Source organism: Macaca nemestrina, chromosome X (genome assembly GCF_043159975.1).
Source record: "Macaca nemestrina isolate mMacNem1 chromosome X, mMacNem.hap1, whole genome shotgun sequence".
In the NCBI taxonomy this organism is placed as follows: Eukaryota; Metazoa; Chordata; class Mammalia; order Primates; family Cercopithecidae; genus Macaca; species Macaca nemestrina.
The window spans coordinates 53,790,772-53,933,583 of NC_092145.1; the positions used below are offsets into that span (position 1 = coordinate 53,790,772).

Here is a 142,812-nt window from a genome sequence, read left to right on the forward strand (position 1 = left end):
TTCAAGTGATTCTCCTGCCTCACCCTCCCGAGTAGCTGGGATTACAGGCATGAGTCACCACGCCTGGCTAACTTATTGTATTTTTAGTAGTGACAGGGTTTCACCATGTTGGCCAGGCTGGTCTCCAATGACCGACCTCAGGTGATCCACCCACCTCAGCCAAAGTGCTGGGATTACAGGCATGAGCCACTGCGCCTGGCCCCCAGGGCAATATTTTCAGACAAATCTGATTCTTCTCCTCATCCCACAGGGCTTCCAATGGTTCTCAGGATATAGATTGAATGGCTTAAGGTGGCTTGTAAGGCCCTACATGCCCTGACCCCCACCACACTGCTGTCCCTACTGCCTGTTGAACTCCAGCCACTTTCATTCAGTCTCTTTTACTCACCATGCTATCTCTGAACACATAGCCTCAAACCAGCTCCTCCAATTCTCACCTCCAATCTAATTAGCCACTATTCTTCCTTTAGCTCTCAGCTCAATAATTGCTTCTTTGAAGCAATTCCTGACCACCTTGACTAGTCGAATACCCCTATTTTACAGGCTCTCATTGCACCATGTACCCTCCTTTTCATACTTGTCCTCATTGCAATACACTTGTATGGCTATTTGCTTGCGACTTGGCTCCCCACTGTACTATGAGCTCTTTGAGGACAGGGACTTAATAGGTGTTTTTGCTCAAATTTCCTCAGCACCCAGCACAAGGCCTGGAAATAAATTGGTGTTTTTTTGTTTGTTTGTTTGTTTGTTTTGTTTTGTTTTGAGTCGGAGGCTCACTCTGTCACCCAGGCCAGAGTGCAGTGGCGCAATCTTGGCTCATTGCAACCTCTGCCTCCTGCATTCAAGTGATTCTCCTGCTTCAGCCTCCCAAGTAGCTGGGATTACAGGCGCACACCACCATGCCCAGTTAATTTTTGTATTTTTAGTAGAGAAAGGGGTTTCACCATGTTGGCCAGGCTGGTCTCAAACTCCTGACCTCATGTGATCCACCCGCCTTGGCCTCACAGAGTGCTGGGATTACAGGTGTGAGCCACTGCACCTGGTGAATTGGCAGACTTTTTAAAAAGAATTGTACCCCAGCAGGTCAGGCTAATATATACTACTAGAAGCACTGTCTGAGAGTGTCTTCTGCCAAACGGAAACAGAGCCAGACACTAGCCAAAAGCAGTAAAGGCATATTTTGAGTACTATTGTAATAGGGGAAAAGAGACTTTAGTATAGAATTAAGCTCAATCCAAAGACAAGTAGGGCAAGTGTGGATTTACAGTCAAGCAGCAGAGTGAGGGAGCCAGTAGAAAGAAAATTCCTAAGGGGAGAGAGACATCAAGGGTAGGGGGATTCTTGCTCAACTGACTAAACAGGATCCTTGCCCAAGGCAGGACAAGGTGATCAGGCATCAAGGGTGGGGGAATTTCTTAGCAGGATTCTTGCTAAAACTGGGCTAGGCAGGCCGAGGACAGGGCCCAAGGACAAGGCATAGTTGAAAAGAAGGCTCAGAGGAGCCTGTCCAAAGTTTGCTCAAAGAGAGAGACTTTGTTACTTTCTCAGGCCAGTGTATGTTTCTTTATCTTTATGTCTTACTTTGCTGCTAGTCTCCCCACAAAATAGATCATATCCCCACTACTCTTTACTTATTATTCCAAAGGCATTTTAAGAGCTTGAGTTATAATTTATATTTCATAAAGTTCTCCTCCTTTTCAATTGCAAATTCAATAGTTTTTAGTAATTTATAGAGTTGTGCAAACGATCACCACATTTTCGTTATCTCTAAAAGACGCTCCATGCCCATTTGCAGCCACTCCCAGTTCCCACCCCATAGCTGCTTTTGAAAGCCATCATATTTGCCTGAGGATGAAAGGTACAGCCTCACTGGAAAAGCAAAAATCAAAACTACCACGCGTGAAATAATTTGAGAACCACCAAGCACTAATTGTGCATTTCTGATTATTTGCTCAAAAACATTTAAAGACAAATCAATGTGAACTAAGGAGTGGGGGGAGGTTTCAAGGAAAAGGTAGAACATTTTAAGGTTTTTCTGCAGAGGAAAAAGTGCGCAAAAAAAAAAAAAAGGAAAAGGAATTGGAGTTGAAAAATACTCCAACGAACGAACCAACATGTTTTCAGAACTTTTTGAAGTTCCAATATGGTGCTGTCATGGTCGGTGAGCTGTCTGTCCTTGATCCAGCAAGCAATGTGAGTTTCTAGAACAGAAGGATAAGGATTTATCGCAAGCCATAAAAGTTGAAGCAACACTCAACTGAAAATAAACATGTATTGAGCGCCTACTGTGTGTCAAGCAAGGGGCTCTGCGTAGGAAAAAAGGGGCTCTGCGTAGGAAAAAAACGGCTCCCCGCAGCTCCCCCTGCCCGGGCCAGGTGGCTGCATGCCGCCTTCCACCTACTCCCTGGACTGCCCTGGGGCTGAGAACGCCCCTGGCGCGAGAAGCTGGACTCCCCCCGGGGACCGGCCCGAGATCACTCGGAGCCCGGGCGCCCGGCACAGGTCAGACGCAAGGGGGACACAGCTGGGGCCGGCCCTTCCTTCCCTTCTCCTGTCGCACGACTAGGCCTGCGCCCGGTCCCGACCTGCCGCCCTCCCCCTCCTCCCAGTGAGACCGAAAAGAGCCCGAAGGGCCTGGGAGGGAGGGCGGGTGAGGTTCCCAGGCCTTTCCAGATGCCCTGCCATGTTTGGCAAAGCGATTGTCTTCCCTCTCGGAGCTCCGCGGACACCCGACCCCTCTTCCTCTCCTTCGCCACCTTCCGTTATTCGCCACGCTGGCCACTTCCCCTCTGCTGCCTCCCGCTGAAGCCCCAGCCCGGCCGCGGCCGCCATTTCCCGGCAGCCTCTTCCCTGTGCCTTTAGCCCTGAAAGGAAATGTACTGGGGCGGGGCGGGGGGCGCTGTGTGAGGGTCTCCGGAAAGCCGCCGGGGAGGAGGGATGGATTTTTTCCAAACTCTCTCCGCTCTCCCGAAGCCCCCTACCTCACCCTTTCTCCCCGCCTTCTTGTGGGCTTGGGAGCGAGAGAGGAGGAGCTGGTCCTAGCACTGGTCACCGCCACCCTCACCCCACAGATCCTGGGGCACGAGTACCCTTACACCACCCCATAAGGATCCCAGCCATGTCCTCTGTCCTTCTCCGGAGCTCATTTCCTCCTCTCCTCCAGCTTCCTGCCCTTTCCCCAAGACAAAGTTGATGTTTACCCTCCCTGAGACTCAATTTCCTCATCTCTAAAGTGGTATGACACGTAAAGACATCTTGTATATGTGAAACATGCCCTGTGCAAAAGAGGGGGAGCAGGAAGAGGGATGGAGGGAGAAAAAGGGCCCTGGAAAAAGGGTCCTTGGAATGTACGGGTAGATGTTGTAAAGAATGTATCGGTCAGAGCATTAGGATAGGTCAGTGGTTCAGAAAATAATTACTGAATATATTATTTTGATTCTTAGATGTTATCTCTCAGTACTTATCTCTTCTTTCAGAAGCCTAACATTCTCTTCTCAGAGGGCCAGAGCGATGTGTGTTCTGTGCATTTATCTATGATGACCACTGCTGTGACGGAGGTGGTGGGGCGTCCATTCACAGGCTGCAGGCACAGGGACAACATAACTGTGGAGTCCTAATTAGAAAAAAGAAGTCAGGCTGGCTGGAGCAGGGGAAGGCAAAGAGAGAAAGCAAATAAGCTACAAATTTGTCTTTCTTCATGGTCCAGAACATGTAAACAAAAAGAGGAAGCAGATAAGCTATACGTCTGCTTTTCTTTATAGCCCAGGACATGCGGCTTCCTGCACAGATAACATACATAACTCACAAACTTCCTGCTCACTATCAAACGCCTCAATTTATCAAACACCCCAGCTGACAGAAGAATGCAAGTTAGCTCCCTACTGCCTTGGCTTTCTCAATCAGCCCAAAAACCATCCTGTAAAATCTCCAGCAAGCCTTTGTTTCTTTGCAGTCGGCTCCTCTCTTGCAGGCTGCCCGTTGCCTTCTCGAAATGTATTTTCCTACTTTCTCTAATAAATCTGCCTTTCTTTACCTACAACTGTCTTGGTAAATTCTTCTACCCCTGCACCACCAGCCCAGTTAGTCGACACTCCCCCGCAACGATAACCCCTCACCTTCCCAGCGGAGCCCTGCACCATGCTAACCTGAGCCCCTTGGACTTGCCTGCTTTGCACTCACGAGAAGACAATTTTGGTCAGTGTGGGAGCAGCTTGTAAAGGGCTCTTGTGACACTCCTGGCCTGGTATAAGGCACAGCAAGTGGAATTTCCTTCCATCAGCAGCTGTTTTGCAATAGCCCTGGAGGCTCATCTTGAAGAAACCTTCATTTTAGCTGACAGCGCTAGGAATTCTACCTGATGGAAAAGGAGCTTGATTTATAAACACGTTCACAATGCATTTTCATATCACTTTGCTGGGTAGAGAAGGCAGAGAAGATATGTCATGCTTACACATGGAATTGTCTTTGTTTTGGTTACTTCCTTTAGGGTTGGATGAGTGAATGCAGGAATCAATGAATGGGTGGATAACGGAATCCATGTATCCATCAGCCAGTAGTTCCCTGCAGCAGAACCACCCTGAGCACTTGTTAAAACACAGCTTATTGGCCGGACAGAGGTTCACACCTGTAATCCCAGCACTTTGAGAGGTCGAGGCAGGAGGATCTCTTGAGCCTAGGAGTTCGAGACTAGCCTAGGCAACATAGTGAGATCCCGTCTCTATAAAAATCATTTTAAAAATAACTGGGCTTGGTGGTACTCACCTGTGGTCCCAGCTACTCAAGAGGCTGAGGTGGGAATATCGCTTGAGCCTGGAATTCAAGGCTGCAGTGAGCCGAGATCGCACCACCGCACTCCAGCCTGGGCAACAGAGCGAGACCCTGTCTCAGAAAAACACAAAAAACAAAACACAGCTTGTTGGGCTCCACCCCCAGTTTCTGATTCAGTCGTTGGGGGAAAGGGGGTGGGGCGGGGGGGCAAAAAATAATCTGCATATCTCACAAGGTGGAGGTTCATGCTGTTACTGATTGGGCACCACACCCAGAGAACCACTGGCACAAGCCATCCGATACTCTTAGGCCGTGATAATTGTGGCTGCAAATTTTCTGCCTGATCCTGCCAAATAGCTCACACACGCAGTTGAAAATAAATCCTCTGACTCAGTGTTTGGGGGGTGTTGTGGGTGGGCTGCCCACTCTACCTCCCGGCACTTTCCTGGGTAGTAGTGTTAGATGTGAGTGTTGGAGCACGTGTGGTGGTGTGTGTGCATGCGTGTGCACACCAGCTATACTGCTGTCCCTTTGGAACCTCTAGTGCTGACCACTGACCTTCTCCAGGTTCTCTCCTTTGCTCCCCAGAGCCCTTCTGAATTTTCTTATCCAGCGAAGAAGAGTAAGTGAACATTTAAGATCACAAGGAGCCCTCCATTGTCTCCTGGGATTTGGTGCCATCTAGTGGCTAACTTGAGAATCTTTGCTCAGACTTAGAGAAACTTCTGGAAAATTAACTAAGTAGCCTGGGAAGGCAAAAACACCTACTTGTTTACCCTCTGAGAAAGGCTTCCTGGACAAGGACTGGCTCAACATGATAGGAGTCAAAATGGATTTCTTGCTCTCCTGAAAGCTGTGATAAAAATTGGAAGTCATCAAAGAATCTCAATCACGTCCCACTGCATCTTCAGCTTGAATGATTTTCCAGAATTGATTTTCATTTCCTGAATGAAATGGAGTCAGGTAATACCAACTTGGTATTTGCCTCCCATCTCATTTCTCTGGGTCCCAAGCTCTGAACAGCCCAAGTATAGCAATACAGTTCCCAAGGGGTCAGTGAAACTACAAAGAGATCTGTAGTTCAAGGTACAGCTGGTACTGATCAGAGGGACATCGGGGTCTTAAAGTCATTGAGGGGTGGAATTGTTTTTTTTTTTTGTTTTTTTTTTTTTTGAGACGGAGTCTCACGCTGTTGCCCAGGCTGGAGTGCAGTGGCGCGATCTCGGCTCACTGCAAGCTCCGCCTCCCGGGTTCCCGCCATTCTCCTGCCTCAGCCTCCTGAGTAGCTGGGACTACAGGCGCCCGCGACCGCGCCCTGCTAATTTTTTGTATTTTTAGTAGAGACGGGGTTTCACTGTGGTCTCGATCTCCTGACCTTGTGATCCGCCCGCCTCGGCCTCCCAAAGTGCTGGGATTACAGGCTTGAGCCACCGCGCCCGGCCAGAGGGGTGGAATTGTTAATGACCACTGTGATCCAGACAAAAATCTAAGACATCAGCACACAATGCCACAGGTGCTCAGAATCCTCATGAGAGGTGCGAGGTATTGTAAACATGTGGTTTGGACTTTAATAGAAAACTTAAACTACTTGTTATGGGAACAAAGGGGAGGCGATCAGGGATCATAAAGGAAGCTGCTCCTTAAAGTTGTTTGGGGAACTGTGATGGGTCTCAAAACGTGGTCTTGAGACCAGCAGTATCAGCACATTCTCAAGCAACATCCCAAAACTACTGAACTGTAAACTCTAGGGATGGGGCCTAGAAATGAATGTTTAAACAACCCCTGCAGATGATTCTGATGCACATGAAAAGTTTGAGAACGCTGGTTTAAGATAAGCTTTAGATGCCCTAAAATACACCTGAGAGTGTTTAGAGAATCTCCTAATGAATTCATGGAGGAGACAATTTATTTCCTTAACATAAGCCTGCTTCTTTTTTATGTTTTGTTTTTGACACATAATTGTAAGCCTACTTCTTTTTTAACATACAAAGGTGCCTTCTAGTTTGTGATGAAATACAAAGGATTGTTTATTCGCTTTCACTTCTTTGGATTTTAGAGAATACTATCTTGGTAAGTGGCTCCAAAAGTAGCTCAATAGTCCTGTAGACATGGTAAGTTTTTTTAAAAAGAAGAAAATGTTCAACTTTAATATTAATCAAAAAAATACAAATTAAAATTGCAATGAGATATCATTTCTCAACTAACAGACTGGCAAAGATCACAAAGAATAATGTGCATCAATAAGGAGGGCATAAGGGGGAAAATAAAGCACACACTCCAGGTAAAAAGATAAAGTACCAGAATCTTGCTGGTAACACAAATCAGAAGCCTTAAAAATGAGTATATCTTTGACTCAGCAATCCCATTTCTAGGGATATATCTTAGAAATAATTAATGATATATGCAACAATGAACATATAAAGATGCTAAATATAGTTTATAATTTTAAAATTAAAAATTTTAATTTTGAGGGAATTATAAAGTCAATCAGCGTGCCCATATGACAGAACATAATAAAAATCAATCAGCACAAGATTTTTTCCAGTTTTTAAAAGGAAGATTTATTTAACAAGTTTCACTTAGTACAATACATCTAAATGGAAATCACAATACAAGGAAAGATTTAAACCAAAGCCTCAGAATTTCATACAAACAACACGACCAAACTTCTAAAGTATTGGTATTACATCTTAAAATTGTCCCGTATCCTTCAAAAAAAAAAAAAGAAAAAAAAAAGTGTACACTCACGTGCCTTACAGGATATTAAACCAAAAAGCTAGAATTAACAAACATGCCAAATGTTTTCACTTTGAATCGTAGACACAGCTCCTATATTTGAGTTTTACAGAAAAGCATGTTTCTCAACATGCATCCGAAGTTTTCAATGTATTTGTGGTATAAGAGCAACATTTAACATAAGTGAAACTGCATTAACCTAAATACGCTTACTGCTTAGGTACACTCCTACAACATAACTAACTTGAGGAAAGCTAAAAATTGTTTTAACAGTTATGGTCAATACTGAACTTTGTTATTATGTCCTAGATGAATGTTTCAGTGTTCAAAATTACTGAGCTTGAAGTTTTAAAATAATCTCAACTTCCACTTTACAGTAAGCATGAATCACAAGCCTGTAATGCAAAACTGTTAAACTTAACTCTTGTTTTCTTAAAAAAGGAGAAAGAAAGATAAAGAAAGAGAAGCTGACCAAGAGTGATCAGAATCAATTATATTTCCCATTTACCAATCATACTGGATATACTAGACATCCCTCCCATTCTATTCAACTCCCACAAATGTACAGCTTTTATATATGGAGTAGCTGTTTGGTGCTCCTTCTCTACCTAAGCAAGGTTTGACTGATAGTCACTGGAATTTTCCTGCAGAACTTGGTCATATCCACTCATACTGCTCTGACCACCATAACCACCTCCATAACCACCACTCAGCTGCTGGCTAGCAGGACCTCCATAACTAGACTGGTTGGATAAGCCCATCCCTCCCATCATTTGGCTACCATAAGCCCCACCACTTGCCCCTGCTGTAGAATTCAAAAAAAGTTCTACATAGCTGTGATCGTAAGCACCCCCACTTGTTCCTGCAGTAGAATTTAAGAAGAGCTCCACATATCTATGTTGCATATTAGCTTTGTCTTTTGCCATAGCTGCCACAGCATCTTCATGAGTAGCAAATTCAACATCTGCCTCACCAGTAACTCTGCCATCGGGTCCAATTTCAATATGTACTCTCATGGGATTAAGAGGTGAGAAGAAATTATAAATATCATTCTCAGTGGCTCTGTAAGGTAACCCCCTCATGTGTACACAGTGCCCTGTGGTGCTCTGGAAACTGGACCCACCATCTCCATATCTATGATCAGACATTCCTGAAAAACAGTAATTGAGGTCTCTTCCAAATCTATCAGACCCAAAGCCATATCCATCATTATAGCCACCATAGTCATCATAGCCTCCATACCCTCCACCGTAGGCACCACGCCTCATCCTTTCAAACCCAGCTCCTCTGCCAATGCTATTATACCCTCTGCCAGCCCCCGGCCTATCATAGGGACCTGGCCGCTGCATAGCCATGAGCTTTCGAGGGGGATCATAGTGGGTTCGAACTTCAGCTCGGCTACTCTTGAAGATCTCAATGTACCTGTGCCCTATTCTTTCCTTGTGTTTCTTTAAGGCCTTCTCAGCTATCTCCTGCGAAGCAAACTGCACAAAGGCTTCCCCTGTGCTTCGCCCCTGAAAGTCCACTGGCAGTGTCATCCCATTTGGCACAATTTCCAACCCTGAAAAGAACTGAACAATCTCTTCCTTGCTACAGCCAAATGGGAGTCCTCTAAGCCGGACGAAGCCATCGTTGGCAGTATCAGGGCTATTCGGACCTGTATGCTTCAACACCCAATCCATTTCAACACTGTTAGACTTGAATACTTCAACGTATCTGTGTCCCATGGTTTCTCTGTCCTTCTTCAAAGCCAATTTCACTTCCTCTTCAGATTCAAGTTCAACAAATGCTTCACCACTTGGTCTGCCTTCTCTGGTGTAGATGAAACGAATACCTGATGTGCCATTTTGGATCTTACAATCAGAGAAGAAGCGCATCACTTCATCGGCTGAGCAGGACCAGGGTAGGCCCCTGACCTTCACCACGAACCCCTCCCTGCCTTCCGTGCTCAGCATCATGGTGACTGTTGGGCTCTTGGTGGCAAGTTTGGCTCAATGCAATTTTAGTGTAGCTGAAAAAAAAAAATTAGAAGACTACTGTCATGGAAAAATGCCCGTGATATAGTAAGATAAAAAAGCAAACTATTAATAGAAAATTCAACTATGCTGACAGCTTTTCTGTAAGATGTCTGTATAAACAAAGAGTTCACCAAATTTTTAACTCATTCATTTTTTAAGTTATTTATTCAATGCCTATTACATGTTGGATACCATTAAAAATTAATAGCAATCGGCCGGGTGTGGTGGCTCACACCTGTAATCCCAGCACTTTGGGAGGCTGAGGCGGGTGTACCACCTGAGGTCAGTAGTACCACCTGAGGTCAGGCGGGTGTACCACCTAGAGGTCAGAGACCAGCCTGGCCAACATGGTGAAACCCTGTCTCTACTAAAAATACAAAAAATTGGCTGGGCGTGGTGGCAGGCGCCTGTAATCCCAGCTACTCGGGAGGCTGAGGCAGGAAAACCACTTTTATGTACCCAGGAGGTGGAGGTGAGCCGAAATCACGCCACTGCACTCCAGCATGGGCCACCAGAGCGAAACTAAGTCTCAAAAAATAAATAAATAAATAAAATAACATCAACAAATCAGTGGGATAGGTCAACAAATAAAAGATGGCTATATCTGAATATACACACATAAAAAACTTCACTAGATCAAAAGATTAAACAACAATTAAAACATTAAAACACAAACAAAACACAGGTTATATACGTTCTTTATATAATCTCCTTATATACAAATGTATGCAAATCAATAAAATCAGGGAAATATTTGGGCTTCAGAGATAAATGAAAAAAAGACATTATTGGGAATTCACACATTCATTTTAGAAATATTTTTTAGTTGCCATGTCCAATACTCAGCTCTGGCATACAAGAATCAATAAGCCCAGAAAGGGCTTATGATCCTACAGGAGCACCAAATATCATTATTAAAGATGTAAATGCAAATATACATTATACTTTCCATGACCCTCTGGGTGGGGTATAAGCATAGTATCAAGGAGGGACTAGTTGATCAGTTCTATTGGTTGGAGGTCAAATGGTTAAATGAAACAGACTAACCTGCCCAGGGATCCATAAACGATTTTTTAAAATTATGATAAAGCACAAATAGGAGAGGGAAAAGCAAGAGAAAAGGCTGGCAAGGCATAGATCAGATCCCAAAGACTTTTATGCAGTGCTTAGTTAAGACTGCATAAAAAAACTGGAAAAATAACATGGAAAATACATAAACCTACCACTCAGAGTAACCACTAATATGTTCATTCTAACTTAAAAAAAATCCCAGTGCAGCAAATTTAAAGAATTAAAACTGTATAGAAGTATATACACACTATATACACTAAGCACCTTTTAAGACTTTTAAACCGGGGAGTTTGTGGGTTGACTTCACCAAAACTCTTTCAGACAGATCACCCCGGCAACAGTGTGGTACTCAGAGGTGGAACTAGGGAGATTAGTTAGAACTTGTCTCTTAAATATACGTTAAAGGAATCGCCTAAGGCAACAGGAGTAAAATGGAGAAAAGCTATATCTACACATACCAAAAAAAGTGGAATCTGCGGGACTTGATAACAGATTAAGTATGAGAGAATACAGGTATAGGAGGATACAGGAGAGCAATCTGGGAAATGTTCAAATTTAATCAATCTTCCAGCAAGTTAAAACCAGAACTAATCATTATTTTTCACCCATCAAGATTATGGAAATTAAACGGTGACAGTAAATCAGTGCTATGCAGAGTTCACAAACTAATAATACACTACTAGAGGAGTGATAATTGATATAAACTATTTCCTTTTTGATAAATCCCACTATATCCTGAAAGCAATTTGATAATATGTATCACGCCTTTTGACAGCAAATACATTGCAGTTATGTGCCCTAAGGAGATGATCTGAAATTCAGACAAAGATTTATGGAGCTATATATTCTTTGAAAAGTACTTTATTAAGAAAACTGGAATATTATGCATTTAGTTTTAAAAGTTACAAAAATATTTAATAACATGAGAAATTACTTATGCTATAATTATAAGTGACCCAAGAGCACAGCTGCTTTACAATCTCAACTATGTACAAAATATATATTCCCATACCCTTTGACACTGCTAGAATCCTTCCAGGAATCTAGTCAACAGAAATACTTAGGAATGTTCCTTGCAGCACTGTTAGTAAAGGCAGAACATTGGAAACCTAAATAGCCATCATTAGAGGAATGGCTGAATGAATTATACCTTATCCTTAAAATGGAATGCAATGCAGCCATTTAAAAAAAAATCTATCTGCCTTGACCCAGAAAGATCTCCAAAATACACTAAATGAAAGAACATACATAGTATGATCCTACTTATAGTAAAAGATTAGCATGCATGTATATACGTATGTAAATAAATAAAAGAAGATCTGGAAGCAAACTTGTTTTTGAGAGAACTGAAGGGTAGGGGGAGTGAAGTGGGCTTTTCGCTTTTTACCCTATATACTTCTATACAGTTTTAATTCTTTAAATTTGCTGTACTGGGATTTTTTTTAAGTTAGAAAGAACATATTAGTGGTTACTCTGAGTGGTAGGTTTATGGATTTTCCATGTTATTTTTCCAATTTTTTTATGCAGTCTTAAATTTCTACAGAAATACTTTTACTTCAGCAAAAAAGCAACATAAAACAAATTAAAATGTTTGCATTTCTGGGATTTGGTATAGGAAATTTTATAAAATTGTCCAATTTTGAATGTGGATGGTTATCTGATATGGTCTGTGAGCATTGGGCCTCTTGGAAACAAAGTACAAAGTGTAATAACGGCCATAAAACTACACTGAGGAAACGATTTAACATTTACTGATTGCATATTAAGTGCCTAGCACACTGCATCTGCAGTGATAACAGTTTTCCTATTAACCATCCTAAGGGCTCAGTGACAGATTTACAGGCTGTTTTTTATTACATTTTGTACAATTTTTTTTTTTTTTTTTTTGGCTTGCCTTATCCCTGGGATAACCCGTCCCATTTAATTCCCTGCACCACTCTATCCCTTAAGAGCCCTTCTGTAGGGGCAGAGAGGTTCTACTTCATTACTGCGTCTCCTGGGAAGGCCATCAGGACTGCTGGCTCAAGTGGGAACCAGGACTCTTTGTGAGTTAAGAATTTGTGTATTTATATGCGTGTTACACACATTTTTTAAAAAACTGTAACGACATAAGGTTGAGTAGTCGTCTCTGGGTGGTGAATTACGTGTATTTTTAAATTTTATACTACATTGTTATTTTTCAAATGTTCGAAATTGAGTATGTAGATTGTTGTTATCAGCAGAAAAATAAACATTATTCGAATACTCAATTCAGTAAAGTAATTTATTGGGCGCCTTTGTCAAGCACGCATTTGCCTAGATGTGACTCTACAGATAAAATTCACTTGGGGCCTCCCCCTACAGACAATCAGGCAGTGGAGACTGAGTGCCTGAATAGATAGACCAGCACTCAGACCACTATTTTCAGTATCTGTTTTTCTTAACTCAGGGCTGTGGTTTTCAAACCTTTTTCGCCTTACGGTCACCCTTAGGGGTCCCCCGAGACCGGCCCAGACAGACAGATATACAAAAACACATACACAGTCATGAGCGTCCACCATTTCCCCACCAGGCGCAGCACAGGCGGCTTCCCGGCACTGAGATGGGGGGGAGGAGGGAAGAGAGCGCGAGGGGGGAGGGGAAAGCAGAGAACGAAAGAGGCGGAGGCGGCCCCCGAACCCCGCTTTGGTCTTCATCATCACCACCCCTGGGTCCCCAGTTCCCACCCACACACCAACCTCTAACGATACCGGGTAATTTTCCTCCTTCTTCCCTCAAACGGCTATAGCGAGACGGTAGACGACGACCAGAACTACTTCTGCTCACGTAAGCGAGTAATCACGTGAGCGCCTACGTCATGTGAGATCTCGGTCACGTGAGCAACTCTCGGCTTAAACTCGGGATCACTAAGGTGCCGCACTTCCTTCTGGTATGGAAATAGGGCGGGTCAATATCAAGAAAGAAAGAGGGTGATTGGTTAGCGGAACGTCTTACGTGACTGATTATTGGTCTACCTCTGGGGATAACCGTCCCAGTTGCCGGAGAAACAGTAACGTCATTATTTAATAAGTAATTGGTGATTGGTCCTCCCCTGAGGTTAAACTTAAAAGCCTAGGTTACCCGCGGAAATCTATGCTGTCTGATCACTGTGACAATGCAGCTGAGGAACCCAGAAATGCATCTGGGCTGCGCGCTTGCGCTTCTCTTCCTGGCCCTTGTTTCCTGGGACATCCCTGGGGCCAGAGCACTGGACAATGGATTGGCCAGGACGCCTACCATGGGCTGGCTGCACTGGGAGCGCTTCATGTGCAACCTTGACTGCCAGGAAGAGCCAGATTCCTGCATCAGGTATCAGATATTGGGTACTCCCTTCCCTTTGCTTTTCCATGTGTTTGGGTGTGTTTGGGGAACTGGAGGGTCTCAACAGGAACAGTTGAGCCCGAGGGAGCGCTCCCCGACCCGACTCTGCGCTGCTTTTTTATCCCCAGCAAACTGTCTCGAATCAGGACTAGCCCTAAACTTTCTCTGTGTGATGGGATGGGGGTCCGGCCAGCAGCCCCTGTTTGTTTCTCTCTCTCTCTCTCTCTCTCTCTCTCTCTCTCTCCCCCCCCCCCCCCCCCCGCCTTCTCTTTCTCTTTCTCTTCCTCTTCTCTCCTCTCTCTATCTCTCTCTCCCTGCCCGGTTCTCCTTTTTCACTGCTCCTTGCAGAGCAGGGCCACCCCATAGGCAGTGTGCCCAAAGTAGCCCTGCCCGGTTCTATTCAGACCCTTCTTGTGAACGTTTGTTCTTCCTCTGCCGGATGCTAACCGTGAGAACATCTAGGATGGGTAGGAGGGATCGGGGACTAAGATTCGTGCCATTTTTTCTCCTTTTGGGGTCGTGGATTTCTCGGCAGTATCTCGAGAGAGTTAGAGAGACCCTAAGGTCGCTGAGATCTCTCCCACCTCGCCTATGAGCGTGGCATCAGGCTGGAAGGTTGACATGGAGGAACTTTATACATTTACACGTTTGGGTGAGGGTTGAGGCTGAATTAGATAGGTATTGAACGTGTCTGACCCTCACAATCCTTATCTGTAAATTGGGATTACAACCTTTTAATTTCAGGGAGCTGACAAAAAAGATCTGAAAAATAGTTCTTATCTCACACAGGTGAACTTTCAAGGAGATAACCTATTTAAAGTACATAGCACAGCGCTTGACCATTCAATTGCGCGTACAGAGCAAATGTTCCCTAACCTGGAATCGATGGGAAAATGAATGTAAACCTACAAATCTGAATGAATATGTGTATTTTTCTGGAGAGAGGATATTTACTTTCTTCAGATTCTCAAAGGGCTCTGTGACTTTAAAAAGGTTAGGAATCATTGATAGATATTGGTAAAAGGTGGCAGTCACAGTACATTTCTGTGTTCATAAGTTATTCCTATGACTATCTTTACAGATAAAGTCAGGATGTTGGTCAGACCTCACAGAAGAAATTGGCCTTCTAAGTTTCATGTGACCCTGTGGTACAGTATGTGTGGCAATTTTGCCCGTCACGGATTTTTTTTTTAGTGGTATTTGCATCTGATTAGAAAACTAATGCATGATCATTGCAAAAAATGTAGATAAAGAAGAGCAAAATGAAAATAAAGATTTCCCCCCACCATTCCACCACCCGGAAATAATCATGATTAAAATGTTAATATACAACCTTGCAATTGTTTTCTATATAAATGAAAACATAGATTTCTTTTTTTCATTATATTCCATAAAAAAATGGATCATGTTTATGTCATGTTTGGCTAATGACAAGACCCTGGCACCCAGCCTGGGCTCAAATTCTGCCTCATTGTTACTTAACCCTGTGACATTGGGTAAATTACACTTTTTTTTTTTTTTTTTTTGAGATGGAGTCTCGCTCACACCATTCTCCTGCCTCAGCCTCCCGAGTAGCTGGGACTACAGGCGCCCGCCACCACGCCTGGCTCATTTTTTTTTTTTTTTTTTTTTTTTTTTGTATTTTTTAGTACAGATGTGGTTTCACCATGTTAGCCAGGATGGTCTCCATCTCCTGACCTCGTGATCCGCCCACCTCAGCCTCCCAAAGTGCTAGTGCTGGGATTATAGGCGTGAGCCACTGCACCCGGCCTTAGTTTTTTTGTTTGTTTGTTTGTTGTTTTTTGTTTTTTTTTTTTTGAGAGGGAGTTTCACTCTGTCACCCAGGTTGGAGTGCAGTGGCGTGATCTCTGTTCAGTGCAAACTCCACCTCCCGGATTTAAGCAATTCTCCTGTCTTAGCCTCCCGAGTGGCTAGGATTACAGGCGCGCCACCACAACCAGCTAATTTTTGTATTTTTAGTAGAGAGGTAGTTTCACCATGTTGCCCAAGCTGGTCTCGAACTCCTGGCCTCAAGTGATGTGCCCATCTCGGCCTCCCAAAGTAGTGTTATTATAGGCGTAAGCCACTGTGCCCAGCCTTCCTTTATCTTTTAATTAATGTGCATGTATGTAATCTTTTAGGTGAACTTTTTGTGATGTTGTGCCAAGTTCCTTAAAAAGCCCTTTCAGAAGCTGGGCAGGTGGCCCACACCTATAATCCCGGCATTTTGGGAGTCCGAGGCAGGTGGATCACTTGAGGCCAGGAGTTCAAGACTAGCCTAGCCAAAATGGCAAAACCCTGTCTCTACTAAAAATACAAAAATTAGCCAGGTGTGGTGTCTCATGCCTGTAATCTCAGCTACTGGGGAGGCTGAGGCAGAAGAATCGCTGGAACCTGGGAGGCAGAAGTTGCAGTGAGCCAAGATGGCGCCACTGCAGTGAGCCAAGATGGCGCCACTGCACTCCAGCCTGGGCGACAGAGGGAGACTCCATCTCAAAAAAAAAAGATAAAAAAGAAACCTAAGTACTTTTGGGCTTTGTTATGGATCTTGTTAAATATGTAAAGGATTGCAGGGAGAATTAACTTATTTTTAATATTGAGTATGCTTATCCAAGAGCAAAATAATATTTGTCTATTTATTCAAATCATTTAGAAGCATCATAGTTTTAACATATGGGCCTTGCACATATCTTAAATTTATCTGTAGGCATTTTAGGTTGTTCAGTTGTTCTTGTGAATGGGATCTTTTTCTCCAAATAGGATTATTGTTGATATCTGTTGATTATGTTAACTTTGTAGTTTCTTACTTTACTGAACTGTCTTCTTAGATCTAATAATCTTTTCAATTTCATCATATATTTCTCATTCCTATTTTATTTGGGGTTTTTAGGGCAGAAGTATTAAGGGGATAAGAGAGACAAAAGAAAATCTGGAAAAACAATTCATTTTACCTTACATTGCTTGTGATTACTACCACAGTATTACTGGATTGGAAAAAATTGTGAAATTCCAAGGTGCCTAATAGGTACCTAAGTGTTCACTTAATGAATTGTAATGATTATTGGAATTTCTCTTTCAGTGAGAAGCTCTTCATGGAGATGGCAGAGCTCATGGTCTCAGATGGCTGGAAGGATGCAGGTTATGAGTACCTCTGCATTGATGACTGTTGGATGGCTCCCCAAAGAGATTTAGAAGGCAGACTTCAGGCAGACCCTCAGCGCTTTCCTCATGGGATTCGCCAGCTAGCTAATTATGTGAGTTTATAGATAATGTTCTTTTTCATTCGGAGGACTGTAAGCACTTCTGTACAGAAGCTTGCTTAGAAACAGCCCTCGTGGCCGGGCGCAGTGGCTCACACCTGTAATCCCAGCACTTTGGGAGGCCGAGACAGGTGGATCACCTGAGGTCAAGAGTTCGAGACCAGCCTGGCCAACATGGTGAAACCCCGACTCTACTAAAAATACAAAAAATTAGCTGGGCATGGTGATGGACGCCTGTAACCCCAGCTACTTGGGTGGCTGAGGCAGGAGAATCGCTTGAACCCAGGAGGTGGAGGTTTCGGTGAGCCGATATCGCACCATTGCACTCTAGCCTGGGCAACAAAAGCGAAACTCCATCTCAAAAAAAAAAAAAAAAAAAAAAGAAAAGAAAAAAAAGAAACAACCCTCATGACACTTAGAAAGTAGAATAGCTGGCTGTTATCTGAACATCGAATTGTAAGGCTTATCATGTGGACTTTGCATTCCATCAGCAGACAATTTTTTTTTTTGAGACGGAATCTCATTCTGTCTCCCAGGCTGGAGTGCAGTGGCGTGATCTCGGCTCACTGCAAGCTCCGCCTCCCAGGTTCACACCATTCTTCTGCCTCAGCCTCCTGAGTAGCTGGGACCACAGGCGCCCGCCACCACGCCCGGCTAATTTTTTGTATTTTTAGTAGAGATGGGGTTTCACTGTGTTAGCCAAGATGGTCTTGATCTCCTGACCTCATGATCCACCTGCCTCAACCTCCCAAAGTGCCGGGATTACAGGCGTGAGCCACTGCGCCCGGCCTACAAATGTTTTGCAATAGCTGTTGAGGCCCATCTTGGAGTTCTCCTTTTGCTAAAACGACTGAACTCTCTAGGAGGAAAAAGGAACTTGGTTCTTGACATAAGCGTGCATGCATTTCCATATAACCTTTGGGAAGCTATTGCAATGGTACTATAAACTAGAATTTTAGAAGATAGAAGGAAAATATTCTGGAGATCATTGAAGAGAAATAGAGTCCAACACTAGTTAAAGATGATGAAGACATTGGCCGGGCGCGGTGGCTCAAGCCTGTAATCCCAGCACTTTGGGAGGCCGAGACGGGCAGATCACAAGGTCAGGAGATCGAGACCATCCTGGCTAACCTGGTGAAACCCCGTCTCTACTAAAAAATACAAAAAACTAGCCGGGCGAGGTGGCGGGCACCTGTAGTCCTAGCTACTCGGGAGGCTGAGGCAGGAGAAAGGCGTAAACCCGGGAGGCGGAGCTTGCAGTGAGCTGAGATCCGGCCACTGCACTCTAGCCTGGGCGACAGAGCGAGACTCCGTCTCCAAAAAAACAAAGATGATGAAGACAGATTTTTTTTTTTTTTTTTTGACAGACTCTCTGTCACCCAGGCTGGAGTGCAGTGGCACAATCTCACCTCACTGCAACCCTCCACCTCTTGGGTTCAAGTGATTCTCCTGCCTCAGTCTCCCAAGTAGCTGGGACTATAGGCGCACACCACCAAGCCCGGCTAATTTTTGTATTTTTAGTAGAGACGGGGTTTCACCATATTGGCCAGGCTGGTCTTGAACTCCTGACCTTGTGATCCGCCCACCTCGGCCTACCAAAGTGCTGGGATTTCAGGCATAAGCCACCACGCCCAGCCGATGAAGACAGATTTTATTCAGTACTACCACAGTAGAGGAAAGAGCCAAGTGCAATTCCAAATACAACAAAGACAGGTGGAGATTTGTAGCCAATGAGCAGATTGAGGGGGTCAGTGGATGGAATATGTAAGAAGACATCAAGGGTAGGGAGCTTCTTGCTAAAGGCAGACCGTGAACTTAAACATGAAGGGTGGGGAATGAGGGAAATTTATCAGATATCAATGGTGGCAGTAATGACTTAGCAGGATTTTTGCTAAGGGGGCTTGCTAGGACAGACGTAGGAAGCCAAGGTGGAGGTCTAGTCGAAAAGAAGGCTCATCAGAGAAGTCTAACCAAAGTTTCGTCAAGGAGAGTCTTTGCCAAGGTAAATCTATCATTGCCCTCAAAAGGTAACTTTCAGGATCCCATCAGGAAGATTAGCATGGCTGCTAGCTTTCTCCTCAGTTCTGGGCTATAGCTCACACACATAGTTTGAACTAGCGCAGCAGAACTGGGGAATTTATTCTTTGTCTGCCAACAAACTCATCTGGGTGATTTTGGGGGTTTGTGGGAAAAAGCCCCCAATACCTGGTGAAGTCACCTTGTCTCTTCCCCCAGCCTGGAATGGTTCTCTCTTTCTGCTACCTCATGATTGTGCTTCTACGATGGTGACTCTTTTCCTCCCTCTCATTTCAGGTTCACAGCAAAGGACTGAAGCTAGGGATTTATGCAGATGTTGGAAATAAAACCTGCGCAGGCTTCCCTGGGAGTTTTGGATACTATGACATTGATGCCCAGACCTTTGCTGACTGGGGAGTAGATCTGCTGAAATTTGATGGTTGTTACTGTGACAGTTTGGAAAAGTTGGCAGATGGTATGTTTTATTCCAGAGATTTAGCCACAAAGGAAAGAACTTTGAGGCCAAGGTAGCTGAGCCAAAGAACCAATCTTCAGAATTTTAAATACCCTGTCACAATACTGGAAGTAATTATTCTCCATGTGCCAGAGCTCCCATCTCTTCTCTTTCAGTTAATTAATTAATTCATGTAAAATCCACACATGCCTAACCATAGCTAATATTGTGCACTTATAATTCAAGAGGGCTCTAAGAGTTAATTAGTGATTGTAACTCTCTATAACACCATTTAGGAGAGTCCAGGTTGTCAGTTGGTCACAAAGAAAGAAGCATCTTCATTCCTGCCTTTCCTCAATATACACACCATCTCTGCACTACTTCCTCAGAACAATCCCAGCAGTCTGGGAGGTACTTTACACAATTTAAGCATGAGCAACTGCCTGTCCCTGCTGCTAGTTTAAACATGAACCTTCCAGGTAGCCTCTTCTTAAAATATACAGCCCCATCCGGATGTGATGGCTCATGCCTGTAATCCCAGCACTTTGGGAGGCTGAGGCAGGTGGATCACTTGAGGTCAGGAGTTCGAGACCACCGTGGCCAACATGGTGAAACCCCGTCTCTACTAAAAATACAAAAATTAGCTGAGTTTGCTGGCACATGCCTGTAATCCCAGCTACTTGGGAAGCTGAGACAGGAGAATCACTTGAACCCGGGAAACGGAGGTTGCAGTGAGCCAAGATCGCACCACTGCACTCCAGCCTGGACGACAGAGTGAACTCCGTCTCAAAAAATAAAAATTATATATATATATATATATATATATATATAGAGAGAGAGAGAGAGAGAGAGAGAGAGAGAGAGAGAGAGAGAGAGAGCCAGCTGGAAATTCATTTCTTTCCCTTATTTCACCCATTGTTTTCTCATACAGGTTATAAGCACATGTCCTTGGCCCTGAATAGGACTGGCAGAAGCATTGTGTACTCCTGTGAGTGGCCTCTTTATATGTGGCCATTTCAAAAGGTGAGATAGTGAGCCCAGAATCCAATAGAACCGTGCTGATAGATAGAACTTGACAACAAAGGAAACCAAGGTCTCCTTTAAACTCCAACATTACTTAATATCATCCTACCATCTCTCCCAGGTTCCAACCACTTCTCACCATCCCCACTGCTATAATTATAGTCTAAGCTACCATCACCTGGAAAGTCATCCTTGTGTCTTCCCCTTTATTTCACCATTCATGTCCTGTCTATCAACAGTCCTTCCACCAGTATCTCTAAAATATCTCCTGAATCAGCCCACTTTCTTCCATCTCCACTACATGCACCCTGGCCTTCCAAGCTACTATCGGCTCTCACCCAGACTGCTGTGACAGCCTGATCTCTCTGCTTCCACTCTGTCCCAACCCCCATCTATTTTCCAAGCAGCACTAGAGTTATCTTATTAAAATGTAAATATCAGTTGTTGTTTTTTTTTTTAAGAAAAAACCCTGAGACTTAGCAGAGTTATAAAAAATATAAATGGCATCATCAGTTCCCTGCTTAAAACCCTTAACTAGCTTCCAATTGCACTTGGAATGAAACCAAACCGCACTGATCCAGCCCTTGCCTGCCTCCCCAATGTCCAAGGGGTCATGGCTCTTTCCCTGGCTACACTGGTTTTCTTTCTGTTCTTCAACACTGCAAGCCTATTGCTGCCCCAGGGCCTTTACACTTGCTTTTTTTCTGCCTGAAACAGTTCTTCCCCAAATATTTTTAAAGGGCCGGGCTCCTTAACATTGAAGTCTCAGACCAAACGCCACATATGCAGACAGTTCTTCTCTAACTACTTTAAAATAGCCCTCTGTCCATTCATTCTTTATCACATTAACCTGTTTAATTTCCTTCTCAGAGCTCCACACTATTTGGAAGTATTTGTTGACTTGTTACCATGTCTCCCCACTAGAGTGTAAGTTTCATGAGGGCAGGGACCTTGTCTGACTTTGACTGTATCCCTAGCATATGGTTAAGTGTTGAATGGTTATTTATGGAATGAATCCCTATTATTCCTTCATCTCTGCAAAACAGTCTTTTTTCTCTTTTTTCTCAGCATCTTAAACCTGATATCCCACCTGCCTATCTACAAACTTTTTTTTTTTTTTTTTTTTTTTTTTTGCGACAGAGTCTCACTCTGTCACCCAGGCTGGAGTGCACTGGCGCCATGTCGGCTCACTGCAACCTCAGTCTCCCAAGTAGCTGGGCTTACAGGCGTGCACTACCACATCTGGCTAATTTTTGTATTTTTAGTAGAGACAGGGTTTCACCATGTTGGCCAGGCTTTTCTCAAACTCCTGACCTCAGGTGATCTGCCTGCCTCGGCCTCCGAAAGTGCTGGGATTACGGGCGTGAGCTACCGCGCCCAGCCTCTACAAACTTTTTATTCCATTAACAAACTATATGCCTAGGATTTAAGTTTTCTTAATGCTTGATGGAGTCCTATGTAATTTTGCAGCTTTTAATTGTACTCATTAAGATCATTTTAGTTCTGATTATAGAAGTAAATTAACTTTAAGGGATTTCAAGTTATATGGCCTACTTCTGAAGCAAACTTCTTACAGTGAAAATTCATTATAAGGGTTTAGACCTCCTTATGGAGACCTTCAATCTGTAAACTCAAGGCTACAAGTGCCTCCTTTAAACTTGACTGTTTTCATCTCACAAGGATGTTAGTAGAAAGTAAACAGAAGAGTCATATCTATTTTCACAGCCCAATTACACAGAAATCCGACAGCACTGCAATCACTGGCGAAATTTTGCTGACATTGATGATTCCTGGAAAAGTATAAAGAGTATCTTGGACTGGACATCTTTTAACCAGGAGAGAATTGTTGATGTTGCTGGACCAGGGGGTTGGAATGACCCAGATATGGTAAAAACTTGAGCTCTCCTTGTTCAAGACCCTGCAGTAGGCTTGTTTCCTATTTTGACATTCAAGGTAAATAGAAGTAAAGTTCCTGGGAGGAGGCTTTATGTGAGAGTACTTAGAGCAGGATGCTGTGGAAAGTGGTTTCTCCATATGGGTCATCTAGGTAACTTTAAGAATGCTTCCTCTTCTGTTGTTTGAATTATTTCATTCTTTGTCTCAGTTAGTGATTGGCAACTTTGGCCTCAGCTGGAATCAGCAAGTAACTCAGATGGCCCTCTGGGCTATCATGGCTGCTCCTTTATTCATGTCTAATGACCTCCGACACATCAGCCCTCAAGCCAAAGCTCTCCTTCAGGATAAGGATGTAATTGCCATCAATCAGGACCCCTTGGGCAAGCAGGGGTACCAGCTTAGACAGGTAAATAAGGGTATATATTTTAAGATGGCTTTATATACCCAGTACCAAGTTTGTCTTGGGCCTAAATCTATTTTTTTCCCTTGCTCTTGATGTTACTATCAGTAATAAAGCTTTTTGCTAGAACTATTATTTCCAAAATAATGCTATAGTATCATTTTAATTTTTCCTACAAGTGCTTGATAGTTCTGACATTAAGAATTAATGCCAAACTAACAGGGCCACTTATCACTAGTTGCTAAGCAATCACACTTATTTTCTTGGTTTTTCAGGGAGACAACTTTGAAGTATGGGAACGACCTCTCTCAGACTTAGCCTGGGCTGTAGCTATGATAAACCGGCAGGAGATCGGTGGACCTCGCTCTTATACCATCTCGGTTGCTTCCCTGGGTAAAGGAGTGGCCTGTAATCCTGCTTGCTTCATCACACAGCTCCTCCCTGTGAAAAGGAAGCTAGGGTTCTATGAATGGACTTCAAGGTTAAGAAGTCACATAAATCCCACAGGCACTGTTTTGCTTCGGCTAGAAAATACAATGCAGATGTCAATTAAAGACTTACTTTAAAATGTTTATTTTGTTGCCAACTACTACTTCCCGTCCACCTTTTTCTCTATTCACTTTAAAAGCTCCCTTTCCACCAGGCTCAGTGGCTCATGCCTGTAATCCCAGTGCTTTGGGAGGCTGAGGCAGGTGGATCACCTGAGGTCAGGATTTCGAGACCAGCCTGGCCAACACAGTGAAGCCCTACTAAAAATATAAAAATTAGCCAGGTATGGTGGCGTCTGTAGTTGCAGCTACTCAGGAGGCTGAGGTAGGAGAATCACTTGAACCCAGGAAGTGGAGGCTGCAGTGAGCCAAGATCATGCCACTGCATTCCAGCCTGGGCAACAGAGTGAGACTCCATCTCAAAAAAAAAAGTTATATTTCCTTGAATAAAATTTTCCAAAGTTGAAACTTTGGTACTAAAACTATTAAACACGTATTTACTCATCCAGATACCCACCCCCCTTGTTGAGATTCTCTCCCAATTATCAAAATGTGTAATATTTAACTACAAAGAGCTATAAACATCACTAAGACTGAAATGTAATAAAAAGGATTTATAGGCCAGGTGCGGTGGCTTACGCCTGTAATCCCAACACTTTGGGAGGCTGAGTCGGGCAGATCACGAGGTCAGACGATCTAGACCATCGGGGTCAACATGGTGAAACCCTGTCTCTACTAAAAATACAAAAATTAGCCAGACGTGGTGGCAGGAACCTGTAATCCCAGCTACTCAGGAGGCTGAGGCAGGACAATCACTTGAACACGGGAGGCGGAGGTTGCAGTGAGCTAAGATTGCACCAATTGCACTCCAGCCTAGGCAACAAGAGCAAAACTCCGTCTCAAAAAAATAAAAGATGTATAATTTGGAACTGTTAGGAGGCATTTTAATGAATGGTTATTTTGTCTCTTAAGATTCTTCCACCAAGTTTAGCCAGACATGGTGGCTCACACCTGTAATCCCAGCATCTTGGAACACTGAGATGGGAATTTCACTGAAGGTCAAGAGTTCCAGACCAGCTGGGTAACAAAGAGACCCCCACCACAAAAACAAAGTAGTCAGGTGTGGTGACAGGGACCACTAGTCCCAGCTACTCAGGAGGCTGAGGCAGGAGGACCACTTGAGCCTGCAAGCTCAAAGCCGTAGCAAGCTATGATCCATACCATTGGCATTCCAGTCCACATGAGAGGGAGACCTTGTCTCAAAAAAAAAAAAAAAAATTCCACTAGAGTTTCATACGCCAGAAAACCTGTTCTTTGTAGTTATTTTGGCATAAATACGTCTACTTTAAAATGTGAGGGGGAATGTCAAAATGTTTAAGAGTGTAAGACCAAGTCCATAGACAATATTATATGTTACAGCGTAACTGTGTCTGGAGAACAATGCCAAAATTCTTAAACTGTTATACCAAAGATCTGAGACTTAACTCTTAGTAAAAACATCTGATATTCACTATGTGTTACTGACTTCTCCCTATTAACCTGAAATGTGTCTACTTACATAACCAATAACCACTGCATAACGGCAAACTGCATCTCATAAGGCCCCCAGTGATTGAAGTGCCAAATTAGAAAATTGCAACATACGATCTGAACTCAACCATTCAGCTTCAATCCAAAACAAGTAGTACCAGGAAGAGGCATAAATTTCCCCACGGGCGGAATTGTGTTGATGGCTCTAGCTTATTCCCTCCCAAAAGATGAACGGCAAACAAATGAACTGAACATAAACTCAAGATTTTATTGTCTTCATAATAAAAGATGACACTTAGAACTGGATCACTTGGCCCTGTAACAGAACAGAAAAAAGTTGAGTTTTGTATTTTGCCATGAACTACTGCCCCATCAAGAACATTATCTGTTCCTAAAATGTTCACCATGCTGTTAAGCTTCCTCATTCTTCCTTTCCTCCTTGTAGCAGAAAATCTCACATACCTTTAGCTATAGATCTAGTATTTTTAGAGGATTACCCCTGAGCTCTACGCCACAATGAATGTTCACCTTTTCAAATAATAAAGCTATGAAAAATATTGCACCTTCCACCTGCAATTATATACCTTTCTCTTCTTATCTCCTCCCAGTTCAAAATGCTTGCATCTTTTAATAGCCAGCATTCTCTTAGATCTGCAGTTGGGCTCAACGCACTCAAGCCTTAGCACAATCTTCTTTGTAGTTTTAGCCTGGAAAAAAATTAAAGCCTTAATAAATAACTACAGAAGATCAGTTTCTTCAAAAATGACTGCTTTAAATAGTACTCAGTGTACTCTTAAGCCATAGGGAGAAAATAATCTAAAAATCAGTGAATTTAAGAGAAAATGTGTAGAACTTGAGGACTAAAAAAAATAAAGGCTGGGCACAGTGGCTCATGCCTGTAATCCCAGCACTTTGGGAGGCCGAGGCAGGCAGATCACAAGGTCAGGAGTTCGAGACCAGCCTGACCAACATGGTGAAACCCTGTCTCTACTAAAAATACGAAAAGTCAGCCGAGCGTGGTGGCTTGCGTCTATAATCCCAGCTACTCGGGAGGCTGAGGTAGGAGACTCACTTGAACCCGGGAGGCAGCGGAGGTTGCAGTGAGCAGAGATCGAGCCACTGCACTCCTGCCTGAGACAGAGCGAGACTCCATCTCAAAAAAAAAAAATCTATATATATATAAAAAGAGAAAACGTGGTAATAGCAAAGATGGCATGTCATCCAGTTTAAATCCAAACCCCACTCAGATCAAACATCCTAAAGATTCCTATCAAATGGGCCACCCTGAACTTGTGGCCATTCAGCAGCTCTGCATAGTTCTTTAATCCCAACAGTTTGTGAGGCTGAGGCAGGAGGATTACTTGAGCCCAGAGTTTGAGACCAGCCTGGGCAACACAGTGAGAACCTCGTCTCTATAAAAGATCAATAAATTCTAAGACTACCTAGAATTTATGTGCATTCAACTGAATTATGTAACTCAAACTACACTCCCCACTAATACTCAACTTTTTTAATTGTTCCTTTTTTTTTTTTGAGACGGAGTTTCGCTCTTGTTGCCCAGGCTGGAGTGCAATGGCGTGATCTCAGCTCCTTCTCCTGGGTTCAAGCAATTCTCCTGTTTCAGCCTCCTGAGTAGCTGGGATAACAGGTGCCCACCACCACGCCCAGCTAATTTTTTTGTTATTTTTACTAGAGACGGGGGTTTCATCACGTTGGCCAGGCTGGTCTCAATCTCCTGACCTCAGGTCATCCACCCGCCTCGGCCTCCCAAAGTGCTGGGATTACAGGCGCTTAGTAAGCCACCACACATGGCCTTGATTGCTCTTTTTACCTAAACAGAATATTGTTTACAAGTTTCATATTTACCAAAAAATTGCAAACATGCTACAGAGTTCTCATAAACCTTACAACCAGTTTCTCATCTTACATTAGTATGACTTATTAACAAACCAACACTGATGCCTTATTAACTCAAGTCCATACTTTTTAAAATTTCCTTGTATTTTCCTAATGTCCTTTTTCTGTTCTAGGACCCCATCCAGGACACAACCTAACATTTAGTCATCATGTCTCTAGACTCCTTTGGCTGTGGCAATTTCTCAGACCGTTTTGATGATCTTGACAATTTCAGCACTACTGGTCAGGTATTTTGTAAAATGCCCCTCTTGGGATTTGTTTTTCTCATGATTAGATAGAGTTATGGGGTTTTTAGTGTCATTTTCATCACACCTTATCAAGGGTGTATATCAACATGACTCATGGCTGTTGATGTTAACCTTGATTACCTGGCTGAGGTAGTGCTTGTTAGGTTTCTCCACTGTAAAGTTTTATTGCATTTTTTCTTTGAGGTACAAACAATCCAATTACACTCTAAGTTATTTTAAAATATGCAACTAAGTTATTGACTTTAGTCACCCTGTCGTGCTATCAAATAGTTGGTCTAATTCATTCTAATTTTTTGTACCCACTAACCATCCCCACCTCCCCCCACTACCCTTCCCAGCTTCTGGTAACCATCCTTCTACTCTCTATATTCGAGTCCACTTGTTTTGATTTTTAGATCCCACAAATGAGAACATGTGATGTTTGTCTTTGTGTGCCTATTTCACTTAACATAATGATCTCCAGTTCCACCCATGTTGTTGTAAATGACTGCATATCATTCTTTTTATGGTTGAATAGTACTCCATTGCATATAGGTCCATTTTCTTTTTTCCTTGTTTTTTTTCTTTTTTGAGATGGAGGCTTGCTCTGTCGCCCAGGCTGGAGTGCAGCGGTGTGATCTCCGCTCACTGCAGCCTCTGCCTCCCAGGTTCCAGCGATTCTCCTGCCTCAGCCTCCCGGGTAGCTGAGATTACAGGCCTGCACCACACGCCCAGCTAATTTTTGTATTTTTACTAGAGACGGGGTTTCACTATCTTGGCCAGGTTGGTCTCGAACTCCTGACCTCAGGTGATCCACCCACTTCGACCTCCCAAAGTGCTAGGCACGAGCCACTGCGCCCGGCTGCATATAGGTACATTTTCTTTATCCATTCATCCCATGATGGACACTAAGGTTGCTTCTAAATCTTGGCTATTATAAACAGTGCTGCAACAAACATAGAAGTGCAGATATCTCTTTGGTATGCTGATTTTCTTCTGGGTATATACTCAGCAGTGGGATTGTTGGATCATATGGTAGCTCAATTTTTAAAAACTCAAATTTCTTAATAAGCTTGCCCCTTTAGCAAGAGTTCTGATACTGCTGCTAGCTTGCAGTTCTTAACCGGCCAAAACCTAGTTAGAACCTATCTTCTAAACAAGTTATCCAAATGTGAAAAGGTATAAAAAAGCATTCTTTCTGCCACCCTGAGACCAAACTACTTACTGCATCCAAATGAGCACTAAAGTCATTCCTTAATACTTTCTGGAGCTAAACTGCACGAGAGGCAAAGTGCCAAAAGAAATGCTGTGTTGGGCCGGGCGCGGTGGCTCAAGCCTGTAATTCCAGCACTTTGGGAGGCCGAGACGGGCGGATCATGAGGTCAGCAGATCGAGACCATCCTGGCTAAAACGGTGAAACCCCGTCTCTACTAAAAAATACAAAAAACTAGCCGGGCGCGGTGGCGGGCGCCTGTAGTCCCAGCTACTCGGGAGGCTGAGGCAGGAGAATGGCGTGAACCCGGGAGGCGGAGCTTGCAGTGAGCTGAGATCCCGCCACTGCACTCCAGCCTGGGCGACAGAGCGAGACTCCGTCTCCAAAAAAAAAAAAAAAAGAAATGCTGTGTTGGAGAGAATACTCCATTCCAATCATCGTGCTAGTAACTTTAATGGTTAGCCAAATCACCTAAGGTTTGAGAATAAACAGAAACTCACTCAGCCTGAGAATATGGAATTCAGGAGGCTAGCAGACAGGCCTAAATGGTTATTCTATGAGTTTTAAGACTTCACGAGAACAGGTAGCTGACTGCAGGTTTCTGTGATGAGAAACAACAGAACTTAGTGCAACCAACAGTCGAGGATTCAGACATGACGACAGATAAGGAGCAAGGCCAATGAAAGGATTTACAAGTGTACTCACACCTCAGTTCTTAGGAAAGCAGGGCACATTCCTCGATTTTTTGCCTCTTCAGAAGGGAAAGGATAAAAAATCGTAAACACTGAAATAGTGCAGTATTGTGGACTAATCAGACCTGAGTTGCATTCCCAGCTCCATCACCTACTAGATATATCACTGCAGTCAACTGTGAAAACTTCGCTAAACTAACGCTATACCTATATCATGAAGTGTGTGGACTAGAGACAAGTATACATCCTTACTGCAATTAAGTGGGAAACGTCAAATAGTAATTACCACTCACCTTTTTCCGGAAAATCGGCTTAGTTTGCCCACCATAGCCACTCTGCTTCCTGTCATAACGCCGCTTTCCTGGGAAAACGAATTGGTATTTGTTATAATACCAGCAAGTAATTCTTACAGGTTTTATCTTAATTTTGCAGCAGAAATATTAACGCTCAAGTCGGGCGTGGGGGGGAAGAGACCTGGACCCGTATGTTACTCTACAACACAAATGTCACATTAACACCAAATTATGCAGAATCCATCTTACCCTGGGCATACAGAGAATCCTTGCCCTTCTTGTACTGTGTCACTTTGTGGGGTTGGTGCTTGCCACACTTCTTACAGAAAGTCCGGCGGGTTTTAGGGACGTTAACCTAGTAAAGAAACCGTTCAGAACGTGCAGTGTTATTTGACGACAATGGCACAACGCCCTACCTCACCCAGCTAAAGCTAAGGCACTCCACGAGTACTCCTCACTACATGCTAACTCTGACTACAGGGTGGGTCAGCCCCATGTGCTTCAAGCAGAGCTTCCTCCCTCCGTCGAGCCCCAAAGAAGGAAAAGATCTTATTAACTCCACCCCCGGCTAACTCTACCTCTTTGAACCCATCACTTCAATTCCTGGCCCCGTAGCCCGGTCCCTTTAGGGTTGATCCCGGCAAAATTGGGTTGCTCCGGTATATCGAGTCCACACAGGAGCCTGGACCCATCCCGGCACAGCACCGGCGACGAAGGGGGGATAGATTACGCTGGATATTACTCGGCCCCACCAGCAAGTCCTACCATGCTTGCGAGAGCGATACCGGCACGGGAAGAAAGAAAGAAGCTGCGCCGCAAACGGAAGTATATAGGAGGTTCCCGATCGCACTTCCTCATGGGAGTCGGTAGGAGCAATCATAGAGTGTAAGGCTCGGCGCAGCGCCCTCCGGCTGCTGAGAGGACTCAGTTCCGAGCCGCGGGCGGGAGCTTAAGGAAGGACTCCGCCTAAAGGGTGGTCCACTCACCCCAACTTCCGCCCCGCAGCTTTGCAGCGTTTCGTCACTTTATCTCTTTTGGTGGACGCTGCTACATAGTGGCGTTCAGTGAAGGGAGCAGTGTTTTTCCCAGATCCTCTGGCCTCCCCGTCCCCGAGGGAAGCCAGGACTAGGGTCGAAAAGAGGGGTCCTCCACCTCCACGTTCCATTCCTGTTCCACCTCAAGGTCACTGGGAACACCTTTCGCAGCAAACTGCTGATTCAATGAAGGCCTGGAGGGAGCCAATTGCTCCAGTTCATCAATCACATGGCCAGTTGGTCCATTCAACAAATGGTCATTAGATGCCCATTATGTGTCAGGCACTGTTCAGGGGAAGGGATACAGTAATCTAATAGGCTTATAAATGTACAATTTTGAACTAAGTACTTTGAAGAAAAGGAACAATGATTGGCGTTAAAGCAGCACCCTTCTGTTGAGGGAGTAAGTCAGCTGCTCTAGGTTCTGAAAAGTGACAATGAAATTGTTCGGCTCCTGTAATAGCAATCATCAAGCCTAGAAGTAGAAAGTATCCAGTGGCTCTTCCCTTCCTTGCAGACCTGGCAGAAGGCATATACTAGGTTTCAAGAGAGTCCAGCATAGAAAGACTGCAGGGTACTAAACATTTTAAATAGATTGTGTCATACAATTCTCACAGTAATTCTAGGAGACAGGTGGTACTATTATTCCCATTTTACAGGTTAAGAAATTGAGGTCGTAGGATGTTAAAGGATTTTACCAATGTCAACAGTATTTAGTGAATCTAGGATACAAACCTGGGTAGACTGACTCTAGAACCTGGGTTCCTTTAACATTATAAAATACTGCTGTTGTGGCCTGGTGATTATAATAGCTAAAATATATATATATATATATATATATATGGCGCACTTACTATATGCCAGGCATTCTCCTAACCACCTTACATACTACCCCTTTTAATCCTGACAGCAACCCCAGGAGGTATGTACCAGTATTAGTATTTAACAGGTGAGGACACTAAGGCACAAGAGATGTTACGTTTACTTACCTGAAGTCACACAGGTTGTTATTTTTTTGTGGAACTGGAATTTGATACTAGGTAGTCTAACACTACAGCCTTGCACTTAACCACTACATCATACCAAGGAAGCAGGGGCATCTGCAGTGTAGAGGATGGTGAGGAGACAGAATTGGGCTGAGACACAGGAGGAGGTGGCAGTGGAGTAGGGACTGACGAACCATGACAGTCTGGGGTATCTTTCTTGCACAACCCTCCAGAAACATGCGTGGGACCTGAGCTGACACTCTGATCACCCCCTTTTTTGTTGGGTGGTCTCTGGGAATGAGATAATAAAAATATTACCACTACCTGCTACATTTCCTGAAAGTTTCTTTGCCAAACTTCCAGCATTTTCTTTTTCTTTCCAGATTCTTAAGCAATCTCACTGGCCTTTAGGGGTTTATGTTAGTAACATAGAAATATGAAGACCATGAACATGGCCCCTCTTCATTTAATCAACCTTAGTTCTTTCTATCATACCTGTATTACATGGCTTTGTGGGGTTTTTGCTTGTTTTTGCTTACTTAAAAAAATTTAATTGACAAAAATTGTTTATATTCAAGGTGTACAACATGATGATTTGATATGTGTATACACTGTGTAATGATTACCACAGTCAAATTGATTAACATATTTATCATTCATCACCATCCATAGTTACCATAGAGGAGGTGAGGACACTTAAAATCTGCTCTCTTATCAAATTTCAATAATACAATGTTATTAACTATGGTCACTATATTGTACATTAGATCCCCAGAGCTTATACATCCTATAAGTGAAAGTTTGTACACCAATGCTGACATTGAGGTGGGAGGATCACTTGAGCTGTTCTCTGTTTTGGACATGTTCCTGCTCATTAATTTCCCCTAAGATAAGGCACTCAGAACTGGATGCAGGACTCTAGGTGTGGTCTGGCTTTGCAGAGTAGGTGGCATGTTACCTTCCTCTGTCTAGATATTTTACTTCTGTAAGGAAGCCTCAATGTCACGTTGGCTTTTCTGGAAGCCATGTTAACTGACATGACATGCCTTTTGATTACTATCAGCAGAAACCCCTGAACCATTTTCACAAATGCTACTGCTACTCCACTTTCTCCTGGAGTCATTTGAAGTTCAAATTTGGGGCCCAGTTGTGAGACATCACCTTTAGCCCCGGTAAAATACACTTTGTGGAATTTGGCTTCTCACACCAGGTGATCAAGATCTTTTTGGAAACTAATTGCCCTCTTCCATCATCCAGTCTAGCACACAGAGCCTTGCACCATTCATAAACTAACTGGGCTACTTTTTATATTTTCCTCAAAGATCATCAACAAAAATGTTGAACAGGATAGCACCAAGAATAGAACCTTATATTGCATTGGGAATCTGTTCAGGTGACACTCAGCTGTTCATTTGTGCTATCTGAGTACAGTCCTCCTGTCAGTATGGATGAGTGTGCTAGGGGAGTGGTCGTGGGCAGAGGGTGAAGAAGAGCCTACGTCTACTTGCTCTTTTCCCTTGTGCTCCTCTCTCTCTCTTGTTTAGCTCTCCCACTGGATGCCTGTAACCTCCCAGTCCCCACCCCAAGATGGACCTTGAGAAGGGACAGGGCATGTGACAACAAGTGACATAAGATGAAGAAAAGAGGAGGGAAGGTGAATGCCTGTGACCAATCCTCAGGCAGGTGAGTGGAGCAGCTATTGGGGGTGACTAGCAAAAGGATAGAAGTTGTCAATAAAGTAAGGCAATCGTACAACACATGCTGTCCATCTATCTTGTGCAAATGTGAGGATCAACCACTATATCATCAGTCTACAAATACTTTAAATGTTTTTATTTAAAGTCCTGTTGGTGACCGGAAGAGGTGGCTCGCCCCTGTAATCCCTGTATTTTGGGAGGCCGAAGCAGGAGGATCGCTTGAGTCCACGAGTTTGAGACCAGCCTGGGCAACATAGTGAAACCCCACCTCTACAAAAAATACAAAAATTAGCCCAGCACAGTGATGTGTGCCTCTAGTCCCAGGTACTAGGGAGGCTGAGGTGAGAGGATCACTTGAGCCCAGGAGACAGAGGCTGCAGTGAGCCATGATCATGCCGCTGCACTCTAGCCTGGGCTTCAGAACAAGACCCTGTCTCAAAAAAAAAAAAAAAAAAAAAAAAGGTCCCAAGGCCTGTTGGGGGTTGGGGGTGAGGGGAGGGATCTTAGAGGATGGGTCAATAGGTGCAGCAAATCACCACAGCACACGTATACCTATGTAACAAACCTGCACCTTCTGCACATATATCCCATTTTTTTGTTTGCTTGTTTGTTTGTTTTTTAGACGAAATAAAGAAAAAAAAATAAGGTCCTGTTGACTTAAAAGCTCGGATGAACTTGTAGTGGGACCTGTGATCTGTTTCTACACTAGGATACAATGCCTTGGGGCAAGGAAATATGGTAGTGCCCAAGATGTCAAGGTGGGCAGGCAGATCAGTCAGCAGGGGCTCCAGTGTCATGGTCTGCATTCAATACTGGCTGCATTTCCTAGAAGAATCCCTGGGGGAAACATTGCAGTTGGAGCATAAAGTAGGGGGCCCCTGAGAAAACCTCCAGGCTTCAAGTGACACTAGTCTGCTTTACGGGTTTACACGACTCAAGAGAAAGGTGTACATTGAGAGATAATCCCTGAGGCTGAATCTTAAAAGAAGAAAATCAACATCCACAGAAAATGGGGAAGGGCACAAGTATTTCTGTGGGCTTATATTCCGACATTTTTATCTGTAGGGGAAAAATGCTTTCTTAGAAAATGACTCAGCAGGGGGAAGTCTTGTCTCTACCTCTGTCTGGCTCTGTCCTTTGGGGTCCCTTCACTATCAAGTTCAACTGTGTGTCCCTGAGACTCCTCTGCCCCGGAGGACAGGAGACTCGAAAACACTCTTCCTGGCCAATCTCTTTGCTCTGTGTCTGCCAGCCCCCAGCATCTCTCCTCTTTTCTGTAAGCCCCTCTCCCTGTGCTGACTGTCTTCATAGTACTTCAGGTATGTTGTCCCTTTACCTCTAGGAGGATAGCTTGATGACCTGTCTGCTCAGGCCAGCCCCATCTAGAGTCTCAGTGGCCCCAGTCATGTTGAGAAAGGTTCTTTCAGAGACAGACTCAAGATAGTAGTGTCAGAGGTCCCAAGCAAATGAAGGGCGGGGACAGTTGAGGGGGTGGAATAGGGACGGCAGCAGGGAACCAGATAGCATGCTGCTGAGAAGAAAAAAAGACATTGGTTTAGGTCAGGAAACAAAAAAAGGGAACTGAGTGGCTGTGAAAGGGTGGGGTTTGCTCAGACTGTCCTTCCTCTCTGGACTGTAAGAATATGTCTCCAGGGCCAGTGTCTGCTGCGATCGAGTCCCACCTTCCAAGTCCTGGCATCTCAATGCATCTGGGAAGCTACCTGCATTAAGTCAGGACTGAGGTGGGTCTGGGGTATGGCAGGGGCTGGGCAGCAGCAGCAATGTACCTTTCTTGGGACCCCTAAAAAACAGAGAGACAGCATGGCTGGTGCCATTTATCAGCTAGCAGACGAGGCTGACGGAGGGTGGGAGTGTCATCAGCACAAGGCCCTGGCAGTCCCGTCTGGTGATTAGAGAGGCTGAAAAGGTCCTTTCCGACAAGAGCTGTGGGTGGGGTGAACAGGAAGAGAAAAATGTGACATGAGGTGACCATCCGAACAGGTAGCAAATGTTAGAAAGGGGTACCTCTGGCAAACTTAGTGGAAAAGTAATATTGCAGGGAGCAGTCAGATAAAAACAAGCCCTTCTGTCAAATAGTGCTTGAAGACTCAATAGGGATACATGGGTCAATGAAGCCCTTAGAAAAAGAAATACTAAGAGGCAGATTCTCTGAGAACATGGTAAAGGCTCACGCTCCACATTATGCAGTTGACTTTTGTGAGCTAGGGAAAGGCCCGGCTAGGCCAGGGTGTAGGCTACCTGCCTTGAGCTGTACCAGGCCAAATGTTGCCAGGATCAGAGCCGGCTTTGTTGAAAGGACTGTGAAAGCTGTGCCAACCTCGTGGTAACAATGGGTAAAAGACTGGGCCAGGAGAAAGCAGCCTCTGCCTCAGCCCGGACAGTGCGGCCAACCCCTCAGGTTCTGGCAAAGGTTTCTCCTCTTATCATTGCCCTCCATGTGCATGGCTTGCTTGTCTCTTGTCTTCATTATTTCTCCTTTCTTTTTCTCCTCTCCAACCTCCTCCTCTTCCCACTCATCCTCCTTTCTCTACCTGTATCCCTTCTTCACTATACCCTCCTCTGTTCTGTTGATTACCATAGACTCTGACATACAGTTAGCACTTAATAAATAATTGCCGAATTACATTGACTTTTTCTTGCTCCTTTCTTCCCCTGCTCTTTTCCCTTTTCCTTTCCCTTTCCCTTTCCTCCTCCCTGCCTGCCTAGTACCTTCCCCATAAGGTGGTTGTGAGCAGTAAATGTGCAAATACATGTAAAGCATTTAAAACAGAGCCTGGCAATGGTAAGTGCTGGATCTCAGTATTTGCTATAATTTTTACTCTGCCTCAGACCTGCCAATGTCCCCCAGAGGGCCTACCTAGAGCAAATTGTAGGACATTTAGAATAAAAGTGATTGGTGACCCCAATCAAGACATCCTTGGATAAGTTGCCCAGACTCCAAATGAACCAATTTCTTGGCCACCTAGCTCTCAAAGCTGAAAGTCTCTGTCTCATGCCATGCATGTCTAGAGGCAGGGCAGCAGCAAAGCCCAGTGGCTATGGGGGGTCTACACAGCTCAGTGGCTGTCATCTTTGCTCATGGCAACCTAAAGCATTATACCCAAACAGTGTCCCTTAGGGCTTGCCCTATCTATTCTGATTCCTTTTATATTCAAACTATTTAAACTGCTTGCTTGTGTTGAAGTCCAAATTTCCATTGCATATGGCTGTTGATGTTTTTGTTTGGAATTCTTTTTTTTTTTTTTTTTTTTTTGACATGAAGTTTTGCTCGTGTTGCCCAGGCTGGAGTGCAATGGCACGATATTGGCTCACCACAACCTCCGCCTCCCAGGTTCAAGCGATTCTCCTGCCTCAGCCTCCCAAGTAGCTGGGATTACAGGCATGCGCCACCACGCTAATTTTGTATTTTTAGTAGAGACAGGGTTTCTCCATGTTGGTCAGGCTGGTCTTTAAATCCCAACCTCAGGTGATCTTCTCGCCTGGGCCTCCCAAAGTCTAGGATTACAGGCACGAGCCACCACAACCAACCTGGAATTCTTTGTAAACTCCTATGGTGTGAACTAATGTAACTTTCCATCCACTTATAGGGGATTGGTGCAATTTTAAATTATCACTATGATTTGCTATTTCCATTCGAGCAAATTTCCTATAGAGTTTCCTTTCAGTGGACTAGACCCATATCAGGAAGTGACTTAGGTATAAAGGGAAGATATAGCTTTCAAAAACCAAAGTTTGGGTGTTCTCCAAAGAGTTATCAGATACCCCCTTCTACTCCCACAATGATCTGATTGCTGAGATCTGATTGTAACTACTGAAAATAAGGAAGAACTAGAATTTTCAGTGACACAGTGCTCAACAAGAAGCTAGAAAAGAGGCCTTGACATATTTGACTCCAAAGCTACTTGGTTATGCATGAAGCCATCTGGGGAGGGGAAGGAGGAGGGAGAACTCCTCTGAGGACCCTGAAACAATTGGGCCACGTGTGACTTTCAGTTTCTATGGAGATTCATGTGCAGTGGCTGAGGGTGATCTGAGAGCATTGGAAACCCAGAAGCTTTAATCCCAGGCTCTTCTATCTGCTCTTAGAAAGTTCTCACAAGATATCTTTAGGATTATATTGGTTATTTGAATCTCAAGGAGAAGCTGATCTCACTGCCCTACCTCCCTGAACTGAAAACAAACTGTAGTCTGTTAGCTCACCCTAGAAGAAAGAAATTCTAGAGTCAAGAGAAGTTAGGTTTTAGACAAGTTGGAGGTTGGAATATACTGGAGTTTAAGATCGTTGACTCAATGAAAAAAACAAAACAAAACAAAACAGACTTGTCTGCAGTAAAACCAGAGTTTTAAAAATGATTAGAAATGGACCAGAAAAGAGATAAGGATAATGAGAAAGGGGGTTCTCTAAAACTATTTGGAGCTGAAATTGGGACAGTGTTTCTGGAAACTATTTTGGCAGTATGCATCAAAATGCAAAATGCACATACTTTTTTGACTCAGGAAATGATGCTTGTATAGAGATCCTAATAACATGGGAAAATAATTAGGAATAATGTTAAATAAGAATCTTAGACCATTTTTGGAAAAAGGCACCTTGAATGGATGGATAGATAGATAAATAGATACATACATACATACATACATACATAGATGTTACAAAAAATAGGTAAATTAACTGTGCAATATGATCTCAAATATTATAAGAAACATGCACAGAAAAAAATGGAAGGAAATATGCCAAAATATTAATGCCTCTGGATGAGTTTATAATTGATTTTTTTCTTTTTTATTTCCCTGTACTTGACATATTTTCTACAATATGCATGTTTTATTTTACTATATTTTGTTTTGTTTCGAGATAGGGGTCTCCCTATGTTTCTCAGGCTGGCCTTGAACTCTTGGGCTCAAGCGATCCTCCCATATCAGCCTCCTAAGTAGCTGGGACTACAGGTGCACACTGCTGCACCCAGCTGCGTGTGTTATTTTGATATCGATGGAAAAAATAAATAAAATGTTTAAGCCAAGGAAAACAAAAACTAGGTTGAAAAAGAAGGCCAAAGGGGCACACAAGTCCAGAGCGAAAGACAGACACCCCAGCAGTCACCTTCAGAGCAGAGGGAAAATATTGAAAGTATTACCACCGATCTGATCTGGCACTGACTGTAAACTTGCAGATTGGCTCTCTGGCTTTCCTTCCATCATCAGTTGGCCAGAATATATTGTTGCTAGTGCAAGACAAAAAGAGATGATGAATCACAGAGACCTAGAAGTTTCCAAAACCACAGAAGAAAAATGTAAAATGCTAAAAACATAAGGCCAGGCGCAGTGGCTCAAGACTGTAATCCCAGCATTTTGGGAGGCCGCAGCAGGCGTCATGGTGTGCGGCTGTAATCCCAGCTACTCAGGAGGTTGAGGCACGAGAATTGCTTGAAACTGGGAGGTAGAGATTGCAGTGAGCCAAGATTGCACTACTGTACTGAAGCCTGGATGACAGAGTGAGACTCTGTCTCGAAAATAAATAAGTAAATAAATAAATAAATAAATAAATAAATAAAACATGAACTGCTATGGAAGAACCAGAGAGCCCTACGGCCTCCTGTAAATGACTACAGCAGGAGAGTTTCCCTGGTCAGCATGCAGCCAGAAAATTGAGTTTGGCTTGATGCCTTCATCACAAATTTGGTCCCCTGTAGCCCTGACTATGAAGCTTATCATAAAATAATTAGGTTTCACTGGGGCCCGAACAAAAGCATCTTGGGAATTTAACAAGATTGATTAGGTTGCTTTGTTGCTGTGGTTATGATTTTTTTTCTTTTTTTTTTTTTTTTTTGAGATGGAGTCTCACTCTGTCACCCAGGCTGGAGTGCAGTGTCACAATTTCGGCTCACTGCAACCTCCACCTCCTGGGTTCAAGCGATTCTCCTGCCTGAGCCTCCTGAGAAGCTGGAATTACAGGCGCGCACCACCACGCCTGGCTAATTTTTGTATTTTTAGCAGAGACGGAGTTTCACCATGTTGGTCAGGCTGGCCTCGAACTCCTGACCTCGTGGATCCACCTGCTTTGGCCTCCCAAAGTGCTGGGATTACAGGTGTGACCCACCGCGACTGGCCAGTTATGATATTTAAAGAAGACTTCTCTTCTGGTCCCAAGGCCAAGGAATTCTCAATTGAAATCTCAGTTAGAACCTGAAGGATGCTTCTTGGGACTGGGAAGAGATTTTCTGTAGGCCAAATTTAGGCTCCCACTAGAGATAGTTGATAATTCTACCACATTTCATAGTGAAGCATCGGGAAGACAGGACTGAAAAGGCAAGAAGGAATGATGCAAAGTGCATAGTCCAACAGATAAGCTGGACCTGGGTTTGCCACTTTGTCTAAGTAACTGAGAATTCATTCTGAGATTAAAAAATCACAATAATGTTCACAGCAGCATGGTTTATCATTGAAAACAAACAACCTAAAGTCCATCAACAGGAGAATGAATAAATTGGAAGGTATTAATCATATAGAATATTTTATGCATATAAAAATGAATTAAAACATATGAAGTAGAACTACCCAGATAAATAAATAAAACCTAACATATTATATTGAGGGGAAAAAAGCAAGTTGCTGAAGAATGTGTACCATATATATATATAAATTTTATTTTATTTTATTTTATTTTATTTTTATTTTATTTTTTCTGCGACGGAGTTTCACTCTTGTTGCCCAGGTTGGAGTGCAATGGCGTGATCTGGACTCACTGCAACCTCCACCTGCCGGGTTCAAGCGATTCTCCCGCCTCAGCCTCCTGAGTAGCTGGGAGAGTAGCGTTGGCCCAGCTAGTTTTTGTATTTTTAGTAGAGACAGGATTTCACCATGTTGGTCAGGCTGGCTGCTCTCGAACTCCTGACCTTGCCGTCCACCCACCTCAGCCTCCCAAAGTGTTGGGATTACAGGTGTGAGCTACCGCACCTGGCCATATGTAAATTTTATTTTATTTTATTTTATTTTGTTTTATTTTATTTTTTTTTGAGACAGAGTCTCGCTCTGTCGCCCAGGCTGGAGTGCAGTGGTGCGATCTCAGCTCACTGCAAGCTCGGCCTCCCGGGTTTACGCCATTCTCCTGCCTCAGCCTCCCGAGTAGCTGGGACTACAGGCGCCCGCCACCTCGCCCGGCTAGTTTTTTGTATTTTTTTTAGTAGAGACGGGGTTTCACCGTGTTAGCCAGGATGGTCTCGATCTCCTGACCTCGTGATCCGCCCGTCTCGGCCTCCCAAAGTGCTGGGATTACAGGCTTGAGCCACCGCGCCCGGCCTGTAAATTTTAAACATGTAAACCAATACTATATATCTTTTACAGATACTTACATCTGTAATAATAATATGAAAACATACTTAGGAATGATAAACACCAAATTCAAGATACTGGTAATCTCTGAGGAGGGAGAAGACTAAGATTTTGGAGTACATAAAGGGGTCTTGATTATATAGATAGTATTTAAGTTCTTTTTTTTTTTTTTTTTTTGAGACGGAGTCTCACGCTGTTGCCCAGGCTGGAGTGCAGTGGCGCGATCTCGGCTCACTGCAAGCTCCGCCTCCCGGGTTCCCGCCATTCTCCTGCCTCAGCCTCCTGAGTAGCTGGGACTACAGGCGCCCGCCACCGCGCCCGGCTAATTTTTTTTGTATTTTTAGTAGAGACGGGGTTTCACTGTGGTCTCGATCTCCTGACCTTGTGATCCGCCCGCCTCGGCCTCCCAAAGTGCTGGGATTACAGGCTTGAGCCACCGCGCCCGGCCTAGTATTTAAGTTCTTAACACCTCAGGCAGTATGGCACAATGTTAGGATTTTGTAGAGCTAAGCGGTGAGTCCATGATTGTAATGTTATAGACTCTGTACTTTCTTTTCTTTTTTTTTTTTTTTTTTTTTTTTTTTTTTTTTTTTTTTGAGACGGAGTCTTGCTCTGTCACCCAGGCTGGAGTGCAGTGGCCGGATCTCAGCTCACTGCAAGCTCCGCCTCCCGGGTTTACGCCATTCTCCTGCCTCAGCCTCCCGAGTAGCTGGGACTACAGGCGCCCGCCACCTCGCCCGGCTAGTTTTTTTGTATTTTTTAGTAGAGACGGGGTTTCACCGTGTTAGCCGGGATCGTCTCTCGATCTCCTGGCCTCGTGATCCGCCCGTCTCGGCCTCCCAAAGTGCTGGGATTACAGGCTTGAGCCACCGCGCCCGGCCGACTCTGTACTTTCTATTTGAAATATTTCATAATATAAAACAAAGTATATTTGAGGCCACGTGCGGCAGCTCACACCTATAATCCCCGCACTTTGGAAGGCTGAGGCAAGAAGATCACTTGCATCCAGGAGTTTGGGACTAGCCTAGGCAACAAAGTGAGACCCGTGTCTCTAAAAAAAATTTAAACATTAGCTGGGTGTGGTAGTGCACACCTGTAGTCCTAGCTACTTGAGAGGCTGAGGTAGGACAATCGCTTGAGCCTGGGAGGTGGAGGCTGCAGTGAGTAGTGATCCTGCCACTGCACTCCATCCTGGGCGATAGAGTGAGACCCTGTCTCAAAAAAATAGAAGGTATATTTGATCAAAGTTTTATATTCACAGTAAGCAATAAGAACCCTAGGGACAGAGAAGGGTGGATGTTCCACCTAAACACTGTGCTTTCATTCCATCAACAATGAAACATCCAGGAAAGGAAACAAGCGACTCTAGAAATTCACTAGTTAGACAGAATCTCCTTGGGCATGATTTAAAGAGAGAAAATGTAAGAAAACCTGGAAAGACTAAGAAGAGTTCTCATGTGGAAAAAAATATAATTGACAGTTAACAGGGACAGATCATCCTTACCAGCCTGGAGGAATACTGCAGAGGAAAGAGCTTAGGATCTTAAATACTCTCTTATCTCCTGTATTTACCACCATTTCCTCTCTTGCTGAACATTCCTAGAAAATGGAGAGGAGTTTGTCCCAACTGCTCTTTGATGATAGCCCCAAGGCAGATAGCATCAACCTCATCAAAGACCAAAAAACAAATAAACAAACAAAAATCCCTCCAGTAGGCAATGAAACACCACAAAAAGAGCAAGGGCTATAGATGATATACCAAGAGCTATAGATGGATGAGGTTGGACAAGTCACATAACCTCTGTGAGTGTCAGTTTCAACATCTGTTTGTTGTGAGGAATAAATGAAATAATACCTGTAAAATACCTGACAGGTAGAAGTCACCGAAAGGAACAGAAGTTCCATTCCATCCCCCTAAGGAAAGACAGGGAATGGCCAGAATCTTCCTAACCAAATGAGTAGTAGTTTCAAGGAGAGATCAAGAGAAAACACTACTTCTTGGATATTTTGGCTAAGTAGTTATTTGAAGTACAGTTGACTGGTTATTTTAAGTCATATCTCATAGACTCTTCCCAATCATAGGCTGGCTGTGTAGTTTTCTGAATTTTGCTCTGGTATTCTTCTTCTTCTTCTTTTTTTTTGAGACTCCAGGCTGGAGTGCAGTGTCACGATCTTGGCTCACTGCAACCTCCGCCTCCTGGGTTCAAGCGATTTTCCTGCCTCAGCCTCCCAAGTTGCTGGGATTACAGGTGCCTGTCACCATGCCCAGCTAATTTTTTGTATTTTTAGTAGAGACGAGATTTCACAATGTTGGCCAGGCTGGTCTCTAACTCCTGACCTCAAGTGATCCGCCAGCCTTGGCCTCCCAAAGTGCTGGGATTACGGGCGTGAGCCACCACACCTGGCCTTATTATTCTTAATAGTATTTTATCTTACGAGCAAAGATAAGAGCCCAAGATGGCTTAGTTTACTGATTCTGCAAGTGCTATTTCTATTAATTCTTTGGCACAGTGCAGTTTGTATTGATGGCTGAACTCTTGTTAATAAGCTTCGTCTTTCTGAATTCTGCTGCTCCATAGGGAGCTAGGAGGCTGCAAAAGGTGGCCATGTAAAAATCCTTGCATTTATAGTTTAATAAAGAGAACATTATAACACTGGAACTTTATATTTTAAATGAAGAGCTGTGGGTCTATTATTTCTCCTCCCCCATTTCTTTCTATGAACAACAGTGGTGTGTGTGTGTGTGTGTGTGTGTGTGTGTGTGTGTGTTTGAGACACTCATGTCACTTCCATTTCCACCCTTCACCCTGAGTGGAGCTCAGGGTCGGCCATCATTGTGCATATTTTGTGGTCAAACTGACTCTGTAGGCTACTGAAATTGTTTTTTTAAAAAAATGGGGCCTTTACTGGCCGGGCACGGTGGCTCATACCTGTAATTCCGGCACTTTGGGAGGCCAAGGTGGGCAGGTCACCTGAGGTCAGGAGTTCAAGACCAGCCTGGCCAACATGGGGAAACCCTACCTCTACTAAAAATACAAAAATTAGTCAAGCATGGTGGCACTTGGGAGGCTGAGGCAGGAGAATTGCTTGAACCCAGGAGGTGGAGGTTGCAGTGAGCCAAGATTGCGCCACTGTGCTCCAGACTGGGCAACAAAGCAATACTCCATCTCAAAAAAAAAAAAAAGAGGCCTTTAACAATAAGTACCCACAGAAACTTTACCCTCTAACTACTTTTTAACTCATAGCTGTGTGTTACACATCAACCTTCTGGAGACTCAAAGATGGATCCATTTCCTTTCACATAGCTGAGTGATGGATCAAGTGGTGCCTAAGGAAGAGCTACCACATTTTCAGGCTGTGTGAGTCTGGACTAGATCACAAAAAATAGGAGAAAAGCAGTCAAAGAACGTGATACCAAATCATGGCAATTCTGGTAGACCTCTAGCTCAATGATCTAGAGGTGGAGGCCATTTCACCTTTTGCTCAGAGGGGCGATGGCTAGTGAAAGACTTGCTTACTTCCTCATAGTCAGACCAGCACCAAACCCTGCCCCAATACAGATACTTGAGAGAGAGGAAGACTTCCTCTTGTACAAACTGGATTTATTCTAAAACAGAAAAAGAGTAGAGGCAGCTTCCAGAAGGACCTGTCTTATAGGAAGTAAGAGCAGGGGCCAAGAATGAAACAGATGGTGGATCTAAGCAGGGAATGTATCCACTAAGAGCCTGCAACAAAACTAAAGGTAAAATGCTGCCTGCGATCTATTCAACTAAGAGAAGTACACCAGACGTGGTTTGTTGGGATGCTTCTGACCCCCATTTACTGGTCATGGTACTCAATTTGTTTAGGGTTTTATTTTTTATCCTGTAATTTGAGTCTTTGATTGTGAAGAGGTACTTAATTATAATTTGCCACTAGAACGATTGTGGTATGATTACAGGGATCTCAATGAGTTGGTAGTTCCAGAGAATAGAGTAGTATTATTTGGTTACCACTACTCCTGAGTAAATGCATAATTGTAATGTTAAAATGAACCTCTTTGAGGTTAGAGCTAAAACTGAGTGTTGGAAAGGGCTGATTGTAAACTCATCAATTTGTCACTCCAGTGAGAGACCATTTAAACCAGGGAGTCAGGTTGTGTGGCAGAGTGGAGGGAAAGGTTTGCACTCTTGCCCAATTTTTCTCAAAATCTAATTTACAAAATATTGAATCAATCCACCTCCAGAAGATGGTGGCATACACATGGTAGATAAGTGGCAAAGCGATCGTCCAGAACACCCCTGGTGTTCCTTTGACCTATTTTCGTCTCCCCAGCATGAGAATAGAACCTCCTACACCACAGGAAAGAGCAGAATAACAGTGTGGATAGCCCCCAGGCTTTCATAAAATTTACTCCCTTGCTTTCCTAGTGTGAGCAATAATCTGCTTAAAAAGTAGAAAAAAAAAAAAAAAACAACTGCTGACTTTATTAATTCTTCTTGCACGGTGCCACCAAAAGCATAAGGAGTTACTGAAAAAAAAAAAAAATTCCCACCCCCCACCCCGCCATAGGAAAAATCCCTACCTCTAATAAAACTTGAGTGGAGGTCTGGTGGTTTTTTCATTACTTACTTAGTGTTTTTTTGTTGTTGTTTTTGGTTTTGTTTTTTGAGACGGAGTTATGCTCTTGTTGCCCAGACTGGAGCATAATGGCACAATCTCGGCTCACTGCAACCTCCGCCTCCCAGGTTCAAGCGATTCTCCTGCCTCAGCCTCCCAAGTAGCTGGGATTACAGGCACCCGCCACTACGCCCGGCTAATTTTTGTATTTTTAGTAGAGATGGGGTTTTGCCACATTGGCCAGACTGGTCTGGAACTGCTGACCTCACAGGTGATCCGCCAGCCTCGGCCTCCCAAAGTGCTGGGATTACAGATGTGAGCCACCAAGCCCGGCCTAGTGTTCTATTTTTATGACAGCATTTGTTTTCACTTTATCTTTCCAACGAAAGTTCGGAATTAGTAATAATATAACATTGTGCATAAACTGTAAGTGAATAACTGATATGAAGTGTTGCTTGGTGTGAATAAAAAAGCCAATGGTGACTTTGGGGATTTTATTTGTCTTTCTGTGTTTCAGTTACCTAAATTGAATCCTTCTGGAGTATTGTAGGTTTGGGGAGGCTAAATGAGTTGCGTTTCATAAATGAACAGAGGTGGCATTTATATCAGTAAGACAGTTAGTTGCATCAATTTTGCCTGATGCTCTCTAAAAGAACTAATTTAAGCTAAATGGGGAAAAGGTCAGAAAACAACAACTACCCCCCTCCCACACACACACACACCAAAAAAACATATATATATATATGTTTTCAACTTTAGAACAAAGCTTCTATCCTTTGTAGCTCTGTCAGTGGGTGTGGGCAAAATCAGTTGGGCAGCAGTTAGTGTGTGTCCATAACTGCAGGTGCAGCCTCCATATCCTTATTAGTTCCCTTGGTTACAGACCCCAGTGGGACAATGTTTGAAAAATTACATTCACTGTCTAGGAAATTGGGAACTGAAAGTCCAATATTTGCCTCAGTGGAGTTCTGGCACCTGCATTATCCCTTCTGGGTATATCAAGATCAACAGCTGCACAGATACTTGCTTTTCACAGATTCTACACATATCATATAAAGGTGAATAGTGTAAAGCTACCTCTTCGCCTTACTAAGCACACAGGTGTGTGCCATTTAACATCTAGAGCATTCCATTATATAAGAACCCAGTTTATATGAGCTCACAACATCGAACCAATCTCCCTAATTCAGTGTGCATCCATTATACCTAAAACCTGACAGAGCTGGGGGCTGTGGGAGGAGGGTGGTAGGAAGAAATTATTTTGTGAGCTGTGCACATTTTTGTTCCATTTGAAACTAGGTAGCTAGGCTGAGGGGGAACCAAGAGGGATGAGGATTAATGTCCTGGGTCCTCAGGAACTTTCATTATCAACAGCACACAGGTGAGCTCCAGAAAGAAGAAGCTATGGCTGCAGTGATTCTGGAGAGCATCTTTCTGAAGCGATCCCAACAGAAAAAGAAAACATCACCTCTAAACTTCAAGAAGCGCCTGTTTCTCTTGACCGTGCACAAACTCTCCTACTATGAGTATGACTTTGAACGTGGGGTAAGTTTCTCGACTATGAAACCTGAGTTTCAAGATGTCAAGGACTTGGCCTTAGATCTTTCTTGGGGAAGAGGTAAATTTTCATTGGTAGGAGGAGGGGGGTAGAATGGACCTAAGTCCCTTCAAATTCAGCAAAGTATTTCCTAGCCTGTAACTAGCTAAAGCCGGCAAGTCAAAGGTCCTAAGAAGCCAGAAGGAAAATATTACCGTGGAATCTTGGAATTGATGAGCACTCATGAAATGATTATTGAGAATGAAATCGAAGAGTTGGAAATTGCTTCCTTACTTCCTATGAGTAAGGCACATACAGTCATTCACTCTTCCATGGTATTTGCCCTCCATTTGGTAGTCAAAGATTAGATTTATAGATCTGGAAGGATATTTTTTTCTTCCCCCACATGACAGGTGCTGATGTAGCCTGTGCGTGCCACCTCACTACGTTGAATGATTAGATAACAAAATCTAATCATCTGGTTGCTTAATACCTCTTAATCTTTCTCCGTTTTCTTCCTCATTCTATTTCTCAGAGAAGAGGCAGTAAGAAGGGTTCAATAGACGTTGAGAAGATCACTTGCGTTGAAACAGTGGTTCCTGAAAAAAATCCTCCTCCTGAAAGACAGATTCCGGTAAGAAGAGACCAATGTCTGAGACGGGGAACAGCAGATTTGAAGAAATTTGCAACATTTAAATTCTCTGTAAATAGACTGGTGATGCTGTGCAACGTGGAACACAGTCAAATTTCCTTTAAAAAATCTTCACTCTACCACATTGGTTATAAAGAATCTTAGCTTCTTTCTTTCGATTCAGAACATCTCACTAAACCTGGAAAATTTGTTAACACAAACTTTTAAATGATGCTATATCAAGTTTTCGAACTGATCAGAGATCATTGGTTTTATTCCCTCAGTTACCAGGATCAGATTTAGAGGCTTGAGTTAAGTCTGAATGCCAGAATCCTAGGGCTCTGAGTCACATGATATTCTTTAATACCTACTATTCATTCTCCTCTCACTTTCCAGAGCAAGAGGCATAAAACCTACTGACTTTTGAGTTCACTTTTAAAAAATATATATCAATTTCAGTATTTTCTTTTTTTCTTTCTTTTTCTTTTTTTAGACAGAATCTCGCTCTGTTACCCAGGCTGGAGTGCATTGGTGCCATCTTGGCTCACTGCAACCTTCATCTCTTGAGTTCAAGCAATTCTCATGCCTCAGCCTCCCAAGTAGCTGGGAGTACAGGTGTGCAACACCATGCCTGGCTAATTTTTCATATTTTTTTAGTAGAGACGGGGTTTCACTATGTTGGCCAGACTGGTCTCAAACTCCTGGTTTCAAGTGATCCGCCTGCCTCAGCCTCCCAAAGTGCGGAGATTACAGGAATGAGCCACCCACTGTATCTGACCATTTTTGGTATTTTCTTGATCGCAAGAGAATTGCATATTTATTATAGAAACTCTGGAATATATAAAAAACACAAAAAGATTAAAATGATGCATAATCCTGTTACCCAGTTAAAACAACTATTAACATATTGGTGTACCTAGACTTACTAAACCTGGAAAACAGATGTTTTTCTTCACTAAGAACACATACAGATACACTTATATATGTTATACATTTAAAACATAGACTCATAGTACACATCTTGCTTTGTAACCTACTTTTTCAATGTAACGATACGTGGGAAACTGTTCCTCATGACAATAGATACTCTCTAATAACATGATTTTAATGACTGCATGGTATTCCCTATTATGGATGTATTGTAATTTGTTTAACTAATCTCCCATTATTACACATTCAGTTTGTCTACAAGTGCTTGATAGTATAAACCATGTTGAGAAGAACAATCTTGCATACATCTTTCTGTACTTTTTTTATTCTTTTCCTTATGATAATTTCCTAGAAGTAAAATTTTGTTCTTCTCTTTAAGAAAATCTGTGCACTTTGGTTATTTTTATCTTTTTATTTCATTTTTCTAGAAGTGGAATTGAATTTCATACACACCTACAAGCTATGTATGAGAGTGCCTGTTTCTGTACATTTTTTCCAACACTTGATATTTTATGTTGTTGTTGTTGTTATTATTATTATTATTTGAGACGGATTCTCGCCTGTCGCCCAGCCTGGAGGGCAGTGGTGCGATCTCCGCTCACTGCAACCTCCACCTCCAGTTCAATTGATTCTCTTGTCCCAGCCTCCTGAGTAGCTGGGACTACAGGTACCCACCACCACACCCGGCTAATTTTTGCATTTTTAGTAGAGATGGGGTTTCACCAGGTTGGCCAGGCTGATCTCTAACTCCTGACCTCAAGTGATCCTCCCACCTCGGGCTTCCCAAAGTGCTGGGATTACAAGCGTGAGCCACTGTGCCCGGCCCAACACTAGATATTTTAAATATTAGTTAATTTGACAGCCAAGAAAAATAGCATTTCAGGCAGGGCGCGGTGGTTTACGCCTGTAATCCCAGCACTTTGGGAGGCCAAGGCAAGCGGATCATGAGCAGGAGTTTGAGACCAGCCTGACCAACATGGTGAAACTCCGTCTCTACTAAAAATACAAAAATTAGCTGGGCATGGTGGTGCGAGCCTGTAATCCCAGTTACTCGGGAGGCTGAGGCAGGAGAATTCCTTGAACCCGGGAGATGAAGGTTGCAGTGAGCTGAGATCGCACCACTGCACTCCAGGCTGGGCGACAGAGCAAGACTCCATCTCAAAAAAAAAAAAAATATATATATATATATAGAGAGAGAGAGAGAGAGAGAGAGAGAGAGAGAGCATTTTGTTGCTAACTTATTTTGCAATTTCTTTTATTCATAAAGTTGGTCTACTGCTCATTTATATTTTATTTGTGAATTGCCCATTAATTTTTGGTCCTTTTTTTTTTTTTTTTTGAGACGGAGTCTCGCTTTGTCGCCCTGGCCGGATCTCTGCTCACTGCAAGCTCCGCCTCCCGGGTTTAAGCCATTCTCCTACCTCAGCCTCCCGAGTAGCTGGGACTACAGGCGCCTGCCACCTCCCCCGGCTAGTTTTTTGTATTTTTTAGTAGAGACGGGGTTTCACCGTGTTAGCCAGGATGGTCTCGATCTCCTGACCTCGTGATTCGCCCGTCTCGGCCTCCCAAAGTGCTGGGATTACAGGCTTGAGCCACTGCGCCCGGCCCTTTTGGTCCATTTTTACATTGCGATGTTTACCTCATTTCTAATACTTTTAAAGAGATCTTGATATAAGAATATTAATCCTTTAACTGTAATGTATGCTGAAAATGTTTTTCAGTTTATCCTTTATCTTTCAATTTTGTTTATGATGCTTTTTGCCATATAGGGATTTAAAGTCTATGTCATCAAATTAGTTCAGTTTTTTCTCAATAGTTCTAAGTTTTATCATTATATTAGAAAAAGCTTGCCTCCCACAAAGTTATATAAATAATCGCTTATATTTACTCTCAGTCATTCATGGTTTTATTTTTTATATTAAGCTCTTGAATTCATCTGGAATTTTCTTTGGTGTATGGTGTAACATAGCTACCTAACTCCTCTCCTCCCCACAACATTAGTGGTTAAATATTTGTCCCAACAACAATTTTTTAGAAACCTTCATTTTCCCAATGATTTGAAATACCTGAGTCTCTCTTGACTGGGTATGCGCTGGGTCCTATTGTATATGTGTCCCTATTGACCTATAGAAAGTAATCACTAAGCATCAGCCTTGTCTGTGCAGGAGAAACTTCTGAAGCTACAGCAAAAGGCTTCCAGTACCTAAGGAAATTCAGAAAAGAGTAATGCATCAACCAATAACCATTTTTTCTTATTTCATTACAGAGAAGAGGTGAAGAGTCCAGTGAAATGGAGCAAATTTCAATCATTGAAAGATTCCCTTATCCCTTCCAGGTGAGTTACTTTCTCTCACCAAGTCTTGAAAGGCCCCTGTAACACAATTAGAAGGGGTGGTGGGGTGCAGGGCAGAGGGAAGGCTACGAGGACCCAGTAAATAGAAGCTGAGGTGGACAAGGATGCTGAACCAAGAAATGAGACCGGCATGGGTTGAGAATGTTTGCTTTTCTATTTACCTAATCTAATATAGTTTCTTTTAGTCTCTATACCTCAAAAAGAATACATAGCAGGACCAATTCTATCATAGTCTGTCTTGTCTATGATAACTGCATTGAGAAAGATGCTCTGCTTGTTGAGTGAGCATTTCACTTCCTTCTGGTTCTGATAATCTGTCTAATGGTGGTCATGTGGGTTGAAGACAGAAAAGGGGAGTAGTATTAGGAAGTTCAGTATGAGGAAGACTTATTAGACTTAGCATAAACCTAAATTCTGTTGTAATCTGGAAGAGCTGAAGTGCCACATATGCATCTGTTTAGGAGAGCAAGAACTACAAATTTGGTCTTCAGTTTGGCTTGCTTACATCCTGAGAACTCTGTAGGCCACATGTCGTGAATATAGCAGCCTCTGCAACAGTGAAAGCCAGAAAAGGAAGTGGAAAGTCTCAGGGGAGGGGGCTTTCTGTCATGGATTTATGAGCACAGCAAGACTAACAAGCAAAAAGAAAAATGTAAAAGGATCTTGTTCATGTCCCTGACTATATCAAAGTTACAAAACCTTTGAAAGAGGGGTATTTCAGATACAGTTTTTACTACCAATGCCTTTCAACAAAATGACATTGTTTGGCTGCACTAGTGAATAATGCTGAATAGCAGATAATTTTAAATTAATTTATATTTGACTTTATAATTTATTATGTGATGTCTATAAACTCTGTGAGGGTTGGAACCACATCTTATATATTTCGTGCATCTTCATAACACCTAGCATGATGCCTGTACATGGTTAAAAAAATACTATTTGACTTGATGATATTGCTTATTATATAACTTGCCCTTTTTGAAGTAGGTTTGTAGTTCCAAATTTGATTTATTTTGGCTAATATTGGTGAGGGGAAGCCACTAGGTAGTGGAGGTGGAGGTAATTAGCCATGAATTAAAATTTTACTCCATATTATCCAAGTGAATAACCTATATGTACTAATCAAGACAATTTATATAGATTATCACTTCAATTCTCTTCTATACAAAGTCAGAATTTAATAATAAGATAAAATACCCTTTGTTGGATAAACAAAAATGTTATCTCCAGCAAGGGCAGACTGAGACATTATAAAATAAGTTTATGCATGAATTGAAACACAAGTCAGGAGGGACCTAAGAGGATGAAAAATTCTAAGAGCTTTCAAATGCTACATCCTTAGATATGAAGAGTTCAGGAATCCTTCAGATAGTTCACATAACCTGAACACCACTGCTGACTGAAGATTCTGCCTTTCTTTGTTTTCTACAATGAATATACAAATTGTCCCCTAAGATTAGTACCTTGAAGGTCGTTCTCCTTTTTTTCTGAATCCTAACCGCGGAAGTCTGTGTTTTCATTGATCCAGGTTGTATATGATGAAGGGCCTCTCTACGTCTTCTCCCCAACTGAAGAACTAAGGAAGCGGTGGATTCACCAGCTCAAAAACGGTGAGAATTATTTGGAAAATAAATGTTTCCAAAGAAAGAAGGAAAGGAAGGAAGAGGAGATAGGTGGGAGGAAAAGGAAAGAAGGAAGAGAGAAATGAGAAAGAAAGAGAAAGGAGAAACGTAGAGAGAAAAGAAGAAAAAATGGATAGAAGGGGAGAAAAGAAAGAGAGAGGGAGGGGAGGAGGGAGACAGGAAGGAAGGAAGCAAGGAAAGAAGGAAGGGGGCCGGGCGCGGTGGCTCAAGCCTGTAATCCCAGCACTTTGGGAGGCCGAGACGGGCGGATCACGAGGTCAGGAGATCGAGACCATCCTGGCTAACACGGTGAAACCCCGTCTCTACTAAAAAATACAAAAAACTAGCCGGGCGAGGTGGCGGGCGCCTGTAGTCCCAGCTACTCCGGAGGCTGAGGCAGGAGAATGGCGTGAACCCGGGAGGCGGAGCTTGCAGTGAGCCGAGATCACGCCACTGCACTCCAGCCTGGGAGACACAGCGAGACTCCGTCTCAAAAAAAAAAAAAAAGAAAAAAAAAAAAAAAAAAGAAGGAAGGGGATGAGGGAGGAAAGAAAGACAAATAGAAAAGAGAGAAACAAAGGAAAGTTTGTATTTTGCTTCAGTATTAGTAATACAACTGAGCTTAGTATTCTATCATATGAATAAAAGATAAAATATTAGACTAAGAGTTTCCCAGTTCTACCACTATCTCTCTAGTGCAATTTTGTAATTGTAGGCACCTCCATTTCTCTATTTATTAAAAAAAGTCCCATTTTTCACACTGAATACAAGGGTGATGTGGCATCCAATGGTTATGCAATATTTAGAATCCTAAGCATAAAATGCCTAGCTCCAAAAAATTAAATAGATGATGTATGAGAGTGCTTGAAGTCAGAGTCAGAGAACCTGGTTTCAAGCCCTCTTTTACCACTTACAAACTGGGCGATTTCTGGCCAGAAGGTCAACAAGCTTCTTTGATGCTCAGTTTCTTCTTCTCAAAAGAGAATAATGGTAATTCATGCCACACCTACCTCTGGGGTTGTTGTAAGGATTAAATGAAGTAATAATACATGTAAAAGCACATGGAAAACTGTAAATCACTGTACATGAAAGCACTGTACATCTCTTTGTTGTGGATAAATATTTCCCAAGGAAATATTTTATATTCCTTGCTTTGTGAGGACCTAAACTTGAACAGTTTCAGCATTTCACATCAACCATACAGTGTGTTCAGATAAACTTGACTGTAAATGCTTGCAGCACAGGATGCATGCACACATATTTGCCTATATATATAGCCACATGTCAAGTGACTGAGAGATTAACTGGTTGAGTTGACATCAGGAAAGGCTGCCTAGAGAAACAGGAAGGATGGCAGACTGATAATGGTATGGTTGGGTTATTGCATGACAGCTCTTTGTCTTAATAAACATTTAGATTCTGATACTCACTGGCTGGCTATACCAGCCTTGTACACTCCGTTGAATGCAAGTTTGATTGGTCAAAATTATATTAGTCAAGTCTTTCAAACTGAAAGGGAACAGGAGGAATGAAGATGAAGGATCATCTATTCAGTTACTGCTATATGCCAGACGTTGAGCTAAATACCTTGTATATATTATCTCATTTAATTTTCACAACAACCTTGGGCTAAAAACAACAACAACAACAATAACTAACACGTAATGAGCACTTACTATGTAGCAGGCTCTGTGCCTAGTGCTTCAAATGTATTACTTATTTTATCTTTGCAATAGCCTTAAGAAGTATGTCTTATTCCCCTATTTACAGATGAGGAAACCAAAGCTCAAAAATGTTATGTAACTTGCTCATGGGCACACAGTGAATGGTGGAGCCTGAATTCTTATCACATCCCTGTGTCTGTATAACTCCAAAGCCCAAGCTCATTACATAGTTTTGTGCTGCTTGGTTTCCAAGTCCAGAAATTTCACATGTAGTCGGTTGCAAAATATTCTATTGTAAAGCTATGTTGAATATTACAAATAGGTGATATCCTGCACTACACAGTTCAGTTCTTGGCATATTTTAAGATAAGAGGTCTGCTTTAGCCCTTGGGCTACAAAATGAGCAAACTCTTTAATACTGCTTATTGTGATACAGGCTCTTCTTTAAGTTCTTTACATATATTAACTTTGTATTGACCATATGAGGCAGTTATCCTATCATCCCCATTTTACAGATAAGAAAACTGAGGTACAGAGAGGTTAAGTAACTTGCCCAAAGGCACTCAGTTAGTAAATGGCAGCGTCAGGCTTTGAATTCAGGCTCCAAACTCCATGTCCTGAACCAGTATGCTATTTCCAGCCAGAGAAATATTTGCAGAGACTGGGATAGGAGCTCTGCAGGACATATATATTTGTACTTCTTTAGTTCTCTCCATAATGCCTCATACAGTGCCTTGCACACAGAAAGGGATCAATAGTTGTGTTAACTGATTTATCCGTGGGAGTAAACAACCACCACCAACTTGGGCTCCACATCGATAAATGGCTAGGTTTTAGCCTGGAAATGGGGAAATGTAAGGCAGACTAGCTGAAGGAGAAATAAGGGAGAAACTGGCATGCTCAAGTTCGTAACTTCTTTACACTTCATATACTAATTTCAAAAGCAGTCATAGTTTAGTCCAACAAATATTTATTTATTTATTTTGAGATGGAGTTTCACTCTTGTCACCCAGGCTGGAGGGCAATGGCACGATCTCAGCTCACTGCAACCTCCGCCTCCCGAGTTCAAGCGATTCTCCCGCCTCAGCCTCCCGAGTAGTTGGGATGACAGGCACCTGCCACCATGCCCGGCTAATTTTTGTATTTTTAGTAGACACAGGGTTTCACCATGTTGGCCAGGCTCGTCTCAAACTCCTGACCTCAGGTGATCCACCTGCCTCTGCCTCCCAAAGTGCTGGGATTAAAGCATGAGCCGTCGCACCTGCCCCAACAAATATTTATTGAATGTCCACTATATTCAAGGGTGAGTAATGACCGAAGATAAGGATATCCAGCTTGTGAGCTTGTGTTCTTTCTTTCTTTCTTTCTTTCTTTCTTTCTTTCTTTCTTTCTTTCTTTCTTTCTTTCTTTCTTTCTTTCTTTCTTTCTTTCCTTCCTTCCTTCCTTCCTTCCTTCCTTTCTTTCTTTTTTTTTTTTTTTTTTTTTTCTTGAGATGGAGTCTCTCTCTGTTGCCCAGGCTGGAGTGCAGTGGCGTGATCTTGACTCACTGCAACTGCCGCCTCCCAGGTTCAAGCGATTCTCCTCCCTCAGCCTCCCGAGTAGCTGGGACTGCAGGTGTGCACCATCGTGCCCGGCTAATTTTTGTATCTTTAGTAGAGACAGGGTTTCATCATGTTGGCCAGGCTGGTCTTGAACTCCTGACCTCAGGTGATCCACCCGCCTTGGCCTCCCAATGTGCTGGGATTACAGGCGTGAGCCACTATGCCCAGTCAAGCTTGGTTCTTAACTCAGATATTAACCTTACAATCTTGATTATATGCTGCTCTTAAAGTTCATTAGCTAAGTAAATTTACAACAGGCTAAAAATTAAGCCAAAATAAATAAACAGAAACACCACCACTTCAGCTGGGTCATCAGTGTGACCAGGGAGTGTGGCTAGGCACATCTTTGCCTTCTCTTCCCTTAGGTTTCAACAAAGGCATTTTTTTCCCCAGTAGTTCCACCTAGGTACAGTCTTATTGAACCATCCTGGGCTAACAACAGGAGCCAAAAAGTAGGCACCTTCCAACAAATACCATGACTGCTGGGAGATTTAGGTGCAAGTCCTAACAATCCCAGGACAGTCCCAGGTGCTGCCAATGTCAATAGTGAGTCACTCTAGGAGCCACAAAATAATGATGTTATTCCACTCTTTTTGTTTTTTCTTGTTTGCTTTTATGTTTTTATTATCCTGCTCTTGGGTAAAATGCACCAATAAGAAATCATTGACATGAAAAGGGGACTTCATGAGAATACTGGTTACCTTTGCAGGGATATTGACTGAAGAGGCATGAGGTGCTGGATCTCAAGGAGGTTAAATGGGTGTAGAAAAATATGGTTTGCTATACACATTAGATCTGTGCACTTTATTATATGTAAATTATACCTCAATTTTATTTATTTATTTTTATTTATTTTGAGACAGAGTGTTGCTCTGTCGTGCAGACTGGAGTGCAGTGGCACAATCTTGGCTCACTGCAAACTCCGCCTCCTGCATTCAAGCGATTCTCCTGCCGCAGCCTCCCGAGTAGCTGGGATTACAGGCGTGCACCACCAAGCCCGGCTAATTTTTGTATTTTTGGTAGAGACAAGATTTTACCATGTTAGCCAGGTTGGTCTCGAACTCCTGACCTCAAGTGATCTGCCTGCCTCGGCCCCCCAAGGCGTGAGCCACTGCACCAGGCCTATACCTCAATTTTAAAAGCAGAGTCTCAGATACCTCATATCCAGCTGCCACATTTTCTCATTTCTCATGGTGCTTGCCATGCAAAGGTTATATTCCTGAGGGTTTAACCACAGACTCTCTCTCCACGTCCTTAAATATGGCAGTGGGCCCTTCTATGTTCCAGCACCACAAATATTTGCCTATACTTATTCTTGCATCTTTGTTTGGTCAAGCTCAATAGAACCTATCCTAATTGCAAATTCAAAAGTAGGCAAATGACCTGACCTCGCCAAAATGAATAGAAGAATGGCATTGGCAAATCTCCAACAAACAGTATGGAAAGGAATGATTCATGTATGCCTGAAACAGAATTTTAGACATTAACCTGATAAATATGGATAGAAAAGACCAACCCATCAAGTGCTTGGAGAATGTGTACTATTAGTGCTTCCCAATAGGGCTGGCCATGTGCATTGGTGGAGCAAGCAGTCTCCCCTAGCCCTCCCACTTGGACACCCTGCTTTTGCGATCCTCTCCTAAGTAGCTGGAAATACCAGCTTTGGATTAGCCAACAAAAGAAGGGGTGTCATCTTCAAGGGACCTCTTAAGAGGCAGACATTATCTGAGAATGTAGGGAGGTTTCTTAATGAGTGTGCTAGGGGTAGGGAAAGCAAGAAGCCTTATTTCCCCTCATTATCATATTAGCAAGCTTAGTTTATTAGAGTGGCTAGTTGTCGATTAGGTATTCTTTGGCATGTCTACTGGTGCCCAGCCCTGCAGAAGACAGAGCAAACCTGAGGGTCTTCAAATCCCTAGGTGACAGGGAGTGGCATGGGGGGAGGGGCCAGAGGGTGGATGTGGTAGGAGTAATCAATCCTGGCAGGGAGAAGTATCAATGATATTGTTCACAACTACCAGTGCTTAGTAATAACAAAAGGCAGACTTTGGGTTGGTTTTACTATTGCTTTAAAATTCCCTCTAGTGGCTCATGCCTGTAATCCCAGCACTTTGAGGGGCAGGGGTGGGGGTGGGGGTGAATCACGAGGTCAGGAGTTCCAGACCAGCCTGGCCAATATGGTGAAACCACGTCTCTGCTAAAAATACAAAAATTAGCTGGGTTTGGTGGCGCATGCCTATAGTCCTAGCTACTCAGGAGGCTGAGGCAGAAGAATCGCTTGAACCCAGGAAGCGGAGGTTACAGTGAGCTGCGATCACGCCACTGTACTCCAGCCTGGGCAACATAGTGAGACACCATCTCAAAAGAAAAAAAAAATTCCTTCTATGCAGTGCAGTCCCTTATAGTCTGCACTCTATCTGAACAGATCCCACCATTCTGTCCTTGGTACATTGGTGAAGAGGAGTGCTGAAAAAGTCAGGGTGAGGGTGGGCAGGGGAGAATGGTCTCCAAATCTATGTGGAGAAAAGCATCAAAATGGCTCTTAAAAAAAAAAAAAGAACTTTTGTTCATTTGCCTGCAAAATGCACCAGCCACTAGAAGCTTTTAGGCTTTCCCGCAAAGCCTTAAGTGAATGAAGTGTGACTAGCAAGTCATTAAGGATTTGAGTTGTTTCTTTTTCTTTTCTTTTCTTTCTTTTTTTTTTTTTTTTGATGGAGTTTTGTTCCTGTTGCCCAGGCTGGAGCACAATGGCGCGATCCCGGTTCACTGCAACCTTCGCCTCCCGGGTTCAAGAGATTCTCCTGTCTCAGCCTCCCGCATAGCTGGGATTATAGGCGCATGCTACAACACCCAGCTAATTTTCGTATTTTTAGTAGAGACAGGGTTTCATCATATTGGTCAGGCTGGTCTTGAACTTCTGACCTCAGGTGATCCACCCGCCTCTACCTCCCAAAGTGCTGGGATTACAGGCGTGAGCCACCACACCCAGCCGAATTTTAGTTGTTTTCTACAGTGGAAGGTTTTGTTTTGCTTTTGTCTTTTTTTAAAAAAGTTATGCCAGCCACTGGACCTGGTGGTGAGTGCTTCTAGTCCCAGGCATTTGGGAAGCTGAGGTGGGAGGATTGCTTAAGTCCAGGAGTTCAAGGCCTGCCTGGGAAACACAGGAAGACCCCCCCCATCTCCAAATAATAATAATAATAATAATAATGATAATAATGATGATGATGATGTTATGTGGGATTCTTCTTAGCCGTAAATGCTGAAATGTGTATGTTCTCAAATGTGCGTGTTCTTGGACCAGCCTGGGTCTTTGCTCCAGTGTTTGCTGCTGTCAATTATTTCAGTTGTCTTTGCTTATCTCAGTTATCTGACACTATGAACCCTGGGTGACTTTTCTTTCTTTTTTTCTTTTTCTTGAAACAGAGCCTCGCTCTGTCACCCAGGCTGGAGTGCAGTGGCGCAATCTCAGCTCACTGCAACCTCCGCCCGCCAGGTTCAAGCGATTCTCCTGCCTCAGCCTCCCGAGCAGCTAGGATTACAGGCGTGCTGTAATTTTTGTACTTCTAGTAGAGACAGAGTTTCACCATCTTAACCAGGCTGGTCTTGAACTCCTGACCTCATGATCCACCCGCCTCAGCCTCCCAAAGTGCTGGGATTATAGGCGTTAGCCACCGCGTCTGGCCGACTTTTCTAATTGACTTCATGTTAAGGTTCTTGATATGCCATAGTATTATAAACACCAATACTAATTCCTCCTCTCTGCATCCACTCTATTCTTTGCAAAATACTTTTATTCTGGGAGATCTTTTGGGCCTCACAACTCCATGAGGGAAATGAAGCTGCTGTATTACCTCTGGCAATGAGCTCAGTCTACTTCAGTGGCCCTAGGAAGATTCAAATCATGTTGATTCTAGAGGCAAAGTCACCTTCATTTGCCCTTGAGATCAGCTCTGTTGACTATTCTATATAGAAAGCCTCATGCAGAAGTTCTCACTGAGGCTAATTATCTCTAAAAGATCACTCAAGGAACTGAGAAATCAGTATTACAAGCTGGAGAGATTGGCTTGGGCACATTGTTTCCCTTATCTGGGAAACAAGCACCATGATGAACACCTGCCTTATAGGAAGATTGTAATGGCTACTGGGAAAACATAGATAATATGTTTCTGTTATTGGGCTCTAGAGCCATCAGATAGTCTTATCTCGTTGCTTGGGAGATAACTCCTCATCACAGACCACTAAAGAAAACTGCACAGGAAGTGTCTGGGACCAGGGCACAGTCACGCAGGCCAGTCATGTGAGCCAACCGGTCCTGAGATCTGCTTTCCTTCAGGGTGGCCAAGGAGGAGGCAGTTGTTTGAAGTTCACCACTAAGCTCAAAGAGGAAAACATGCAAATGGTGGCTTCTCCTCCATGTCAGACGTGATCTCTCTCTTCTCTCCTACTACAGTAATCCGGTACAACAGTGATCTGGTTCAGAAATACCACCCTTGCTTCTGGATCGATGGGCAGTATCTCTGCTGCTCTCAGACAGCCAAAAATGCTATGGGCTGCCAAATTTTGGAAAACAGGAATGGAAGTAAGAGATCTGATCGATGTAATTTCTTCCTCCTTTGACTCTGTTTCTATCACTCTCCCAAGGGTCTGTCAAGCCCAGGGACATAGCATAAGGTTGTACATTTTGGGTGCTAAACAAAGGGTCCTGGGGGAGGGAGGAGGTACATGAGGGCTGAAATCCAGTTGGTAATCTGCTCTCCGAGCTATGTGACCTGGCATGCCTAGCTACTTTTTCTAACTTTCCTAAAGGCACTCAATATGGGCGGTAAAGTCCCTGACCAAACCTGTCCTTGGGCCCTTTCCTAAAGTACATTCCATATCATCACTGGCTTCTTGTTTTGCAGGCTTAAAACCTGGGAGTTCTCACCGGAAGACAAAAAAGCCTCTTCCCCCAACGCCTGAGGAGGACCAGGTATACAGGGAAACTGGGTGCTGCTGCTGCTTAAATGGAAATTTAGAGTCAAACCCTGAGAACACTCCAGAGTCTTAGAATTACCCTGGGACTTGGCAGTGTTAATTGGTATTCTTGCTAAGACGGGGGATTTGTTCTTCTAATTAGGATTTTCTCTTCAATGGAAAGATAGAAGGCTCTCAGCAACCCTGTAATCCAATCACCTGTTTAGAACAAAGCCTGATTTTTTTTAATGGAAAGTTTTCTGGTTTTTTTTGTTTCGTTGTTTTTGTTTTTTTGACACGCAGTCTCGCTCTGTCGCCCAGGCTTGAGTATAATAGCACAATCTCGGCTCACTGCAACCTCCACCTCCCAGGTTCAAGTGATTCTCCTGTCTCAGCCTCCTGAGTAGCTGGGATTACAGGCACGCACCACCACGCCCAGCTAATTTTTGCATTTTTAGTAGAGATGGGCTTTCATCATGTTGGCCAGGCTGGTCTTGAACTCCTGGCCTCAAGTGATCCGCCCGCCTTGGCCTCCCAAAGTACATTGGAATTATTAAACGCTCCATAGATGGTCTTTATACGCATGCAAGGCTGAGAACTCCTGCACTGGTGCTTAAAAATAGTTGTTGAATGACTGCTGAGTAATATTTTATTATGCCTGGTTTGAGCGTCTTGAGTAAGCCAGAGAGAGAGTTGGGAGAGAAAAGAGTACTTGATATCTAGACAAACCCTCCTACCTTTTCTTCTAACTACACAGATCTTGAAAAAGCCACTACCGCCTGAGCCAGCAGCAGCACCAGTCTCCACAAGTGAGCTGAAAAAGGTTGTGGCCCTTTACGATTATATGCCAATGAATGCAAATGACCTACAGCTGCGGAAGGGCGACGAATATTTTATCCTGGAGGAAAGCAACTTACCATGGTGGCGAGCACGAGATAAAAATGGGTGAGTCCACACCAGCCCTTCCTGAGCCCGGTGCCCACCCACTCCCTACATGTGAAAAGTGCTGCAGCATAATTCCCCTGATCAGCATCCTCATCAAAGACTGTTCTTCCCACACCAAACTGAACATGCTGTCCCTCCAAGTACTTTCCAGTGTGCAGCTCTCTATACATGGCCTCTACCACCTCTCTGAGCCTCTGTTGTTGGGCACATAATAACCAATGTGACATGTACAGAAGCTCCGCACCTCACTGGCTCACTGCCTAACCATACATCAGAGACGTGGTTGTCTTTGAGGGAAGTGCATGATACATATACCTCCATCTGAGATTTGTTCTGAGCTCAGGGATGTGGGCATAGGAATCTGTCTCCTGGAGGATGGGGAGATGCTGGATGAACTGCCACATTGTCTTCTTCACAGGCAAGAAGGCTATATTCCTAGTAACTACGTCACTGAAGCAGAAGACTCCATAGAAATGTATGAGTAAGTATGTTTATGTCAGTCCACAATCTTTCAGGAGGAACTCTCTCTCTCTCTCTCTCTCCATATATATATATCACACACACAAGTGTATATATGTATACATACACTGGTGTATATATAGGTATATTATGTATACATACACAAGTGTATATATATACACTTTTTTATACTTTCAACATATTTTTTATTTCAAGATATATATTAAAATTAGTGTCATCTGAATCAAATGATGCTACCATCTCAAATTAGTGTGTCTGTCTTACCTTTACCCCCCAAACACCCTCCACTTATGAGAGCTGGAAAGGTCACCATGCCCTCAAATTCAGAATAATCACACTCAAAGGAAAAGGAGTTGATGACTTCATGAAAGAATTAAAATGTCAAACTGCTACTGTTGTTCTTTCCTCCCTAATCATGGAAGTGGATTGTTCTCAGGTGCCCCAGTCCCTGATCTCTTCCCTGCAACTCCCTGCTGCCTGCCTTTGCCTGCTACTCTCCATTTCCATGAATCTTCAATGCCATCCTGGGTTTGGGAAAGCAATACAGTGTGCTATGCACGTGACAGATGGTCAGTAAATAGGGTTTGAGTGAGTTGACTGAATCACCGGCATGGACAAGCCCTGGAGGGTGCTGTAACCTCCAATCTGCTTATGACCAGGAGCCACTCAAGCAGCACTCTCCCTTCACAGGTGGTATTCCAAACACATGACTCGGAGTCAGGCTGAGCAACTGCTAAAGCAAGAGGTAAGTGTGGAACCACTAGCACACAGCATTCTCCTTGCATAAGTGAGGATCTTGAACTGAGGGCCTGTTCTGCTCCCCCACCTTTGGACAAGGCAGTGTCAAAGCTGCCATCGTCTGGGGTCCCAATTATACCATTTTTTTTTTTTTTTTTTCTGAGACAGACTGTCAGTCACCCAGGATGGAGTGCAGTGGCGCGATCTGGGCTCACTGCAACCTCCGCCTCCCAGGTTCAAGTGATTCTCCTACCTCAGCCTCCCGAGTAGCTGGGATTACAGGCACAAGCCACCACACCCAACTAATTTTTGTATTTTTAGTAGAGATGGGGTTTCACCATATTGGCCAGGCTGGTCTTGAACTCCTGACCTCACGTGATCCACCTGCCTCGGCCTCCCAAAGTGTTGGGATTACAGGGGTGAGCCACCGTGCCCGGCCTGCACCTTTTAATATTAAAAGCAATGAGGCTGTAGCTCAAGCGTGGAACTTGGCAGTAAAATCAGGGGTTGTTCTATTTTCTCTCTCAAGTTTGGGCAGGTGGGATGCAGGTGTGAGCACCACTTCCTCCTACAGACAGCTTCTTTTTTGTTGTTTCAGGGGAAAGAAGGAGGTTTCATTGTCAGAGACTCCAGCAAAGCTGGCAAATATACAGTGTCTGTGTTTGCTAAATCCACAGGGTGAGTGCTACTATTCCAAGGCCCTGAGGACAAAGAACAGGGGTACCCTCCCAACAGCTCCTTGATAGTGTGCCCGTCCCACTTCCTCTGTCTCTGAAACTCAAAACTCATCTCACTTCACTTCCTGGGTTCTGCTGACCTTTGTGCCCAAGTTACTGACTAAGCATCCACTTCTTCAGGGACCCTCAAGGGGTGATACGTCATTATGTTGTGTGTTCCACACCTCAAAGCCAGTATTACCTGGCTGAGAAGCACCTTTTCAGCACCATCCCTGAGCTCATTAACTACCATCAGCACAACTCTGCGGGTGAGTACCAGGGGCAACTGAGAAGGGGGTTACAGACACCAGGATAAGCAATGTAAGACAAGGTGATAAGAGAAAGAATCCACCTCACAGGACAGTGTGAATTCACTGTGAAAGGAAATACCTGTGATATTGGGTAGAAGCTGGTAAAGAGGTGGTCAGAGGCAGGCCTACACCCAACAGGGACTGACTCTTTATTTGGTGACTGATGCTCAGTGTTAAGAGAAGACACAAAAGAGGCGGGCAGCTGATTCATCAGCAAGTATTCATCGAGTTCCTACTGTGTACTCAGCGATGTCCTCAGTTCTAGAGGAGAACACAGGAACATTCTGAGTTGAGGTCCTTGTCCTCAGAACATACAGGTTAGACAACATCAGAAGAAAGTTTCTAAGCACTGTAAAAATTCTAAAAACTGAGAGATCAGTGAGGGCATGGATATGGGGGAAAACTTCATCAAGAAGGTAGGATGTGAGCTAAGCCTCAGCTGGGAGGTGGGAATATATTCAGTTAGGCGGTGTATTTCAATTAGTATTTTCTCTTTTTTGTCCCTGAAAAGTATTTTGTGAGAGGAGAAACCTCTGGAAATATGTGGGTTCATGGAGATCTTCTGGGATTCAAAATGTACTAGAAAGATACACACCAGAAGTGTGAGGCTTTAAGTGAGGAGGCACTTAAGTGTGAGGCATCCCATCTCCTACACCATGCCAACAGCATGACCTCTCTCTCTGTTTCAGGACTCATATCCAGGCTCAAATATCCAGTGTCTCAACAAAACAAGAATGCACCTTCCACGGCAGGCCTGGGATATGGTAACTCCTTATTTCTCTGGGATAGGGTGGACTGGCCAGTTGCAAAAACTACCTTTGCTGGCCTTGCCTTGGGGAGTGTCCTTGAGGTACCCTGTTCTGCAACAACTGCCTCGAGGACGCTCAAGACAGATCCAAGCACTGATTTTCTCCCTCTAGTGGCTACTACTGGGACTGCAAAAACATAGATTCATAAAGGGCTTTGTCGTTGTCTTGGGTGTTTTTGTCTTTTATTTTTAATTGTGGAAAAATTTTCAGTACTATCCCTGAGTTCATTAACTACCATCACTAACATAATCATAAAGGGATCTGGGGAGGTTGCTTAGTCTATCTTCTTGCCTTATGGCCACCTTGAACCCAAAATTCCCAGATTCCTCTAACCAGTTAATCCCCTGTCTCTGAGATTGACTTAAGCAAACACAGATTAGTACTTCTAAAAATTTCCCTTTTACTACTTTTCCTATTTCTACCCCAGTAGGGATTCTTATCTATTGTAAGAATTATACATTCATGACCCCAAAGAATCACACCAAGACTTTGTTGTTAGGATCATGGGAAATTGATCCAAAGGACCTGACCTTCTTGAAGGAGCTGGGGACTGGACAATTTGGGGTAGTGAAGTATGGGAAATGGAGAGGCCAGTATGATGTGGCCATCAAGATGATCAAAGAAGGCTCCATGTCTGAAGATGAATTCATTGAAGAAGCCAAAGTCATGATGTGAGTTATAGCCCAAACTCAACTCTCAATCTATTTGCTGGAGTCTAGGAATTCACACAACAATCCACTGAGGTTTAAAGATGACTTACAGTGAGAGAGGTTTGGGACGAGGGATTGAAGTTAACCTTCAACTGGTGGTAGTCCTAACTGCTAAGATAATGGTTTTTGTGACTTAGATATTGGTTGAGAATAGTGGTGATCATGGGTGTGTACCATCTCAGTAGCATTTGGGGGTAGATGTAGAAAATTAAACTTTCAAGAGAAAGACAGATTCTAATTTAGCCTTAGCATTCTTTCATTCCTGGACTCATTTCCTTTTCAATTGATGGGCTCCAAATCCCTGCTTACTTCCACATATTAAGCACTTTTGGGATTTAGGGTGGAAAAGAGGAAAATAAACTTGCTGGTATGACTCCTTATCTGATGCTCTACTACTAGGTCAACCCCTTCCTCCACAGCCCCTTTATTGCTAGTATGCAGAGCCAAAAGGGGAAGACTAGATCCTTGCCTTTCCTGTAGGAATCTTTCCCATGAGAAGCTGGTGCAGTTGTATGGCGTCTGCACCAAGCAGCGCCCCATCTTCATCATCACTGAATACATGGCCAATGGCTGCCTCCTGAACTACCTGAGGGAGATGCGCCACCGCTTCCAGACTCAGCAGCTGCTGGAGATGTGCAAGGATGTCTGTGAAGCCATGGAATACCTGGAGTCAAAGCAGTTCCTTCACCGAGACCTGGTGGGACCTTAGAAGAATTGGCTTAGGACCAAGGGCTGATGGGGTGGAAGTAGCAGTGGAGGATATATCATACATGGTTGAGGGGGGGCTGCTGGTGCCATCATTTCAATTTTATCTAGAAAATACTGTAAGTTAGGCGTGCCTCTGCCCCAATGCTGAGCCCATCAAATATCTCCAGCCTTAGCTCCATGAAGTCTGCCATGGTGGGAATCAGAGCAGTCACTCACCCTCAACCCTCTACCACCTACAAGAAAATGGTGGAGTCTTTCAGTGGCCATTCTGAATTTGGAACAGAAGGGACTGTGCTTCCTAATGGGACTGCTCCTGTCATGGGGTCATCACTTGGTTCCTCCAGAGTCACATACTTGGGCCTGTGGATGTATTTGGCCCACATGTGTTTTTGTTTGTTTGTTTTTTTAATGTTATATAATAATTAGCAAACCCTTAAAAAGAAACATTTCACTTAAAAAAAAAAAACACCCTGGAATTTCCAGCTTCTCTTGAAAATCTAGACCATGTGGAAATACCAGGTCCACATTCTCACAAACCACTTCCTTTCCTTTAGACCAGGCGTGTAGTCTCCATTTCCTGCAATCTCCATCCACTTCACTTCACTCTTGCTTAACTTGCCTGGCCCCTGTAAGCATCAGAGTTTGCGTCCCTGTTTCGGTCAGGCCAAGGCTCAAATTGTCCTAGTCTCATTGGCAGAAAAGCAGAAAGCAAAACAAACTTACTTCTCATTCTCCTTTTTTTTTTTCTTTTCGAGATGGAGTCTCGCTCTGTCACCCAGGCTGTAGTACAGTGGCGCCATCTCAGCTCACTGCAACCTCCGCCTCCCAGGTTCAAGTGATTCTCCAGCCTCAGCCTCCCGAGTAGTTGGGATCACAGGCACCCGCCACCATGCCCAGCTAATTTTTGTATTTTTAGTAGAGGCGGGGTATCGCCATGTTGGCCAGACTGGTCTCGAACTCCTGACCTCAGGTGATCCACCCACCTCGGCCTCCCAAAGTGTTGGGATTACAGGCGTGAGCCACTGCACTCAGCCTCTCCCTTAATTCTTTCAGCATACCAGTGAGGGAATGGGGTGGTATGGAATTGCCCATGAGAATGCAATCGTTCTGTATGTCCTCAGTGCTTTACCTAGGACTGCACAGCAGGTTGCTTTCCACATGGTGGAAATGAATCAAAATTTCTTGGTGGCATCAACAGATTCCTATTAGGTGGGAAGGTGTCTGTAGTCGAAGGAGATGAGGCTTCCCTGCCTTCATTCTACTGGTCAGCAGAAGCTTTGTGCCTTTAACCTCTGTGCTGGGGACGGAGTCTCACTGGTATCTGTTTGCACTACAGGCAGCTCGAAACTGTTTGGTAAACGATCAAGGAGTTGTTAAAGTATCTGATTTCGGCCTGTCCAGGTGAGTGTGCCTTTTTCATCTTTCCCTCCAGAAGTAAAAATAGCACAGTATGAAACATGGGTAGGTGTTATAGTTTTAATCCTCTCCTTTTCTTTTTTTTTTTTTCTCTCATTCTAGTGTTTTCTGCCTATCTTTCTATTCTTTTTCTTCCTCTGAGTTATTTAAGCCACCTCTTTCATCCTTTTGTTTTATCATCATATCCCTTTCCTCCCTTTCTCCCTTTATCTCTACCTCCTCTTTTTTTTTTTTTTTTTTTTTTTTTTTTTAGCTATTTCCCCAATACCTTATCTCGATCTATTAATCCTGATGACTTTATTCCATTCCTCCTTTTTTCTTAATCAAATTCCCAGTGACAACTGCAGATAAAAGGAAGGGAAGGAGAAGAGTAGAGAAAGGAAAAGTGTAGAGAAGAGGAAGGGAGTACCTACTAGATCTTATTTCACATCATCCTTCTTGTAACCATATTGTCCATCAGGAAAGCTCAATCAGATACAAAAACAGGAAATTCGTTAAAAGTAACATTTGTAGAAGATACTAGTTGAGAAGGATAGACTTTTGAGAAAGCCTGTAAGTTTGTGTTTGTAACACTCTTGTGACCGCGCCAAGAAAACGTAAGCAAATACCAAGCTCTCCAAATCCTAATGACAACAAGTCCTGGATCCCTTGCAGGTATGTCCTGGATGATGAATACACCAGCTCAGTAGGCTCCAAATTTCCAGTCCGGTGGTCCCCACCAGAAGTCCTGATGTATAGCAAGTTCAGCAGCAAATCTGACATTTGGGCTTTTGGTAAGTGGATAAGATTACATAGATTATACAGCTCAAAGGAAAAGAAATGCAATGGGAAAATTCACACTTTGCAGCCTCCACAGAGAGATTGTTCTTGCTTTCATTCATCTAATCCTTGGGGAGTGCTTACTGTGTGTCAGCCACCCCAGGGGTTTCTGAGGATAAAAACTAAACTGGACATGATCTCTGTCTTTTTAGAACTTAAACCATGTTAAATAAAACAATTCATTCAGTTTTTGACAGCTTCTGAATACTGATTATGTACCAGGCACTCTGCCAGACCCTATAACTACAAAGACAAATAAGATGCTGTCTCTCTTCTAGAGGAGTTAATAGTCTAGTACGACCCTGATCTCCATCTAGTGTGGTCAGCACTATAGCAGAAATTTGGGCAAAATGTAAAAAGCACAGAGTGGGGAACCAACTGATTCTAATCTTTGAGGTTGATCTAGGAAGACTAGGACCCCCTGCTATCCAAAAAGACTGCAAACTAATTTAACACTTTTTTTCGTCTTCTAGGAGTTTTGATGTGGGAAATTTACTCCCTGGGGAAGATGCCATATGAGAGATTTACTAACAGTGAGACTGCTGAACACATTGCCCAAGGCCTACGTCTCTACAGGCCTCATCTGGCTTCAGAGAAGGTATATACCATCATGTACAGTTGTTGGCATGAGGTAAGTGTTTTATGACCTCTTAAATTATTTCCTTGAATCTACTTGCCCATTTAGCTGGCCATTCAGCCACAGACTGATAGCTGCACACGTTCTTTTTTTCCTTTTTTTTTTTTTTTTTTTTTTTGAGGCGGAGTCTGGCTCTGTCGCCCAGGCTGGAGTGCAGTGGCGCGATCTCGGCTCACTGCAAGCTCCGCCTCCGGGGTTCACGCCATTCTCCTGCCTCAGCCTCCCGAGTAGCTGGGACTACAGGCGCCGCCACCACGCCCGGCTAATTTTTTTGTATTTTTAGTGGAGACGGGGTTTCATTGTGTTAGCCAGGATGGTCTCGATCTCCTGACCTCGTGATCCGCCCGTCTCGGCCTCCCAAAGTGCTGGGATTACAGGCTTGAGCCACCGCACCCGGCCTTTTTTTTTTTTTTAAATTTGAGACAAGGTCTCGCTCTTTCACCCAGGTTGGAGTACAGTGGCACGATCTCGGCTCACTGCAACCTTCGCCTCCCAGATTCAAGCAGTTCTCATGTCTCAGCCTCCCGAGTACTTGGGATTACAGGCGTGCACCACCACACCCAGCTAATTTTTTTTTTTTTTTTTTTTGTGACACAGTCTCGCTGTCACCCAGGCTGGAGTGCAATGGCGCGATCTTGGCTCACTGCAACCTCTGCTTCCCGGGTTCGAGCGATTATCCTGCCTCGGCCTCCCGAGTAGCTGGGACTACAGGCACATGCCACCACGCCTAGTTAATTTTTGCATTTTTAGTAGAGACAGGGTTTCACCATGTTGGCCAGGCTGGTCTTGAACTCCTGACCTCAGGTGATCTGCCCACCTCAGCCTCCCAAAGTGCTGGGATTACAGACGTGAGCCACCGCGCCCAGCCAATTTTATATTTTTAGTAGAGATGGCATTTCACCAAGTTGGCCAGGCTGATCTCAAACTCCTGGCCTCAAGTGGTCCGCCCACCTCGGCCTCCCAAAGTGCTGAGATTAGAGGCGTGAACCACCATGCCAGAACTTGCACACATTCTCTGACCTTGGCCTGCACCTCGATCATCCGATGGCCAGAGGCTTTCCCAGGCCCAACTCCAATTCTCACTAGAGTGTCATTAGTACACTCCAATGCCAACTCAGCTTTAGGGAGTGGGGTGTTGTGGGGCCATGTCATCTAGCATAAACAGGCAGCCAGAGGCACTCAGACAAGTGAATGGGCATTACAAAAGAAAAGTCATGAAAGTTTGTTCATTCCTTTGTGTGTCATTGGCCCTTTCTTCTACTTTATTAGCTGCCTACTGTTTCTGGCTGAGGTCCTAAATGAGAATTTTTTTTTTTTTTTTTTGAGACGGAGTCTCGCTCTGTCGCCCAGGCTGGAGTGCAGTGGCCCGATCTCGGCTCACTGCAAGCTCCGCCTCCCAGGTTCATGCCATTCTCCTGCCTCAGCCTCCCAAGTAGCTGGGACTGCAGGTGCCCGCCACCATGCCCGGCTAATTTTTTGTATTTTTAGTAGAAACGGGGTTTCACCATGTTAGCCAGGATGGTCTTGATCTCCTGATCTCGTGATCTGCCCACCTCTGCCTCCCAAAATACTGGGATTACAGGCGTGAGCCACTGCACCCAGCTAAATGAGATTTTTTAAAAAACCCTACTGCTTGAAAGAGAACTAAAATAGGTAGTGGGGTTTTTTTGTTTGCTTCGTTTTGTTTTTGCTTTTTAATATGGTGCATTGTGGGGTATGTGGGTAGGTGTGGTATTTTGGAAATAAGGAAATCTGTCCTACTACTATTAAACTGCTTTGCTCCTCTTACCTCGAGTTCTTCCCAAGATGCCTTCTCAACTTTTCAGTAGATCCTTGGCAACCCAAATTTCTAGTAGGAAATAAATGCTCAACTCTTCAGAGTGTCTAACAAGTGCATATGTGAATCTGGAGCCCTCTTGGTGAGGTGAAAAGTGGGTATCTGGATGCGAGCATGGCTCGTTTCCCTCGAACAAATGACAGATCACAGAGAAAGGGTGCAGAATGGGAGGACTCCTTCTTTCTCCTGTGTGATGCAGGATTAAGGGTGATTGGCTATGCTCCCTCCCAACCAGGACCTTCTTATTCTGCTAATTAAAAATGATTTCAGACAGGTATTTTATCCACAGCCTGTTTAGAGGAGTGGTCAAAATTGGATGTATATCAGAAACCCTAAAGAACTCTTAAAAATGCAGATTACTGGCTGGGCACGGTGGCTCAGGCCTGTAATCCCAGCAGTTTGGGAGGCCAACGCGAGCGGATCACGTGGTCAGGAGATCGAGACCATTCTGGCCAACATGGTGAAACCCTGTTAACCAGGAGTGGTGGTGTGCGCCTGTAATCCCAGCTACTCAGGAGGCTGAGGCAGGAGAATCACTTGAACCTGGGAGGCGGAGGTTGCAGTGAGCCAAGATCCTGCCACTGCATTCTAGCCTGGGTGACAGAGCGAGACTCCATCACCAAAAAAAAAAAAAAAAAAGCAGATTACTGGGACTTTTCTCCAGAAATTCTCGTTAGGTGTGCCTGGAGTGGAACTCAGAAATCTCTTTTTAAACTTCCCAGGAAATTCTGATACTCAGCTAAGTTTAAGAATCATTGAATTAAGGAATCAAGAAATTGATGACCATTGGTTCTGACAGATTGAGAGCATTCTGGCATGAATGTTCCCTAAACCACTAAATACTGAATACCTTGGGGGCTTATGGGCTATGGCCATCAAAAAAAACCTAGTCTTAGGCTGGGCGCGGTGGCTCACGCCTGTAATCCCAACACTTTGGGAGGCTGAGGCAGGCGAATCACCTGAGGTCAGGAGTTCAAGACCAGCCTGGCCAACATGGTGAAACCCCATCTCTACTAAAAACACAAAACTTAGCCAGGCATGGTGGCGTGCGCCTGTAATCCCAGCTACCTGGGAGGCTGAGGCAGGAGAATCGCTTGAACCCGGGAGGTGGCAATGAGCTGAGCTCGCACCACTGCACTGCAGCCTGGACAACACGGTGAGACTCTATCAAAAAAAAAAAAAAAAAAAAAAACGACCCTTAGTCTTTGTGTTACCAGAGAGTGATAACAAAAACAAAACAAAACAAAAAACCCTTAGTCGTTTTGTTACCAGACAGTGGTAACACAAGGTCCCAGGTACTCAGAATCCCTGCTCAGTGATACGGCCTGTGGTTTTGAATTTTTTTTTTTTTTTTTTTTTTTTTTGAGACAGGGTCTTGTTCTATCGCCCAGGCTGGAGTTCAGAGGCCTGATCTCGGCTCACTGCAACCTCCGTCTCCCAGGTTCAAGTGATTCTCATGCCTTAGCCTCCCAAGTAGCTGGGATTACAGGCGTGCACCACCATGCCTGGCTAATTTTTGTATTTTTAGTAGAGACGGGGTTTCATCATGTTGGTCAGGCTGGTCTTGAACTCCTGACCTCGTGATCCACCCACCTCTGCCTCCCAAAGTGCTGGGATTACAGGCGTGAGCCCCCGCGCCCGGCCTGGTTTTGAAATATTAATCACTAAAAATTAAAAATTATCACATGAGATTTCTGTTCTGAACTTTTTTGGTAGCCATTTTTCACTTGAGGATCCAAAATAAGAATGTGTTGTGTACAGTTACATAATGAACTTGCCCTCAATTTTGATCAATGTGATTGTCAGTTTAATTTGCAAATTGTTCTTATCACACTAATAACCTGAGTTACTAAAGATGAAAAGTGCACAAATACTTTATGGACAGCTGCTATTTCTTTTCTTTTTTTTTTTTTTTTTCCTTTTGTGATCGACAGGGCATGCTACTGGGCATACAGCATGTATTTAATAAACATTTGCTGCTTACTCATTGCATTTCCCTTGAATTCTGGATTCTAGCCACTCTCACTTTACTTTTTCTTTGGTTTTAGAAAGCAGATGAACGTCCCACTTTCAAAATTCTTCTGAGCAATATTCTAGATGTCATGGATGAAGAATCCTGAGCTCGCCAATAAGCTTCTTGGTTCTACTTCTCTTCTCCACAAGCCCCAATTTAACTTTCTCAGAGGAAATCCCAAGCTTAGGAGCCCTGGAGCCTTTGTGCTCCCACTGAATGCAAAAAGGCCCCTCTCTACATCTGGGAATGCCCCTCTTCTTTGATTCCCTGGGACAGTGGCTTCTGAGCAAAGGCCAAGAAATTATTGTGCCTGAAATTTCCCGAGAGAATTAAGACAGACTGAATTTGCGATGAAAACATTTTTTAGGAGGGAAGATGTAAATAGTCGCACAAAGGGGTCCAACAGCTCTTTGAGTAGGCATTTGGTAGAGCTTGGGGGTATGGGGGTGGGTGGACAGAATTTGGCAAGAATGAAATGGTGTCATAAAGATGGGAGGGGAGGGTGTTTTGATAAAATAAAATTACTAGAAAGCTTGAAAGTCTTTGGTATCTCTATTAATCATGCAGCCTCCCTGAAGCACCCTATCTCAGTATTCCAGAAAGCTGCTGTGTGGCATTAGTTTGGCATATTCCTACACTGAGAACTCGACAGGATCCTCCGGGTTTAAGCCCTCTTGTTAACTCCTGCCTCTGAATCAGAGATGCATTATGCCAAAACAATGCCTGTTACAGCAGGCATGCAATGTTATTTGAATGAATCTGAAAGTTGGGCACAAACTGCCAGAGTCTCATTTCCCTACGTCGGGAGAGGAAAACTTCATCAAAGAACGAAAGCCAGTGGCCCAGGATAGCCAAATAACCGACCCAGCTGTTCGGTCAGCGCACAACTCTGGTAGCTCAGAAAACGCGGGCCAATTTGGAAATGGACAGGGGCGGAGCTGTTGGGCCAGCACGGAATGGACCACGTGGTCTGAAGTAAATTCCTTTTCTCCTTTGTTTTCTTTTTGGAATAACATCTCAACGGCACCTCGGCTCTGGGTTTATTAAGCCCTGCGATCTCAAGGCGCAAGGCTGGGCGCAACCAGAGGGTTGCGGGGTTGCGGGGTTACGGGATTGCGGGCTCCAGGAGTGGGACCCGCCGACTCCGGGAACTAAGCACCCGCGCCAAGGCTTGTGAGGCGGCGGGGTGGAGTTGGGCGCCTGCCTTGCGCCGACGCAGTGCACTCACGGGGGCGGTCCCAGAGGCGGCAAGCTGTGGTTCCGGTTCCGTCGCGGAGACACGTGAAGGTCGGCGAGTTGGTACGGAGTTCGTCTCTGCAACCCTGGTCGCCCTGGGATGGATTCCTCCTCTTCTTCCTCCGCGGCGGGTTTGGGTGCAGTGGACCCGCAGTTGCAGCATTTCATCGAGGTAGAAACTCAAAAGCAGCGCTTCCAGCAGCTGGTGCACCAGATGACTGAACTTTGTTGGGTGAGGAGCCTGGGGCTGGGACCTGAACAGTGTACCTACTTTCCCTCTGTCCTTGTACCGCGGGACTCGCGACAACGTCGGGGATTCGGGGAGGGGGTGGGCACCTGGCAGCACCCCTTGATTTTCTCAGGTTCCTGTGGCCTAGCCGGATGGGAGAAGGGTGACTCCGGTTCTCTGGGGACTGTCATTCCGGACCTCGGCTTTGTTGGTGCAGAGGACTGGGTATCAAAGAAGACTTATGCCACTGGACACCCAGCACTTTCAGGCACCCGAGGTTGAAGCTGCCTAGTGCTGGTCACCAAGACTGATTGGAGTCCCCAGTACTGGGATTTTATTTTTGGCAGCCCGAATCCCAGAGAGTCAGTGAATCAGTGAATCTGCTATTCCTGGACTTCTCGGGATTTACCTTCATTACCTAGTTCTAACCCTCTCCGCTGAGAAATGAGTGGCTCCAGCCCACTAACTATAAAAGTGGTGTAATCTTTTCCAACGTACATACTTATTTGCTTTCTTGTTGGATTGTTGTGTAATACCAAGCCGTTTCGGGTCTGAAGGTTAAGGAATTGAGCCTGCCCTGTGAGGGGACTTTGGCAAAAGGGTGGAAGGCATTTGCAGCTTGACAACGTGTTCTGCTTGCCAAGGACAGCTCTCCCTTAATGTACACAATTCACCGAATTCAGAGGCCAAGGATAATTTTCCTTGGAATTAGAGAGTCTGAGGCTTGTGTACATGGCAGAGAATAATGAACGAAATTTTTGAACCACTTAACTTGAACTATATACAGTCATTGGTTTCCACAGGCCCTTTCCCATAAACTTATGGTATTGCCGGATTATGACACCTACCAGATGCTTACTTAACTCTGGTCTGCCTTGGACCAGAGTACTTTTGATTCTTTTTAAAAAATATCTGTGATTGGTTACTTTGGGGACAGGAGGGCGTGTGGTTAAGTACTATTGCAAGAATCTGTAAGGTGCCAGGCATGGTGGCTCATGCCAGCACTTTGGGAGGTGGGTGGATCATTTGAAGTCAGGAGTTCGAGACCAGTCTGGGCAACATGGCAAAGCCCTGTCTCTACTAAAAATAGAAAAAATTAGTTGGGCGGGGTGGCACCCGCCTGTAATCCTAGCTACTCAGGAAGCTGAGGCACGAGAATGGCTTGAACCTGGCGGAGGTTACAGTGAGATCATGCCACTGCACTCCAGCCTGGGTGACAGAGCCAGACTCTGTTTCAAAAAAGAAAAAAAAAAAAAAGAAAGGAAAAAAACCTGTAAGCTATGAACCCTTTAGGAAAATTCATACAATTTTCCATTCATCGTAACAGGATTCAAGAATCTCTAGCTTAAGTAGACAAGGTTATAGAATCTCAAGTCATAGATTTTTTTCTTCTTTGGTAAGTTTTAGGGTATCTTGCTGTAATGATTTATCCTTTCACCCTTTTATTCTGTAGTTAACTTAAAGGCATTTAGTGCAAACAGCATTGTGGAGTTACAACCAAATTCATCGAAAGGTTACTTCACTTGTATTTTGCCATTTTCTTGCTCTGGAATATCCCAGCTCTGCCATTTTCTGGCCCTGTGACTTTGGGCAAAGTATCTCTGTGCCGCAGTTTCCCTCTTTGTAAAACAAGGATTTATAATAGTATCTATTCCATAGGATTGTTGTAAGAATTTAATGTAAGGCTAGAGAACATTGCTATATACTTGGTCAGCTGCCAAATGTGAACTATTATTAACATATCAAATACTATTTTTAGGTAGTTTTTTTTCTCTAAGCAACAAGAAAGGGACCCCTGCCCCCAACCGTCTTTTTTTTTTCCAAGTTCCCTTTGTGATTCTGTATCTTGTCCTGAGCAGGAGAAGTGCATGGACAAGCCTGGGCCAAAGTTGGACAGTCGGGCTGAGGCCTGTTTTGTGAACTGCGTTGAGCGCTTCATTGATACAAGCCAGTTCATCTTGAATCGACTGGAACAGACCCAGAAATCCAAGCCAGTTTTCTCAGAAAGCCTTTCTGACTGATCTCAGCATTACCTCTTTGGAAAAGGAAGGTAGTTCAAGAAATGAAGAGCTGTTGATGGGATGATTGAAGAAACGGCTATGAGAGGATTGGCTCCCATCTTTTGTTACTCTTGGGACATCCTGTCATCTGAGAATGAACAAAGACCAATTTTTTTGTGTGTGAAGCTTGAGGGTCATATGTTTGCTTGTATTTTTTAATGCTAATCTTGTGAAAATAATTGACAGGTGAATGGAAAACTCTATTTAGATGCATATTACTGTACATGGGACTATGCTTTTCTCAAAGCCCCATTAACTGCTTCCTATAATTTTGATAGTGGGACCACATACGTAAAAATCTCTCATTTGTGTGGAGTCATTTCTGATTTCAGGGAAGATCCTTGTGTTTATCAGAAAGGGCAGAAGTGGGGGAAGGATAATTTGGTGTCCTTATCTAGTGTTTGATTATCAGTGTTGGAGAAAAAGATCTGTAAGAGTGTTTATACAGTACACTTCAGTTTTCTTGATGATCTCCCTTTCCTGTATGATGATTTGCTTAAATATCCATATTAAGTATAGTCTCAAGGTAGGATAGGTAGCCTAAGAGTCTAGAGGCCTTTACTTATAAAGGAATCTAGCCAGTGAACATAATTCTTATTACTAGACTGCCACAAGGAAGAAGTTAACTTACCCTGTATATCAGGGTACAAAAAATTCAGTGATGTGCCTAAATAAGTTATAAAGATTTAGGCCAATCAGAAGCTAACAGCAGTTTCAGGTAGAGGTGCATGCCTAATGTTAATTAGTGTAGATTCCATTTATTGCATTTTTTTGATCACTGAAATAAAAGCTATATAAGATTCAACTCTGTGATTGAGAAGGCATTCTATTGCAGTTATTATCTGCAACCCGGAGAGATTTAGCATGGGCTGATTGATTCCAAGGCTAAAATATAGTCAGTCAGTCTGGGTACCTGCTCTGTGTAAGGTACAGCACAGTATTCCAGGGGTTCCTGACCTTTTTGAGAGAAAAGAGAACCTTGAGATAACATGGGAAGGGAAGCAGTTCTGTGCTGGCAGTCAAGTCCCTGAGTACAGTAGAGGTTGTATTGACTGGATTCTCCTCTTATTATTTCAAATCCTTGTAGACTAGAGTATAGACCTAAAATGGACCTACTTGTTGGGAGCCTCTAGTGCAAATCCATGAAATCTGGGGAAATGAACATCTCTAAAAGCTTCAAGTTCCTGTTAGATTTTCCCCGTAAAGGTACTACAAGGAAATTTATTTATTTATTTATTTTTTTTTTGAGACGGAGTCTCGCTCTGTCACCCAGGCTGGAGTGCAGTGGCGGACTAATTTTTGTACTTTTAGTAGAGATGGGCTCTCACCTTGTTGGTCAGGCTGGTCTCGAACTCCTGACCTCATGATCTGCCCACCTTGGCCTCCCAAAGTGCTAGGATTACAGGTGTGAGCCACCGTGCCCTGCTGGAAATTTTTTTAAATCATGATGAAAATACAGTTAAACATTTAAATTCATACTCTGTGCGATTGTTTTTAGTGACAGGATTTCAGCAGTGCACAGAAGCAAAGTCCCTGCCCTTGAGGAGCTTGTGGTCTAGTTAGGGGAGGTAGACAATAAACATAAATATGTCATTGTAATAAGTGCCATGGAGAAAAAAAGCAGAGTAAGGGTGTTAGGGAATATTTATGGAGTGTGATTATTTTATATAAGATGGTTTGAGATGGCCTCCTTGGGAAGGTGGCATTTCAACAGAGACCTGGATGAACTAAGCAACCAAACCTTGTGGGTGTCTGAGAGAAGAACATTGCAGGCAGGAGTTAACAGTAAGTCCGAAAGGCCTCAAGGTAGGAACTGCATGCATGATGCCATGGAGAACAGTCAAGAGGTCATTATGGCTGAGGTAAAGTAAATTAAAGAAAATGGTAAGAAATAAGGTTGGAGAGACCGGGTGTGGTGGGCTCATGCCTGTAATCCCAGCACTTTGGGAGGCCAAGGTGGATGGATCACCTGAGGTCAGGAGTTCAAGACCAGCCTGGCCAACATGGTGAAACCCTGTCTGCAAAAAATATAAAAATTAGCCAGGCGTGATGGCAGGCACCTGTAATCCCAGCTACTTGGGAAGCTGAGGCAGGAGAACCGCTTGAACGCAGGAGGCAGAGATTGCAGTGAGCCGAGATGGCCCACTACACTGCAGCCTGGGTGAGAGAGTGAGATTCTGTCTCAAAAAAAAAGAAATAAGGTTGGAGAAAAATGCATGCAATGGATCACGGCAAGGAGTGTGTGTTCACTGATTATGTGGGGCTTTGTAGACCATGGCAAGGACTTTGGGCTTTTACTAAGCAAGATGGGGAGCCATTTGAGGGATTTTTAACGGGTGAGTGATGTAATATAACTTAATTTTAGGAGGGTCTGGCTGCTCTTTGGGCAACATCACATGGTGAAGAAGTTGTAACAGTAGCAGTAGTATTAAGTATAATGGCATTTAGAAATCCAGGAAAATGAGACTTTAAAATGCATATACCTTTTATCTATATGTCCCTGTTGACTTTTTTCCTACAAAATTTTAATGTGAGGCTGGGCACGGTGGCTCACATGTATAACCCCAGCACTTTGGGAGGCTGAGGTGGGAGGATTGCTTGAGCCCAGGAGTTTGAGACGAGCCTAGGCAACATGTCAAAACCCCATCTCTACAAAAAATGCAAAAACTAGCTGGGCATGATGGCACATACCTGTAGTCCCAGATACATGGGAGGCTGAGGTGAGAGGATCACCCGAGCCTGTGGAGGTCGAGGCTGCAGTGACCCATGATCACGCTACTGCACTCCAGCCTGGGTGACAGTGAGACCTTGCCTCAAAAATAAAAAAAAAAAGTGTTCTTAAAACCTCAAGTCATAGGAATGGTTCTTTAGTCTTTTCCTTATTATTATATGTATTATGTTATTTATTACTGTATTATACCCTCTTAGTTTTTTTTTTTGAGATGGAGTCTCGCTCTGCTCCAAGCCAGTGGCATGATCTCGGCTCACTGCAATCTCTGCCTCCTGGCCTCAACCTCCTGAGTAGCTGGGATTATAGGCACACGCCACCACACCCAGCTAATTTTTGGGGGTTTTTTTTTTGTTTTTTTTTTTTTGAGACAGAGTCTCGCTCTGTCACCCAGGCTGGAGTGCAGTGGCGTGATCTCGGCTCACTGCAACCTCCACCTCCCAGGTTCAAGCAATTCTCCTGCCTCAGCCTCCCAAGTAGCTGGGATTACAGGCGCCCACCACCACGCCCAGTTAATTTGTGTATTTTTAGTAAAGACAGGATTTCACCATGTTGACCAGGCTGGTCTTGACCTCCTGCCCTTAGGTGATCCACCCGCCTCAGCCTCCCAAAGTGCTGGGATTACAGGCCACTGTGCCCAGCTTAGTTTTTGTATTTTTAGTAGAGACGGGATTTCACCATGTTGGCCAGGATGGTCTCGATCTCCTGACCTCATGATCCACCTGCCTCGACCTCCCAAAGTGCTGGGATTACAGGCATGAGCCACCGCGCCTGGCCTCATTTAGTGTTAAAGTGTTCTCATTACATGTGCACACAAACTTAAATGTCTTTGCTTTACAGTATTGCTTGCTCAGCGAATATATATCATGAGAAAGGTCTGTCAGATTCATACAGTATACTTGAGCACCAATTATGTGTTTTGACACTACTGGGCACAAAGACAATAGAAAAGAAAAGGTGTAACAAATCCCCTGTGTGAGGTTAATAAGCCCCAGAGCAACAATTTGGGCTTTTGTTTGTTTTGTCAATCTCAAAATGCATTTTCAGAACCTTGATAGGTGATACTGTTAGCCCTGATGACATTCAAAGTCCTCATTTCAAATATTCAAGGTAGAAAATTCAAAACAGTTGTAAAACAAAATAATTGGATTAGCAGACCCTTTTCATGAAATGAAATCTTACTTAGAAGCCTGATATGTAAAGCAGAAAAGCCAAGCTGCTCTGTTGGTGGGTATCTGGAAGCCTGCCTACTGTTGTGTTGTCACCCACCTGCACGGCCAGTGATGCCTAAGGCTCGTCTTCAAGCTTCCAGGTTTTACCAAGCACACTCTGAAAGTGAGTCTGTGTACGATCATTAGGGATAATAGAAGGAAATCAAGCAAAAACTTGCTCTTTATTTACAATAAACTCCATAAGGAATTTGAATTCTAAAGTTAACAAATCAATGAACTCCATGTAAAATAATCTTTACATGGGATAATGGAAAACAATCGATGGTCCTTTTCTTAAAAACCAATTTTTCCCCATTGCAATACCTTTTTTTTTTTTTTTTTAAGATGAGGTCTTGCTCTGTTTCCAAGGCTGGAGTGCAGTCATTCCCATGTAGTATGTACTTTTCCCAACTACTGCCATGACTCACTTGCCATTTTCAAGGAATAGCAGCCCACTGCTCAAATGTTAATTCGCTTTGGCAACACCTACACAGACACACCCAGGATCAATACTTTGTATCTTTCAATCCAATCAAGTTGACACTCGGTATTAACCATCACAAACTTCTTTATAAACCGATATGGAGTGAGCTCCAATACATATTGTTAAATTGAAAAAGCAAGATTAAAGACTACCATTTGTGTAAAAAGGGGGGGGGGATTAAAACACATATTTGCTTGAATAAGCATTAATTAACTCTTAAAGGATATTGTTAACATTGATTGCCTCTAGGGAAAAGAACTGGGTGGTTGGGGAGTAGGGGTGGGAGACTTTTTGCCATATATTTTTTCTTTATACCTTTTGAGTTTTGAATCATGTGAATGAATTACGTATTCAGAAAAAATACGTATTATTTTAAAAAATAAAATTTCTCTCCATTTCAGCACTATAAACTCTGTACTAAAAAGTGGGGACGTGTGATAGAAACCACTTTTAAGAATAAAAAACCTATATATTCAACTACAATACTTTCAGATATCTCCTAGTCTCAAATAGATTCTTTTTTCTTTTTTTAAATTTTGTAAATTATTTCTTCCGGCCGGGCGCGGTGGCTCACGCCTGTAATCCCAGCACTTTGGGAGGCCGAGGCGGGCGGATCACAAGGTCAGAAGATCGAGACCACGGTGAAACCCCGTCTCTACTAAAAATACAAAAAATTAGCCGGGCGCGGTTGTGGGCGCCTGTAGTCCCAGCTACTCGGGAGGCTGAGGCAGGAGAATGGCGTGAACCCGGGAGGCGAAGCTTGCAGTGAGCCGAGATCGCGCCACTGCACTCCAGCCTGGGCGACAGAGTGAGACTCTGTCTCAAAAAAAAAATAAATAAATAAATAAATAAATAAATAAATTATTTCTTCCATGATGATTTGAATGGACTTTTTTTTTTTTTTTTGAGACGGAGTTTTGCTCTTGTCGCCCAGACTGGAGTGCAATGGCGTGATCTCGGCTCACTGCAACCTCCGTCTCCCAGGATTACAGGCATGGGCTACTATGCCCAGCCTGACTATCTTCCAACAAGTACAAGTATTTCATAAATAATATCTGACCGTTTCTAGCCAATTGAGTAATTTGTTACATAATAAGCCACCTCACATCTTTCAACAAGAAATACATTAAATTTGAATAGTAAAGACATTATACAATGAATTAGGACACTTTTAAATTTTGTTTTAAATATTTGGGGGAGAGGACAGCACACGTCTACTTAATGAAGAGAAACATTTTTACAGTGCAGAGGTCTTTTATGTTTTTGCACCTATTATGCTTGAATTCATAGGGGATGGGTTCCAGCAGCCCAGACTCCTTTCCATTGGTTCTCACAAAGTACGCTTCTCTGGGTGGAGCAGCCTGGCACTTGAGTTGAACCCAGGTACCTCTCTTTTTGGCTTCCTTCTTTTTCTGATCATTTTCCCTCATGTGTTTCAGGAAGCTATCTTGGCTCTTAGAGCGCTTAATGTACTCAATCCGCACATTAATTCTCTTGGCAAGAATCTTGCCCTTAGCTTCTTTGTTTACAACAATGCCGACAGCATGCTGGTTAACATTGTAGACACAGTTTTGCCATGGTAACGCTTATGGGACATTCCTTTTTGAATAGTATGCATTCCCTCGATGTCTCTATATGTGTATATATATATTTTTTATATGTATATAGAATATATATATAGAAATATATATAGTCCATAATGAACATATATTTTTCTATATACATATAGAAAAAAATACATATATATATATATATATTTTGAGATGAAGTCTCGCCCTGTTGCCGAGGCTGGAGTGCAGTGGTGAGATCTCGGCTCACTGCAACTTTCACCTCCCAGGTTCAAGTGATTCTCCTGCCTCAACCTCCTGAGTAGCTGGGACTACAGGCACATGCCACCACGCCCGGCTAATAATATCGCCTTTCTTATAGATTCACGTGTACATGGCCAAAGGAACAACTCCATATTTTCTTTTTTTTTTTTTTTAAGACAGAGTCTTGCTCTGTTGCCCAGGCTGGAGTGCAGTGGTGTGATCTTGGCTCACTGCAACCTCTACCTCCTGGGTTCAAGTGATTCTCCTGCCTCAGCCTGCCGAGTAGATGGGATTACAGGCGTCTGCCACCACGCCCAGCTAATTTTTGCATTTTTAGTAGAGATGGGGTTTTGCCATGTTGGCCAGGCTGGTCTTGAACTCGACCTCAAGTGATCCTCCCGCCTCAGCCGTTTTCTAAAAGGCCTAGAGAACATCTATCGGGTGCCTCTCTTACCCTTTGTGTTCGTCATTTTGGCAAATTACTGGAAGATGGCAGTTCTGGCCGAAAGGAAGCTCTTTTTTAAAAAAAAGAATTGCACTTCCCACACAACACTGGCATATCAAATAGATTATTTACATCTAAGGACCTCGAGCAGGGCTGAGAATAGGGTAGGGTGAGTGAGACACTTGCTTCATGTGCAAAATTTAAGGGGGCACCAAAAAATTCAGTTATCGAGAGGAATGATTTTTTGTTTGTTTTTGTGACAAGTCTTGCTGTCACCCAGGCTGGGGTGCAGTGGCACCTTCTCAGCTCACTGCAAGCTCTGCCTCCCGGGTTCATGCCATTCTGCCTCAGCCTCCCGTGTAGGTGGGACTACAGGTGCCCACCACCACGCCCGGCTAATTTTTTTGAATTTTTAAGTAGAGACGGGGTTTCACCTTGTTGGCCAGGATGGTCTCGATCTCCTGACCTCGTGGTCCGCCCACATCGGCCTCCCAAAGTGCTGGGATTACAGGCGTGAGCCACCGCACCCAGCCTGAGGAATGATGTTTTAATGAAATATATAAAAAATCAAATTAATGCAAATGTCCATGATGAACAAAATATCAATATTTTTAATAAAGACAGGACCAGTAACAGTGCCATACTGAACCATATTGAAGCCTGAGGCAAAAGGCAAAATACAGGTTCCATATACAGGTTTTTATGTATTCTTGAATAATTAAATTTTTCCTGGAACATTAAAGGAGTTGAAAAAATATTGAAAAAGATAAATTACAAGTCACAGCAATTAAGTTTAAAACATGTTATTTACACCAAAACTAGAATTTATTAAATTCTACTTTCTTGGCTTTAGTGGAAGCAAACTCATTCAAATTTTTTTTTTCTTGAGACGGTGTCTCGCTCTGTCACCCATGCTGGAGTGCAGTGGTGTGATCTCGGCTCACTGCAACCTGTGCCTCCCGGGTTCATGCGATTCTCCTGCCTCAGCCTCCCAAGTAGCTGGGACTACACGTGCGTGCCACCACACTCAGCTAATTTTTGTATTTTTAGTAGAGATGGGGTTTCACCATATTGGCCAGGCTGGTCTCAAACTCCTGACCTTATGATCTGCCCACCTCGGCCTCCCAAAGTGCTGGGATTACAGGCATGAGCCACCGAGCCCAGCCAGGAAATATTTTCATTAAAATCAGAAGCTTGGGTCTTTTCAGACTGGCCAAGACAGTTCCTACAATTGTGACTTTTCTGAGGTAAAATCATCTGGCGCTGAGAATTTTTTTATTTCTAAAAATCAAACAGAGCCTCTAAGAGAGAAGACCCAAAGCAAAACAATCATGGATCTAAATCAGCAAGGGCTGGAAGGTGGTGGTAACTTCACAAAATTGAAAAGTTGGGATCTCGTTATACAGAAACAACCAGCTATGACTTGTGATCAAAATCCAGAACAATCAAATGGAAATTACAGTGAAGATGAACAAAAGGGAAAGCAGAAATGGAGAGAAGGAGGAGGAGAAGCAGGTGGAAAGAGAGAGTGAGAAAAAGAAGAGGAAAATGAAAAGGAGCTGGAAGATGAACAGGAAAATAAAAAAGGAAAGGGAAAATGAGAAACAATATCCCAAGAAAAGATTAGTCAGCAAATCCCTCATGGACACTCTCTGGGCAAAGTTGAAGTTAAACAGGTGCCCCAGGATACAAGAGAGTTTATCACTCTCATTTGAATTTGGCATGACACATAAACAGATAAGTCAATGGTTTTGTAAGAAGAGGAAGAAATGTAATAAAGAAATGTCCAAGAGAAAGCATAAGAAAAACGTAAGAGATGGGGAGGAGGTCTCTCTGGGTTGCCAAGGCTGGTCTCAAACTCCTGCCCTCGGGGGATCTTCTTCCCACCTTGGCCTCCAGAAGTGCTGTGATTACAAGCATGAGCCATTGTGCCTGGCTGAGACTTCTTTTCTTTTTCTTTTTCTTTTCTTCTGAGACCGAGTCTTGCTCTGTCTCCCAGGCTGGAGGGCAGTGGCGTGGTCTCAGCTCGCTGCAGCCTCTGCCTCCCAGGTTCAAGCGGTTCTGCTGCCTCAGCCTCCTGAGTCTAGCTAAGAAGTTTTATATGACACCATTCTCACCAATAAATGGAGTTCTGAAAGGATAAACAAGAACATATTAACAATTGTTAATTCCGTGGGGTAGAACTAAATGAGGGGAGTGCAAAGGAGTTCCTAAATATCCTATTTTTACACTACTGTGGTTTTAAAGTTTTTATAATGGATGTTAATTGATTTCATTTCAGAAAAAAATCAATAAAGAAATTTCCAACCTCCGGAAGTGTTTTGAGACTGAAAGGGAAATCCATTGTAGAAGTTAATGGGTTCAGTGCATTCTGGAACTTGTCACTCTATCTCTAAATATCCCTTCCAGGCTGGGCGCGGTGGCTTACGGCTATAATCCCACCACTTTGGGAGGCCGAGGCTGGAAGATAACTCGAGATCAGGAGTTCGAGACCAGCCTGACCAACATGGTGAAACCCCATCTCTACTAAAAATACAAAATTAGTTGGGCATGGTAGCCCATGCCTGTAATCCCAGCTACTCGAGAGGCTGAAGCAGGAGAACTGCTTGTGCCCGGGATGGGGAGGTTGCAGTGAGCTGAGATCATGCCATTGCACTCCAACCTGGATGACAAAAGAGAAACTCTGTCTCTAAATAAATAAATAAATATCCCCTAAAAAAAAAAAAAAAAGTCAGAAGCTTGGCTGGGCACAGTGGCTCATGTCTGTAATCCCAGCACTTTGGGAGGCTGAGGTGGGAGGATCACTTGAGGTCAGGAGTTCGAGACCAGCCTGGCCAAAATGGTGAAACCCCGACTTTACTAAAAATACAAATAATTAGCCGGGAGTGGTGGCGCATGCTTGTAATCCTAGCTACTCGCGAGTCTAAGGCAGGATAATTGCTTGAACATGGGAGGTGGAAGTTGCAAAGCCGAGATCGCCCTATTGCAGTCCAGCCTGGGTGACAAGAGCGATACTCTGTCTCAAAAAATAAAAAATAAAAATAAAAATCACAAGCTTAGGTCTAATATATAGAATTTGGGGGAAGTTCTAGTAATCTGGTGCAATTTAAATGCAAGGTGGACATTGAAGAATCTCTAGAAATGAAGACCACAAGGTAGACATGGACTACATAGTTATGCCATGCTAAAGAGTTTAGATTTTATTTTGAAGGTGATGGGGAACCTCTCAAATATTTTAAGCACCTAATTCCAGAAGATTACAATCACATGAGTGAGTGCCGAAGTCAAAAAGGAAAAAACTAGAGTAGAGACTTAGTCGATTTCTAAGGTAGAAATGTAATTCCAAGACAGGCAGACTAGGTTCTGAATATGAGGAGTAAGAGGAAACAAAAGAGGACGACCCCTCAAGACTCACCATAAACAATCTGTTCTTTATCCATATTACATTACATCTTCTTCCTGACATGTGTGAAAGGAAATAAGTTACTCTCTCTTTTCTACAAAGCATGCCAAGCACCTTTTATTTGTGGGGCAGAGTTCACCATAATAAGTTGAGAACCGCCGGGTGCGGTGGCTCACGACTGTAATCCCAGCACTTTGGGAGGCCGAAGCGGGCGGATCACAAGGTCAGGAGATCGAGACCATCTTGGCTAACACACGGTGAAACCCCGTCTCTACTAAAAATACAAGAAAATTAGCCCGGCGTGGTAGGGGGCGCCTGTAGTCGCAGCTACTAGGGAGGCTGAGGCAGAAGATTGGAGTGCACCCGGGAGGCGGAGCTTGCAGTGAGCCGAGATCGTGCCACCGCACTCCAGCCTGGGCTACAGAGTGAGAGTGTGTCTCATAAACAAACAAACAAACAAAAACTTGAGAACCATGAGCCATTAATCTGATCAAGATTCTCATACCCATCCAGAATACATATGCACATGTAAGATGTATCCTTCTCCTCGCCCCGGCTACAGTCCATTTCAAGAAAGTCTTCTTTTAAGAAACTGGCAAAAAAACGGATATTCTGCCAAATATGCCAAGATTCATATATAGATAGAAAGGTTCCCCATCACCTTCAAAATAAAATCTAAACGCCTTAGTGTAGCATAATTATGTAGTCCATGCCTACCTTGTGATTCTCATCTCTAGAGATTCTTCAATGTCTACCTTGCATTTAAGTTGCACCAGATTACTAGAACTTCCCCCAATTTATTCTACATAAATATGAATGTATGTATTCATATGATATACAGTGACTGGTAGATCGACTGTTTTGTTTACTTTTTTAGGCAAGCCAAAATATTTAAAGATAAAATAGGGCAGAAAAAAAAATCCATTTACCTTCTTCTATGAAAGAAAGGAGGATGCCCTTCTAAATAAAAATTCTTTAAGAATTCAATCTAATATTGGCATCTAAGCCAATGCTGCTTGCCATCCTAAAATTATTTTCCTTTTAAAATAATCTTTGATGTCCATTTCCAGTAATATGGTAGCCAAAATAACCTGAATGAAAGTCCTCCCACACTACAAAACACTTAGAAATACCAAATGAGATACCATCTCACACCAGTTAGAATGGCAATCATTAAAAAGTCAGGAAACAACAGGTGCTGGAGAGGATGGGGAGAAATAGGAACACTTTTACACTGTTGGTGGGATCGTAAACTAGTTCAACCATTATGGAAAACAGTATGGCGATTCCTCAAGGATCTAGAACTAGAAGTACTATATGACCCAGCCATGCCATTACTGGGGATATACCCGAAGGATTATAAATCATGCTGCTATAAAGACACATGCACACGTATGTTTATTGCGGCACTATTCACAATAGCAAAGACTTGGAATCAACCCAAATGTCCATCAGTGACAGACTGGATTAAGAAAATGTGGCACATATACACCATGGAATACTATGCAGCCATAAAAAAGGATGAGTTTGTGTCCTTTGTAGGGACATGGATGCAGCTGGAAACCATCATTCTCAGCAAACTATCGCAAGAACAGAAAACCAAACACCTCATGTTCTCACTCATAGGTGGGAACTGAACAATGAGATCACTTGGACTCGGGAAGGGGACCATCACACACCGGGGCCTATCACGGGGAGGGGGAAGGGGGGAGGGATTGCATTGGGAGTTATACCTGATATAAATGACGAGTTGATGGGTGCTGACGAGTTGATGGGTGCAGCACGCCAACATGGCACAGGTATACATATGTAACAAATCTGCACGTTACGCACATGTACCCTAGAACTTAAAGTATAATAAAAAAAATTAAATAAATAAAAAGATATTTAAGAACAGAAAAAAAAAAGAAATACCAAATACAATATAAAATCCTTTTAAATGTACAGCTGAACTTGCAAGTAAAGGAAATCCCCAGAGGTCAAAACAAAGTGGAAAAACCCAAAACCAGAACATTGGGTAGGAGTTAAAATGTCAGTTGCTCCACTAGGGGTGGGGGTGGGGTGCAGGTAACTTAGTTATCTCATTAAGTAAGGTGGTCAGGGTTTTTGTTTTTTTCCCCCATAGGTTATCAGGGAACAGGTGGTGTTTAGTTATATGAATAAGTTCTTTAGTGGTGATTTGTGAGATTTTGGTGCACCCATCACCCGGGCAGTATACACTGAACCCAATTTGTAGTCTTTTATACCTCACCCCCTTCCCACCCTTTCCCCCTGAGTCTCCAAAGTCCATTGTGTCATTCTTATGCCTTTGCATCCTCATAGCTTAGCTCCCACTTATAAGTGAGAACATACAATGTTTGGTTTCCCATTCCTGAGTTACTTCACTTAGAATAATAGTCTCCAATCCCATCCAGGTCGCTGTGAATGCCATTAATTCACTCCTTTTTATGGCTGGGTAGTATTCCATTGTATATATATACCATGGTTAATTTATCCACTGGTTGATTGATGGGCATTTGGGTTGGTTCCACGTTTTTGCAATTGCAAATTGTGCTGCTATAAACGTGTGTGCAAGTATCTTCTTCGTATAATGACTTCTTTTCCTCTGGGTAGATACCCAGTAGTGGGACTGCTGGATCAAATGGTAGTTCTACTTTCAGATCTTCAAGGAATCTCCACACGTTATTTTTTTTTCTTTTTTCTTTTTTTTTTTTTTTTATGACAGAGTCTCATTCTGTCGCCGTGGTGCGATCTCAGCTCACTGCAACCTCCGCCTCAGCCTCCCGAGTAGCTGGGATTACAGGCGCACACCACCACGCCCAGCTAATTTTTTGTGTATTTTTAGTAGAGACGGGATTTCACTATGTTGGGCAGACTGGTCTCGAACTCCTGACCTCGTGATCCGCCCGCCTCGGCCTCCCAAAGTACTAGAATTACAGGCGTGAGCCACCGCGCCCAGCCCCCACACTGTTTTCCATAGTGGCTGTACTCGTTTATATTCCCACCAGCACATAAAAGTGTTCCCTGTTCACTGCATCCACACCAACATCTACTGTTTTTTGATTTTTTGATTATGGCCATTCTTGCAGGAGTAAGGTGGTACTGCATTGTGGTTTTGATTTGCATTTCCCCAATCATTGGTGATATTGAGCACTTTTTCATACACATTTGTATATCTTCTTTTGAGAATTGTCTTTTCATGTCCTTAGCCCACTTTTTGATGGGATTGTTTTTATCTTGCTGATTTGTTTGAGTTCATTGTAGATTCTGGATATTAGTCCTCTGTCAGATGTATAGATTGTGAAGCTTTTCTCCCACTCTGTGGGTTCTCTTTACGCTGCTGACTGTTCCTTTTCTCGTGCAAAAGCTCTTTAGTTTAAGACCCAGCTGTTTATCTTTGTTTTTATTACATTTGTTTTTGGGTTCTTGGTCATGAAGTTCTTGCCTAAGCCAATGTCTAGAAGGGTTTTTCTAATGTTATCTTCTAGAATTTTAATAGTTTCAGGTCTTAGATTTAAGTCCTTAATCCACCTTGAGTTGATTTTTGTGTAAGGTGAGAGATGAAGATTCAGTTTCATTCTCTTACATGTGGCTAGCCAATTATCCCAGCACCATTTGTTGAAAAGGATGTCCTTTCTCCACTTTATGTTTTTGTTTGCTTTGTTGAAGATCAGTTGGCTGTAAGTATTTGGGTTTATTTCCAGGTTCTTTATTCTGTCCCATTGATCTATGTGCCTATTTTTATACCAGTACCATGCTGTTTGTCTGACTATGGCCTTATAGGATAGCTTGGAATCAGGTAATGTGATGCCTCCAGATTTGTTCTTTTTGCTTAGTCTTGCTTTGGCTATGTGGGCTCTTTTTTGGTTCCATATGAACTTTAGAATTGTTTTTTCTAATTCTGTGATGAATGATGGTGGTATTTTGATGGGAATTGCATTGAATTTGTAGATTGCTCTCGGAAGGATGGTCATTTTCACAATATTGATTCTACCCATTCATGAGTATGATATGTGTTTCTATTTGCTTGTGTCATCTATGCTTTCTTTCAGCAGTGTTTTGTAGTTTTCCTTGTAGAGGTTTTTCACCTCCTTGGTTAGGTCTTTTCCTAAGTATTTTATCTTTTTCGCAGCTATTGTAAAAGGGGTTGAGTTCTTGATTTGATTCTCAGCTTGGTCACTGTTGGTGTATAGAAGAGCTACTGATGTGTGTACATTAATTTTGTATCTGGAAACTTTGCTGTATTCTTTTATCAGTTTCAGGAGCTTTCTGGAGGAGTCTTTAGGATTTTCTAGGTAAACAATCATATAATCCACAAACAGCGACAGTTTGACTTCCTCTTTACCGATTTGGATGTCCTTGATTTCTTTCTCTTGTCTGATTGCTCTGGCTAGGACTTCCAGCACTACATTGAAAAGAAGTGGTGAGAGTGGGCATCCTTGTCTTGTTCCAGTTCTCAGAGGCAATGCTTTCAACTTTTCCCCATTCAGTATTATGTTGGCTGTGGGTTTGTCATAGATGGCTTTTATTACATTGAGGTATGTCCCTTGTATGCCAATTTTGCTGAGAGTTTTAATCATAAAGGGATGCTGAATTTTGTCAAATGCTTTTTCCGCATCTATTGAGATGATCATGCGATTTTTATTTTTAATTCTGTTTATGTGGTGTATCACATTTATTAACTTGTGTATGTTAACCATTCCTGCATCCCTGGTATGAAACCAACTTGATCATGGTGGATTATCTTTTTTTCTTCTTCTTTTTGAGACAGAGTTTCGCTCTTGTTGCCCCGGCTGGAGTGCAATGGCACAATCTCGGCTCACTGCAACCTCTGCCACCTGGGTTCAAGCAATTCTCCTGCCTCAGCCTCCTGAGTAGCTGGGATTACAGGCATGCGCCACAACACCCAGCTAATTTTGTATTTTTAGTAGAGATGAGGTTTCTCCATATCGGTCAGGCTGGTTTCGAACTCCTGACCTCAGGTGATCAGCCGGCCTCAGACTCCCAAAGTGCTGGGATTACAGGAGTGAGCTACCACGCCCGGTCCCTGGATTATCTTTTTGATATGTTGTTGGATTTGGTTACTAGAATTTTGTTAAGGATTTTAGCATCCATGTTCATTAGGGATATTGGTCTGTAGTTTTGTTTTTTGGTTATGTCCTTTCCTGGTTTTGGTATTAGAATGATACTGACTTCATAGAATGATTTAGGGAGGGTTCCCTCTTTCTCTATCTTGTGGAATAGTGCCAATACAATTCTTTGAATGTCTGGTAGAATTCTGCTGTGAATCCGTTTGGTCCTGGACTTCTGTTTTTTGTTTTTTGTTTTTTTTTTGAGACAGAATCTCACTCTGTCACCTAGGCTGGAGTGCAGTGGTGCGATCTCAGCTCACTGCAACCTCTGCCTCCTGGGTTCAAGTGATTCTCCTGCCTCAGCCTCCCGAGTAGCTGGGATTACAGGTGCGTGACACCACTCCCGGCTAATTTTTTTGTATTTTTAGTAGAGACGGGGTTTCACCATATTGGTCAGGCTGGTCTTGAACTCCTGACCTCATGATCCACCTGCCTCGGCCTCCCAAAGTGCTGGGATTACAGGCGTGAGCCACCCCTCCCAGCCCTTTTCTTGGTAATTTTTAAATTACCATATCAATCTCGCTGCTGGTTATTGGTTTGTTCAGAGTATCTAATGCTTCCTGATTTAAGCTAGGAGGGTTGTATCTTCCCAGAAATTTATCCATCTCTTCTAGATTTTCTAGTTTAAGCATGTAAGGCGTTCATAGTAGCCTTGAATGATCTTATGTATTTCTGTGGTGTCAGTTGTAATATCTCCCCTTTCATTTCTTATTGAGCTTGTTTGGATTTTCTCTCTTCTTTTCTTGATTAATCTTGCTAATGATCTATCAATTTTATTTATCTTTTCAAAGAACCAGCTTTTTGTTTGTTATCTTTTGTATTTTTTTGTTTGCTTGTTTCAATTTCATTTAGTTCTGCTCTGATCTTGGTTATTTCCTTTCTTCTGTTGGGTTTCGGTTTGGTTTGTTCTTGTTTCTCTAGTTCCTTGAGGTGTGACCTTAGATTGTCTGTGCTCTTTCAGACTTTGTGATGTAGGCTTTTAGGGCTATGAACTTTCCTCTTAGCACCGCCTTTGGTGAATCCCAGAGGTTTTGATAGGCTATGTCACTACTGTCATTCCGTTCGAAGAATTTTTTAATTTCCGTCTTGATTTCATTTTTGACCCAATGATCATTCAGGAACAGGTTATTTAACTTTGATGTATTTGCATAGTTTTGAAGCTTCCTTTTGGAGTTGATTTCCAGTTTTATTCCACTGTGGTCTGAGAGAGTGCTTGAGATAATTTCATTTTCCTTAAATGTATTGAGGCTTGCTTTGTGGCCTATCATATGGTCTGTCTTGGAGAAAGTTCCATGCACTGTTGAACAGAATGTATATTCTGAGGTTGTTGGATGGAATGTTCTGTAAGTATCTGTTAAGTCCATTAGTTCCAGGGTATAGTTTAAATCCATTGTTTCTGTCTTGATGACCTGTCTAGTGCTGTCAGTGGAATATTGAAGTCCCCCACTATTATTGTGTTGAGGTCTGTCTCATTTCTTAGGTCTATTAGTAATTGTTTTATAAATTTGGGAGTTCCAGTGTTAGGTGCATATATGTTTAGGATTGTGATATTTGCCTGTTGGACAAGGCCTTTTGCTGTTACATAATGTCCCTCTTTGTCTTTTTTAGTTGCTGTTGCTTTAAAGTTTGTTTTGTCTGATATAAGAATAGCTACTCCTGGCCGGGCATGGTGGCTCACGCCTGTAATCCCAGCACTTTGGGAGGCTGAGGCGGGTGGATCACAAGGTCAGGAGTTCTAGACCAGCCTGGCCAATATGGTGAAGCCCCGTCTCTACTAAAAATACAAAAATTAGCTGGGCATGGTGGTGAGTGCCTGCACAGCTACTCAGGAGGCTGAGGCAGGAGAATAGCTTGAATCCAGGAGGTGGAGGTTGCAATGAGCTGAGATTGCACTACTGTACTCCAGCCTGGGCGACAGAGTGAGACTCCATCTCAAAAAACAAAAGCAAAAACAAAAAGAATAGCTGCTCCTGCTCGCTTTTGGTGTCCCTTTGCATGAAATGTCTTTTTCCACCCCTTTACCTTAAGTTTATGTGAGTCCTTATGTGTTAGGTGAGTCTCTTGAAGGCAGATAGTTGGTTGGTGAATTCTTTTTTTTTTTTTTTTATGGGACGGAGTTTCACTCTGTCGCCCAGGCTGAAGTGCAGTGGTGCAATCTCGGCTCACTGAAACCTCCGTCTCCCAGGTTCAAGTTGGTTGGTGAATCTTATCCATTCTGCAATTCTATATCTTTTAAGTGGAGCATTAAGTCTATTTACATTCAATATTAGTACAGAGATGTGAGGTACCATTCCATTCATCATGCTATTTGTTGCCTGTATAGCTTGGTTTTTTATCTTTTTGTTTTTAAATTGTATTTTTTTTTTTTAAGACAGAGTTTCGCTCTTGTTGCCCAGGCTGGGGTACAATGGCACCATCTTGGCTCACTGCAACCTCCGCCTCCCAGGTTCAAGTGATTCTCCTGCCTCAGCCTCCCAAGTAGCTAGGATTACAGGCAAGTGCCACCATGCCCAGCTAATTTTTGTATTTTTAGTAGAGATGGGGCTTCACCATCTTGGCCAGGATGGTCTCGAACTCCTGACCTCGTGATCTACCCTCCTCAGCCTCCCAAGGTGCTGGGATTACAGGTGTGAGTCACCGCGTCTGGCCTGCATTTTTGTTTTATTGGTCCTGTGAGATTTATGCTTTAAAAAGGTTCTGTTTTGATGTGTTTCCAGGATTTGTTTCAAGATTTAGCGCCCCTTTTGGCAGTTCTTGTAGTGGTGGCTTGGTAGTGGCAAATTCTCTCAGCATTTGTTTGTTTTTTAAAAACCTATCTTTCCTTCATATATGAAGATTAGTTTCACTTGATACAAGATTCTTAGCCGGGCACAGTGGCTCACGCCTGTAATCCCAGCACTTTGAGAGGCCTAGGCAGGCGGATCACCTGAGGTCAGGAGTTCAAGACCAGCCTGACCAACATGGAGAAACCCCATCTCTACTAAAAATACAAAATTAGTCAGGCATGGTGGCGCATGCCTGTAATCCCAGCTACTTGGGAGGCTGAAGCAGGAGAATCGCTTGAACCTGGGAGGCAGAGGTTGCAGTGAGCCAAGATCTCACCATTGCACTCCAGCCTGGGCAACAAGAGCTAAACTACGTCTCAAGAAAAAAAAAAAAAGATTCTTAGCTGATAATTGTTTTGTTCGAGGAGGCTGAAGATAGGGCCTCAGTCCCTTCTAGCTTGCAGGATTTCTGCTAATAAATCTGCTGTTAATCTGATAGATTTTCCTTTATAGGTTATCTGGTACTTTTGTCTCACAGCTCTTAAGATTCTTTCCTTCATCTTAACTTTAGATAAGCTGATGACAATGTGCCTAGGTGATGATCTTCTGACAATGAAATTCCCAGATGTTCTTTGTGCTTCTTGTATTTGGATGTCTAAGTTTCCAGCAAGGCTGGGGAAGTTTTCCTCGATTATTCCCCCAAATACGTTTTCCAAACTTTCAGATTTCTCTTCTTCCCCAGGAATACCAATTATTCTTAGGTTTGGTCATTTAACATAATCCCACACTTCTTGGAGGCTTTGTTCATATTTTCTTATTCTTTTTTCGTTGTCTTTGTTGGATTGGGTTAATTCGAATACCTTGTCTTTGAGCTCTGAATTTCTTTATTCTACTTGTTCAATTCTATGGCGAGACTTTCCTGAGCATTTTGCATTTCTATAATTGTGTCCATTGTTTCCTGAAGCTTTGATTGTTTTTTATTTATGCTATCCATTTCACTGAATATTCCTCTCTTCACTTTTTTTTTCTTTTCTTTTTTTAGATGGAGTTTCACTCTTGTTGCCCAGGCTGGAGTGCAATGGCACTATCTCAGCTCACTGCAACCTCCGCCTCCCGGGTTCAAGCAATTCTCCTGCCTCAGCCTCCTGAGTAGCTAGGACTACAGGCATGCACCACCACATCTGGCTAATTTTGTATTTTAGTAGAGACAGGGTTTCTCCATGTTGGTCAGGCTGGTCTCGAACTTCTGACCTCAGGTGATCTGCCCACCTTGGACTCCCAAAGTGCTGGGATTATAGGCATGAGCCACCATGCTCGGCCTTCTCTTCTTGTTTTATTTCCTTTCTTTTCTTTCCTTTTTTTTTTTTTTTTTTTGAGATGGAGTCTCACTCTGTTGCCCAGGCTGGAGTGCAGTGGCACAATCTTGGCTCACTGCAACCTCCGCCTCCCAGGTTCAAGCGATTCTCCTGCCTCAGCCTCCCAAGTAGCTAAGACTACAGGTGTGTGCCACCACACCTGGCTAATTTTTTTGTATTTTTAGTAGAGACGAGGTTTCACCGTGTTAGCCAGGATGGTCTCGGTCTCCTGACCTCATGATCCGCCCACCTCAGCCTCCCAAAGTGCTGGGATTACAGGTGTGAGCCACCGTGCCTCTCCAATTTTTTTTATTTCCTTACATTGGGCTTCACCTTTCTCTGGTGCCTCCCTGCGTAGCTTAATTACTAACCTCCAGAATTCTTTTTCAGGTAAATCAAAGATTTCTTCTTGGTTTGGATCCATTGCTGGTGAGTTAGTGTGATCTTTTGTGGGTGTCAAGGAAAGTGTGATCTTTTGTGGGTGTCAAGGAACCTTGTTTTTTCATATTACCAGAGTCAGTTTTCTGGTTCCTTTTCATTTGGGTAGGCTCTATCAGAGGGAATGTCCAGGGCTGAAGGCCGTTGTTCAGATTCTTTTGTCCCATGGCATGTTCCCTTGATGTAATACTCTCCCCCTTTTCCTGTGGATGTGGCTCCCTAAGAGCCAAGCTGTAGTGATTGTTACAGCTTTTCTGGATCTAGCCACCAGCAAGTCTACCAGGCTCTGGGTTTGTACTCGGGGTAGTCTGCACAGAGTCCTGTGATGTGAACCGTCTATGGATCTCTCAGCTGTGGATACCAGCACCTGATCTGGTGAAGATGGAAAGGGGGTGAAATGGACTCTGTGAAGGTTCTTAGCTTTGGTGGTTTAATGCACTATTTTTGTGCTTGTTGGCCTCCTGCTGGGAGGTGGCGCTTTCCAGACAGCATCAGCTGTGGTAGTATGGGGAGGAACAGGCGGTGGGCGGGGCCCTAGAACTCCCAAGAGTATGTGCCCTTTGTCTTCAGTTACCAGGGTGGGTAGGGTAGGATCATTGGGTTGGGGCAGGGCTAGGTGTGTCTGAGCTCAGAGTCTCCTTGGGCAAGTCTTGCTGCAGCTGCTGTGGGGTATGGGGGTGAGGCTCCCAGGTCAATGGAGTTATAATCATAGAAGGATTATGGATGTCTCTACTGTGTTGTGCAGGTTGTCAGGAAAGTGGGGGAAAGCCAGCAGTCACAGGCCTCACACAGCTCCCACAGAATCCAAAGGGCTGGTCTCACTCCCACTGTACCCCCACCCAACAGCACTGAGTCTGTTTCCAGGCAGTGAGTAAGCAGGGCTGAGATCTTGCCCCAGGCTACCCACCTCCCAGCTGTGAAAGCAAGTATGGCTTTCCTTCTTACCCCGCCTGTGGAGTCTGCACACCAGATTCATGCCCCACCCCCTAACAAGTTCTGGCCAGAAGACTTCTCCATCAGTCCATCAGTTCGAACTGTCTTTTTTGTTTGTTTGTTTGTTTGTTTGTTTTTGAGATGGAGTTTTGCTCTGTCGCCCAGGCTAGAGTGCAGTGGCACGATCTCAGCTCACTGCAGCCTCTGCCTCCTGGGTTCAAGTAATTCTCCTGCCTCAACCTTCCGAGAAGCTGGGATTACAGGCACGCACCACTACACCTGGCTAATTTTTGTATTTTTAGTAGAGACGAGGTTTCACCATCTTGGCCAGGCTGGTCTCGAACTCCTGACGTCTGGTGATCCACCCTCCTCACCCTCTCAAAGTGCTAGGATTACAGGCTTGAGCCACTGTGCCCGGCCTCAGTTCAAATTGTTACAAAGTTCGGCTGGAGATTTCTTTCTCCCTGTGACCTTTTCCAAGTGCCTCTGGCCACCCTACCAAAGGACCCCTGTAAGGCCAGGCAGAAATGGTTTGCTAGGGGACCCAGTGAGCTCACAGGGCTTTTCCCACTCTTTCCTCTACTCCTGTATTTCGCACGGTATCTAAATTGACTCAGCTCCAGGTAAGGTCAGAATCTTCTCCCGTAACCTAGGCCTTCAGTTTCCCCAGTGGGGGTGTGTGTTCGGGGGCAGAAGAGCTCCCTTTCCCACTTCCACAGTTTGGGCACTCACAGTGTTTGGTGTGTCTCCTGGGTCCTGCAGGAACAGTCCGCTTTCTTCAGAGGGTCTGTGGGTCCTCTTGGGTTTCCTGATTTATTCCTGCAGTCGTTCCGGAGCAAAATTTCATGATGCGAGCGTCCACATGTTGCTCTGTTCGTCCAAGTTGGAGCTGCAATCTAGTCCTGCCTCCCATCTGCCGTGATCCACCTTCTTCTTCTTCTTTTTTTATATGGAACACTTCACGGATTTGTGCATTATCCTTGTGCAGGGACCATGCTAATCTTTTCTGCATCATTCCAATTCCAGTACATGTGCTGCTGAAGCGAGCACACATGCTTAGGTTCTGATGGCCTTGTAGAGGCAGGAGACAGAGCCTTCGGCCTAAGTAAGGCAGGGGGTTGGAACTGAAACACCTGTAGGAAGTTGGGAGTTTCAAAGGACTACACCTTCAATAAGGTTGAACTAGACAAAAATTCATTCGCTAGCATAGGAAGACAACCTGGGCTCTAAGAAGGTAGAAAACAGGTCTCCCTCTGAAGCCTGCTTTCACATGGGTTTGGGATTCAAAATGTATAACTCCTACAATGTCCAGGAACCCTCTACACCAAACAATAAGTATAAAGTGTATACTCACTTAAGAGTATAACTATTGTTATTCCTACCTAGCAGAAGCAACATAAAACAACTCTAGAGAGACATATCCCTCACAAGATCCCCACAAGTAAAGCTGCACTGAACACAATTTAAAATAAAAAATTATAAAACACATGAAAAAACACCACACCATAATCAAATGTCTGAAGACACAACACATAGACCCTGAAACATGCAGACTCATCTAATACACACTATAAAATATGCTTAAAATGATTAAAGATATAATTGAAAATGTAAGAAAAGAACAAGACATTATTTTGTTTTTACAGATTTGAGGATACAAATGCAGCTTTGTTACATGGATATATTGTGTAGTGGTGAAGTTTGGGCTTTAAAGTGTAACCATCACTCAAATCATATACATAGAACCCATTAGGTAATTTTTTTTTTTTTTTTTTGAGACGAAGTCTTGCTCTGTCGTCCAGGCTGGAGTGCAGTGGCGCGATCTCCACTCACTGCAAGCTCCGCTGCCTCCTGGGTTCACGCCATTCTCCTGCCTCAGTCTCCCGAGAAGCTGGGACTACAGGCGCCTGCCACCACGCCCGGCCAATTTTTTTGTATTTTTAGTAGAGACGGGGTTTCACCGTGTCAGCCAGGATGGTCCCGATTTCCCGACCTCGTGATCCGCCCGCCTCGGCCTCCCAAAGTGCTGGGATTACAGGCGTGAGCCACCGCGCCTGGCCGAGGTAATTTTTTTTTTTTTTTTCGACAGAGTTTCGCTCTTGGTGCCCAGGCTAGAGTGCAGTGGTGCAATCTTGGCTCACTGCAATCTCTGCCTCTGGGGTTCAAGCGATTCTTCTGTCTCAGCCTCACAAGTAGCTGGGATTACAGGCGCGTGCCACCAAGCCCAGCTAATTTTTTGCATTTTTAGTTGAGACGGGGTTTCATCATGTTGGCCAGGCTGGTCTCAAACTGCTGACCTCAGGTGATCCACCCGCCTCAGCCTCCCAAAGTGCTGGGATTACAGGTGTGAGCCGCTGAGCCTGACCCATTAGGTAATTTTTTATCCCTTACACCTCTTGCACCTCCCACCTTTCTGGGTCTACAGTGTCTATTATTCCACTCCAGTACACTATTTTTAAAAGGCCAGGTAGTATTGAAAAAGAATTCTAGACATGAAAAAAAGTTTTAAATTTAAAAACTCAATAGACATGTTAAACCACAGATTGGGCACAATTAAAGAGAAAAGTGGTAACTAGAAAAATAGATATATAGAATGCAACACAGAGAGATAAAGAAATAAAAAATATGAAAAGAGGTAAAGAGACATGCAGGACAAATTTTGAAAGTAATATTCAAAGAAGTAATGATTGAGGGTATTCTAGAACTGATTGTTTAAAAATGTGAATTCTCGGGCTGGACACGGTGGCTCATGCCTGTAATCCCAGCACTTTGGGAGGCCAAGGCAGGTGGATCACCAGGTCAGCAGTTCAAGACCAGCCTGACCAAGATGGTGAAACCCCATCTCTACTAAAAATACAAAAAAATTAGCCAGGCGTGGTGGCAGGCACCTGTAATCCCAGCTACTCGGGAGGCTGAGGCAGGAGAATTGCTTGAACCCGGGCGGCAGAGGTTGCAGCAAGCTGAGATCGTGCCACTGCACTCCAGGCTGGGTGACAGACTGAGACTCCATCTAAAATAAAATAAAATAAAATAAAAAGAAATGTGAATTCTCAAATTCAGAAACTGTGAGTCCTGAGCAAGATAAATACAATAAATTCACATTTAGACCATTTTATTGAATCTTTAGAACATCAAAACAAATGATCCTGGTGATAATACTTAACATTTTCTATGTGCCCCATTGCTCTAAACACTGTACCCAAGAGATAATCATTTAAATATATTGTTATATTTTCTTCCAGTGTTTTATCGATGTATGTATATGCACAATACAAAAATTCAGAATAATTTTTGTATTATTCAAAACAAAATCAGAATAAACCCACACATAAAAACTTGTATTCTTCTTCTTTTTTTTTTGCTCAACATTTTACCATAAGCATTTTCCTATGTTATTAAGCAGCAGCAATAGCTGCAATAACAGCATAAATAACAACTAACATTTTAGTGTTGTTGTCAGGAGTATGGGTTTTGAAATCAAACTTTCCAGGTTTGAGTCCCAGCTCACCACTTACTAGCCATGTGGTGGACAAGTGACTCATCCTCTCTCTGATTCCATGTCCTCAGTAGTAAAAACCTACATCCTGGGGTTATTGTGAGTTACTATTTACTTTTTTTTTTTTTTTTTTTTTTTTTTTTTGAGACAGAGTTTCACTTTCACTGCCCAGGCTGGAGTACAATGGTGCAATCTCGGCTCACTGCAACCTTCGCCTCCCAGATTCAAGCGATTCTCCTGCCTCAGCCTCCCCAGTAGCCGGGATTACAGGCGCTCGCCACCACAGGTGACTAATTTTTGTCTTTTTAGTAGAGACGGGGTTTCACCATGTTGGCCAGGCTGGTCTTGAACTCCTGACCTCAAGTGATCCACCTGCCTCAGCCTCCCAGAGTGCTGGGATTATAGGCATGAGCCACTGTGCCCCCAGTCTTGTGAGTTCCTGTTTACTAAGCTATCTGCTGGGTACTGTGCTAAACACATGAATAATGTCATTTAATAATAATAATAATAATAATAATAATAACCACCCAGTGGATTAGAAACTGCCCTTGGTCCTATTTTATAGATGAGAAAAGGGGCTTAGGAAGACTCTTAGGTGATTTGCCCAAAATCATATGACCAATGATGAAGGTTTGACTTGAGTTCAGATCTATCCCCAAAACCTATGCTCTCAATTGTTGTGCTACACTGTTCTTCCATATCATTTTATTTTATTTTGTTTTATTTTATTTACTTACTTATTTTGAGACAGAGTTTTTGTCACCCAGGCTGGAGTGCAGGGGCACTATCTCGGCTCACTAAAACCTCCGCCTCTCGGGATCAAGTGATTCTCATGCTTCAGCCTCCCGAGTAGCTGGGATTACAGGCATGCACCATCACGCCCAGCTAATTTTTGTATTTTTTAGTAGAGATGAGGTTTCAACATGTTGGTCAGGCTGGTCTCGAACTCCTGACCTCATGATGCGCCTGCCTCGGCCTCCTAAAGTACTGGGATTACAAGTGTGAGCCACCCCGCCTGGCCTCTTCCATATCATTTTAAAGGCTTCATAGTATGTACAAATCATAAAGTTCACCACAATATTCCACAAATGTTGCACATTTAGATCTTTTCCATTTATTTTCTATTACAAATAACCTGGTAAAGCACATCTTTGCCCATAAAATATTGTGTGCACTTCAGATAAACCCTTTTAGTGGAATTACTCTGAAGTGGACTTACTAAGTAAAAAAGTATGACATTTTAAGGGTCTTCATGTATGTTACCAAACTGCTTTTCAGAAAGGTTGAAACCATTTACATACTCACTGGCAGTGTATGAGAGCAAAGTTGAGTTTTTAATATTTTTAATTTTTATTTTTTGAGATGGAATCTCACGCTGTCGCCCAGGCTGGAGTGCAGTGGCGTGATCTTGGCTCACTGCAACCTCTGCTTGCTGGATTTAAGTGATTCTCCTGCCTCAGCCTCCCGAGTAGCTGGGACTATAGGCGCATGCCACCATGCCCGGACAATTTTTTGTATTTTTAGTAGAGACTGGGTTTCACCATGCTGACCAGGCTGGTCTGGATCTCCTGACTTCATGATCCACCTGCCTTGGCCTCTCAAAGGGCTGGAATTACAGGCGTGAGCCACTGCGCCTGGCATGTCATTTCTGTATGTTGGTAATCTTTCAAGTACTCTCTTCTAGCTACTTTGAAATATACAATATATTGTTTCTAACTCTAGTGACCCTACTCTGCTATGGAACATTAGAACGTATTTATTCTAACTGTATGACTGGATCCATTAACCAACCTTTTATTCATCACCTGCCTCCCACCCACACACCCTTTCCAGCCTCTGGTATCTATAATTCTCTTCTCTATTTCCATGAGGTCAACTTTTTTCTTTCTTTTCTTTTTCTTTTTTTTTTTTTTTTTGAGACGGAGTCTTGCTCTGTCGCCCAGGCTGGAGTGCAGTGGCGTGATCTCGGCTCACTGCAAACTCCGCCTCCCGGGTTCACGCAATTCTCCTGCCTCAGACTTCCGAGTAGCTGGGACTACAGGTGCTTGCCGCCACGCCTGGCTAATTTTTTTTATTTTTTTTAGTAGAGACAGGGTTTCACCATGGTCTCAATCTCCTGACCTTGTGATCTGCCCTCCTTGGCTTCCCAAAGTGTTGGGATTACAGGCGTGAGCCACCGCACCTGGCGGAGGTCAACTTTTTTCATTTCCAGCATATGAGTGAGAATATGTAGTATTTGTTTTTCTGTGCCTGGCTTATTTAATATAATGACATCTAGTTAGTTCCATTTATGTTGCTACAAATGACATGATTTCATTCTTTTTTTATGGCTGAATAGTATCCCACTGTGTATATATACCACATTATACCACATTTTCTTCTTCTTCTTCTTTTTTTTTTTTTTAGAGATGGGATCTTGCAATGTTGCCCAGGCTAGAGTGCAGTGGCACAATCATGTCTTCAATATCCCACTTTCAGCATTGGACAGATTTTCCAGACAGAAAAATCAACAGAGAAATTTCAGACTTAATCTGCATCATAGAAAAAGTGGATCCAATAGATATTTACAGAACATTTAATCCAACAGCTGCAAAATACACATTCTTCTCCTAGCACATGGATCATTCTCAAGGACAACCATATATGTTAGGTCACAAAGCAAGTCTTAAGACTTTTTTTTTTTTTTTTTTGAGATGGAGTCTCGCTCTGTGGCCCAGGCTGGAGTGCAGTGGCCGGATCTCAGCTCACTGCAAGCTCCGCCTCCCAGGTTCACGCCATTCTCCTGCCTCAGCCTCCCGAGTAGCTGGGACTACAGGTGTCCACCACCTCGCCCAGCTAGTTTTTTGTATTTTTTTAGTAGAGACGGGGTTTCACCATGTTAGCCAGGATGGTCTCGATCTCCTGACCTCGTGATCCACCCGTCTCAGCCTCCCAAAGTGCTGGGATTACAGGCTTGAGCCACCACGCCCGGCCCAAGACATTTTTAAACATTGAAATAACATCAAGCATCTTCTCTGACCACAATGGAATAAAACTAGAAATCAATAATGAGAGGGATTTTAGAAACTATACAAACACATGGAAATTAAACAGTATGCTCCTGAATGACAAGTGGGTCCATGAAGAAATTAAGAAGAAAATTGAAAAATTTCTTGAAACAAATGATAATGGAAACACAACATACCAAAACCTATGCGATACAGCAAAAGCAGTAGTAAGAGGGAAGTTTATAGCTATAAGCACCTACATCAAAAAAGAAGAAAAACTCCAAATAAATAATCTAACCATGCATCTTAAAGAACTAGAAAACTAAGAGCAAACAAACCCAAAATTATTAGAAGAAAATAAATAATATAGATCAGAGCAGAAATAAAATAAAAATGAAGAAAACAATACAAAAGATCAATGAAAGGAAAAGTTGATTTTTTAAAAAGATAAACAAAATAGACAAACCCTTTGCCAGAACAGTGAGGGAAAAAAACAAAGAAGACCCAAATAAATAAAAAGAGAGATGAAAATGGAGACATTACAACTGATTCTGCAGAAACTTAAAGGATCATTAGTGGCTACTATGAGCCAATAAATTGGAAAATCTAGAAGAAATGGATACATTTCTAGACACATATAATGTACCAGGATTGAACCAGGAAGAAATCCAAAACCTGAACAGACGAATAACAAGTAATGAGATCGAAGGCATAATAAAAAGTCTCCCAGCAAAGAAAAGCCCAGGACCCAAAGACTTCACTAGTGAATTCTACCAAACATTGAAAGAAGAAGTAATACCAGTCCTACTCAAACTATTCCAAAAAATAGAGGAGGAGGGAAGCCTCCCAGTCTCATTCTACAAGGCTAGTATTACCTTGATACCCAAATTAGACAAAATACATTAAAAAAAAAAAAAATAAAACTACAAGCCAATTTCTTTGATGAATGTAGATGCAAACATACTCAACAAAATACTAACCAACTGAATTGAACACATTAAAAAGGTAATTCACCCTGACCAAGTGGGATTTATCCCTGGAATGCAAGGTTGGTTAGACATACACAAGTCAATCAATATGATTCATCATATCAACACAATGGAGGATAAAAACCATATGATGTGGGTGGGCATGGTGGCTCATGCCTGTAATCCCAGCACTTTGGGAGGCCAAGGCAGGTGGATCGCTTGAGGTCACAAGTTTGAGACCAGCCTGGCCAACATGGTGAAACCCTGTCTCTACTAAAAATACAAAAATTAGCCGGGTGTGGTGGCACACATCTGTAATCCCAGGTACTCAGCAGTCTGAGGCAGGAGAGTCACTTGAACCTGGGAGGCAGGGGTTGCAGTGAGCTGAGATCATGCCACTACACTCCAAACTGGGCAACAGAGCAAGACTCCATCTCAAAAAAACAAAAACAAAAAAACCATATGATGATTTCAATTGATGCTGAAAAAACATTTGATAGAATTCAACATTTCTTCGTGATAAAAACCCTCGGCCGGGCGCGGTGGCTCAAGCCTGTAATCCCAGCACTTTGGGAGGCCGAGACGGGCGGATCACGAGGTCAGGAGATCGAGACCATCCTGGTTAACACGGTGAAACCCCGTCTCTACTAAAAAATACAAAAAACTAGCCGGCCGAGGTGGCGGACGCCTGTAGTCCCAGCTACTCGGGAGGCGGAGGCAGGAGAATGGCGTGAACCCGGGAGGCGGAGCTTGCAGTGAGCTGAGATCCAGCCACTGCACTCCAGCCTGGGTGACAGCGCGAGACTCCGTCTCAAAAAAAAAAAAAAAAAAACCCTCAAAAAACTGGGTATAGAAGGAACATACTTCAACATAATAAAGACAATATATGACAGACCCATAGCTGTTATTAGACTGAATGGGGAAAAACTGAAACCCTTTCCTCTAAGATGTGGAACACAACAAGGATGCCCACTGTCACCACTGTTGTTCAACATAGTACTGGAAGTCCTAGCTAGAGTAATCAAAGAAGAGAGATATAAAGGACATCCAAATTGGAATGGAAGAAATCCAATTATCCTTGTTTGCAGATAATATGATCTTATATTTGGAAAAACCTAAAGACTCCACTAAAATACCATTAGAACTGATAAACAAATTCAGTAAAGTTGCAGGATACAAAATTAGCATACAAGAATCAGTAGCATTTCTATAAGCCAACAGTGAACAATCTGAAAAAGCAATCAAGAAAGCAATTCCATTTACAATAGCTACAAAAAACAAACAAACAAAAAAACAAAACACCTAGGAATTAACCAAAGACGTGAAAGATCTCTACAATGAAAACTATCAGGCTGGTAAAAAGTAATTGTATTTTTTGCAATTACTTGTTTTTTTTGTTTGTTTGCTTTTCTGAGACAGAATCTTGCTCTGTCACCCAGGCTGGAGTGCAGTGGTACGATCTCGGTTCATTGCAACCTCTGCCTCCTGGGTTCAAGTGATTCTCCTGCCTCAGCCTCCCAAGTAGCTGGGATTACAGGTGCATGCCACCATGCCCGGCTAATTTTTGTATTATTAGAGATGGGTTTCGCCATGTTGGCCAGGCTGGTCTTAAACTCCTGATGTCAAGTGATCCACCTGCCTTGGCCTCCCAAAGTGCTGGGATTACAAGCATGAGTCACTGCACCCAGCTGCCATTACTTTTAATGGCAAAAACTGCAATTACTTTTGCACCAACCTAATATAAAACATTGATGCAAGAATTTGAAGAAGACACAAAAAAATGAAAGGGTGTTCCATGTTCATGAACTGGTAGAATAAATGTTGTTAAAATGTCAATACTAGCCAGGTGCGGTGGCTCACACCTGTAATCCCAGCAATTTGGGAGGCCAAGGCAGGTGAATCACCTGAGGTCAGGAGTTCAAGACCAGCCTGACCAATATGATGAAACTCCGTCTCTACTAAAAATACAAAAAGTAGCCGGGCATGGTGGCACATACCTGTAATCTCAGCTATTCAGGAGGCTGAGGCAGGGAGTCACTTGAACCCGAGAGATGGAGGTTGCGATGAGCCGAGATTGTGCCATTGCACTCCAGCCTGGGAAACAAGAGCAAAACTGTGAAAAAGAAAAAAAAAAAAGTACTATCCAAAGCAATCTACAGATTCAATGCAATCCCTATCTAAATACCAATGACAGTCACAGAAATAGAAAAAAAATCCTAAAATTTTTATGCAACCATAAACGACCCAGAATAGCAAGAACCATACCCAACAAAAAGAACAAAACTGGAGGAATTACATTACCTGACTTCAAATTATACTACAGAGCTATAGTAACCAAAACAGCATGGAACAGGCAGAAAAACAGACATGTAGACCAATGGAACAGCATAGAGTACCCAGAAACAAATCCATACATCTACAGCAAACTCATTTTCAACAAAGGTGCCAAGAAAATATGCTGGGGAAAAGACAGTCTCTTCAATAAATGGTGCTGGGAAAACTGGATATTCATAAGCAGAAAAAATGAAACTAGGTCCCTATCTTCACCATCTACAAAAGTCAAATCAAAATGGATTAAAGACTTAAATCCAAGACCTCAAACCATGAAACTACTACAAGAAAACACTGAGGAAACTCTCCACGATGTTGGACTGGGCAAAGATTTCTTGAGTAATCCACAAGCACAGTCCAAAGCGAAATGGACAAATGATTTAAAAAGCTTCTGCACAGGAAAGGAAACAATCAACAAAGTGAAGGGACAACCCATGGGTGGGAGAAAATATTTGCAAAGTACTCATCTGACAAGGGATTAATAACCAGAATATGCAAGGAGTTCAAACAACTCTATAGGAAAAAAAAAAAAATCTAATAATCCAGTTAAAAAATGGGCCAAATATCTGAATAGATCATCAGAGAAATGCAAATCAAAACTATATTGAGATACCGGCCAGGTGCGGTGGCTCACGCCTGTAATCCTAGCACTTTGAGAGGCCGAGGTGGGTGGATCACTTGAGGTCAGGAGTTCGAGACCAGCCTGGCCAACATGGTGAACTTCGTCTCTACTAAAAACACAAAAAATTAGCTGCGTGTGGTGACCCATGCCTATAATCCCAGCTACTCGGGAGGCTGAGACAGGAGAATCACTTGAGCCTGGGAGGTTGCAGTGAGCCGGGATTGTGCCATTGCACTCCAGCCTGGGGGACAGAGCAAGACTTGGTCTTAAAAAAAAAAAAAAGAAAGAAAGAAAAGAAAACCCCCTAAAAAATGATAATGAGATACCCTCTTACCCCAGTTAAACTGGCTTTTATACAAAAGACAGGCAATAACAAATGCTGGTGAAGATGTGGCAAAAAGGGAATCCTCGTACACTGTCGGTGGGAATATAAATTAGTACAACCACTGTGGAGAATGGTTTGGAGATTTCCTCAAAGAACTAAAAATAGAGCTACTATATGATCCAGCAATCCCACTTCTGGGCATATACCCTAAAGAAAGAAAATCAATATATTGAACATATATCTGCATTCCCATGTTTACTGCAGCATTATTTCACAATAGCCAAGATTTGGAAGCAACTTAAATGTTAATCAGCAGATGAATAGATAAATAAAATTTGGTACATATACACAATGGAGTATTTTCCAGCCATAAAAAGAGTGAGATCTTGTCATTTACAACAACAAAGGTGTACCTGGAGGTGATTATGTTAAGTGAAATAAGCCAGGCACAGAAAGACAAACTGCACGTGTTTTCACTTATTTGCGGGAGCTAAAAATTAAAACAATTGAACTCATGGAGATACAGAGTAGAAGGATGGCCACCAGAGGCTGGGAATGGGGTGATGGGGGAGTGGAGGGGAAGTGGGGATGGTTATTGAGTACAAAAAATAGAAAGATGAATAAGACCTAGTATTTGATAGCACAACAGGGTGACTATAGTCAACAGTAATTTAATTGTACATTTAAAAATGACTAGGCTGGGCGCAGTGGCTCACGCCTATAATCCCAGCACTTTGGGAGGCTGAGGTGGGCAGATCACAAGGTCAGGAGATCAAGACCATCCTGGCTAATACAGTGAAACCCTGTCTCACTAAAAACACAAAAAGATTAGCCAGGCATGGTGGCACGCACCTGTAGTCCCAGTTACCCGGGAGGCTGAGGCAGGAAAATGGCGTGAACCCGGGAGGCGGAGCTTGCAGTGAGCCGAGATTGCGCCACTGCACTCCAGCCTGGGCCACAGAGCAAGACTCCGTCTCAAAAAAACAAAAACGAAAAACCTAAAAGAGTATAACTGGATTGTTTGTAACACAAAGGATAAATGCTTGAGGTGATGGGTACTCTATTTACCCTGATGGGATTATTATGCATTTCATGCCTTATCAAAAATATCTCACGTACCCATAAACATATACGTCTACTATGTACGCACACACACACAAAAAATGAAAATGAAAAAAAGAAAGCGAAAAGAGAAAAAAGAGGAAGAAAAAATTACTCTGTTTTCAGACTGGTTTTGTTTTGGGGGATTCAATGCTTAGCCAGTTCATTTACAGCTCTCCCTTGGTGTTCAGTTCCTGCTTACATGGATCCTCATGTCAGCCAGAGGTGAAAACTTAGGTTCTTCTCGGCCCTTTTCTGAGCATATTTCTGAGCATGAGCGCCTGGCATGCATGTGACCTTTTACAACTCTCTGGTATACACAGGAGCTGTTAAAATCCCTTATTTCCCCACATATTTCCTTTCCGATCTTCTTCCTTCCTTCAGTCTATTATTTGTTCTGACCGTTATCTCTTTCGCCAGGCTGCTCCAGACAATACTGTGCCTTCAAATACTTTCAGCAAAAACGACCTACTTCTGAGAATGCTCCAAGTTGAGTGAAATGAGGCAGGTCCTCGCACCAGTTCTTCAGAGAACCACTAGTCAGGTTGAAGCATAAAACTGCAACATTTGGAAATAAGGTCTGCATTGCTCCCTCCAGCACTATAAAGTTATACCAGGAGTGTGGGATGCTACCTTCATGACTGCTGCTGATCTAAAGCAGGGAGTTGGCAAGCAGGTGATTAAAAACACCACAGCATTCTTTTACTGCAATGTAGCTGCTGCTTTCTTCATTAAGCTTTCCCTTGCTTGTTGTAAGTTTTCGACTAAATTCCAGAGTTCTGCAAAAATTTACAGTCTTTGACAGCTTGTTATTTGATTTTGGAGGGATGGAGCCCTGGGGTTCCCTATTTTGCCATTTTCCATGACATCACGAACAAGTATCGTTGTCATAAGCTTTTGATTAGTTCCCAGAGCTCTGATAAAGTTGATTTTGACACTGTTTGCCAGTTTATTTTCTGCTTTTGTGAAGGGATAGACTTTTGGAGTTCCCTACTCTGTCATTTTTGCTAATGTTACTTAAATTCAGGAATCTTTTTTAGGGAAAATTGTCCATTTCAGTATTTTACTCCAACAGGGAGTCATTGCTGGAAGAAGGCAATGTCTGACCACTCTGACTTCTACAATGGTCTAGTCATAACTCTCAGATCCAGCAATTTCATTGGCGGAAGCTTTACCTTACAGAAGATGGGCCTTATTAAAACGATAAGCAATAGCTCCATTAAACAGGTACAACAATATCTAAATTTTTTTATTTTTTTATTTTTTTTTTGAGACGGAGTTTCACTTTTGTTGCCCAGGCTGGAGTGCAATGGCTCGATCTCGACTCACTGCAACCTCCGCCTCCTGGGTTCAAGCAATTCTCCTGCCTCAGTTTCCCGAGTAGCTGAGATTACAGACATGTGCCACCACACCCGGCTAATTTTGTATTTTTAGTAGAGATGAGATTTCACCATGTTGGCCATTCTGGTCTTCAACTCCTGACCTCAGATGATCCACCGGCCTCGGCCTCCCAAAGTGCTGGGATTACAAGTGTGAGCCACTGCACCCAGCCAACAATGTCTAAATTTTTAAAAGGTTGATTATATAGCTTTTATTCTCTTCCTCTTGCTTTCTTTTTTCCCACTAGCACGTTTTCTTCCTTGTACTTTTCTGTATTTTTTTTTTTTTTGGAGATGGAGTCTTGCTCTGTTGCCCAGGCTGGAGTGCAATGGCACGATCTTGGCACACTGCAACCTCCGCCTCCTGGGCTCAAGTGATTCTCCTGCCTCCGTCTCCTGAGTAGCTGGGATTACAGGCGTGCACCACCATGTATGGCTAATTTTTGTATCTTTAGTAGAGATGGGTTTCACCATGTTGGCCAGTCTGCTCTCGAACTCCTGACCTCGTGGATCCGTCCGTCTTGGCCTCTAAAAGTGCTGGGATTACAGGTGTAAGCCACCGCACCCGGCCTCTGTATTTTGTAAAATGTTTTATAGTCAACATGCATTTACATTTTATAAAAAGACATGTAAATATCTTGTTTTATAAGTGGAATAAAAGAGATTTATGAATGTAATAAGAAAGAATTCAAGTTCCTTAATACAGCTTATGAAGAACAGTTAAATTTTAAATTATCTTCTCCTCTGAAGAAAAATATAAATAATTGTAGTTTTACTTTATTATATTACAGTATTCTAGAATTGATAGATTCCTACTTTTTATCCCTTTCTTTAGTTCACAGTGGTGATAGATACCTGAAGAAATGATTCTGGTGGGCTGGATTAATATTCAGCAAGTGTTCTTCACTTTACAACCTATTGGAATTACATTTAACCCAACGCTAATTTAAAAACAAGTTAGTGTCGAGAAGCCAGCAGAACAATATTTTAAAAACTTTTTTTTTTTCATAAATCATGGTCAGGTTTAGAATAAGTCAACAAGCATTCAGAATTTCTCCTTTTCCAGAATATATTCAATAAAATCTCATTTTTTCCCATACACAGAGTCACATAAGCCTAGACACATATTTACTTACTTTTCTTTCTTTCTTACTTTCTTTCTTTTTTTCTTTTTTCTTTCCTTTTTTTTTTTTTGAGACAAAGTGTCGCTCTCTTTCCCAGGCTGGAGTGCAGTGGCGCAATCTTGACTCACTGCAACCTCCGCTTTTCTATAATAAAAAAATTATCAGGAGTGTATCCCGGGCCAGGCATGGTGGTGGCTGTAGAATTGATAGATTAGCGCTATTACTGCAATCCCAGCACTTTGGGGGACCGAAGTGGGAGGATCCCTTGAACTAAGGAGTTCAAGACCAGCCTAGGCAACATAGCAAGACCCCTATCCCTACAGAAAATTTTGAAACTAGCCAGCTGTGGTGGCATGCACCTCTACTCCCAGCTACTCTGGAGGCTGAGGTGGGAGGATCACTGGGGCCCAGGAGGTAAAGGCTGCAGTGAGCTGCAATGACATAACTACACTCCAACCTGGGTGACAGAATTAGACTCTGCCTCAGGAAAAAAAAAAAAAAAGAATTATTTCTCCATACATTGGTCAACATGATTTTCAGAAAACACAAATCAGATCACGTTACTATCCTGCTTCAAAACCTCCAATGAGAAACATATCTTGTTCACGGATTGGAAGATTCAGCAGAGTAAGATGTCATTTCTCACCAAATTGATGTAGAGGTTTAATGCTATTCCTATCAATATCCCCACAAAAGGCTGGGTGCAGTGGCTCACTCCTGTAATCCCAGCACTTTGGGAGGCCAAGGCAGGTGGATTACCTGAGGTTGGGAGTTCAAGACTAGCCTGGACAACATGGTGAAACTCTGTCTCTACTAAAATACAAAAATTAGCTGAGCGTGGTGGTGTGCACCTGTAATCCCAGCTACTCGGGAGGCTGAGGCAGGGGAATCCCTTGAACCCAGGAGGCAGAGGTTGCGGTGAGCCGAGATCGTGCCACTGCACTTCAGCTTGGGGGACAGAGGGAGACTCTGTCTTAAAAAAAAAAAAATCCTCACAAGATTTTTTATTTTATTTTTAGTTTTATTTATTACTATTTTTGAGATGGAGTCTCACTCTGTCACCCAGGCTGGAGTGCAATGGCTCACTCGGCTCACTGCAAGCTCCGACTCCCGGGTTTATGCCATTCTCCTGCCTCAACCTCCCGAGTAGCTGGAACTACAGGTGCCTACCACCACGCCTGGCTAACTTTTTTTTTTTTTTTTTTTTTTTTTTTTTGTATTTTTAGTAGAGACGGGGTTTTACCATGTTAACCAGGATGCTCTCGATCTCCTGACCTCATGATCCACCCGCCTCGGCCTCCCAAAGTGCTGGGATTACAGGTGTGAGCCACCATGCCCTGCCTATTTTTATTTTTTTGAGATGGATTTTTGCTCTTGTTGCCCAGGCTGGAGTGCAATGGCACGATCTCAGCTCATTGCAACCTCCACCTCCCATGTTCAAGAGATTCTCCTGCCTCAGCCTCCTGAGTAGCTGGGATTACAGGCATGCACCACAATGCCCGGCTGATTTTTTGTATTTTTAGTAGAGACGGGGTTTCATCATGTTGGTCAGGCTGGTCTCGAACTCCTGACCTCAGGTGATCCACCCACCTCAATCTCCCAAAGTGCTGGGATTACAGGTGTGAGCCACTGCACCCGGCCAAGATATTTTATTAATACAGACAAGATCTTTCTAAAATTCATATGGAAAGGCAAAGGAATTAGAATAGCAAAAACAATTTTGCAAAGGAAGAAAAAAGTGGGAGGAATCAATATACTTAATTTCAAGACATTAGAGAACTACAATAATCAAGACTCTGTGGCAGTAGTGGAAGGACAGACAGACAGATAAGAGGAACAGAATGGACAACCCAGAAGTAGACCCACACAAATATGTCAACTGATTTTGACAAAGGCACAAAAGAACTCAGATGGTACTAGAGCAATTGGACAAAATGACAAAAATGAACCTTGACTTAGACCTCACACCTTATACAAAAATTAACTCAAAGTGGATCACAGACTCAAATTTATAATATAAAAGTATAAATTTAGGCTGGGCACGGTGGCTTACTCCTGTAATCCCAGCACTTTGGGAGGCCGAGGCGGGCGGATCACCTGAGTTCGGGAGTTCAAGACCAGCCTGACCAATATGATGAAACCCTGTCTCTACTAAAAATACAAAAATTAGCCAGGCATGGTGGCATGTTCCTGTAATCCCAACTACTCGGGAGGCTGAGACAGGAGAATTGCTTGAACCCAGGAGGTGGAGGTTGCAGTGAGCCGAGATCACACCATTACACTCCAGCCTGGGCAACAAGAGCAAAACTCCATTTCAAAAAAAAAAAAGTATAAAATTTTTAGGAGAAAATACGAGAACGTCTTCAGGATCTAGGGTTAGGCAAAGAGTTCTCAGATATGACATAATCCATAAAAGGAAAAATTGATTAATTGGGCCTCATGAAGATTTAAAACTTTTGCTCTTTGATAGAGTCTGTTAAGAGGATGAAAAGACAAGCTATGGACTAGGAGAAAATATTTCCAAACCATGTAACTGCCAAAAAATTTAGAATATATATATATATCTGGATACTCAACAGCAAAAAAAAAAAAAAAATCCATATAGAAAATTGGCAAAAGAAATGAACAGAAATGTGTGTGTACCAAAGAAGATAGACAGATGGGCCGAGCGTGGTGGCTCACGCCTGTAATCCCAGCATTCTGGGAGGCCAAGGCGGTCAGATCACAAGGTCAGGAGTTCAAGACCAGCCTGGCCAACACTGCGAAACCCCGTCTCTACTAAAAATACAAAAAAATTAGCCGAGCGTGGTGGCAGGCACCTGTAATCCCAGCTACTCAAGAGGCTGAGGCAGGAGAATTGCTTGAACCTGGGAGGCAGAGGTTGCAGTGAGCCGAGATCACTCCATTGCACTCCAGCCTGGGCGACAGAGCGAGACTCGATTTCAACAAAACAAAACAGAACAAAAAACAAAAAAAGAAGATAGACAGATTGCAAATAAACAGATGAAAAGATGCGCAATATCATCAGCCATTAGGAAAATGCAAATTTTTAAAAGATATCCACAAGATATCACTACATACCCATCAGAAGGGCTTAAAATAAAAAATAGTGAATACATCAAATGTTGGCAGTGATGCAAAGAAACTCTATCAGTGAGCTTGAAAGGAGTATAAAATGGTACAGACACCCCAGAAAACTGCTTGGCAGTTTATTAAAAAACTAACCATGCTATTACTATATAACCCAGAAATCACACACTTGGGAATTTATATCAAAGAAATGAAACTGATGTGCACACAAAAACCTATACACAATTGCTCATCGCAACTTTATTCATAACAACCAAAGACGAGAAGCAACTCAAATGCCAATAACAGGTGAATGGTTAAATAAAACTACTCAGGCATAAGGCTAGGTGTGGTGGCTCACGCCTGTAATCCCAGCACTTTGGGAGGCCGGGGAGGGTGGATCACTTGAGGTCAGGAGTTCGAGACCAGTCTGGCCAACATGGCAAAACCCCATCTCTACCAAAAATAAAATAGCTGGGCATGGTGGCACACACCTGTAGTCCCAGCTACTTGGGAGGCTGAGGTGGGAAGATCGCTTGAGCCTTGGAGACAGAGGTTACAGTGAGCCAAGATTGTGCCACTGCACTCCAGCCTGGGCAACAGAGTCACACTCTGATTTTGAGACAGAGTCTCACAATACATAAATAAATAAATAAATAAATAAGAGTATATTCCTGTCTCTGCCTTATAATCTGATCCTGATCAGTTTCTGTCTAAGCAAACTTTTTTTTTTTTTTTTTTTTTTTGAGATGGAGTCTCACTCTGTCACCCAGGCTGGATTGCAGTGGCATGATTTTGGTTCACTGCAACCTCCGCCTCCCTGAGTTCAGCGATTCTCCTGCCTCAGCCTCCCAAAGTGCTGGGATTACAGGCATGAGCCACCGCACCCAGCTTGTCTAAGCAAACTTAACTTTGGCTTCTGTTGCTTGAACTGGAGTTACAGTTGAATCTCACAACTCAAGGCTATACTATAGGCAAGCAACTTTCCTAGGAAAATGATCCAAAGAAGTGAGATATTCTGGGAACAAATAACAGAAAGAGATAAGGATAAAGCTGGTGTCAGATCCTAGAAATTGGGACTGTTTGTGAGACTTTCAATATAGGCCTGTCATTTTGGTCTTTTATTCTGACCGAAGCAGCACTTTCTTAATCATAGTAAAATAGAAATGAAATGCTTATCTGCTACTCATTTCTCTAGGAAACATGATAGATGTGCTCCTTATTTTTACCAGTCATTTGTGCAATTTCTTCTATTTTGATTAGTGGGTCATAAAATATTAGTAACTATCAATCTAAAAAAACTTTTAGCCTTTTCTCAGTAGAATAATGATACAAATTACCTGAGAATCAGAACTATCCTGCTTTATAGCTGCTGTGGGACTTATTTAATCCAAAAAAAAAAAAAAAAGATAGGGCTCAACTGAAATCTGGTAGAAGTTCAGAGTTTACATAGCACAAGTGTGTGGCTAAGAGCTTTTGATTCTTTACGTGGGCTGGACTTTAAAAACTGTAGTATATGTTTAAAAAACAGTACAGAGACCCTAAGTTTTGTTTATAGTCACATCACCTTGCTCAACTATGAACTTTGTGTCATGTATGCAGTGGAAATTGGAGAAGCTGCCCTTTTCGCAGCCTGTGCCTTTGCCCTGGCAACACTGGTAACAACTCTGAGTGTGCTAAGTGTATTATTCAGTTAAACAGAATTAAGATGCTTTATTTAAACCTTCTGTAAATATCAGCATCATTTTTGCTCTATTCTCCTCCATTCTTATTTTTAATTCTCATACCCCCAAATGAGTTCTAGCTGATAGTATTTTACTTCTGCTGAGGATGATCTTTTATTTCCCTTATCTCTTTTATTTAGGAGAAATTTTAATTTTTAGAGTTTAAATTTAAAAATTAAAATTTTAATTTTTAGAAGATATTATATATTTCAGTAAATATTCTTCCATGTATAAAACCCACCAACTATAACGTTGCTTGATTTGTCACTTCTGCAATAATTTTTCTTTGGTTTAATTTATCTGTCTTATGTGCCTTTTGGTGCTTCTTCCTAGGAGCTCCTTGGTAGAATTAAAATAACTGTCTTTTTTTTTTTTTTTTTGAGACAGTGTCTCTCTCTGTTGCCCAGACAGGAGTGCAGTGGCACGATCTTGGCTCACTGCAACCTCTGCCTCCTGAGTTCAAGGATCCTCCTGCCTCAGCCCCCCTAGTAGCTGGGATTACAGGCATGCGCCACCGTGCCCGGCTAATTGTTGTATTTTTTGTAGAGACAGGTTTTCGCCATGTTGGCTAGGCTGGTCTCAAACTCCTGACGTCAGGTGATCCACCTGCCTGGGCCTCCCAAAGTGCTGGGATTACAGGCGTAAGCCACCATGCCTGGCCCAATAACTCATTTTTATCCCTATTGAAACACTAGAAAAATTCTACATGGTACAAGAACATTGAGTGAACCTGGTCATTTTTATCATTTTTCAAAGAATTACCTAGCCTATGTCTGGAGAAGGAATTCTTGGTTTATTTACCTTTTCTCTGTTTTCCCACAGTTCAATTCTATCTTCTTACTTTTTGAATGAACAATTGAATATGAATGGTAAGATCATAAGTGCATCTTAAGTGTCCTGGGCTCTATGTAATGATGATCTATGTTCAACAGGGGGAACAGATTTCTACCTTGTCACAGATGACTGAGAAATGGAAAAATCCAGGTACTAACTGAACTAAATAGGGCATAATTTTTATTTTAAAATAATGTTTTTTCTATTTGAAAAAGTAGTTACACTTGTTGCGAAGTGTTAACAAAATACATGATTCAGGAATTGGTTTACTGGCAGTAGAAAAAAGCTACAATATTAGAGGTCTACCTAGTTAATTTTTAATTTTTATTTTTTAAATTTTGTTTTATTATTTTTAATTTTTAATTGACACATAATAATTGTACACATTTACAGGGTACAGGGTGATATTTTGATACATGTATACAATGTGTAATGATCAAATCAGGGTACTTGACATATCTATCACCTCAAACATTTATCATATCTTTGTGTTGTGAACATTCAAAACCCTCTCTTGTAGCTACTTGAAAATATACAATAAATTATTGTTAGTTACAGTCACCCTACTGTGCAATAGAAAACCAGAACTCATTTCTCCTCTCTAACTGTAATTTTGTATTGGTTAACCAACCTCTCCCCCTCCTCTTCCCAGGTTTTAGTAAGCATTATTCTATTCTCTGCTTCTAATGAGATCAATAGTTTTAGCTCTCACACATGAGTGAGAACATGTGATATTTATCTTTCTGTGACTGAGACTTCTTTTTTTTTTTTTTTTTTTTTTTAAGGCAGAGTTTCGCTCTTGTCGCCCAGGCTGGAGTGCAATGGCATGATAGCTCACAGCAACCTCCACCTCCCAGGTTCAAGTGATTCTCCTGCCTCAGCCTCCAGAGTAGCTTGGATTACAGGCATGTACCCCTACGCCCGACTAATTTTTGTATTTTTAGTAGAGACGGGGTTTCACCATGTTGGCCAGGCTGGTCTTGACCTCCTGACCTCACCAGTCTCGGCCTCCCAAAGTGCTGGGATTACAGGCGTGAGTCACGGCACTTGGCCCCCTAACCACATTTCAAGTGCCCCGTAGCAACACATGGTCAGTGGCTACTATAATGGACAGTGCAACTACAGAACATTTGCATCATCACAGGAAATTCTATTAGATAATGCTATTCTAGAGAATGAAATAAGATAGGAAAAACTGTATATATAGTGGAGAAAAATGAGATTAAATTTTCTATCTCTTTTCACTCATGTGTGCTTGTATACATAGAAAACCCAAGGGACAGTCACCAAAATGGTGGAGTAGAAGACAAAAAATTAAAAACAACTATTCAGTGCCAAGCTTGTTACTAGCAATATCCCAGAACTCAAAACTGAGGCTGTGTCAATCTCTGGGGCCACAAAGAATTGAAAAACTGTGACTAGATGATAAGAGAAACAGACACCTCTACCTGCAACACCTCTTTCCCCAGCTGCCAGGCACCTTGCAGAAAAGTCCCCCTGGATTCCTGGTTTCTACACTGGAAAAAGCAAGATTGAGGTGGACAGCCAGCTCTCTTACTATCTTGGGTTCCTTTGTAGGAAAGCCATTCCTGCTCAACCCATGGGAAGCATCATGAGTGTCTGGAAGGAGAAAAACCCCTGAGGGCAGCTAGGAACGAACAGTGGAGGTGTGGCTAGGACCCCATTGCAGGGAAACTCAGGAGCTGCTCTTTATCTCAGTCAAAGGAGATACCAAATCAGAGAGGCAGTTCAGCAGCATCGTGCTGTAGGAGGCACGCTCCTAGGGTCCTCTGGCCACTAACTTAGCCAGCCTTCCCACACAGGCAGGATATTCCCTTTGGGATTCCCAGCCCCCCAATCTGGGGCAATGCTCGGAACTTTTGTAAGAACTACAGCAAATCTTAGCTAACTAGTGCCAAAAAGGAAACAGCAATCTGGGATTAAGGGGACTCAACAAGCAAATTGCCTAGAACTTCTAATCAAACATGCTCAAGAAGGACCAAACCAAGCCAGAGAGCAAAGACTGGAATAAATAACTAATCCTTCAATGTGAAACCATAGACATATATTCATAAGAAACAACAGTAAATGGGAACCATGATCTTCCCAAATGAACAAAGTAATAAGCCAGTGACCAATCCCAACAAGACAATGATACATGAGCTTTCAGATCAATAATTCAAAATAACAGTTTTGAGGAAATTCAGGGAACTCTAAGAAAACACAGAAAATCAATTCAGTATTTTTTATAAGAGAAATTTAACAAAGAGCTCGAAATAATAAAACAAGTCAAACAGAAATCCTGGAACTAAGAAATGCATTAACCAACTAAATTTCCAAATAGCCTGTCTTCAAGCTCACTGAGTCTTTCTTCTGCACAATCAATTCTGTTGTTAACCTCAGAAAGCAAATCTAAGAGACACTGGCCTTAAAGAGGAAACTGAGAAAGAGCAAGGGCTAGAAATCTTATTCAAAAAAATAAGCACAGAAAACTCTCCAAACCTAGATAAAGATATAAGTATCCAGGTATAGGAAGGCCAAACATCACCAAACAGATTCAGTGCAAATAAAACTGTACCAAGGTATATACTAATAAAACTCTCAAAGGTAAAGGATGAAGAGAGGGTCCTAAAAGCAGCAAGAGAAAAGAAGTAAATAATGGGCCAGGTGCGGTGACTCAGGCCTGTAATCCCTGCATTTTGGGAGGCCAAGGTGGGAGGATCACTTGAGGTCAGGAGTTCGAAACCAGCCTGGGCAACATGGTGAAACCCCGTCTCTACTAAAAATATAACAATTAGCCAGGCGTGGTGGTGCACACCTGTAATCCCGGATACTTGGGAGTCTGAGGCAGGAGAATTGCTTGAACGGGGAGGCAGAGGTTGCAGTGAGCCAAGATCATGCCACTGCACTTCAGCCTGGGCCACAGAGCAAAACTCCATCCCCCACCCCCCCCCAAAAAAAGGAAGCAGCAGCAAATAATGTATAAAGGGGCTCCCATTTGTCTGGCAACAGAATTCTCAGCAGAAACCATATAGATCAGGAGGGAGTGGGGTGACATATTCAAAGTGCTGAAGGAAGAAACTGCCAAATGAGAATACTGTACCCAGCAAAGCTTTATCTCCTTCAGATGTGAAGGAAAGATGAAAAATTTCCCAAACAAAAACTAAGGGAATTCATCACAACAAGAACTTTCTTACAAAAAATGCTAAAGGCATTTCTTCTATCTGAAAGAAAAGGATGCTAACATGCAATAAGAAAATATCGGAAGGCATACAATTCACTGGTAAAAGTAAGTAGACAGACAAATTCAGCATACTTTAATACTGTAATTGTGATGTGTAAACCACTCAGATCTCTAGTATGAAAACTAGAAGGCTATCAAAAATAATAATAACTATAACAAGTTTATAGTAGATGGGCAACGTAAAAACATGTAAATTAGCTGGGTGTGGTGGCTCATGCCTGTAATCCCAGCACTTTGGGAGGCTGAGGCAGGCAGATCACTTGAAGCCAGGAGTTCAAGACCAGCCTGGCCAACATGGCGAAACCCTGTATCTACTAAAAACATACAAATTAGACATGCTGGTGGAACATGCCTGTAATCCCAGCTACTTGGGCGGCTGAGGCATGAGGATCACTTGAACCCAGGAGGCAGAGGTTGCAGTGAATCAAGATCCTGCCACTGCATTCCAGCCTGGGCAACAAAGTGAGACTCTATCTCAAAAAAATAAATACATAAAATAAAAATAAAAAGACGTAAATTGAACCAATAAAACATCAACAAGGAAAAGCCCAGAACCCAATGACTTCATTGCTGAATTCTACTAAACTTTAAAAGAGGAACTAGGTCGGGTACGGTGGCTCACACCTGTAATCCCAGCACTTTGGGAGCCTGAGGTGGGCAGATCACGAGGTCAGGAGATCGAGACCATCTTGGCTAACACAGTGAAACCCTGTCTTTAATAAAAATACAAAAACTTAGTCAGGCGTGGTGGCGGGTGCCTGTAGTCCCAGCTACTCCAGGGGCTATGGCAGGAGAATGGCATGAACCCGGAAGGCGGAGCTTGTAGTGAGCTGAGATCACCCCACTGCACTCCAGCCTGGGCGACAGTGCAAGACTCCGTCTCAAAAAAACAAAACAAAACAAAACAAAAACAACAACAACAACAACAACAAAATCCACCAAAAAAACTAATATCAGTTCTTCTCAAACCCTTCCAGAAAACTGAACAGAAGAAAATTCTTCCAAACTCATTTGGAAAATCTATTAGGCCAGCATTACTCTGCTACCAAAACCAGACAAGGACACAACAAAAAAAGAAAGCTGTAGACCAATATCCATGATGAGCATAGAAGCAATAATCCCCAACAAAATACTAGCAAACCAATTCCAGGAGCACATTTAAAAGATCATTCACCATAATTGGGATTTATCTCAAGGATGCAAGGGAGTTTCAGTGTATGCAAATCAATAAATGTGATATAACACATCAACAGAATGAAGGATAAAAATCATTTTATCACCTCAATAAACTCAGAAAAACACAATTGATAAAATTCAACATCCCTTCATGATAAAAAGTCTCAAAAAGTTAGGTACAGAAGAAATGTACAGCAGCACAACAAAGGCTGTGTATAACAAACCTACAGCCAGCATCAGACTAGCAATCCCATTTACAATAAATCCAATTTACAATAAACACAAAAAGAGGGAACAGTCGGAAGCTTTTACTTTCAGATCTAGGACAAAACAGGCATACCCACTTTCACCAGTTTTATTTAATGTAATGCTGGCAGTCTAAGCCAGAGTAATTCAGCAAAAAAAATAAATAAAGAGAATCCAAACTGGAAAAAAAGGAAGACAAATTGTCCTGTTTGTAGACAACATGATCTTATACAGAGAAAACCCTAAAAGCTCCAGCAAAAAACTGTTAGAACTGATGAACAAATTCAGTAAAGTTGCAGAATACAAAATCAACATATAAAAATCAGTAGTGCTGGGCATGGTAGCTCATGCCTGTAATCCCAGCACTTTGGGAGGCCAAGGTGGGCGGATCATGAGGTCAGGAAATCGAGACCATCCTGGCTACCACGGTGAAACCCCATCTCTACTAAAAATACAAAAAATTAGCCGGGGATGGTGACTGGTGCCTGTAGTCCCAGCTACTGGGGAGGCTGAGGCAGGAAAATCACTTGAACCCAGGAGGCGGAGGTTGCAGTGAGCCAAGATTGTGCCACTGCACTCCAGCCTAGGCGACAGAGTGAGACTCCATCTCGAAAAAAAAAAAAAAAAGTGACTCCATACACCCCAAGAATGAACTAGTGGAAAAAGAAAGCAAAAAAAGCAATCCTATTTACAATAAAAACAACAAATACCTAGGAATGGCCAGGCGCAGTGGCTTATGCCTGTAATCCCAACACTTTGGGAGGCTGAGGCAGGCGGATCACGAGGTCGGGAGTTTGAGACCAGCCTGGCTAATACGTTGAAACCCTATCTCTACTAAAAATACAAACATCAGCCAGGTGTGGTGGCAGGCACCTGTAATCCCAGCGACTCGGGAGGCTGAGGCAGCAAATTGCTTGAACCCGGGAGGCAGAGGTTGCAATGAGCCAAGATCATGCCACTGCACTCCAGCCTGGGTGATGGAGTGAAACTCGGTCTTAAAAACAAAAAACAAAAAACAAAAACAAAAACAAAAAACCCTAGGAATATATTTAAATGAGGTAAAAGACCAAGATGAAAAAGTTATAAAACACTAATGAAAGAAATTGAAGAGGACAAAAAAATAGAAGGACTTTCATGTTCATGGATTGGAAGAATCAACATTTTGAAAAAGTAATCTGTTACCAAAAGTTGTCTATACATTCAATGCAATCACAATCAAAACACTAATGACATTATTCATAGAAATATTTTTAAAATCCTAAAATTTGTATGGAGTTACAAAAGATTCTGAGTAGCCAAAGTAATTCTGAGTAAGAAGAACAAAGCTGAAGGCACCACACTACCTGACTTCAAAATATACTACAAAGCTATAGTGACCAAAACAGCATAGTACTGGCATAAAAACAGACACATAGACCAATGGAGGAGAATAGAGAATGCAGATATAAACCCATGTATTTACAGCCAACTAATTTTTGATGAAGGTGCCAAGAACATTCATTGGGGGAAGTGACAGTCTACTAAATAAATGGTGCTGGGAAAACTGGATATCCATATGAAGAAAAATGAAACTATACCCCTATATCTCACCATATATAAAAATCAACTCAAAATAGATTAAAGACTTACGTGTAAGACCTGAAACTATGAAATGACTAAAGGAAAACATAGAGGAAATACTTGAGGACATTGGTCTGGGCAAAGATTTTACGGCTAACACCTCCCAAGCACACACAACAAAAGCAAAAATAGAGAAGTGGGATTACATAGGAAAGAAAGAAAATTAACTCAAAACGAATCAAAGACCTAAATGTAAGACCTTAAACTATAAAACTCTTAGAAGAAAACATAGGGGAAAAGCTTCATGACATTGGATTTGACAATGATTTCTTAGATATAACAACAAAGACACAGGCAACAAAAGAAATAGTAGATAAATTGGACTTCACCAAAATTAAAAACTTTTGTGTACCAAAGGATGCTATCTAGCTGGGATTACAGGTGCCCACCACCACACCTGGCTAATTTATTTTTTTGTATTTTTAGTAGAGATGGGGTTTCACCAGGTTGCCCAGGCTGGTCTCAAACTCCTGACCTCAAGTGATCAGCCTGCCTTGGCCTTCCAAAGGGCTGGGATTATACCGCACCCAGCCAGAATATATGAAGAACTCTTACAACTCCAGAACAACACAAAGTAGAACCCAACTAACCTAATTAATAAATGGGAAATAAAGTTGCAGAATACAAAGTCAACATACAAAAATCAGTAGTAACTCTATACACTCCAACAATGAACTAGTGGAAAAAGAAAGTAAAAAAGCAAGCCCATCTATGATAACTAAAAAAAACCTAGGAGTATATTGAAATTGAATATATTGAATAGACGTTTCTATTCAATATTTCATGTGCTAATTGGCCATTTGTATCTCTTCCTTGGAGTAATAAAATAGGCATTTCTCCAAGGAAGAGATACAAGTGGCCAATTAGCACATGAAAAAGGTGCTCAACATCATTAGCCATCAGGGACATGGAAAGTAAAACCACAATGAGATACTACTACATACCCATTAAGATGCCTATTATTTTTTAAAAGTGGAAAATAACAAGTGTTGGCAGGGACATGGAGAAATTGAAGCCTTTGTGCATTGTTGGTAAGAATGTAAAATGGTACAGTCACTGTACAAAACAGTTTGGTGGTTCTTCAAATAGCTAAACATGGAACTATTGTGTGATCTAACAATTCCACTTCTAGGTATCTTCTTAAAAGAATTGCAAGCAGGGACTCAAACAGATATTTTTGCACCAATATTCGTAGCAGCATTCATCACAATATTTAAAAGTTACGAACAACACAATGTCCATCGGCAGATGAATGGATAAACAAAATGTGATATATCCATACAATGGAATATTATTAGTCTTTAAAAGGCATGAAATTATAATACATGCTACAGTATGGATGAACCTTGAGAACATTATGCTAAGCAAATGAAGACAGACACAAAAGGGCTAATATAGTCATCCCTCGATATCTGTGGGGGATTAGTTCTAGGCTCCCCAGGCAGGTACCAAAATCCACAGATGCTCAAGTCCCTTACATAAAATGGCATAGTATTTGCATGTAACCTGCACACATCCTCCTATATATGTTAAATCATTTCTAGATTACTTATAATACCTAATTACAATGTAAATACTATGTAAATAGATACTATATTGTATTGTTTAGGGAATAATGACAAAAAATTCTGTACATATTCAATGCAGATGCAACCATCCATTTTTTTTTCAAATACTTTCAAACCACAATTGGTTGAAACTATGGACACAGAATCCAAGGATACAGAGGGCCACTGTATTGCATGAGTCCACTTATATGAGGTACCTATAATAGGCAAATTCATAGAGACAGAAAGTAGAAGTTAGCAGGGGCTCAGGAGGGGAGGGTAGAAAGGAGACTAACTATGCAGGAGAGATCTGAATATGGAGACATAGGCAGTAGTGAGAATCAAATGGAACTGGGCTTAAATAAATTATTGGTTCTGCCCTTTATTAGGTGTGTGACATGGGTCAAGTTAATTAACCTTTTCATTTTAATTACATATTTTTGTTTATTTATCTACAAAATTTTATTACAAATTCTTCAGGGCTTCATAAATTGTACATCAATAAATTTAGAATATCTAACTTTTAAGAGATAATACAGGGTCACTAATTTAATACTTTTTTTTTTTTTTGAGACAGTGTCTCACACTATCACCCAGGCTGGAGTGCAGTGGTACGATCTTGGACCACTGAAGCCTCGACTTCCCAGGCTCAAGTGATCCTCTTACCTCAGTCTCCCGAGTATCTCCGCAGGCACATGCCACCATGCCCGGCTAATTTTCATAGTTTTTTTAGAGATGGAATTTCACCATGTTGCCCAGGTTGGTCTTGAATTTCTGAGCTCAAGCGATCCATCCACCTCGGACTCCAGAAGGGTTGGGACTATAGGGATAAGTCACCTGGCCCAGCTAATTTGGTAAATTTACCAGGAATCGGGATCCGGTATTCAGCCTCACAACTTTAAAACTTGATCTTGTCAGTTCCCCTTGTTAGCAAACTCACAAGGTATACTAATGGATAAACTAGAATGACAATTTTAGACACTCAAGTATCTAGAAAGAATGCTCAAACACCTTATTTCGGGCACATCCTTTTATAATTTTGAAGTATCAAGGAGGCTGATGTTACTTGTAAAGTTAGTAATCAGCAAAGAAATGTGGATTGTCTTAAGCAAAATCTAATCCAGACTTTTTTGAGACATAGCAGACAGTACCTGTCTTTCCAGGAAAAGTTCACATCTCCCAGTTTCAGACTCTCTCCTAGAGAGTGCAGGATATAAAAAGTCAATTCTTTTTGACTCCTCCTTTGCCTATGCTCCAATGAAACTAGATATACAACGGCTTTCAATCCTGGCTACACATTGGAATAATGTGAAATCTGAAATTTAAAAACATACCTAGAGCAATACCCATGCCTCACCCCAAGACAACTGAATCGGAATCTCTGAAAAGATAGGAACTTTACATCTGCATTTAAAAAAAAAACTCCTCCCAAAATTCTGATGCATAGTAAGCATCAAAAATATAATGGACATCTTATTACATGTCCATTTTTTGTTGATTTTATGTTGAGTTCTTGTCTCTCCTATATTACATACATAATACACTTAAATAAAATATAGTTTAGGCATATACATAGATCTGAGAAGAAAAATCACACTCTAGGGTTGACTGCTAATACATAATATCAAGAAAAATTGTAGCTTTTTTATATTTAAAAGTATATTAAAATAATTAGAAGTTTAGAGTCTGTGTATAATACCAAAATCTAATACCTAGAAAACAAAATTTTGATTATTATAAATAACTGATCAAATTTATCCACAACTTACATATTTCTTTTTAATTCATGTATAATCATAGTACATATTTTGGAGGACACATGTGATATTTGATACTTGTCTACAATGTGTAATGATCAAATCAGGGTAATTGGGATATCCATCACCTGAAACATTTTTATCTTTTCTTTGTATTGGGAATATTACAGTTCTTCTATTCTAGCTATTTAGAAATATATGAGTTATTGTTTACTATAATTTCCCTAATGTACTACTGAATACTAGAACTTATTACTTCTACTGAATTGTATTTTTATACCCCTTAATCAACTTCTCTTCATTCTCCCCTCCTAGCCTGTGGTAATCACCATTTTATTCTCTACCTCCATGAGATCTACTTTTTTAGCTCCCACATATGAGTGAGAACACGCAGTATTTGTCTTTCTATGTCTGGCTTATTTCATTTAACACAGTGGCCTCCAGTTCCATCCATGTTGCTGCAAATGATGGGATTTCACTCTTTTTATGGCTGAATAAGAGTCCATTGTGTGTATATACCGCATTTTGCATTTTCTTTCTTTTTCTTTTTCTTTTTTTTTTTTTTTTTGAGACGTAGTCTCACTCTGTCACCAGGCTGGAGTGCAGTGGTGTGATCTCGGCTCACTGCAACCTCTGCTTCCTGGGTTCAAGCAATTCTCCTGCCTCAGCCTCCTGAGTAGCTGGGACTACAGGCGTTCACCACCACACCCAGCTAATTTTTGTATTTTTAGTAGAGATGGGATTTCACTATGTTGGCCAGGATGGTCTCAATCTCTGGGCCTCGTGATCCGCCCGCCTCAGCCTCCCAAAGTGCTGGGATTACAGGCGTGAGCCACCACGCCTGGCCTATATACCGCATTTTCTTTTTCTATTCATCTGCTGATGAACACTTAGGTTGATTCCATATCTTGGTTATTGTGAATAGTGCTGCAATAAACTTGGGAGTGCAGATCTCCTTGATATACTGATTTCCTCTCTTTTGGATATATACCTATACCTAGTGATGGGATTGCTGGGCCAAGTGAAAGTTCTATTTTTAGTTTCTTATTAATTAGTTAATTAATTAATTAATTTATTTTTGTAGAGATGGTGTCTCAGTATGTTACCCAGGCTGGTCTCGAACTCCTGGGCTCAGGTGATCCTCCTGCCTGGCCTCCCAAAGTTCTGGGATTACTCGTGTGAGCCACCATCCTGGCCTATTTTTAGTTTCTTGAGGAACCTCCATACTGTTTTCCATAATGACTGTACTACTTTATATTCCCACCAACAGTATACAAGGTTTCCCCTTTATCTGCATCCCTGTCAGCATTTGTTATTTTTTTGTCTTTTTGATAATAGCTATTCTAACAGGGATGAGATGATATCTCATTGTGGTTTTGATTTGTACTTCCCTAATGATTAGTAATGTTGAGCATTTTTTTATGTATCTGTTGGTCATTTGTATCTCTTCTTTTGAGACCTATTCAGGTCTTTGCCCATTTAAAAATCGGATTAACTGTTTATTTTTATTTATTTATTTTTTGCACTACTGAGTTGTTTGAGTTCCCTATATAGTCTGGTTATTAATCCCTTGTTGCATGGATAGTTTTCAAATATTTTCTCCCATTCTGTGGGTTATCTCTTCACTTTGTCGTTTGTTTCCTTTGCTGTACAGAAGCTTTTTACCTTGATGTGATCCCATTTGTCTATCTTTGCTTTTGTCATCCATGCTTTTGAAGTCTTACCAAAAAAAAAAAAAAAAAAAAAAAAAAATCTTTGCCCAGTCCAATGTCCTGGAGAGTTTCCCTAATATTTTCTTTTAGTAGTTTCATAGCGCCAGGTTTTACATTTAAGTCTTCAATCCATTTTGAGTTGATTTTTGTATATGATGAAAGATAGGGTTAATTAACCTTTTAAAATCTCAGTTTGCTAATCTGAAAACAAAAGTCAATAAACAGAATCATAATCATACCAAACTCAGAGGGCAATTGTGAGAGTTAAGTGAAATATCGCATACGAAGCACTAGCAAAGAGTCTAGCACATAAACACTCAGTGAATGTTAGCTATTAATGACCTTAGGACAATTTCCGATACCTAATAAACTTACATTGAAGGAACACATGCAACTGCATATATGCTATAATGATGAAACTGAAGCATAGTTAGGGAGGGAGACGAGTGCTTTATAGGGAAAGGCATGCAAAAAAACTTATTGAAAAGAAACTGCAGCATGACAGACTAGAACCCGGAAATACACTCTCTTTTTTTTTTTTTTTTTTTTTTTTGAGGCGGAGTCTCGCTCTGTCGCCCAGGCTGGAGTGCAGTGGCGCGATCTCGGCTCACTGCAAGCTCCGCCTCCCGGGTTCCCGCCATTCTCCTGCCTCAGCCTCCCGAGTAGCTGGGACTACAGGCGCCGCCACCACGCCCGGCTAATTTTTTTGTATTTTTAGTGGAGACGGGGTTTCATTGTGTTAGCCAGGATGGTCTCGATCTCCTGACCTTGTGATCCGCCCGTCTCGGCCTCCCAAAGTGCTGGGATTACAGGCTTGAGCCACCGCGCCCGGCCCGGAAATACACTCTCTATGTACCTGACAATATGATAGTACGTATAGGACAGTTTTTTTTTTTCTGTATTTGTACATCATGTTGCTTCTTGGATCACCTCTCCTCTACCAAAAGAAACCATAATTCATATCCTTTTCTTTCTTCCACTTTATATTTCCCTGTTTTCTTATGAAGGGGCTGGAACTTTGGCAATAATGAAAAAGTTACATATGTGTATGCTCTAAGTAGATTGTAAATTTCTGAAGGATAATTTTTGCCTCCTTCCCATGAAACACTTAACTATATTTTAAGCATTTAATAAATGTTTCAAATCCCGTCTGGCACACTAAATTCTCAACTAACATTTGTTGGATGATTGAATTTATAAGTGAGCAGTTACTGTGCTCCCCTCCTCTACCCACAGGGATGCTCCCTGAGACACCTCTGTCAGGAGTACTAGTTTCTTCTTCTTCTCCTTCTTTTTTTTTTTTTTTTTTTTTTTTTTTTTGACGGAGTCTCGCTCTGTCACCCAGGCTGGAGTGCAGTGGCGCGATCTTGGCTCAAGGCAACCTCCGCCTCCCAGGTTCATGCGATTCTTGTGTGTCAACTTCCCTAGTAGCTGGGATTACAGGCACGTGCCACCATGCCCGGCTAATTTTTGTATTTTTAGTAGAGACGGGGGATTCTCACCATGTTGGCCAGGCTGGTCCCGAACTACTGATCTGAGGTGATCCACCTGCCTCGGCCTCCCAAAGTGCTGGGATTACAGGCATGAGCTACTGCACCTGGCCAAGAGTACTATTTTCATTTACCAAACATATATATCTGATACTTTTTGAAAAGGCTTTGAGCAGCTTTTAGTGTTATTTACTGCATGAGACAAAAAATAATTAGGGAAATGGGAGAGAACACACTTATTTAAGATAAAACTCAACATATGCCAGTAAGGATCACAGTTATTACAAGTTGGTTGCAAGTTTGGTTCTGAGCTTCCTAGCAGCCATAATAAATTTAATTATATAATTCACGCTGTCCTTACAATTCAAAACAATTATTCAGCTATTTCAGTTACCAAAAACAGAATTTTCATTTCCGTTTTCATGAAAGGATTCTTTTTTTGATATAATTAATGCCTTCAAGAATATTGTATAGTAAATGTAAAACTGGTCTCTTTGGCCTATTTTGTTGCATAATCCTTGATGTAGCCCCATGTCATAATGCCAAAATGAAGGTTAGCAGATGGATTCTAAAAGGGACCAAAACAATTTTGTCTTGGTCTGAAGCTCTGATAATCTAGTTTAATTGAATGAAAAAAATCATGTCCCAAAACAAAATGATTGTAGAATCGTCTTCCGAAAATATTTATTCCCTACGATTACGTTTAGGTTAAGTGTTAGGCAGTGGAGACTTGGCTGCTACAATCTTGAACAGGCACCGGCAATGTCGGTAATAGTATTACGTCTTAAAGACGTAAAGAAACCTTTTACATTTACGAAGGTTCTGGAACCCTTCAGGTCACGTGACTATACAGGAAGCCATTTTACAACCCCAACGAGGTGGACCATGGAGTGCCCCGAGGGACGGCTCCCCGTTTCTTCAGAAAATGATTCAACACCAACAGTTTCAACATCGGAAGTAACTAGCCAACAAGAGCCCCAAATTCCTGTCGACCGTGGGTCTGAAACCACCTGTGAAAGCAGCGCCGACATTGCTGGCGACCAAGGCACCCAGATTCCTGCCGACCAGAACGCTCAAACGGATGCGGACGGCAGCGCCCAGGCTGCTGCCCAGGCCCCAGAAAACTTCCAGGAAGGGAAAGGTAGGTGGCTTTTTAAACTTGTTCCCCCAGCCGAGGACCTTCTTTAGGAGAAACAAACTGCTTTTAGTTCGATTCAAAATTTGTTTGAATTGCGGCCCCTTGAGGAGCAGTTGGCGACGGAACTTGTGCCCCTCTCCAGAGGATGTAAAATGTTGACCCTGTTGAGGAGAGGGGAGCAACTGATCATGTTAGAGGGCTTTGGGCACGGATTCTAGCTGTTCAGTGGGTTTGCCCGGCGGCGTATTTGTCACCAGGCGAGGTCACCGTGCCTAGGGACAAACCGTCCGACCTAACGGAATGGAGGAGCAACCAAAAGCGAGCAACTCGCTTTTATTGTTTTTCTTTTTTTTTCGACGGAGTTTTGCTCTTGTTGCCCAGGCTGGAGTGTAGTGGTGCGATCTCGGCTCACTGCAACTTCTGCCTCCCGGGTTCAAGCGATTCTCCTGCCTCAGCTGCCTGAGTAGCTGAGATTACAGGCGCTCGCCATCACGCCTGGCTAATTATTATTATTATTAATAGAGACGGGGTTTCAACATGTTGGCCAGGATGATCTCGAACTCCTGACCTCAGGTGATCCACCCATCTCGGCCTCCCAAAGTGCTGGGATTACAGACGTGAGCCACCGCGCCCGGTCCAACTCGCCTCTTAGGAGTATCGCTGTCTCCTGGTAAAAATCTTTTGGCGCCCTGAAGGTTGCCCCTGTGTAAAGGTATTTATTTATTTATTTATTTGGACGGAATCTCATTCTGTCGCCAGGCTGGAGTGCAGTGGCGCAATCTCGGCTCACTGCAACCTCCACCTCCCGGGTTCAAGGGATTCTCCTGCCTCAGCCTACCGAGTAGCTGGGACTACAGGCGCGCGCAGCCACGCCCAGCTAATTTTTGTATTTTTAATAGAGACGGGGTTTCACCATGTTGGCCAGGATGGTCTTGATCTCTTAACCTCGAGATCTGCCCGCCTTGGCCTCCCAAAGTACTGGGATTACAGTCGTGAGCCACCCCGCCCGGCCAAGGTAATTTGTTTTGAAGCCTCGGTCTTGCTTCGCGAGGTCCCTGAGCGGTTGCGTCCCCCTGGGCCCTCCCCTCGGCGCTGGGCGCCTTTCTAGCCTTCCCGCCCAGCACGCGGTGAGCCGGCCACTGCCTCGAGGTCGTGCTTCAGTCGGCTGGGCAGCGCGACCGCGGAGGCGTGGCGAGGCGGGGAGGGGCCGGCGCGCGCCGCTCTTACTGTCCAGGCGCCGGCCGCCCAGCGTTCGCCTCTACGTTCCGCGCGGGAGCCCACGCGCGGTTCGTCCGGAGCCCACAGACCAGAGGCGCAGGTCCCCAGCCCCACAGCCTTTTCGGTGTTGGCGCTAGTCCGCGGAGGAGCGGGTGAGTCGGACGGCCGACCGGTCGTCCGGGACCGGGTCAGCGCCCCCGCCGCTGTGCACCCCGCCATGGTGCACCCAGCTGCCCTCCCCAGCCCGCCTGCACGGCGAGGCGCGAAGGCTGGGACCCGTTGCGACCTTTTGGGCCTCGCGGGAGGTTTTCAAGGGAAAGTGGATCAAAGCCTAGGGGTGGAACTTTCCCTTTGAAAGCTTAGTGCCCCGGGGATAAGGATGGAGGTCAGTCTCTAAACTGTAGCTAGCGACTGCGAACTTGAAAAAACACCCATTTAGGCGTGTACTGACTTGCATGGCCTGGAGCATGCTGCCAGGCGCCCTCCAGCCAATTATAATTCCAATTGTAATTCTGCTAAAGCGAGATGGAGCTAGGTGAATGGTGGGAAGGGGTCCTGTTAATTTAATCAGGTATCAAAGAGTGCTTGCTGGAAAAAAGCGGATGCTTTTTCTTAAAGTGAATAACGTACAACTAGTTGTTTAGGTAAATGCAAGTAACAAATTTAAAAAATAATTAAAACCCAGTTCAACTAGGATTGTTTAACTTCTCTCCCACCGGACCTTTTATTAGGCCTGTTTATCAAACAACTACATTGAAATAGTTTCAGTTCTTACATTCTTTCTTCCATAAAAGAGGAATTACCAAAAAGGCTTGGAAATGAACAAAATGCCCTAGTTTTAGTTCTGCTGAGAAATCTAAAAGTTACTACTGATCTGATAAAATCTTGCTTAGCAGCTAGTTCTTCAAATAATCTGTTCCTGCTCCCAGCCTTAATTGTTACTATGTTCTGTTAGGGAATGTGCTCAGCCCCCAGATTTTTTATTTATTTTAATCAACTCTCTTCTTGCATTTATATTTCTCTTTTGTATTTATGGATGCACATATATTCATATATATCTGCATGAAACAAGAAGAGAAGAAATTACAATCACAAATAATGCATCTTTCCCTCTCCCATCCTGGGTGTCTGCTTTTCTACTGCTGATTTTTTTTTTTTTTTTTTTTGAGGAGTCTCACTGTGTCACCCAGGCTGGAGTGCAGTGTGCCATCTTGGCTCATTGCAGCCTCCACCTCCTGGGTTCAAGCAATTCTCCTGCCTCAGCCTCCCAAGTAGCTGGGATTACAGGCGCCCACCACTACTCCCGGCTAATTTTTGTATCTTTAGTAGAGATGGGGTTTCACCATGTTGGCCAGGATGGTCTGGAACTCCTGACCTCAGGTGATCCTCCTGCCTCAGCCTCCCAAAGTGCTGAGATTACAGGTGTGAACCACAGCGCCCAGCCATCTTTCCACCTTTGAGAAAAGTCTCCCACAGAAGTGTGGGCCTGGCTGAGCACAGTGGCTCACACCGGTAACCCCAACACTTTGGGAGGCCGAGGCGGGTGGATCACCTTAGGTCAGGAGCTCGAGACCAACCTGGCCAACATGGTGAAACCCCGTCTCTACTAAATATACAAAAAAAAAAAAAATTTAGCTGGGCATGATGGCAGGTACCTGTAATGCCAGCTACTCGGGAGGCTGAGGTAAGAGAATTGCTTGAACACGGGCAGCAGAGGTTGCAGTGAGCTGAGATCACGCCATTGCACTCCAGCCTGGGCAACAAGAGTGAAACTCTGTCTCAAAAAAAAAAAAAAAAAAAGGGCCCTAATACCCCAAATGCATGGTTCTACAAATACATCCCAAATACATGGAAAATAAGATTAGAAATAAAATCTTGGTTCATTGGAAGAACAAAAAATTGAAAAATAATGAAAAAATGAAAAATAATGAAATAACTTGGGATCCAGCAATCCCACTTCTGGATGTATATCCTAAAAACTTGAAATCAGTGTGTCAAAGAGATAGCTGCACACACACGTTCATTGCAGCATTACTCACAATAGCTAAGTTACGAAATCAATCTAGGTATGCAACAAGTGAATGGATAAATATGTGGTATGTGTACCCAACTGAATACTATTCAGCCTTTAAAAAGAAGGAAATTTTATCATTTGCAACAACATGGATGAATCTGGAGGATATTATATTAAGTGAAATAAGCCAGGCAGAGAAAGACAAAAATCGCATATTCTCACTTATATGTGGAATCTAAAATAATTGAACTCACAGAAGCAGAGAGTAGAGTGTTGGTTATTACAGGCGGTAGTAGGGGGAGGGGCAGTGAGGAGATGTTGATCAAATAGAAAATTTCAGTTAGGCTGGTCTGATAGTAGTGGAATATTGTCAGAACTTATTAACATTAATGCCACTAAAGTTGGTATACAATCTCCCACTGCCAAATTTGGCTTTTAAAATTAAAAAAATGAAAGTTGCAGTTAAGGGGAATAACTGATAAGTATTTAAGGTGATGGATATGCTCATTAGATTGATTCAGTCATTTCACACTATATCATAACATCACTGTGTACCCCATTATTATATATGATTATAATTTGTCAAAAAAAGATTAACTTGGAAGGAAGTATTCATTTCACCAAAGGAATATATATTTTTTAAGTGAAGAGATCCATCTTAGGAGTTCTTTTAAATAGCTTTTGGGGGCATTCGAAATAAGTGGTGGTTGTAAGGATTATATGAAATGATAGACCTAATGTACTCAATGTAGTACTGGCCATACAGAATGCACACAATAAAAGGTAGTAATGAATGAAAGGATAATAATGAATAAATCAAATCAGATTTTATGTTCTCCATAAAATCTCCATCTCAAAAACAAACAAACAAACAAAACAAAACGAATAGAAAAGGACTGGACTCCATGCCGGGCGCAGTGGCTCACGCCTGTAATCCCAGCACTTTGGGAGGCTGAGGTGGGCTGATCACTTGGGGTCAGGAGTTTGAGACCAGCCTGGCCAACATGGTGAAACCCTGTCTCTACTAAAAAATACAAAAATTAGCTGGGTATGGTGGTGCATGCCTGTAGTCCCAGCTACTTGGGAGACTGAGGCGGGAGAATGACTTGAACTCGGGAGGTGGAGGTTGCAGTGAGCCGAGATCGCACCACTGCACTCCAGCCTGGGCGACAGGGCGAGACTCTTGTCTTAAAAAAAAAAAAAAAGAACTGGACTCCCTAACTTTGAGGGTAGCTCAAAGCTGTTGTTGCTGGCTCTAGAGTCATAAAAAACTGCCTGGTCTCCCATGGACTGCTTAATTTCTACTAATCCATTAAGGTAGGTGAAATATTGAAAATCAAGCCCTTGCTTACTTCAAATCATCACAGATCATTTCTGCAAGTGGTTTCTAGGTCGATTTCAGCTTTTGGTTTGCATTCTTCCCTGCAGAGGTTATATAGTTTGCTTAGGTAGCCACCACCGTGTTGTTGAATTGTAGTCTTTTACCTGAGAGTCTAAGAATATGATTAAGAAGATGAAATCATGTTTCATAACAGCTGTTATTTCATTTGTTCATCAAATTACATCATGTAATTTGGATTGACTTTGAAAAATCTACACATATGGGAGAGGAGCTAAGGTAACGTCTAGAAATAATTAAGTTATGTCAAATAAGGTATTGTCTAACTGTACACACATCATTCTAGTGTGTTGGTCTAGTGTCTAGTGTTACGGGCAAGATCTTGTATAATTTAACCAGTACTACTAGAAGTGGTCAGGAGGGGGAGCAAGAGGAGTTTTTAGTGACTGTTGGTTTTCTTTTTGCTTTCCTGAACTCAAAATCAAGACATGAGTAAAAGCCAGGATGAAGTTCCTGATGAAGTTGAGAACCAGTTTATATTGCGTCTGCCTCTGGTAAGAATTTGTATCTCAGAACAAATATCTTCATAATTATAGTGTTTTTTTGTTTGGTTTTTTGTTTTTGTTTTTTTTGAGATGGTGTCTTTGTTCTGTCACCCAGGCTAGAGTGCAGTGGCACAATCTTGCCTCACTGCAAGCTCCTCCTCCTGGGCTCACGCCATTCTCCTGCCTCAGCCTCCCGAGTAGCTGGGACTACAGGTGCCTGCCACCACGCCGAGCTAATTTTTTGTATTTTTTAGTAGAGACAGGGTTTCACTGTGTTAGCCAGGATGGTCTCGATCTCCTGACCTTGTGATCCACCCGCCTCGGCCTCCTAAAGTGCTGGGATTACAGGTGTGAGCCACTGTGCCCGGCCAATTACAGTTTAATTATAATTGTAGTTCTACTTGGATTCTGTAACATTTCTATTTCAGGTAGGCTATAAAAACTCAGAACATTTGTTTCCCAGGAATCATGTTCTGTAAGCAGTCCTATCATAGCGTGTACTTTTTTGGCAGCATTTTTTCCTCCTGTACATACTACCTATCATGCAGGTTGATTTCCTGGCAAAACAGCTGTGACAATGATGGACCCAGTCACTTACTACCAATACTAACAGCCTGTTCCCTGGACAGCCAAGATAAGACTCCTCTGAAATCCTTTCTGTCACCTCAAAAGGGGCAGTGAGAAGGGCCAGCATTATTCACCACCATGCAAGACATTTAAAGCTCATCTCAACAAGTATTTGGCTCTCTTTCCCCACACTGATACCCGTATTCAAGCAATTACTTAGTCTAGGCAGCTATATTAAGGATGGGGTTCAGAAACCTATTTCCCTAATTAGGGTTACTTAATATACCAAGCAAACTGCAACTAGGTAAGCCTTTCTTTAGCAACTATAGCAGACGGGTAGCAGGATTGTAGAGCTGGGAGAAACTATTAACTGTAGCTACTAAGAGACAATTATGAGTTTAGAGTCAGCTTCATCCTAACTTGACTTATACAGTGCACAGTATCTCATGGTACATGGTCTTGTTAGTAACATTTGGGAGGTGTAAGGTTTTATTTAAGGGAGGACTTTGTTTGATATATTTATTCTGTTAGCTGCCAAGTAGATGTTTAGTTCTTCTGATTTTTCAATTTACCTCCTTTTTAGGAACACGCTTGTACTGTCAGGAACCTAGTACATTCTCAAAGTGTCAAGATGAAGGATAAACTAAAAATTGACTTACTGCGTAAGTAGTTAATATCCATTCACTATACGTTGAACAATAATTTATTAAGGGATTGCTATGTGCCAGGCACTATACTTGGTACTAAGGATGTGAAAAATGATAGAATATGGTCTCTGACTTGATGGACTCATGCTTTAGAGAGGCTTAAGTCCTCTTCTTTTAAGAGGAAAGGAAGTAGGAATATTGCACCTCGAGTTGAGTGATTACCATAGTGTGTTTAAGGAAACTTGGGGGTCAACTGTGGGGTTTTCATACTGCTGGTAGTCTCCTATATATAGACTTTATGATTTCTGAACATCCCCGGGAATGACAAATGGATATGCCATTCTTTGTTTGTAAAGGTGACATATGTTTCTTTTTTTCCATTTTTTGAGATGCAGTCTTGCTCTGTTGCCCAGGCTGGAGTGCTGTGGCGTGATCTCGGCTCACCGCAACCTCCGCCTCCTGGGTTCAAGTGATTCTTCTGCCTCAGCCTTCCGAGTAGCTGGGAATACAGGCACGTGACACCATGCCTGACTAATTTTTGTATTTTTAGTAGAGACGTGGTTTCACCATGTTGGTCAGGCTGGTCTCAAACTCCTGACCTCTCGATCCACCTGCCTTGGCCTCCCAAAGCGCTGGGATTACAGGTGTGCATCACCGCGCCTGGCCAGTGATATATATTTCTTTCTTTTAAATAGTATTTGTTATATTTGCAAATCATACGTCCAATAAAGGGGTTAATATTGAAATATATAAGGAACTCAACTCAATAGCAAGAAAACAAATAAACTGATTTTAAAATGGGCAAAGGATCTGAACAGATGCTTCTCAAAAGAAGACATACAAGTAGCCAAAAGGTTCATGAAAAAATGCTCAGCATCACTAATCATTAGAGGAATGCAAATTAAAACAACAGCGAGATATCACCTCATACCTGTTAGAATGGCTTTTATTAAAAAGAAGAACAAGGCCGGGCGCGGTGGCTCAAGCCTGTAATCCCAGCACTTTGGGAGGCCGAGACGGGCGGATCACAAGGTCAGGAGATCGAGACCATCCTGGCTAACACGGCGAAACCCCGTCTCTACTAAAAACACAAAAAAAAATTAGCCGGGCGAGGTGGCGGCGCCTGTGGTCCCAGCTACTCGGGAGGCTGAGGCAGGAGAATGGCGGGAACCCGGGAGGCGGAGCTTGCAGTGAGCTGAGATCTGGCCACTGCACTCCAGCCTGGGCGACAGAGCGAGACTCCGTCTCAAAAAAAAAAAAAAAAAAAAAAGAACAACAATAACAACTGTTAATGAGGATGAGGAGAAAAGGGAACCTTTGTACCCTATTGGTGGGAATGTAAATTAATACAGCCTTTTTTTTTTTTTTTTTTTTTTTTTTTTTTGAGATGGAGTCTTGCTGTGTCACCCAGGCTGGAGTGCAGTGGCACGATCTTGGCTTACTGCAACCTCCGCCTCCTGGGTTAAAGTGATTCTCCTGCCTCAGCCTTCCGAGTAACTGGGACTACAGGCATGTGCCACCACACCTGGCTAATTTTTTTGTATTTTTAGTAGAGATAGAGTTTCACCATGTTGACCAGGCTGGTCTCGAACTCCTGACCTCAAGTGATACACCCACTTCGGCCTCCCAAAGTGCTGAGATTACAATCGTGAGCCACTGTGCCTGGCCTACAGCCATTATTGTTTTTTTTTAATGGTATGGAGGTTCCTCAGAAAACTAAAAATAGAACAACCATATGATCCAGCAACCCCACTTCTGTGAATATATTCACAGAAGGAATTGATAGCAACACATTGAAGGCATATCTCCCTGCACTCCCATATTCATTGTAGCATTATTCAAAGTAGCCAAGATATGGAATCAACCTAAGTGTCCGTCAATGGATGAATGGATAAAGAAAGTGTGATACGTATACACAATGCCATACTACTCAGCCTTTTAAAAAGAACAAAATTCTGTCATTTGGGACACCATGGGTGAATCTAGAGGCCATTTGCACCAAGAGCATGGATGCTCTTGTAAATAGGTAAATAAGTAAATAAATAAATAAATGTTTTCACACAAGCTTATCTGCATAAAAAACACACAACCAAAAATAGATAAATAAATTTTGCTAGTTTTTTTTTTAATACAGAGAAGTATATAAAGAAAACAAAAAGTGGCCCATAATCTCACCAGTTAGTTAACACTGATTGATTTTTTTTTTTAAAGATAATATAAGTTCATAGTTAGAAAATTCAAATAAAACAGGCTGGGCGTGGTGGCTCATGCCTGTAATCCCAGCACTTTGGGAGGCTGAGGCGGGCAGATCACTTGAGATCAGGAGTTCCAGACCAGCCTGGCCAACATGGCGAAACCCCATCTCTACTAAAAATGCAAAAATTAGCCAGGCATGGGGGTACACACCTGTAATCCCAGCTATTTGGGAGACTGAGGCATGAGAATTGCTTGAACCCAGGCGGCGGAGGTTGCAGTCAGCAGAGATCGTGCCACTGCACTCCAGCCTGGGCAACAGAGAGAGACTCCTTCTAAAAAAAAAAAAAATCAAATGAAAAAGAAAAGTTCAAAAGGAGAAGAAATAAAACTCTTCTTCTTTATGGTGCCCCAACCTCAATACCACAGATAACTGATATTAACTGTTTCTTGTCACTTCCTTATTGGCAAAACTTTTATGCATAATACTAGAATGGAAACAGATAATCTAATTCACACAAAATGGTAAACATTGTTTTGTGTCTTTCTTTCTTCACATAGTACTAGAAGATTATACTTGAATCCTCTTGTGTCAAAAGACATTCATGTTTGGGACATCTGAGCAGCAATATTCAGAGTTTAATATATGGCTGTTGTATAGAATTTTATCTTTTTGAAGCTAATTAAAGATTTAACTTGAGACTTACTAGCACCATTCTAGGGTCAGTCAATCCTTCCCTCACCCAGCCCTTTGAAAACACACATGTACAATGACACGATTAAATGCTTTTAAAAAGAAAGGAATTGGTTTTAATGAATGGAATTTGCTTTTCGGGATGAGAATGAAACATTTATTGCTTCACACATATTTAGTTCACATCCATTAACAAGAAACTTAGCTACTTTTGCCCAAGTGATGTAACTAGGAAAAAAAGAGTTCCATATGCTTTCCATTTTTTTCTTTAGGAAGCTATTAATTGTGTACACAATTTTAGCATTATGAGAGATAGTAGGTTTCTTGGAAAGACTAGTCTGTCCCACATAAGTCTTCATTATTCAAACCTTAGGAAGTTTAAGAGTTCACTGGGGGCCGGGCGCGGTGGCTCAAGCCTGTAATCCCAGCACTTTGGGAGGCCGAGACGGGCGGATCATGAGGTCAGGAGATCGAGACCATCCTGGCTAATACGGTGAAACCCCGTCTCTACTAAAAAATACAAAAAACTAGCCGGGCGAAGTGGCGGGTGCCTGTAGTCCCAGCTACTCGGGAGGCTGAGGCAGGAGAATGGCGTGAACCCGAGAGGAGGAGCTTGCAGTGAGCTGAGATCCGGCCACTGCATTCCAGCCTGGGTGACAGAGCAAGACTCCGTCTCAAAAAAAAAAAAAAAAAAGTTCACTGGGAAGATATCAACTTTAATCTTTACTTCTCTTCAGCTGATAGGCGCCATGCAGTTGTTGAAGTAGAAGATGTTCCACTAGCTGCTAAGCTGGTTGATTTGCCTTGTGTTATTGAAAGCCTGAGAACGCTTGATAAAAAAACTTTTTATAAAACAGCAGACATTTCTCAGGTATGGACTAGTTTTCTTTACTAGCCTCACATCCTTCAAGGAATTCTTTTCTCTCCCTATTTTTCTTTCTTTCAGTACTCCTTTCTACTTGGTGAATGGCTGCTTGGCATTTCTAATTTCCAGATCGATTGCACAGGAATGAAATGTCATGTGCTGGTTTGGTGTTTGATCCCTAGATTTCAGTATTTTATTTTAACCAAATCGCCTATAGAGAGTCCCATTTGCCACTTATAGTGACTTTTCATTAATTGAAACATATGAGCAGCTGGGATCTTCTGAACTTTGTATTAAAACAGTATGTTGTTAACTCTGGAGGTTTAAATTGGTTCTTATTCATCATCTCTGCTGTTGATTTCTTATTTCCTCTCTAAATCAAAATGCTGAGATAGGCCAGGCACAGTGGCTCATGCCTATAATCCCTACACTTTGGGAGGCTGAGGCGGGAGGATCACCTGAGCCCAGGAGTTTGAGACCAGCCTGGGCAACATAGTGAGACTTCATCTCTATAAAAACAAAATTAGCCAGGTGTGGTGGCACACACCTGTAGTCCCAGCTATTCTACAGATTGAGGTGGGAGGATCACTTGAGCCCAGGAGGTCGAGGCTGCAGTGAGCCATGATCACATACCATTGCACTCCAGCCTGTATGACAGAGCAAGACTTTGTCTAAAAACAAAACAAAACAAAAAACCTAAGCTAAGTTCCAAGATCTGTTTCCAATATATTCCCTCTGTAGTGGTAAACACTCTAGTGGGGAAAAAAAAAAAAAAACCCTCAGAGTTCATATGTAGTGCTGCTGGTGGCTGGTGGAGGGGAGGAGAGGGAGAGAGAGAGACTGCAAAAATTAGAGAATATAAATGTACATTACAAAATACTTGGTTTTCTGGAAATGGCAAGTATCAGTCTCTTCTGTGCATTTCTAGTGGTAAGAATGATTATGATTGCTAACCCAAAATTTGTGGTCATAGTCAACTTCTTTGTCTTTGTTAAATGTAGATGCTTGTGTGCACTACTGATGGTGATATCCACCCTTCTCCAGAAGAATCAGCTGCCTCTGCTGATCCTAATATAACCAGGAAAAAAGAAAGGGGGAGAGAGAAAAAATATGTCTGGAAGCATGGCAGTAAGTCAACAGCCCCTTGCTCATTCCTGCTGACTAAAATTTATTTGCTGAATCCTAATTCCTTGTGAAACAGGGACCTCTTACCACACTTAGGTGTTTGGTTCATTAAGTTCTCAGACACTCTTAAGAGGAGTCATGTTGGCTGGGCACGGTGGCTCACGCTTATAATCCCAGCACTTTGAGAGGCCGAGGCGGGTGGATCACCTGAGGTCAGGTGTTTGAGACCAGCCTGGCCAACATGGTGAAACCCCGTCTCTACTAAAAATACAAAAATTAGCTGGGTGTGGTGGTGGGCGCTTGTAATCCCAGCTACTCAGGAGGCTGAGGCAGGAGAATCGCTTGAACCCAGGAGGAGGAGGTTGCAGTAAGCCGAGATCGCACCACTGCACTCCAGCCTGGGCAACAGAGTGGGACTCGATCTCAAAAGAAACAAAACAAAACAAAACAAAGGAGTCATGTCATGAGCCTTTGGTTTATAGCATGATCTTTGTCTTTATCAAATTCAGCTATGTGACTACCATCAATCATATAACGTTTCACTGTGTTGTATTTATTTTAGTTACTCCACCACTTAAGAATGTCAGAAAGAAAAGGTTCCGGAAAACACAAAAAAAGGTTAGTTACATGCAGTTTGTGTGTCTGCCGGGCTAATTAGAAGAGGATCATGGGCCAGAAGGAAAGAGAAAAAGTCAGTTGGGAATTAATTTGTTAATTCATTTATATGTTCAATAAACATTTATTGAATGTGAACTAAATGCCAGGCGCTGTATGCTAGCAGTTGGGAATATAGCAGTGAATAAAAATACCTGATCCTTTAGGTTATAGGCTAGTCATTTGGGGTCTGGAAGAATCATACATTTGAAACTTCTGTTAATGCTTTCAGTTTTCGATTGCAAGATCTAGTTTTAAAGTGAACCCATCCAGAACCTGAAAATTGGGAATTGTGGTTATATTCCTAGTCTTATTTCAGGCTTATAGAACCTTGGGCAAACTATAGGAGTATTGTGGCTTGGCTTCTTCTTTTGTTTAAAATTAAACGTTT

General features: G+C 42.7%; 6 protein-coding genes, 1 long non-coding RNA gene and 1 other non-coding gene across 15 annotated transcripts in view; 4 read left to right on the forward strand and 4 right to left on the reverse strand.

Moving 5' to 3' along the window:
- The window catches only part of LOC105499318 (uncharacterized), a 15,841-nt gene extending 10,967 nt beyond the window's left edge, over window positions 1–4,874 (reverse strand). The window contains exons 1-4 of one of the 4 annotated variants that reach the window (XR_003013642.2): window positions 4,762–4,874; window positions 4,165–4,354; window positions 2,757–3,613; window positions 1–2,201 (exon numbers count right to left, since the gene is read on the reverse strand). The exon at window positions 1–2,201 is cut by the window's left edge and continues 10,967 nt beyond it. This is a non-coding gene — a long non-coding RNA (uncharacterized lncRNA). The other 3 variants (XR_011618070.1, XR_011618072.1, XR_011618071.1) reach the window with 3 other exon arrangements.
- Window positions 4,875–7,302: 2,428 nt separating this feature from the next.
- Window positions 7,303–13,429, reverse strand: LOC105499317 (heterogeneous nuclear ribonucleoprotein H2). 2 transcript variants are annotated; one of them, XM_011771850.2, is made up of 2 exons: window positions 13,322–13,429; window positions 7,303–9,514 (listed from the first exon to the last, which is right to left on the reverse strand). In XM_011771850.2, the coding sequence occupies exon 2, from the start codon at window positions 9,459–9,461 to the stop codon at window positions 8,112–8,114; it is 1,350 nt and encodes a 449-aa protein (XP_011770152.1). In that variant the 5' UTR covers window positions 9,462–9,514; window positions 13,322–13,429; the 3' UTR covers window positions 7,303–8,111. The 2 variants fall into 2 exon arrangements, with proteins under 2 accessions (XP_011770152.1, XP_011770151.1); XM_011771849.2 differs by having other exon boundaries at window positions 13,310–13,428.
- A 167-nt stretch (window positions 13,430–13,596) lies between these two features.
- Window positions 13,597–23,552, forward strand: LOC105499316 (galactosidase alpha). Its single transcript, XM_011771848.2, has 7 exons — window positions 13,597–13,919; window positions 17,011–17,185; window positions 19,505–19,682; window positions 20,593–20,684; window positions 22,410–22,571; window positions 22,789–22,986; window positions 23,256–23,552. Exons 1-7 carry the CDS (start codon window positions 13,726–13,728, stop codon window positions 23,544–23,546), a joined length of 1,290 nt encoding a protein of 429 aa, XP_011770150.1. The 5' UTR covers window positions 13,597–13,725; the 3' UTR covers window positions 23,547–23,552.
- A 1,700-nt stretch (window positions 23,553–25,252) lies between these two features.
- Window positions 25,253–30,235, reverse strand: LOC105499314 (ribosomal protein L36a). Its single transcript, XM_071088976.1, is given in 6 exon segments — window positions 25,253–25,314; window positions 25,583–25,705; window positions 29,341–29,408; window positions 29,590–29,695; window positions 30,106–30,132; window positions 30,134–30,235. Coding segments are annotated over 6 exon segments (432 nt in total). The 5' UTR covers window positions 30,221–30,235; the 3' UTR covers window positions 25,253–25,293.
- Window positions 30,236–34,646: 4,411 nt separating this feature from the next.
- LOC105499313 (Bruton tyrosine kinase) lies at window positions 34,647–72,979 on the forward strand. 2 transcript variants are annotated; one of them, XM_011771844.3, is made up of 19 exons: window positions 34,647–34,799; window positions 46,381–46,551; window positions 47,079–47,177; window positions 50,371–50,439; window positions 51,989–52,070; window positions 59,798–59,944; window positions 60,249–60,316; window positions 61,058–61,245; window positions 61,664–61,726; window positions 62,416–62,470; window positions 63,062–63,141; window positions 63,321–63,448; window positions 64,180–64,254; window positions 64,799–64,970; window positions 65,490–65,706; window positions 67,054–67,118; window positions 67,788–67,906; window positions 68,426–68,583; window positions 72,475–72,896. In XM_011771844.3, exons 2-19 carry the CDS (start codon window positions 46,411–46,413, stop codon window positions 72,544–72,546), a joined length of 1,998 nt encoding a protein of 665 aa, XP_011770146.1. In that variant the 5' UTR covers window positions 34,647–34,799; window positions 46,381–46,410; the 3' UTR covers window positions 72,547–72,896. The 2 variants fall into 2 exon arrangements, with proteins under 2 accessions (XP_011770146.1, XP_011770147.1); XM_011771845.3 differs by having other exon boundaries at window positions 34,648–34,799; window positions 59,798–59,926; window positions 72,475–72,979.
- A 685-nt stretch (window positions 72,980–73,664) lies between these two features.
- On the forward strand, window positions 73,665–76,180 carry LOC105499312 (translocase of inner mitochondrial membrane 8A). Its single transcript, XM_011771843.3, has 2 exons — window positions 73,665–73,908; window positions 75,765–76,180. Exons 1-2 carry the CDS (start codon window positions 73,777–73,779, stop codon window positions 75,924–75,926), a joined length of 294 nt encoding a protein of 97 aa, XP_011770145.1. The 5' UTR covers window positions 73,665–73,776; the 3' UTR covers window positions 75,927–76,180.
- Window positions 76,181–97,613: 21,433 nt separating this feature from the next.
- On the reverse strand, window positions 97,614–97,720 carry LOC112423174 (U6 spliceosomal RNA). The gene has a single exon (XR_003013646.1). It is a non-coding gene; the product is annotated as a U6 spliceosomal RNA (small nuclear RNA).
- Window positions 97,721–130,029: 32,309 nt separating this feature from the next.
- Window positions 130,030–142,812, forward strand: part of LOC105499310 (TATA-box binding protein associated factor 7 like) — a 26,930-nt gene continuing 14,147 nt past the window's right edge. For 2 of the 3 annotated variants that reach the window (XM_011771840.3, XM_011771841.3), the window contains exons 1-6: window positions 130,030–130,563; window positions 135,618–135,685; window positions 136,827–136,905; window positions 140,515–140,648; window positions 141,644–141,770; window positions 142,330–142,385. In XM_011771840.3, coding sequence (XP_011770142.2) covers window positions 130,185–130,563; window positions 135,618–135,685; window positions 136,827–136,905; window positions 140,515–140,648; window positions 141,644–141,770; window positions 142,330–142,385 — 843 coding nt within the window. In that variant the 5' untranslated portion in view covers window positions 130,030–130,184. The remainder of the gene's footprint in view (window positions 130,564–135,617; window positions 135,686–136,826; window positions 136,906–140,514; window positions 140,649–141,643; window positions 141,771–142,329; window positions 142,386–142,812) is intronic. The other variant, XM_011771839.3, reaches the window with a different exon arrangement.

What these genes read in the sequence shown, in the direction of transcription:
- LOC105499317 (XM_011771850.2), bottom strand. Translation starts at nt 9,461, where the DNA reads ATGATGCTGAGCACGGAAGGCAGGGAGGGGTTCGTGGTGAAGGTCAGG.
- LOC105499316 (XM_011771848.2), top strand. Translation starts at nt 13,726, where the DNA reads ATGCAGCTGAGGAACCCAGAAATGCATCTGGGCTGCGCGCTTGCGCTT. An exon ending in ATATGTGGCCATTTCAAAAG is followed by an intron (nt 20,685 to 22,409) that starts GTGAGATAGTGA and finishes CTATTTTCACAG; the next exon opens with CCCAATTACACAGAAATCCG. An exon ending in GTTGGAATGACCCAGATATG is followed by an intron (nt 22,572 to 22,788) that starts GTAAAAACTTGA and finishes TCTTTGTCTCAG; the next exon opens with TTAGTGATTGGCAACTTTGG.
- LOC105499313 (XM_011771844.3), top strand. Translation starts at nt 46,411, where the DNA reads ATGGCTGCAGTGATTCTGGAGAGCATCTTTCTGAAGCGATCCCAACAG. An exon ending in CAACGCCTGAGGAGGACCAG is followed by an intron (nt 60,317 to 61,057) that starts GTATACAGGGAA and finishes CTAACTACACAG; the next exon opens with ATCTTGAAAAAGCCACTACC. An exon ending in CACGGCAGGCCTGGGATATG is followed by an intron (nt 64,255 to 64,798) that starts GTAACTCCTTAT and finishes CTTTGTTGTTAG; the next exon opens with GATCATGGGAAATTGATCCA.
- LOC105499312 (XM_011771843.3), top strand. Translation starts at nt 73,777, where the DNA reads ATGGATTCCTCCTCTTCTTCCTCCGCGGCGGGTTTGGGTGCAGTGGAC. An exon ending in AGATGACTGAACTTTGTTGG is followed by an intron (nt 73,909 to 75,764) that starts GTGAGGAGCCTG and finishes TGTCCTGAGCAG; the next exon opens with GAGAAGTGCATGGACAAGCC.